Source organism: Salmo trutta, chromosome 34 (genome assembly GCF_901001165.1).
Source record: "Salmo trutta chromosome 34, fSalTru1.1, whole genome shotgun sequence".
NCBI classification, from domain to species: Eukaryota; Metazoa; Chordata; class Actinopteri; order Salmoniformes; family Salmonidae; genus Salmo; species Salmo trutta.
Window position 1 is genome coordinate 25,629,199 of NC_042990.1, and position 125,681 is coordinate 25,754,879.

General features: G+C 44.0%; 3 protein-coding genes across 8 annotated transcripts; 2 read left to right on the forward strand and 1 right to left on the reverse strand.

Moving 5' to 3' along the window:
- Positions 1-12,977: 12,977 nt before the first annotated feature.
- On the reverse strand, positions 12,978-14,389 carry LOC115173912 (fatty acid-binding protein, heart). The gene is made up of 4 exons (XM_029732412.1): positions 14,231-14,389; positions 13,877-14,052; positions 13,680-13,784; positions 12,978-13,198 (listed from the first exon to the last, which is right to left on the reverse strand). The coding sequence occupies exons 1-4, from the start codon at positions 14,301-14,303 to the stop codon at positions 13,145-13,147; spliced, it is 408 nt and encodes a 135-aa protein (XP_029588272.1). The 5' UTR covers positions 14,304-14,389; the 3' UTR covers positions 12,978-13,144.
- A 7,096-nt stretch (positions 14,390-21,485) lies between these two features.
- LOC115173913 (phosphoprotein associated with glycosphingolipid-enriched microdomains 1) lies at positions 21,486-121,264 on the forward strand. Of its 6 annotated transcripts, none has more exons than XM_029732414.1 (10): positions 21,486-21,782; positions 96,939-96,988; positions 99,853-99,990; positions 106,450-106,644; positions 108,364-108,415; positions 110,038-110,140; positions 111,639-111,826; positions 111,986-112,483; positions 116,639-116,689; positions 116,910-121,264. In XM_029732414.1, the coding sequence occupies exons 4-10, from the start codon at positions 106,478-106,480 to the stop codon at positions 117,267-117,269; spliced, it is 1,419 nt and encodes a 472-aa protein (XP_029588274.1). In that variant the 5' UTR covers positions 21,486-21,782; positions 96,939-96,988; positions 99,853-99,990; positions 106,450-106,477; the 3' UTR covers positions 117,270-121,264. The 6 variants fall into 6 exon arrangements, with proteins under 6 accessions (XP_029588274.1, XP_029588276.1, XP_029588277.1 ...); XM_029732416.1 differs by having other exon boundaries at positions 106,453-106,644; XM_029732417.1 differs by lacking the exon at positions 99,853-99,990 and having other exon boundaries at positions 21,486-21,593; positions 21,696-21,782; positions 106,453-106,644.
- On the forward strand, positions 47,188-52,229 carry LOC115173235 (uncharacterized). The gene is given in 4 exon segments (XM_029731151.1): positions 47,188-48,016; positions 48,118-48,836; positions 48,943-50,979; positions 50,982-52,229. Coding segments are annotated over 4 exon segments (4,794 nt in total). The 3' UTR covers positions 52,191-52,229.
- Positions 121,265-125,681: the final 4,417 nt, after the last annotated feature.

Here is a 125,681-nt window from a genome sequence, read left to right on the forward strand (position 1 = left end):
CTCCCAGGTGTCTTTTATACAGGTAACGAGCTGAGATTAGGAGCACACTCTTAAAGGGAGTGCTCCTAACCGCAGCTTGTTACCTTTTATACAGGTAACGAGCTGAGATTAGGAGCACACTCTTAAAGGGAGTGCTCCTAACCGCAGCTTGTTACCTGTAAAAAAGACACCTGTCCACAGAAGCAATCAATCAATAAGATTCCAAACTCTCCACCATGGCCAAGACCAAAGAGCTCTCCAAGGATGTAGGCTTATATCTACATTTCATAGGCTTATATCTACATTTCAATACAATGTTCTACAGTGAAAGTAATCTGCTGAGAGGGGTAACAAGTACACTGTAAACACCAATGCAATGTAGAAACAAAATATTTATTAGGCCAAACATTACTGTTGTATACAGTAGCATACAACAAAACCATAAACATATGTAAACCAAAAGTATATTCTTTAGAATACAGTAAAGAACACAATTGTGTGTGTGTGGGGTCCCGGGGGGACAGTCCAGGAATTGGTAGGGGGGGGGCAGTCACCAGTGCTAAGCTACGCTTCATCTCTTCTCCGGGCTGGGTCTGGCCACAAGACTTCGTCCACATCACAAGATACGTTTTCTCTTGCCAAACATCGAGGAAAGTATCTCCTAGCATGGCGTATCCAACCATGGACAGAGGCAACCTCTATGTCCCCACATGCGTCCTCCATTGCCTGGAGTAGCGGCATGTGGGCATAGGGTTGGCGATCATACACTTTTCAGCGCCAGGCTGAGAAGAATTCCTCTATGGGATTTAGAAAAGGTGAATATGGGGGTAGGTACAAAACTACAAATTGTGGATGGGTGGCAAACCAGTTTTGGACCAGAACAGCCCGGTGAAAACTAACATTGTCCCATAAAATCACAAATCTAGCAGGCTCCTGATCTGGATCAGGGACAAGCATTGTGTAAATTGCATCCAGAAAAGTGAGCATATGGCCGGTGTTGTACGGACCCAGTGTGGCATTGTGATGGAGGACCCCGTTTTGAGTGATGGCAGCACACATAGTTATATTACCCCCACGCTGTCCAGGAACATTGGTAATTGCCCTCTGTCCTATTGTGTGTGTGACCTGGTGAATAAGTGTAGCATTTTGATTGGTTGTGTTTGGAAAAGGAAAGCAAGTCACTTCCTGTTAGATTTTTGTGTTTTAGGTAGAGAATTGTGTGTAGTGTTTTGAAAAAAGTGTTTTATGCAATTGACAACTGAGTCAAAGGCTGAGAAATAGCTTATAGTTTTGGATATTTGGTGTGTAGTTTTGCACTTTGAGTGAGAGGTTTCAAAAATTGTGTGACATGAAAAGATTTTGTGTGTAAGCAGTTGGAAATAACTGTAACGGGGTGGCACCAGTGTAATAGCAGCTGGGTCTGGTCTACTTAGTTCATTGACTTACATTGAACCAGAAAAAAACTGTGAGTGGAGTGTCGCGCTTCCTCTTCCATCTCTGGTAGTACTTAATGGTAGGGCAAGGAGTTGTTCCTGAACACGTCATCTGATCAGGAAAAACTCTGGTCCCATGTAGCACAATTTCTACCAGAAGTGTACTTACAGGACCTAGAGTTTTTCCTTGTGGTAAGGGTCAGGGTAAACTCCTGACCCTCCTCTTGGGCAACATACCTTTGGACCTTTGAACAAGCCAAATATTTCCTGAGGGATTTGTAGCTTGCCTTATATATTTCACAGACATAGCCCAATTAGCTGAATTATTTCTGCTTTCTTCAAACTCACGGACAGGAACACACACGTCTGGAGACTACAAAGCACTGCAAAGGAGCATACCTGGGTTCAAAAAAGATTTGAAATTGGCTCTAGCCTGCCTGGAGTTGCCATATGGGTGGGGTTTTGAAATACTATTTGAACCCAGATCTGCAAATTAGCGTCTGTCCCACCTCCACCACCTCCTCTTCCCCCTTCTTTTTTAATGAGAGCAAAATCTCTGACTTTCAGCTCAGTGTGAAGCATTTTTGTCCTCTGAGTCACATGGCTGACTCTCCCTTTTCTGGATCAAAAGTCCTCATGAGAAAAAAAGCCAAAGACATATGACCCACTGAGGGTGTTTGCTTGCTTTACGTGCAGCTGTGTAGTGTCAGTGGAAAGGGAGCCTATTATGAGTGTGTGTGTGTTGTTTCAGTAAAGGCGTAGTTGGCTTTTTACAGTCCAGAGAGAGAGAAAGGGAACTATAGCTTTGTTTGTTTGTGTGTGTGTGTGTGTGTGTGTGTGTGTGTGTGTGTGTGTGTGTGTGTGTGTGTGTGTGTGTGTGTGTGTGTGTGTGTGTGTGTGTGTGTGTGTGTGTTTGTGTTCATCCAGTTATGTGTGCAGTAGGATCTATAAAAACAACTCGTAAATAGTAAAACACAACTAAATTATTTTGTATATCCCTGGCTGTCACTACATTGGTTATTTGTCTTAATGCAGTTGCATGCCATGTTAAATGATTTGAGCATTGGAAACCTCTATATAAATTCTATAAATTATCACTGTAGGTTGAGGTGAACAATTGTAGGGAGAGAGAACGTTTTTGTAATGTCACTCGTAATGTTCCCCTAATGTTTGAGTGTCCAGTTTTCCGAAGGTTAGGAGACATTTCCATCAACATCCCACCAAACATACACGGAACATGGTTGTAATGTTCTAGACACGTTTCATGAGAACAGTTATGTGTCCAAAAAAAGATTCATTACACATCACGTTACCAAGACAATTAATGCCCTGATTTGTGAACCAGTGATAGCTCTTTGTCTGTGTGCAGGATTAGGGATACTCATGTGCTTTTAACTTACATGATTACATTGCACAGGTCCATTTATACAGTAACATCTCCCCACCTGGGATTTGAACTCACAACCTCTTGGTTGACAGTATGCCAAAATTCCTGCTGCGCCGCCATGTCCGTGTCAGGTATTAGATAGTCCAACCATTCTCATCATTGATTTGATGTACTTATTTCAAAAACTGAAGGGCCTTCTGTATAAATGTCTAATTTTGGTGAGGCATATTAACCTGTTTAATTATACTCCTCAATAAAAGTGTTTCTTCAGTGTACTTTCAATAGACCTGAGATTTACTTCATAGTCAATTCACCCTATTGCTTATACCTATCAAGTTGTTTCAGATCTATACAAGTGCCTAATGAAGAGGGTTTCTGGTTTCTGGACATGGTCTAACTTTACTGGCTCAATAAGCACATGTCCTAGTGATATCCCTTACTGGGAAAGGGAAAGGGGGATACCTCGTCAGTTGTACAACTGAATGCCTTCAACTGAAATGTGTGTTCCGCATTTAGACAGTGGTTAGGGCGTTTGTCATTGGTGCTTGGGTTTGGCTTTTTCTTTTTTTACATGTTCTGTGTATGTTTTGTGGGACATTGATGGAATATTATCCTAACCCTCAGAAAACTGGACACAAATGTTCTTGCAATGTTCTCATGACACCTGTCTAGAACAATAATATCTAATATTGTGAGAACATTGCAACCATGTCCTGTGTCCTGTCTTAAATAATCCCACAGCACACCCCTTCGCACCCCTTCCTCACCCCAACCCTCAAAAAAAAGCTTTTCATGAACTAACATTTGCACTTGATCCCCGCCCCCTTACTAGATCTGACTGCTTATAGCTACTTTATTGATGAAAATGTGGTTGTCCAACCTAGTTATCTTAAAATGAAGGCGCTAACTGGAAATCAATCTGGATAAGAGCGTCTGCTAAATGACTCAAATGTAAATGTAAATGTGTATGTTTGGTGGGGCGTTGATGGAATATTCTCTTAACCATCAGAAAATTGGACACATGAATGTTCTTGCAACATCCAATGAAATATGTCTAGAACATTCATATTGTATATTCTGAGAACATGGTAACCATGTTCTGCGTATGTTTGGTGGAACGTTGACAGAATATTCTCTTAACCCTCAGAAAACTTGACACGAGTGTTCTTGCAACATCCCATAAACATTACACAGTAGAACATTAATGTTGTATATTCTGAGAACATTGTTACCACGTTCTAGAAAAATTCTGCTGACATTAAGGGAATGTTCTCCTAACCTTAACACCAACACATTCTAAAAATGTTCTCAGAAGGTTTTTGCGAACATAGATAGAATGTTCCCCTAACGTACAGAAAACTGGACACATGAATGTTCTTGCAAAGTTCCCATGAAATGTTCTGAGAACATGGTAACCACGTTCTGGGTATGTTCTATTTAACATTAAGGGAATGGTCTCTTGGGAACATTCCTTGCACATCACAGGAACATTCCTATGAAAACATTAGTTAATGACCTAATGAGACTCTTGAAGGAACCTTCTCTAAAGATGTGGGAACATTTGTTGTTAGTTGGGAATTGGCTGTTGAGATTTCACTTAGACTTGAGAGGGTTAAAAGGAGAGGAACTGTTTTGCTTTTAACTGGTAGACGGACGCTTTATGAGCCATTTGGAGAGAGGTCAGCTCATGACAGATGATTTCCTTTTTCCTCTGGACAATCACAGGCCCCGTTACAGCACCCTGTTATCTTTCCCCTACATTGTGGGGAAGTGCGTGATGTGTGCAGCGTTGTGCTTGAAAGTGTTTGAGGGAGTTCGGATGCCTATTGTTTTGTGTTTATGAACCAAAGTCAAGATCTAACTGCATTTTGGGTCTTTATTTTGTGACCAATCAATGACAACCAATTCTAAATTCTATAAACAAAGTATACATTGTTATGGTTTTATACTGGAATTGAAATGTTCTCATTTTTTCTCAGTGCCAAGATATCTTGGCTCTGATTGTCCGAATATTGCAGTCTAAATTGTTGCACTTAAAGGGATACTTCGGGATTTTGGCAATGAAGCCCTTTATCTACTTCCACAGAGTCAGATGAATTCATGGATACCATTTTTATGTCGCTGCATCCAGTATGAAGGAAGTTAGAGGTAGCTTTGCAAGCCAATACTAAATAGCATGCTAGCAATTACCATAGACTTCCAGTCATTGCGCTAAAAATGGTGTCCACAAGTTCATCTGACTCTGGGGATGTAGATAAAGGGCTTCATTGCCAAAATCCCGAAGTATCCCTTCCGGAACTGTCTTTATTATTGGTCTAATTTAATTTACTGCCTGGTGATGTCACCAGGCAGGCCAAAACTCCGTCCCACCATAACAGGCTGAAATTTCAGGCTGTATTTTCTAACAGTTTTCCACTAAAAGGGCATTATCTTAATTTTCACAATTTCACAGTATTATTCCAATCTAAGTGTGAAAATATATATAAAACACAGGAAATCCATGTTTTTGGCTGCACTGGGCCTTTTAAAGAGGATTTTATTTTAAAAAATGGAACTCTACTGTGTACTCGTTCATGAAGACAAGGTAGATTCTTTCGCAGACAGTCCAATATTGTTTTTACTGGCTTCAGTCAAACAATGATACTGTAGCTCTTCTGGTCTCTCACATCACAAATCATGTTCTCTCCAAAGTTCTGTGAGGTATTAGGAAGAATTCCAGCCATATACAATACACCACAACAACAATACCCACTGGGCAAAAACTGGTTGCATCAATGTTGTTTCCAAGTCATTCAAAAAATTATATGTGATGATGTTGAATCAACGTGGAAAACTGATTGGATTGGCAAAAATTCATCAATATAAGGGAATTTCGTCTTTTTTTTCAACTAACTTGTAACCTAAATTCAATGACATGGTGGCATTGTTTGTTGATTACATGATGAATTTGCGTTAGTTGACATCTCAACCAAATGCAAATGAAAACTAGACGTTGAAATGACGTCTGTGCCCAGTGCGTACGGCCTGACTTGTGATAAGGCCAATGTCTTGTGACCCCAGCACCTCCATTAGAAGGCTGTGGTGTCTTCGTAGAGCTCAGACGTAAACAAAGAACAGTTCTCCATATCAACATCTTACAGCTAGGAGATTCCAGTCATTCCCACTCTTCACATTTTCATTGGAGAACAGGAATCAAGACAGACACAATATTTTACTGTTTACCCTAAATGACTCATTCCCTAGTAGACAGCAGCACAGAACAGTCTGACTGTAGTCTAGACAATAGTCTGACAGTCAGGCCATGTTCTGACCTCTGAGCATCAACAAACCTTGTAGTTCTTTAAGGGCCGGTCTTAGGGACACAGGTTAAGCCTAGTCCAGGACCTGTCTCTTAACCTGGGCCTAGGTGGTTAAGATGATTTGGGTGTACATTTGCAGCTTTCTTAAAGCTGAAGACCTGAAGACTTGTATTAGCTCCTCAAGCTAATGCAACTTAAACTTAGCCCAACCTCACTAATACTCTTGTGGCTGAATGGAAGCAAGTCCCCACTGCAATGTTCTAACATCTAGTAGAAAGCCCTCCCAGAAGAGTGAAGGCTGTTATAGCATTAAAGGGGGGACCAACTCCATATTAATGCCCATGACTTTGTAATGAGAAGTTCGACGAGCAGGTGTCCACATGTAGTGTATCTTCAGGTCCCCACCTAGCCACTCCACACCTACAGAGACATTGTTTCTCCTTCACAGCTCTCCCTGCATTACCCTACAAAAGATTAGAGATCACATGTCTTGAGGCACCATGAGGAGTGAGAATGCCAGTAAAAGCTGGTTTGTTGGTCTGTCGGTCATGATCCGAAAAATTCCAACACACAATGGTGAATGACTTAAAAGCTGTTAGACAGTTTCTATATCAGGACATGAGTTCTTTATTTCAGCACTCAACACTTGCAGGCTTGTCAGCAAATATGACTATAATGTAGCTCATTAGATTACCCCGCTTCTATGGCAGGCAGCACATGCACAGTAAAGCAGCCTTTTAAGACTGTCATCACCCCAGTTCTTTTTTTTACTACTTCTCTCATCTTTCCCTTGGGGACTACATGAATCTCAAATGAGGGTTTAATCCCCTAGCTCGAAATGGGAACCGAAAGGTTTTTCAGAGTACATTTTGTGCATTGAGGAGTGCCTGATGACAGATTATAATTTTCGTCCATCAATTGATCAACCTTAAATCCCTAATCCCTGTATTTCATTTGATCTGTAATTTCCTAGAAATACAACACACATAAAACACTTGACAAATATATATATTTCTTTACTCTGTGATGTGTTGCTTCTGCAGTGAGCCCAAATCTGGTCAGGCTGTCCATTCCTTCCTTGCATAACATAACGCCCAAACCCAGAGCTGATGCAGTTCAAATCAGAAAGACTTCATCCAATCCTCAGTTAAACTGGATTTGGAAGTAGTTCAAATCCAGCTTCCGTGCAGTTCCGCTGAGGCCAGGGCTGACAGACCTAACCTTCCTACCAATCAACCCCCTCTCTACCCAGCAGGCCGCAGGACCAGGCTGTACCCAAGGTCCACTTCACTCCAGAGTAGACTCAGATTCAAATAGTATTTGAAATCTTTCAAATGCTTTAGCTGTGCTTGATTGAGTTTGTCTGGCGCAATATAGCCAATGGACTAGTCCCAAAAGTGCAAACACCGCTCACCTGGCACTCCAAGCAGGATCCACAAACACTCAAAGCAATTGAAAGAGTTCAAACACTATCTGAACCCAGGTTTGCTTTAGCGCTCCTGTTGCAACCTGAGTAGATCAATAAGACAGAGAGGATAGAAGAGGAGGATAGAAGAGGAGGACAGAAGAGGACGATAGAAGAGACTGCAGAAGGATAGAAGAGGAGGATAGAAGAGGAGGATAGAAGAGACTGCAGAAGGATAGAAGAGGAGGACAGAAGAGGAGGATAGAAGAGGAGGATAGAAGAGGAGGACAGAAGAGGAGGATAGAAGAGGAGGATAGAAGAGGAGGATAGAAGAGGAGGATAGAAGAGGAGGATAGAAGAGGAGGACAGAAGAGGAGGATAGAAGAGGAGAATAGAAGAGGAGGATAGAAGAGGAGGATAGAAGAGGAGAATAGAAGAGGAGGATAGAAGAGGAGGATAGAAGAGGAGGATAGAAGAGGAGGATAGAAGAGGAGAATAGAAGAGGAGGATAGAAGAGACTGCAGAAGGATAGAAGAGGAGGATAGAAGAGGAGGATAGAAGAGGAGGATAGAAGAGGAGGATAGAAGAGACTGCAGAAGGATAGAAGAGGAGGATAGAAGAGGAGGATAGAAGAGGAGGATAGAAGAGGAGGACAGAAGAGGAGAATAGAAGAGGAGGATAGAAGAGGAGGATAGAAGAGGAGGATAGAAGAGGAGGACAGAAGAGGAGGACAGAAGAGGTTAGAAGAGGAGGATAGAAGAGGAGGATAGAAGAGGAGGATAGAAGAGGAGGATAGAAGAGGTGTTTTTGTAAAGATTATGTTATGAAATCTTATATAGGGTAGTGTCACAAATTTTACCTGAGGGGAGAAAATGTGTTTTTATATGGTCACAGTAAGAGGTGCCTGGGTTGGTAGGAACATTAAATACGTATTAGATTATTGTTTTCAGATAAAAACTATATTTGCCATATCAGATACCCTGTTCTCAGGACCCAATGGGTGAGGCTGAGGAAAACAAAGTGAACTATAGTAAACTGTGTTGCATGTGTGTGTGCGTACGTGTGTGTTAGGCTACTATAGCCTTGGTGCTGGTGTGTGTGTGTGTGTGTGTGTGTGTGTGTGTGTGTGTGTGTGTGTGTGTGTGTGTGTGTGTGTGTGTGTGTGTGTGTGTGTGTGTGTGTGTGTGTGTGTGTGTGTGTGTGTGTGTGTGTGTGTGTGAGGAAGGGGACAGCGGAAGGGTGTGAGTGGACGGTATACTGCGAGTGGAGCTTTCCAGATGTGACACAAAGGATGTGATTTCATTCCTGTAATGTCCAGGCTGTCTGGTCAACAAGATACCCCTGTGTATCAAAGGCACACACACACACACACACACACACACACACACACACTTGTAACAGTCTTGCTTCCATCCCTCTCTTTTTTATTTTTATTTTTAAATTTCAGCTTTTATTTAACCTTGTTGGCCAGTTGAGAACAAGTTCTCATTTACAACTTCGACCTGGACAAGATAAAGCAAAGCAGTGTGACACAAACAACAACACAGAGTTCCACATGGAATAAACAAACATACAGTCAATAACACAATAGAAAAGCCTATATACAGTGTGTGCAAATGAAGTAAGATTAGGGAGGTAAGGCAATAAATAGGTTGTAGTAGCGAAATAATTACAATTTAGCAATTAAACACTGGAGTGATAGATGTGCAGAAGATGAATGTGCAAGTAGAGATACTGGGGTACAAAGGAGAAAAGAAAAAAAAACAATACGGGGATGAGGTAGTTGGATGGGCTATTTACAGATGGGCTATGTACAGGTGCAATGATGTGTAAGCTGCTCTGACAGCTGATGCTTAAAGTTAGTGAGGGATATATGAGTCTCCAGCTTCAGTGATTTTTGCAATTCCTTCCAGTCATTGGCAGCAGAGAAATTGGCTTCGGGGGTGACCAGTGAAATATACCTGCTGGAGCGCGTGCTACAGGTGGGTGCTGCTATGATGACCATGACCTGAGACAAGGCGGGGCTTAACCTAGCAAAGACTTTTAGATGACCTGGAGCGAGTGGGTTTGGCGACGAATATGAAGCGAGGGCCAGCCAACGAGAGTATACAGGTCGCAGTGGTGGGTATTATATGGGGCTTTGGTGACAAAACGGATGGCACTGTGATAGACTGCACCCAATTTGTTGTGTAGAGTGTTGGAGGCTATTTTGTAAATGCCATCGCCGAAGTCAAGGATCGGTAGGATAGTCAGTTTTACGAGGGTATGTTTGGCAGCATGAGTGAAGGATGCTTTGTTGCGAAATAGGAAGCCGATTCTAGATTTAACTTTGGATTGGAGATGCTTAATGTGAGTCTGGAAGGAGAGTTTACAGTCTAACCATACACCTAGGTATTTGTAGTTGTCCACATATTCTAAGTCAGAACCGTCCAGAGTAGTGATGCTAGACGGGCGGGCAGGTGCAGGCAGCGATCCTTGCCCCAACCTGGGCTCAAACCAGGGACTCTCTGAACACAGGGAAACAACTACTTCAAGGTCTCTGAGCAAGTGACGCCACTGACTGAAACTCTACTAACACGCACCGCTAACTAGCTAGCCATTTCTCTCTCACACACACACACACACACACACACACACACACACACACACACACACAGTCTCAAAAACATCCCTCTGGGTGTGTGAATAGACCTAATGTGATACACAGACATTGTATCAGTCCCTCTAGTGTAGACTGTATCAATCCCAGACACTGCTGTATTAGTTTTGAGCAGGACTCTACTGTTGGTTTCCCGAACACAGATTATGTAAACCTGGACTAAATTGCTCAATGTAGAATCTCCATTGAAAGTGCATTTTAGTCCAAGACTAGGCTTAAATTGTGTCTGGGAAACCGACCTGACTTTCTCTTCTTTGGTAAACAATGACAGAAGCCTAATATGTATCCCAAAATACAATTAATTCTCTTCACACAACTTTGTTTCGTTAAACATTTCTAACGGTGCTGTAATTACCTCTGGCCACAGCTACAGCGGATCACTGAACTACGAGTTGTTATAGTAATGTATCCTTTCCCTTTACCACCAAACTGCTGCTTTCACACAGAGGCTGTGTCTAAATGGCCACACTATTCTCTATATAGTCCACTTCTTTTGACCATGGCCCATAAAGTAATGCACTATATAGGGTGTCATTTAGAACACAACCAGAAGCAGCTGAGAGTTGTATGGATTAAGGCTTGGGCGGTATTATTTTAGATGTCTCTCTCTCTCTCTCATGCCTCAGAAGGAACTTGTACCCTTGCACATGCACACACACACGCGCACACAAACACATACACACGAATATACAAACACACATAACACGTACACACACACACACACACACACACACACACACACACACACACACACACACACACACACACACACACACCTAATAACTTACTGTTGAGATCATAATTATGAACCTTGAGTCATTGGTCCAACAGTACTCATGTTGGACCAATACTGTCATCCATATGAATATCAAAATATTGATGAAATATTTTGATCACGCTGTATGTGGGCAGGAGACTTCCATTAGTGTGTACAGCAGTCTGTAACTTCAACTTGGCTCTACTACACTGTACCAATCAGTCGATACCTTGCTGCACGTCTCAAGTTGTGTTTATCCTACCAGCATTTGCAACTGTGATAAATTTGGCAACGCACCCACTGTGCAAACTTTATACAGCGTAGGCAGTGGGCCGACTGCATTGTCCTGCCTAAATGTGATGTCGGTGGAGAGTTGGCCCACAGTTCCACCTGTTTCAGCTGTTTTCGCCATTAACCACAATCAGTATATCTGCTCGGTTTCCTGCCATGGGAAAGTGGCTGTCGGCTAACTGTCGCTCGCTGGAACAATCTCAGCTCGAGTCCCTGCCAAAGGGAGTGACTCCAGGGAGACCCACAATGCTCTGGGTTCCCTAAGTTACGCATCGCTGCAACTATGTGGCCTACAACATGAGAAATGTTCCAGACCAAAAAAAGGAAAGGAAAACATGTCCTCTGTGACCTCTAACACTGGTCCCCTCTGATAATCTAAAAGCATTCACATCCCAGTAGAGTAGGTCTGGTGGTCCCCTGCCAACAACAAGCATTCATCATGTAACATTCCAAGGTTTAGCTACTTGGTTTAGATGGAAAATGTCTCCAATGGCTCCTGTTGCTATTCAAAATTTCACAAGGTCTTCAACTCTTGACAGTCCTGTTATGACTCAAACCACTCACATTTTTTTCTTTGAGCAAAACATCTTAACATACAGTAAATAGGCTGTCCATGTTGATGTACTGTACCATAATCCTTCAAAATCTACATTCCATATCAATCTGACTTGTACAGTGTTTGAAAGTGTTAGCTAAAGCTAAATTAGCATAATAAATAATCCCCATATAAATCTGTCAGATTAAACTAGAGATATCGGTTTTTTTTGCATTGGATATGTCTCAATCCACCATGTTCGTCAGACCATGAGATATCCTGAAAATCAGTCTTCTCACAAAATCGTCTGTAGCGTCCGAATGGTTTGGCCTAGAAACTATTGCGACCCTCACACGTGTCTTGGGACTCGTCTGAAGTCCGTACAGCCGATCTACCAACTTTTGTCTGTAGAGTCCGAACAGTTTAGGCTATACAGTTTGGGTGAGACTCTCACAAACACATACATGTCGCTTGATTCGCTCTAGGATGCCCACAGGCCTCATCTGAAGATCCCCCCCGGTACCAGTTAAAAAGAAAATGGAAGTATACAGAATATGGAGACTGTTTAGTGACAAAAAAATGGGTTAAATATATGTCAAAAAAACTAAAATAAATCTTTCCTGACACTTCAGAACAAACTTCCTTTAGATTTTTTGGGAGGGGGACTGTCTGTTGCTCCATGAAGTGAATCTGTTATTCAATGTGTGTGTTCAGCAAATATATATTTTATTTTGGGGGGGGATCTTTCAAGGGGTCTTAAAATTTGAAATCAAATAGCTAAATAATCCTTGGTGTGACATTCTTAAAACAATTCCATATAGCTTACCAGAACCCCCTTCCCCGGCTTAGACAAGGCCAAGACTGTAATGGGTTAAACACATGGTTATGATAAAGCCAAGGGAGCTGACAAATATCGATGTTTGCTTTAATCAAATATACTTAATTATTTGTTGCAGAAAACAATGATGGATTTGTTCATTGTTAAAGCTCATTGCAATCAAGAAAGACATCTGTTATTTAAGGAGAAACGTGGCAACACGATGGGATGAAATCTCCCACATTTTGTGTCAAAGTCTATGAATAAAATGTGTTCTTGTCTTATGTGTCATTATTTTTATATGTTTAGAGTTAAAAAAGTAAAACATACATGTAAGTCTTTAGCGGTCAATATTGTCCCTACTGTCACAACTGGAGACAAGACATCATGCAATAATTCCAAATGAGAACAGAGGGCAATTTAAAGTTTTTTATTAAAATCAAAACAATGTTTATAACCAAATGTATTATATTGAATGCATAAATTTGTTTGGCAATACAATGAATAATATGAGCAACTTTAGCTTTGCTGCTCATTGAACTGAGCCTGTCGTCATCCGAAACAAAATGGTCCTGAGTCCCATTACACCTCCTTCATGTACGTCCTCACCGCAATCACATCTCCCATCACGCATTTCTGTAAGGATGAGAAGTAAGAGTGGAAGAGGAGAGGAAGAGGAGAGGAAGAGGAGAGGAAGAGGAGAGGAGGGGAAAGGAGAAGAGAGGAGAATAGGAGAGGAAAATAGGGTGTGTTACAGTAGGTCAGAGTTGAGATGTTTCAGGTGCAGGCGAAGAGCCAGGAATACACATTCCAGCATATGTTTTAGGTTAAAGGGTGATAAAACACTTGTTCAATGTCAGATGTAAAATGGTTGAGCTTATATAGTCAAGTGTGACTTAACTTTCCCAACAAGTTTCATTGGCAACATTTCAACTTTGTGGTGAAAAAAGTTTTGAAAGATGCATTTATATCATACTTTTTTTTTTTTACATTAGTCTGTCAAGTTCAGAAGTTATTTACAAATAAACAAGCACTACAAACCTGCCAAAAAAAGACTACAGGACCATTTGAGAAACGTGTTTTTATTTATATAGGTAATTAAAAAACGATTCCTTACCGCTATCAACTTTCCATCACCAGTCACCTCTCTCTCTATTGTTGACTCTTTGCCGTCCCACTTCTGTTTTTGCACAAGTTTGCAATTTTCAAGACTAAAAACGGTCTGAAAATGAAAGGAAAAAAAAAGAAAGTTATTTCCAATGACCCGTTAACCCAAATCAACGGATTTTCACACAGATTTTTATCCCAACCAACCATTGTTTTTCTGTCGTCTGCGGTTGTTTCCTCGAAAGGCTCGTTGAGATTGAATTTAACCTCAACCGTTTTGAAAGTGCTCTGGGATTTCAAACAGATCATTCCTTGGTCGTCCATGTTGATGATCAAACTGGGCTTGGTGCGGTTTCCCACCTGCCGGGTCGCGAAACCAACACCTGCACAACGGAGACCAAACTGTCAAGAGGGATGTATTAACAGTGTGGCGTGGTGCAACCCAATGCATAATAATTTATGCAAAGAAAAATGACTAGCCTAATCATAGCATAATGTTATATGTATATTATATACATTCATATTTAATCAATAATTTAAGATTAGACAAATATATCATACCCAAAGCTTTCATGTAGTCATCAAAGTTCTCGCTGGAAATCATTTTCCAGGTCCCCACAAACTTGTCAACCATCTTTCCAGTTAGCCTATCTGCAATATTCCCAACAGTGCGGTCTATTGGTCCAAGCTCAACTCTACTCACTGTGTTGAGAACGGTCCACGGTTTTAAAGGGATCTATCTGGCTCGCGCATTCTAAAACTACCCAATCACAGTCACGAACGTCACTGCATGTAGTTCCTCAATTTTCGATGGATGGAATAATGCTAGAATGAGTGAAAGGTTTTTGAGTGCCACATCTACTACTGTGCCAAATTACGTTTAGCTTACTATGTCAGAGGCTATGCGTTTCACAATGTCCTTTCAAATGCTTAAAAGAGTGTCTATTACTCTGCAAATAGTTGACAAATCACATGCTCCAAAACTATGACAGTGGGAGATAATACAATCTAATAGCCTAAATAGAGTGGACAAAAATTCTTAAACTTGGCCGAGAAGAAAATAAAAATGTTTTCACTTCAAATAAGTCGTATGCCATCGAACCTAAATAACTTAAAAAAGTGAAAATGCACACAATACAACATCGCTAAACGTAAAACCATTCAATAGAGGGAAATCTTGTACAAGTTCTATAATTGATGGAAAACCAACACAGGATAGTTCAATAAAGTATTTTATTATAAACATTTACAAATACACATAGACACATACATATTACTGAGGGTGGGACTACTTCTTGGCTGTAATTTTGGCCTGGGGGTCCTTGGCTACACATCAGGACTGCAGTCTCGCTCCCTTCATCATTAGCCTTTCTCCATCCACTGTAGGGAAGAGGGTAAAGCACTCTTTGAGCTGAGGAAGGATAAAAGGTACGCAAAACCAAATTGGGAACTCAGCTGCTTGGTACCAAATGGTGAGGACCCCAAAGAATCCAATAAGCTAATTACTATTATGTAGGCTAATTATGTTTTGTAAATACTGTTCTGGAACAAAAGCCTGCACACTACCAGTACCAGGATTGGTGACAACTGGCATAATAGACCTACCATAGGCCTATATTATGTAAAGTTTAGGTAAAAGTCAACTTTATTCTACTTCCTAAATGTAATGTCCACCAGTGGTTCAGACTGGTCATGTTTCACTTGTGTCATCACCTCACAGTTCATATTGGTAGAGCTGGCCTTCTCAGACCCAACCACGACCAGGAACTCCCTGCAGGACACCAACATGGGATGGCACATTAACAGGGGATGCGTCAGGGTTGATCTCTCACCGGAATAAGAAGTATAGATTAACTTCACCCATTCAGAGGACCAAAAATATCTGTAAATTACATGCCAACCGTTACTTATTCCAGGGAGTCTTAATTATGGAATGCGCCTTGTGGCTACACATGCTATGCAGTAGATTATAGGCCTAAATAATCAGTTAATGAATAGTTTATAGATAGTTTGCAAATCTGGAATAAACAGTCATATAACACATTGCTTGATGATGCTTGCCAAATATTGAGTTTACAGCAATAGCATTCTAACATTAGCATATTCTAACATTAGCATATAACGGTTGTTGCCAGTGAAGCAAGAAACTGAATGACAATCTCGATCTACCAACTCAACGTTTATTAGGCTACATATTTAAGATCGCTAGCTAGAACCTAATAACCTTGATAAATCTGTCTATATCAACAATATGAAGAAATTTTGCTAAAAAATGACTGGTTGCACAGACAACATTAAACGATACCGTGATTGTCTGTGAGAGATGCAACCCTCTCCTGATGTTGTGAAACACGTTCTGGTGCCTATAGGACAAATAATGCTTCCCTTTCATAGAATGAATAAAAAGTACATTCTGGTCACTAGAAAAAAATTATATTCACATGGCTCAAGTAGACAAATTACTTTCTTACCGTGTGGAACGAACATTGGATTCAAATGGGCAAATCTGCACAACAATGTTCTTGACTGCTTCAGCACCACCGCTGACCTACCGGACGCCGCCATATTTTCGCAACGATGACCTTTCAACCTGGGCGCAGTTCAGGAACGTCTCGAGCGCAGATTCTACAAGAGTGCGTTCACCGTTTTTAAACTGTTCTGTTACTGTGTCTAGGGGGTTGAGCAGACTCCTGGCACACAGACCAAATGTCATTGTTTCTAGGGGTGGTTGATGTTGATTTATTTTAATATGACACTATCAGGTGGGTGTGTCACTGCAGAGAGGCTAACTTAGAATACATACAGATCTGCTTTACTTACTTTCACCTCCGGAGAATGTGTTCAGTCGCGGGTACGGTCTCAGAACAGCCTATGAGCATTTTGACAGATCTATAGATAATCTGCAAATTTACTGAATACTCTCACAAATGATGCTCATCGCTAGAGGGGAGTAGTGCATAACACAAGTAAAAGCTTCCTATGTCACTTTCACTAATTGCTCATTATGCACACACTAGATGGCAGTAATGGATAAAACATGACTAATATTACAAATTGATCATTAAACTTTGTATGGTGTGTGAACATAGTTTTAACATTTATTTAACGCGTGACTGCATTTAAATGCAACGAATCCCTTTGAAAATGGCATCGATTCGAGTAAGAAACAGTTATTGTAGTGTCAAAATTGACTACAAAGTGTAAGTAGGATCATTTGGGTCATAAAGTCAGTCTCGTCTAAAATGGAGTTTGGAACACCCATGTGCCACAACTGGTAATGAAGGTTGGGTTTTGATTATATGATTTCCATTTGCCCACTAACATGGGGTGAACAGCTGCAGTGATTGCTCTCTGTCCCATAGCATAGACAGTGAGACAGACTTCCTCCTCTACAGTGTCTCATGGGGAAACACATAATTAACCAAATGCAGAACCAGTCAGGAAACACACCCCCAAGACTGAAATCGCGTTTTTCTTATGAGTAACAGAAAAGCACCAATGCCAATCAGCATGTTCAGTGGCTCTTTAAATTGTCTTTGGTGTGTGGGTGAATATGTTGTAGATAGCCTAGTGTAGTGAACGGCGGGGCAGGGAAGCAAACCCAGGGTGCTGGCGTGAAAGGCAAACAGTCTGCGCATTGAAACAATAGGCTTAACCCACTTGGTGGGAATTGTAATGTGGCTCATATAGCAAGGCTCACTACACTGCCCCCTCCGAACCGGAAGGCACATCCTCTTGTTTCGACTACTCAGACCCCTTTAGAAGTTTGGGCCGTGCGTTGCAATGGCCTCTTGGTCATCATCCCACTTCTGGCACCAATGTAGCGAACGGCGGGGCAGGGTCCCTGGTGCGAAAGGCAAATACCCCACATATTGCGCCAATAGGGTTATCCCACTTGGTGGGAATTGTAACAAGGATCGCTACAATAGGATTAATTAGGCTATAATTCAGTGCCACTGACAGCCTACTTTATAATATGTACAAGCTTAGGTAGGCTTTGTCAAATCATATTCACCTTATTTAAATGATGACTACAGAGTTTTGAAACCCAGAGGACCAACAGACTCGACAAACCAGACCAGCGTTTGGCAAGTCAATGGGAGAAGTAAAAAATTGGTCCTAAGTTGTTAATTTTCTCGAAATCTAAAGGCAAAATCTAGATTTGAGACAATGTCTTAAGTAGCTGAAACTGCCATTACTACAACCTCGTTAGACGTGTTTCTGGGCATGAGCTATGCTAGCTAACGTCACAATGACAACACCTACAGTACAAGCGTAATCAGGGATTTCCAGAGTCATATATTTGAGTAATAAGACCTGAGGAGCTGTGGTATATGGCCAATATACCATGGCTAAGGGCTGTTCTTATAAGTGACACAACGCAGAGTGCCTGGATATAGCCCTTAGTCGTGGTATATTGGCCATATACCACAAACCCCAGAGGAGCCTTCTTGCTATTATAAACTGCTATAAAGTCTGATATACCACAGCTGTCAGCCAATCACAACCGGCTGTGATTGGGAGTCCCAAAGGGCGGTGCACAATTGGCCCAGCGTTGTCCGGGTTTTGACCAGTGTAGGCCGTCATTGTAAATAAGAATTTGTTCTTAACTGACTTGCCTAGTTAAATAAAGGTACATTTTTTATTTGAAAAAAAAAAAAATGCATTCAGGGATCAAACCACTCAGTATATAAGAGAAAATATACCACAGGTGTGACGCAAAACTACTTTTTTACTGTTCTAATTACGTTGGTAAGCAATTTATAATAGCAAAACGGCTCCTCGGGGGTTAGTGGTACTGTATATTGCCAATATACCAAGGCTAAGGGCTGTATCCAGGCACTCTGCGTCGTGTCACTTATGAGAACAGCCCTTAGCCATGGTATATTGGCCATATGCCACACCCCCTCAGGTCTTATTGCTTAAATATACCACAGCGTTCAGCCTATCAGCATCTAGGAGTCAAACTACCCAGTTTATAATTCTTAATATTTAGATCTGAGGATTTCTATTGGCGAAACAATTTCTAGGCATCTTTATTTAAATTCTCTGTGTTATGGCCACTGACCCAAAAATAGTGGATAAATTATAGATAGCTCACTCAAGCCATTTACAATTGTCCCAAAAAATTATGTTCCGGTTTACTTAAGTGGGTGTGTCTCCCATAGACACCAATCAAGTAGCAGCTGGGTCTGGTCTACTTAGGTCATTGACTTTCATTGAACCAGTAAAAAAACTAAGAGTGTGGTGTTTCACTTCCTCTTCCATCTCTGAATGGACTTACCTCTCACTACCATCAAGACATCTGGTTTGATCTGCTGCAGGCCTACTGTATTGTTCTTGTCCAAAGTGGAATGAAAAAGTTGAAGAGATGGATAGTTTGGAGGTGGGTGTAGATCGTAATGTGTCACAACTGTACTCACACCGTAAAAGGTTGATTATCAGTACATTGCAGCGCTAAAAAAACATTCAACCTTTACTGAACATATTATATGATACACTCAGATTAAAAATAATTGAAGAACCCTTTTTGGTTCCAGGTAGAACCCTTTCCACAAAGGGTTCTACGTGGAACCCAAAATAGTTCTACCTGGGGCCAGAAAGGGTTCTACCTGGAACCAAAAGGGTTCTCCTATGGGGGCAGACAAAGAATCCTTTTGGAAGCCATTTTTCTAAGAGTGCTACAGGTTTATCATGAAGAGCTCATCGTTAAACGGCGGGTCAAGTTAGCTAGCTACTGGAAGTAACTGAAGCCGAAGTGTGAAGAATTGGCTGCTGGAAGTTCCACCGCAAAGGAAGCAAAGATGGCGGCGGCAGCTCTATTTCCATTAAGTTCTCTCAGTATTGGCTATAGGCCTACTTCATTTCCACTGGTCATAATAAACAATAATTATCCATGTGTATCCTAAATTCCCTCATATTTTCTATAATTTCAGTTTTTTTCATGCATCTATAGCTCATATTTTATGCTATTCTCTTAATTAATATTCAATAAACACTAGCGACTGTTTCTGAATAACATGACATCATTGATTACTGTAACTGAGAGGAAATCGCTACTGACAATCTCTGCTAATCTACTGACTGATGATGTTGGTGTGTAAAATTAAGTTAGGTTGGAGAGGACTGACCGTCTGGAGCAATCTGTCATGATCTAATTTAATATAGCAGAGGTAAATACACGCACACGCGCACACACACGCACACACACACACACACACACACACACACACACACACACACACACACACACACACACACACACACTCAGACAGTGTCATGCTCTGAGTCAATAAAGCAGAGGTGTGTCTTTAAAATAGACAATCAAACTGACAAGTCACAAAATCAAATGAATGGGGAGTGAGGAAGTAGAGTACAATACAGTTGTTTGCTTCTAGAACCAGGTGGAAAGGGTCAACTATACAAGAATGCACACAATTCAAAACACTTTTATTCAAATGATACTGTCGGTGGTTTGTCAGATGCCGTTAGTGTTTGAGTCTTTTCATGGGGTTCTACTCCATGTGTCGCCTACATAGTGCTTTATTAACACAGCCATTTTCCTGATTTAACCAAGACTTATTTAATCAAAACTGATTTCCAAGCAGAAAATGTAAAACAATATGGCATTGGGTTATAATGAAAAGCAGTGGGTGAATATAGCAGTATTCATTAATCAAATCCATTAATCAAATCCATTCATGGTACACTTAATTTAAACTCAGATAGATAGCCCTACCTTCATGTCTAATGTACCAAGAAATATGGTAGATATATTCTGACACTGCCTCTGTGTCCTCTCAACCATAAATAAATGTAGGCAGGCTACAGTACGCATACAGTACAATGATAACAGCTGTGGTGGGTTGTGACTGTGAGAAAACATTGTATAAGACAACAGACGTCACCAAAATATTGCGCAAAAAACATTTCCAAGCTGCCATTAGCTCTTTTTCAGTTTTGCGGAAATAAAATGCTTTTATTTTTAGCTATACTGTATTCATCAAAGTGATAAATAGTGTTAAAAAGGGGTTTATGACATTCCTACACTCTCACCATTAATGGCCCTTTTTCTATGAAGAAGTGTAAGTAACGGGCTTTCTTTTGATCCATACAGTTTTCACCACTCCCCACACCCTGTTGCAGCCCTCACTCAATGTTCTATTCAGTCAGAGGACCAAGTCATAAGCAGGGAGGGGGTAGGCTCAAAGAAACAATGTAGCGGAATTGACCAGGGAGGGGTCTAGTCCTAATAAAGGTTTAAGAACAGTAAGGGGTGCTTGTATATTCTTTTCTACTGGTTTGGTCAACTTTGAGTGCCTAAATATAAGTTATGGCCATGTTGAATTATTCTTTCAATCAGCCTATGAGGGGATTATCAGGAAGCCAAAGATGCCTGTCATTGTCTTACTTCATTTATTAACCAAAGGAGGGCTCACTCCCAAAATACCCATGTAGGCTTGTTGAAGATGGACAGACTATAGCTATTGTCTTTGTGTAGGCTACCCTGTGTTCTTAATACTCATCTATCAAGGTATCTTGTTCTGCAAATACAAGTGGTGTTCTAAAACAATTAAATGCCATTCTAATAATGTATAACACGCTAGATCTAGCCTAATACTTTGACTCTACATAAAGCATTACTATATATGTGTTGAATCAACTGTTTGAATCAACGTTGCTTCCACGTCATTTCAATGACATTAAATTGAACCAACGTGGAATAGACGCTGAATTGACATCTGTTTCCAGTGGGAACGCTCTCCACGTTCTGAGTGCAATTACGTACTACATGTCCCAGAGACCATAGCGCAGCTGCTTGCCCGATCTGTCACTCCTCCTCAACATTTTACCGGAGAATAGGAGTGGGTCTGGGTGCATAGTCTGAATAGCAACGTACTACGTCTGGGAATATTCGTGCACGGTAGAGAACGTTCCTCAGAGTTTTGAATACAATTTGTTTTGAGGGTTTACCAAGACGTATTCATTTTATGTAAATTCTTTATTAAATGCGGGGTTTTCTGAGGTGGTGGAGCCGCACTGCACAAATCCAACGAGTTTCAATTCAACAGTAGCCTAACGACCGACTGCCATTCATGGATGGTCTTCTATGGTAAGTGGTCTCCAGACTCCTTCATCAGCGAATGTAGAAAGTTGCGTCTTCATGTCGACAGGTCCGTTTATTTCGAATGGTATTGAGGTGTGGGTTTGGGTTGCTATAGGCACATTTTCCCGAAACTTCATTGATATGTCTTTTTTAATTTGTATTATGCCGCAGCACCGCAATGCGAGGAAGGCGGGCGTCGAACAGCCGATTTGAGGAATGAACCACATTTTGGGGGAATATTGATTAGGGAGATAGTAGCCGTGTTTCTCAACTTCACAGTTGAAAAACTCGACTAGGGTGATAGGGCACATGGGTTGCAGGGAGACCGCTATAGGATGATGGGTGTAATCTGCTTCAACTAGTTGGAGCGCAGAATCAAATTTTCTGCTTAGTTAGGCTAGTTGGCAATTTAATATATTGCAATACAGCAGTTACAATTTGGGGGATCAATTCAAAGTTGAATGCTGTGCATCTCCTTGCTTGCTGCCCTGCGTTTGCCATGAGTTCTCAGTTTTTACTGAGAAGTATATTCATTCCTTCCTATTTCATATTGTATGCTTTTCAAAAAGCCACACATGTATTATGGATAAGAAGACATTAGACTTGGCATGCATGGTATTAATATAAAGAAGCTTTTACACTTTCAAGACAAATGTAGAGACTAGAGCATTGGCCTCTTGCAAAGATTTTGTTTGTCTATTTTCTTCAAGCACTACCGTTTTTAGTTTTATAGTCAATGAAATTAATGTCCTCTGGTATTTGGCACTCAATTTTTATAACAGTGACATTACCCTGGTGTTGAGATGCAAATGTACTTCCTGCATGGGTACAGATATAAACTGGGTATATAGTCACACAGCAAGACCAGCAGCAGGTGACAGTAGGTGTATTATATTCTACTTAGTACCCTGATGGTATATTGAGATGCCCAGTGTTACCCTGCAATGGCCTCCATAACATAAAGATGCTTGTGTTATATTATATCAGAAGGATTGAGTTCAGATTGATGACTGGGCCAGTAGCTAAAGACTAGCAGACCCTGTCATTAGACAGACAAACAGCATTGACTTTATTGACACCAACAGGCTTAGAGGTTTCTCCCTACCACTGGTATGGCAGGCTGGCACTTACTGTTCCCCTGTGCCAAGAGAAACGCCCTCCCTCGGTCTGTGTGGACGTCCAGTGTGTGTGTGTTGTCAGTGTGTGTGTGTGTGTAGTCTGTCTACTGGGATTAAAAAGAAGAGCTCAGGCTTCCCAGATTCTCTGGCTAGTTTGGCAGTATGCAGTGCAGACAACCACTACTACTGTAACATAACAATCATCACATTAGTTTGACCACATGTTGGACGCTTCGCTCAGGGAGACGGTTACTCTCTGCTGTACTATACCACAGTGAGTTTATTGACTGATAGTAGTTACTGTTCATCTAAAGTCTTGATATAAACAAGTCAAATGATTGATTTAATAAGACGACAGCGTTAACAGCTGCGTTCGTTAATGCCAGCTTATTACACCTTCATGTCAAAGATGTGGATTGAATCAGTTTCAAGTTTTATTAGTTGTATGTACAAAATACACATGGTATACATCGTCCAACGAAATGCTTACAGCTCAGCTAGACATCCTAGTTTTTCACTGATAGTAATATAATAGTGATTGTGTTTGACAACCTGGATTGAAGCAGACAACAGTGCGTGCGGGACATATCTGTCATAAATTCAACCCCTACATTAGTGGTGTACTATGTCAGGTCAAAATGAGTCGTAGGGATACTGGCAGCTGTGGTGGAGGGGACTTGAAGTGCACTTCTTCAGCACACACAACTACATTCTTCTAAAACACTGGGAACTAACACGACTACGTTCTAATAAAACACTGGGAACTAACACGACTACGTTCTAATAAAACACTGGGAACTAACACGACTACGTTCTTCTAAAACACTGGGAACTAACACGACTACGTTCTAATAAAACACTGGGAACTAACACGACTACGTTCTAATAAAACACTGGGAACTAACACAACTACGTTCTTCTAAAACACTGGGAACTAACACGACTACGTTCTAATAAAACACTGGGAACTAACACAACTACATTCTTCTAAAACACTGGGAACTAACACGACTACGTTCTTCTAAAACACTGGGAACTAACACGACTACGTTTTAATAAAACACTGGGAACTAACACGACTACGTTCTTCTAAAACACTGGGAACTAACACGACTACGTTCTAATAAAACACTGGGAACTAACACGACTACGTTCTAATAAAACACTGGGAACTAACACGACTACGTTCTAATAAAACACTGGGAACTAACACGACTACGTTCTTCTAAAACACTGGGAACTAACACGACTACGTTCTTCTAAAACACTGGGAACTAACACGACTACGTTCTTCTAAAACACTGGGAACTAACACGACTACGTTCTTCTAAAACACTGGGAACTAACACGACTACGTTCTTCTAAAACAGTTCTTCTAAAACACTGGGAACTAACACGACTACGTTCTTCTAAAACACTGGGAACTAACACGACTACGTTCTTCTAAAACACTGGGAACTAACACGACTACGTTCTTCTAAAACACTGGGAACTAACACGACTACGTTCTTCTAAAACACTGGGAACTAACACGACTACGTTCTTCTAAAACACTGGGAACTAACACGACTACGTTTTAATAAAACACTGGGAACTAACACGACTACGTTCTAATAAAACACTGGGAACTAACACGACTACGTTCTAATAAAACACTGGGAACTAACACGACTACGTTCTAATAAAACACTGGGAACTAACACGACTACGTTCTTCTAAAACACTGGGAACTAACACGACTACGTTCTTCTAAAACACTGGGAACTAACACGACTACGTTCTTCTAAAACACTGGGAACTAACACGACTACGTTCTTCTAAAACACTGGGAACTAACACGACTACGTTCTTCTAAAACACTGGGAACTAACACGACTACGTTCTTCTAAAACACTGGGAACTAACACGACTACGTTCTTCTAAAACACTGGGAACTAACACGACTACGTTCTTCTAAAACACTGGGAACTAACACGACTACGTTCTTCTAAAACACTGGGAACTAACACGACTACGTTCTTCTAAAACACTGGGAACTAACACGACTACGTTCTTCTAAAACACTGGGAACTAACACGACTACGTTCTTCTAAAACACTGGGAACTAACACGACTACGTTCTTCTAAAACACTGGGAACTAACACGACTACGTTCTTCTAAAACACTGGGAACTAACACGACTACGTTCTTCTAAAACACTGGGAACTAACACGACTACGTTCTTCTAAAACACTGGGAACTAACACGACTACGTTCTTCTAAAACACTGGGAACTAACACGACTACGTTCTTCTAAAACACTGGGAACTAACACGACTACGTTCTTTTGAAACACTGGGAACTAACACGACTACGTTCTTTTGAAACACAGGGAACCACGAGGACTTTGGTCACCTTCTGAGTGAGAGGAGCACACTTCAGTTGTCCAAGTGTTTCTACAGCTGGGATTAGAGACAATGTGTGAAGTAGAGGTTGACCGATTATGATTTTTCTACGCCGATACCGATTATTGGAGGGCCAAAAAAAGCCGCTGCCGATTAATCTGCCGATTTTTGGAAAAACGCATACAAAAAAATATATAAAAAAATAAATACAAAAAATGTATTTATGTGTAATAATGACAATTACAACAATACTGAATGAACAGTTATTTTAACTTAATATAATACATCAATAAAATCAATTTGGCCTCAAATAAATAATGAAACATGTTCAATTTGGTTTAAATAATGCAAAACAAAGTGTTGGAGAAGAAAGTAAAAGTGCAATATGTGCCATGTAAGAAAGCTAACGTTTAAGTTCCTTGCTCAGAACATGAGAACATATGAAAGCTGGTGGTTCCTTTTAACATGAGTCTTCAATATTCCCAGGTAAGAAGTTTTAGGTTGTAGTTATTATAGGAATTATAGGACTATTTCTCTCTATATACGATTTGTATTTCATATACCTTTGACTATTGGATGTTCTTATAGGCACTTTAGTATTGCCAGTGTAACAGTATAGCTTCCGTCCCTCTCCTCGCTCCTACCTGGGCTCGAACCAGGGACACATCGACAACAGCCACCCTCGAAGCAGCGTTACCCATGTAGAGCAAGGGGAACAACTACTCCAAGTCTCAGAGCGAGTGACGTTTGAAACGCTATTAGCGCGCACCCGGCTAACTAGCTAGCCATTTCACATCGGTTACACCAGCCTAATCTTGGGAGTTGATAGTCTTGAAGGGGTGGGTATAATTTGTGGAACGTTCCAACAGGAATCTGTTCCAAAAAACGTAAAGTAGAAGGTTGCCAACCAACAACGCATACAAAGTAGCAATGCATACAAACCTAGCTAACTAGCTGCCGAATAGGCATCAACTCACCACGTAGCTTATTCTTAATGTTTGTCCATAGGCAACCAGAGTGAGGACATACATTTTTCGGAAAAAACGTGATGAGTGAAAAACGCAATGAAATAGACCACCCCTATCCGGTATATTATTCTGCCGCTATACAACTTTGTATGTTTTGTTTTTTGGCAACCTTGTTATTTACGAAGTTTTTGGAATAGATTCCTGTTGGAACGTTCCACAAATTATACCCACCCGGCTTGAAGTCATAAACAGCTTGAAGCACAGCGAAGAGCTGCTGGCAAAACGCACGAAAGTGCTGTTTGAATGAATGCTTACGAGCCTGCTGCTGCCTACCACCGCTCAGTCAGACTGCTCTATCAAATATCAAATCATAGACTTAATTATAACATAATAACACACAGAAAAAACGAGCCTTAGGTCATTAATATGGTAGAATCCGGAAACTATCATCTCAAAAACAAACGTTTTTTCTTTCAGTGAAATACGGAACCGTTCCGTATTTTATCTAACGGGTGGCATCCCTAAGTCTAAATATTCCTGTTACATTGCACAACCTTCAATGTTATGTCATAATTACATAAAATTCTGGCAAATTAGTTCGCAACGAGCCAGGCGGCCCAAACTGTTGCATATACCCTGACTGCGTGCAATGAACGCAAGATAAGTGACACATTTTCATGTTAGCAGGCAATATTAACTAAATATGCAGGTTTAAAATATATACTTGTCTATTGGTTTTAAAGAAAGGCATTGATGTTTATGGTTAGATACATTGGTGCAACGGCAGTGCTTTTTTCGCAAATGCGCTTGTTAAATCAACACCCTTTGTCGAAGTAGGCTGTGATTCAATGATAAATTAACAAGCACCGCATCGATTATATGCAACGCAGGACACGTTAGATAAACTAGTAATATCATCAACCATGTGTAGTTAACTAGTGATTATGTTAAGATTGATCGTTTTTTATAAGATAGGTTTAATGCTAGCAAGCAACTTACCTTGGCTTCTTGCTGCCCTCGCGTAACAGGTAGTCAGCCTGCCATTCAGGCTCCTCGTGGAGTGCAATGTAAGGTAGGTGGTTAGAGCGTTGGACTAGTAACCGGAAGGTTGCAAAAACGAATCCCTGAATCCCCCCTGAACAAAGCAGTTAACCCCCGTTCCTAGGCCGTCATTGAAAATAAGAATGTGTTTTTAATCTGACTTGCCTAGTTAAATAAAGGTGTAATAAAATAATAATAATAAAAAATAAACGGAAAATCGGTGGCCAAAAATACAGATTACCGATTGTTATGAAAACTTGAAATCAGCCCTAATTAATCGGCCATTCCGATTAATCGGTCGACCTCTAGTGTGAAGGTGTCTGCACCGCACCCACTGGGCTTCTCAACCTTGATTCTACTGATAGCTAGACCTAGTGATAGGGATGCCATAAACGTATAACAGGATTATTGCCCAATTTATTTAAATAGGCCTTACTGATCTAGGCTAATGTATATCTATCTCACACATGCTTGATTATCCACTTCAGAAAGCTTGAAAAGTGTTTGTTACCATCATTCGGATGTAAACAGTGAGGTGTCTGGTTCTCCACTCTGACACTCTGAGAGGCAATTACTTCAACATGTTCCATTTGACACCTTTGAACATTAAACTGGTTTACCTCAGGGGCTGAGAGTTAAATTGTGAAAATTGCTAAGGTCCCCCGGTTGATAAGTGTTTGTGTGTCTGTGCATGCATGCGTCTGTGTGTGTGTGTGTTGGGATGCTAATGGTTTAGGCAGGTTTGTTCTGTTAACCACAGGGATGTTTATATGAGATGTAGATTCTGATCACACAAGCTCAATAAGGTAGTCTAGGAAACAGGAAGTACTCTTGAGCCACCTCAGAGCCATTCCTCTCCCTCAGCCGCAGTCACACTGGTGTTGGAGGGCCAGTAGGAGGCACTCTTTCCTCTGGTCTAAAAAAATATCCCAATGCCCCAGGGTAGTGATTGGGGACACTGCCCTGTGTAGGGTGCCGTCTTTCGGATGGGACGTTAAACGGGTGTCCTGACTCTCTGAGGTCATTAAAGATCCCATTGCACTTATCGTAAGAGTAGGGGTGTTAACCCTGGTGTCCTGGCTAAATTCCCAATCTGGCCCTCATACCATCACGGCCACCTAATCATCCTCAGCTTCCAATTGGCTCTTTCATCCCCCTCCTCTCCCCTGCAACTATTCCCCAGGTCGTTGCTGTAAATGAGAATGTGTTCTCAGTCAACTTACCTGGTAAAATAACGGTAAAATAAATAAAATAAAAACACTGTCAGCAAGCCTCTGTCAGCAGGGTGTTTGACAACCGTGGTTATAGTGAAAAGGGCTTTGTTGGCACTAAAACTTTCACTTTGTGCTTCTCCTCACCTACTCTAATTTCCAGGCTTCAAAAGCCTCTCTATCTTCAGAGAACTCCCATTCCTTTCCCCCCTGCAAGCCTAAATTATTGAATTTAGTTTAGGCTACAAAACCATTTCCATTATTCCTAATTTCTCCAATAGCAATGGAATTAACAATTCACTCACCAGAAACTGTAAATGCTTTCTTATTATAGTTTAATACTATCCGTGTGTTTCAGGTGAAACTTGTAAACCTTTTCTGAAGATGTCATGGCAGAAACAGAGGGAGGAGGTGGAGATGTATCGAAGCCAAGGACAGACATTAAGAGAGGGATGAAAAAATAAAGAGAAATACAGAGAAAAGGAATGAGAGAGAGTAAATGCTAATCATAAAATGAAGGTATTGATCTCTCCTCGTCAGACCATTGTTGGTGATCTTTAGATTCTCCTTACTGCTATTGACCCTGGCCAAATTGATTTTCTATTTGGACATGAACGTTGTTAGAGCACTTGTTGCCATGGCCTTCAGAGCCTGTTAGTAGAGGCAATGATTGGATCAAGAACAACTGAAGAGACACAATTTTCAACAGACAGGTACATTTCTCAAAGGTCATTCCATTACATTGACATTCCTGATGGTGGGAAAATGTGTTGATCCACTTTAATATCCACTAATATGAATTGATGCTGGAAAAACTCAATAACACCAAATTCACCCAGGATTCTCATCTGAACCTCACTGTACTATTCATTACCTAACCAGATAAGGAAATGTCCTGGCTGTGATATTCAAAACAGGGAATCCACCTAAAGTCCTATCTGGCTGCATTGCAGAATACCTATTCATCGATTTTACTAATGGTTTTATAATAGAGGCTTAGTTATTCTGTGACCCACTGAACAAGACAAACAGCTTCCAGATCAAGATCACTTAATGTTAGCTGCCATCTTGATCATGTTTACTGTGTGATTCAAAACCCTATGATTGACGTGTTTACCCTGCTCCAACTTCACTCATTAGATCAGCTTTTGTTTTGTTGTGGTTGTTTGGTTTCCTATTGAATGACAGTAGTTGATTATGACAGGGAGTAAGTCAGTGTGTCATGAGAAAGTGTCATTTGTCTGGTTCTGATGATTCATTGGGATGTCATGCCATGTCTACAATAGTCTCATGGGATGAGTCTCAAATTGCATCTTATTCCGTATATAGTGCACTACTTTTGACCAGGGCCCTAGTATACTATATAGGGAATAGGGTGCCATTTGGAATTTAGCTCTGTGCGACACGTTGAAAACAACAGTGAGGGTAGTGTGGCGTGGGTAAAGGCCACAGCAGGGTACAGGGAAGTGAACACCCGGTCACATGGAAGGCTAGCTACACCCTGTTCCTCTACAATTAGGCGTGCACTTTAAAAGCCAAATGAAGCAATACACAGAGACATATAAGACATCTGGTTGTCAGGTAGGCAACGCCTTAGAAACATGTCACTCTTGGACTGTCATTGTATTCTAGTCTTTGGAATGTTGGATCACTATTGTCTGAATTCCTTTTCTCAGGTTTAGCACCTACACTACCTGCCAAATGTATGTGGACACTCATTCAAATTATTGGGTTCGGCTATTTCAGCCACACCTGTTGCTGACAGGTATATAAAATCGAGCACACAGCTATGCAGTCTCCAGAGACAAACATTGGCAGTAGAATGGCCTTACTGAAGAGCTCAGTTACTTTCAGTTACTTACGGGGCACTGTCATCGGATGCCACCTTCTCCAACAAGTCAGTTCGTCTAGAGCTACCTCGGTCAACTCTAATTGCTGTTATTGTGAAGTGGAAATGTCTTGGAGAAACAACAGCTCAGCTGCGAAGTGTTAGGCCACACAAGCTCACAGAACGGGACTGCTGAGTGCTGTAGAGCATAAAGATCGTCTGTCCGCTGTTGCAACACTCACTACCTAGTTCCAAACTGCCTCTGGAAGGAACGCCAGCACAAGAACTGTTCGTCGGGAGCTTCATGAAATGAGTTTCCATGGCCGAGCAGCCGCATACAAGACTAAGATTACCATGTGCAATGCCAAGAGTCGGCTGGAGTGGTGTAAAGCTCCCCGCCATTGGACTCTGGAGCAGTGGAAATGTGTTCTCTGGAGTGATGAATCACGCTTCACCATCTAGCAGTCAGAAGGACAAATCTGGGTTTGGCGGATGCCAGGAGAACACTACCTGCCCGACTCCATAGTGCCAACTGTAAAGTTTGGAGAAGGAATAATGGTCTGGGGCTGTTTTTCATGGTTTGGGCTAGGTCCCTTAGTTCCAGTGAAGGGAAATCTTAACCCTACAGCGTACAATGACATTCTAGACCATTCTGTGCTTCGAACATTGTGGCAATAGTTTGGGGAAGGCCCTTTCCTGTTTCAGCATGACAATGCACAATGGTCCATACAGAAATGGTTTGTCGAGATCGGTGTGGAAGAACTTGACTGGTCTGCACAGAGCCCTGACCTCAACCCCATCAAACACCTTTGGGATGAATTGGAACGCCGACTGCGAACCAGGCCTAATCGCCCAACATCCGTGCCCGATCTCACTAATGCTCTTGTGGCTGAATGGAAGCAAGTCCCACCAGGAATGTTCCAACATCTAGTGGAAAGCCTTCCCAGAAGAGTGGAGGTTGTTATAGCAGCAAAGGGGGGATAAACTCCATGTTAATGGCCATCATTTTGGAATGAGATGTTCGACGAGCAGGTGTCCACATACTTTGGTGCCCACATACTTTTCCATGTAGTGTACTATAACTACTGCCAGACGTGTTTGTCCAGACTCCAGACACAGTTCACATCACGCCGTGTCTGATTTTGCCTGTCCAACACACACTGTTATCAACCGGGGGCCCTTAGCAATTTTCTCAGGATAACAGGGAGGAGGGAGGTTAAAGCTTGTGTCTGATAGTTGTCCTGTTGTTGGGAAGCCAGCGTTGCGTCTCTGCTGCTGCACTGCTCAAGTAGACATTTCCCAAGTATCGCCTGGCGACTGGCCCTTTCAAAGTACACACTGCCGATGTGATTAAATAGACGTGCCATAGCGGTGATGGGAAATCAGAGGTCTCCCTCAGGATTGTGGATAACTTGACACGTATCATTCGTTCCCCTCCTGTCATTAGTACAGACCTGATGAGACTGGGGAAACAAAGCTGTGTGCATCCAGTTATAGGTTATTATTTTGCCCCATACACACTGGGGGGATGTGACTCTAACACTGGGGGGATGTGACTCTAACACTGGGGGGATGTGACGCTAACACTGGGGGGATGTGACGCTAACACTGGGGGGATGTGACGCTAACACTGGGGGGATGTGACGCTAACACTGGGGGGATGTGACGCTAACACTGGGGGGATGTGACGCTAACACTGGGGGGATGTGACGCTAACACTGGCGGGGATGTGACGCTAACACTGGCGGGGATGTGACGCTAACACTGGCGGGGATGTGACGCTAACACTGGGGGGGATGTGACTTTAACACTGGGGGGGATGTGACTTTAACACTGGGGGGATGTGACTTTAACACTGGGGGGATGTGACTTTAACACTGGGGGGATGTGACTTTAACACTGGGGGGATGTGACTTTAACACTGGGGGGGATGTGACTCTAACACTGGGGGGATGTGACTCTAACACTGGGGGGATGCGACGCTAACACTGGGGGGATGCGACGCTAACACTGGGGGGGATGCGACGCTAACACTGGGGGGGATGCGACGCTAACACTGGGGGGGATGCGACGCTAACACTGGGGGGGATGCGACGCTAACACTGGGGGGGATGCGACGCTAACACTGGGGGGGATGCGACGCTAACACTGGGGGGGATGCGACGCTAACACTGGGGTAACACTGGGGGATGCGACACTAACAGAGTTACATAGTTGACTCCTAGCTTGAGGGTGGGCGTCAAGGACTGATTGGTCCATTTGGAGATGACTTGCTGTGCTGTGACCCGAGGTGGCTGAGCTGGTTGTTGCTGTGGCTGCTGCCTGCTGTATGAAATCTGATAGGATAGAACAAGACAGAACAGTACTGTGTGTGTGCAGTGTGTTGCTGTTTCTGTATGATTTGACACAGACAGAGGGAAGAACCTCATCTCACACTCCACTGGATAACAACATTGCAGGGAGACCGGGAGAGAGACACAAACCAACGCACACACACACTCACACTCACACACATACACTGAAGCTCTGCCACCATCTGACTAGGTGGCCCTGTGTAGTCTTAACACTTCCTGTAGAGGAAGGCATTATTAATGTGTTTTTAAATCAGGTCTCAGAGTGTCTGTGTGTGTCTTATGGTCATGTGTTGATGAGAAACACGAGCTTCATTCAACAGCAACACACCACCCAACATCCCTGGAGGACTTGTTGGAAGATAAGGAAGGGAAGCGCTGCTAAGGTACACAATAGTAGGTTTTGGTAGACAGAAGGTTCTAAGGTACACAATAGTAGGTTTGGTAGACAGAAGGTACTAAGGTACACAATAGTAGGTTTTGGTAGACAGAAGGTTCTAAGGTACACAATAGTAGGTTCTGGTAGACAGAAGGTTCTAAGGTACACAATAGTAGGTTTTGGTAGACAGAAGGTGCTAAGGTACACAATAGTAGGTTCTGCTAGACAGAAGCTGCTAAGGTACACAATAGTAAGTTTTGGTAGACAGAAGGTACTAAGGTACACAATAGTAGGTTCTGGTAGACAGAAGGTGCTAAGGTACACAATAGTAGGTTTTGGTAGACAGAAGGTGCTAAGGTACACAATAGTAGGTTTTGGTAGACAGAAGGTGCTAAGGTACACAATAGTAGGTTCTAGTAGACAGAAGCTGGTCTTTGGTAAAAGGGTAAATTGGTCATCAAAAAGAAAGGAGGACCAAGGCACTCTTCATATAATGAATGGAAATGCCTTTATTTGTATGACATGTTCAATGGAAACAAAGTTTAAAAACTCTTGAGGCGTTTCGGCTGCATGGCCTTCGTCAGGGAGTACCCTGAAGACCTGTTGCATCGGACTCAACAACCAAAAGACACACGATGATAAACACAAACAACCATGTGTCTGTTTGTATGTCAGGAGGAGAGTCATCAAGGGCCTATGGTCCCTGAGGTGCAGTGGGCCTGTTAGTAGGCTTGTCTATTGATAAGAGGGACTGGTCTTGTTTATAGCCTTTTCTCCCGGCTATATGATCTGAGAACTATGCAGATGGTCTATAGAAACATGTTCAGATGTTTCTCATGTTTCTGGTGTGCAGTTGTAGTTTGTTTTACTGTATTTGTACATTAGATACATAGTGGGCGGAGTCAGATGTCTGATAACATGAAATGCAGTGCAGGTTTTGCTTACTGTGTTGTTTTTTTCACTGATTGCAATCAGAGGAGACGTGATGACCTGTCAAGTGGCCTTGCATCGAACGGAAGGTGGAGGCTCCTGGCAGAGAGGGGGCATCTTCCAGTCTGAGAAAGACCTTATCTACCTCCTCCCTCTCTTTACCTCCCCTCTTCTCTCCCCACTCTCCTTCTTTCTGGAAACTTCCCAATCAGCAGTATCTGGTGTCCTGTCTATCGGTAGTCTTGGGTGGGCGGAGGGACGGGGACGTGGATATTTATCCTCCTAATTACCCACAGTGCACCACACCACATAGCTTTTGTACTTTTCACAATTAAGGGGGACCTCCCTCTTCCTCTTCCTAATGGGTGGCTTGGCTGGGAAACCGCTTTGTTATCTAGCTGGGGCATATTAATACAAAACGTAGGAGAACAACATGTAACAAAGGCCCTCTCTCAACACCAGTCCCAGTTCAGATAGGCAGTGCTATTCAGTGGACAGTGGACACACTAGTTCAAATCTTGTTATAGTTGGACCTTAGAAGCACTCAGGCTCAATATCAAACACTAAATCAAGAAGTTTGATATCATTGATGGAAAATCAATGATATGATATGATATGGGCAACAGTGTACTTCACCTGGTTGTCCAGGCTTGATCTGATCTGATTTGAGGCGAGTCTGGTCTGGAGCAACAAACTGCCTGTATCAGAGTCATAAAGTGCATTCTGAAAGTATTCAGACCCCTTGACTTTTTCCACATTGTTACATTACAGCCTTATTCTAACATGGATTAAATAGTTTTTTCGTCATCAATCTACACATAATGACTTTCTGCAAGTATGTGTGTGTGTGTGTGTGTGTGTGTGTGTGTGTGTGTGTGTGTGTGTGTGTGTGTGTGTGTGTGTGTGTGTGTGTGTGTGTGTGTGTGTGTGTGTGTGTGTGTGTGTGTGTGTGTGTGTGTGTGTGTGTATATACATGTACACACACACACACACATGACACCGGGGGGGAAAATGGCTAATTGGGCCCAATTTGGATCGGATGACATTTATATAAGTATTCAGACCCTTTACTCAGTACTTTGTTGAAGCACCTTTGGCAGCGATTACAGCCTCAAGTCTTCTTGGGTATGACGCTACAAGCTTGCACACCTGTATTTGGGAAGTTTCTCCCATTCTTCTCTCAAGCTCTGTCAGGTTGGATGGGGAGCGTTGCTGCACAGTTATTTTTAGGTCTCTCCAGAGATGTTAGATCGAGTTCAAGTCCCGGCACTGGCTGGGCCACTCGAGGACATTCAGAGATTTGTCCCCAAGTCACTCCTGTGTTGTTTTGGCTGTGTGCTTAGGGTCGTTGCCCTGTTGGAAGGTGAATTTCGCCCCAGTCTGAGGTCCTGAGGGCTCTGGAGCAGGTTTTCGTCAAGGAGATCTCTGTACTTTGCTCTGTTCATCTTTCCCTCGATCCTGGCTAGTCGCCCAGTCCCTGTCGCTGAAAAACATCCCCACAGCATGATGCTGCCACCATAATGCTTCACTGTAGGGATGGTGCCAGGTTTCCACCAGACGTGACGCTTGGCATTCAGACCAAAGAGTTCAATCTTGTTTCTCATCAGACCACAGCATCTTGTTTCTCATGGTCTTTAGGAAAAAAAGGCAGTCCTTTAGGTGCCTTTTGGCAAACTCCAAGTGGGCTGTCATGTGCCTTTTACTGAGGAGTGGCTTCCATCTGGCCACTCTACCATAAAGGCTTGATTGGTGGAGTGCTGCAGAGATGGTTGTCCTTCTGGAAGTTTCTCCCATCTCCACAGAGGAACTCTGGAGCTCTGTCAGTGTGTCCATTAGGTTCTTGGTCACCTCCCTGACAAAGGCTCTTCTCCCCCGATTGCTCAGTTTGGCCGGGCAGCCAGTTCTAGGAAGAGTCTTGGCGATTCCTAACTTCTGTCATTTAAGAATGATTGAGGCCACTGTGTTCTTGGGGACCTTCAATGCTGCAGAAATATTTTGGTACCGTTCCCCAGATCTGTGCCTTGACACAATCTTTTCTCGGAGCTCTACGACATTTCCTTCGACCTCATGGCTTGGTTTTTGCTCTGACATGCACTGTCAACTGTGAGACCTTATAGACAGGTGTGTGCCTTTCCAAATCATGTCGAAGCAATTGAATTTACCACAGGGGGACTCCAAGTTGTAGAAACATCTCAATTTCGAGTCTCATAGCAAAGGGTCTGAATACTTGTGCAAATAATGTATTTCTGTTTTTAATTTAATTTGCAAAGAATTTCTAAAAACGGGTTTTCGCTTTGTTATTATGGGGTATTGTGTGTAGATTGAGGAAAACTATTAATTTAATACATTTTAGAATAAGGCTGTAACGTAACAATGTGGAAAAAGTGAGACTTGGGAGGGATCACCCCTGGGTGAACTGTCTGATTACTGTATGTAGTGTTGTACGGTGTGTGTGTGAGAGCCTTCATATTGATAATGCTTCTGGTAATACAGTAGGATGGAGCCCATTTCACCAGAGAGAGCGTTCATATATCTGTTTCCCCTCAGAGTGCAGTAGTAACATGAGAAGGACAGCAAGGGATTCATCCACGTTATCCACCTCCCTTCCTTCACTGGGCAGATTGTTTACTGACGTTAGCCATCAAGGGAATTTCCTCTCTTCTCCTTACTCTCCAAAGACATAGGGCTCATTGAGTAAATCCGTGGCTGGCCGTTTGCCAAAGAGGACAACGGGGAAGCATATTTACAGATTGTCCGCTTTGGCAAACAACCCAGCCACGGATTTACTCAATGAGCCCTATGTCTTTGGAGAGTAAGGAGAACGTCAGTAAACAATCTGCCACTCATAGAGGAGATGGCCATGGGAGGGGGGGAGAGTGCGACTTTTTGACTTTCTTTTATGATACATCCTCATTTCATTAAAACGTCACTCACCCCCCCTTTAAAGAAAACAAATATCCCCTGTACTGCATGCTCTCCTTGCCCTCTATCCCATGATACAAAACAACACCACAAATCACAATAACCAAAACCTCACTACTTCTACAACCGTATAGCCATCCCATCTTCCCCAGCTGTACAGAGCCCCCGCCCGACACACCATATCTCCTGAAACATCGCCACACTTTTTATCATTCTATAGAACTTAAATTCCACCCTAAGGCACACAGAGACCATCCCATTAAACACTAGTAAAGGGTCTGTTATCCCCCCACCTTTGACCCTGTTCCTCCTTGTTGGCCAAATAGTCAACTTTGCCTGAGCAAACAGAAAACTCAACAACACACATTTGGCCTTTTCCTTATTTGAATACCTGTATCCCATTATAAACATCCCAACAGTAAAAACCACCCCCAACCTCTCACACAGACATTCCAACAGAGACATTAACCTGGCTCACACAGAAAACACATGAATCACACTTTCTTTCATAACACAGAAAGGACACCCCTGTCTGATTCCCGGTTCAACACGTACCAACCAGCTGTTAGTGGCCAGGGCTCCATGAAGAACCCTCCACTGGAGGTCCCCTGACCTCTTTGGTACTGGGGGTTTGTAAAGCCCCCTCCATCTAAAACCCACCATACTCTCCGCCCCACATACCCCCTGCCACTGATGTGCCTTCACTCCTGTTAGGCTCCTAATGTTCCTAACCTTAACGCAGAGGTTGTAGAGGGCTTTACCTCCCACCCCCTCAAACACCCCCAGGCTCGGAGTGTTAAGATCTAACAAGTCCTCCAGACCCCCTTGCCAGTCTCCAGTCTCTGCCGTCACCTGCAGTGGTGGCCCCTCCCCCTTTGGCCGCTCAAACACACCCCTTACCGGCTCAGACAGTGCCTCCTGGACCTCCTCCAGGAATCTCTCCAGCAGCCTAAGAGACGTTATTCCTGTTTGTTGTGCCAGGACTTCCGGGGTTTTCCTCCTCTCCCAGCAGTCGCAGGTCACCCAGCCTTTGTAAACCCGCTGCCATCAGTTGCCTCTGCAGGGTGGCCAACTGGACCGATCTCAAAGGGATGGCTGGGTTGTGGAAGATAGGCTCCTCCCACGCCCACAACCCAGGCTCCACACCCCCTTCTCGTATTGGCCTTAGCAGCTGCCAGGCCCTCAGCACTGCAGAGTAAAAATCTGAGAGACCTGCTGTACTCAGCCTCTCCAGCTTCATGAGGAACAGCTGCCGGTCCAACCCTAATCCGCCAGCTCTCCTCAGCAGAGCGCATGCTGGTTCCCTCCAGCCGACATCAGTATGGTACAGCAGTCTCTGCGCCGCCTTTAGTCGGAATGCAGCCACCCTGCTCTCCAGTTCCACCAGGCCCTGTCCTCCTTCGTGAATGGTCATGTACAACACTGCCGCCCTCAGCCAGTAATGGCCCGACCAGAAAAAATCCACCTGCAGACCGGCGGGGGGGTTGAGGACAGCCATTTTATGCCACAGGGAAGATGCCACCAGGTTGTTGATTATCAGCACCCTCCCTCTATATGACACTTGGGACAGGAACCACCTCCACCTGGCCAGTCTTGACACCACTGCCTGTGACAGCCCTTCCAGTTCTTCCTGACCCACCTCTCCGAGCCCAGGTATACCCCCAACACTTTAAGCCCTTCACAACCCCACTGCAAACCCCCTGGAACCAGAGGGGGGCCCTATCCCTCCATGTCCCACATAACAGAGCTTTGCTCTTGCCCCAGTTTACCTTAGCTGATGAAGCTCCCTCGTACACCTTCAGACTGGTCTCTAGTGCCTGCATATCCTGACCATCCCTGACCTTCACAGAAACATAATCTGCATATGCTGACACACCCATGCCTGTCCAGCACACTCCCTGCAGTCTCCTGCATTGCAGGCCCAAAATATGTTCAATGGCTAGTGTATATAACTGCCCTGATGTACACAATACACCCAGACTGGCCTACTGAGCCCCGCTCCCACCTTGACCATACAACATCTTCACACAGGCCAAAGACTTTTCCCCAAACACAGACATCACATTAAACAGATACTCATGGTTCACTCTATCAAAAGCCTTATCTTGGTCTAAAGAGACCCGTTCAAAGTTCACATTAGAAACTCTCGACATGTCCAACCCGTCCCTGATTAAGAACAAGTTGTCTGTGATTGAGCGTCCCGGTACACAAGATGTCTGGTCCTTGTGTACTATCGAGTCCAGATGGGACTTCAGTCTGTTAGAGAGGACCTTGGCAAATATCTTGTAGTCCGCACAGAGCAATGCCACAGGCCTCCAAGTTCAAACAAGTCCCCTTCCTTGGATAGGAGAGTCAGAGCCGCCCGACGGCAGCTCATCGGCAACTCTCCTACCCCGACGCACTCGCGCAAAAGAAGTCCAGTCCAATTATTCCCCAGATTTTTTAATAAAACTCCACTGGGAGTCCATCAACCCCTGGTGCACGGCTGGGGGACATCTGGGTTACGGCCTCTGCCAGTTCATGGGACAACAGAGGAATGTTCATTTCATCCCTCTGTGCCAGAGAGAGCTTAGGGAGTCCTGCGAACAAGACCTGAGCACACATAGGATCACACATTTCTGTCCTATACAACTCAGTATAAAACTCCACAGTCCGCTCCCGCATCTCCCCCACCACAGAGGTCACCCGCCCATCAGAAAGCCATAGACAATGCATACCCTTGGCTTCACCGCTCTGTCTTTCCAAACCAAAGAAGAAGGAGCTGGGAGCATCCATCTCCTTGAGCATGGAGAACCTAGCTCTTACAAGTGCTCCCTTTGCTTTAACCTGGAAAAAACTGCCCAGGTCCCTATGTAATTCAGCTAAATTAGCCTGCAGGCCTACATTGCCTTGCCCCACCATCTCTACCTCCATCTCACTAATACTACGCTCGAGTTCCCCCAATACTCTCGTAGCCTCTGAAGATGAGAGCTGTATACTGTTGACAGAAAAGCAGAATTTAGACTTCACACATCCCAAAATTGACTCAGAGACTCATACTCCTCTCTTTGCTGCCCCCACCTTTCCCAAACAGTCTGGAAACCTGAGCAAAAAGTAGCATCTTGTAAGAGACTTCTAATAGGATGCCTGCCAATGCCCTGGTGAAATAGACAGCCGAGTCATGGTTATGTGGTGACCAGAAAAACCCACCAGGAGAATGGTAGCACCTAACAGCTTATTGCTCTGATTCTTGGACATGTAAAACCGATCAAGTCGGGCTGCACTCACCCAAGCCCCCAAAAACCTTCACCCATGTATCTTGTGTTGGGATGTCTAGTTCTCCAAACATCCATTAGGTCAAACTGATTAATGATGTCCCTTAACACCCCACTAAGCCTGAATGAGGCTCCTCCCCATTTGTCTTTCGTAAAATACATGGTACAGTTCCAGTCCTCGCCGACCACCAGCGTCTTCTCAGGCGCTACCTGTGAGAGTTCCTGTCTAAGACACCCAAACAGAACCCCCTCTCTCTCCCTGTGTTAGGCGCATACACATTTATAAGGAGAAAACCCTGATTGTTCATTTCTGATTCTACTACAAGCGGTCTACCCATACACACCTCCTTTGAGGAGCAAATTTTTACAGACAGACCCGGTACAAAAAGGACTGCCACCCCTGCACTAAGATTTATCCCACGGCTCAACACACTTTCCCCTTTCCACCAGAGCCCCCAATCGACTTCATTCAACACATCACTGTGTGTCTCCTGCAGAAACAACACCGGTACTTTTTTTGTTTTACATATTCACCCAACACACTCCTCTTTCCCGCATCTCTGGCGCCATTTATATTGAGCGATCCTACCCGAAGAGTCTCCCTAAGAAGTGGGAGAAAAGCTAGCAAAGAAAGAGACCAATGGCAAAGCTCAAAAAGCCCCCAGTGCCAGAAAGAAACTATACATCTAAACAGTGTCTGAAGGTAGACCTTTACCTACGGTCGTGACCCACTTCCTAAACCGTTTCCTGGGTGAGAACATCATGCCCCTAATTTTTCATAGCGTGTTGTACTGATCTTACAAACTTTCCTGGATCACAAAAAAAAGCGTAAATATTAACCTTTTTCCCTTTAGTCTTTTCCAGGTACTTTGACAGTTCACTCACCGTATACTTTGACCCCTCTGCCTGACTGGCTGTCAGCTTTGGAGCAATTGAGGAGGAGTCTGAAAAGAAAGCCTCCTCAGGGTCCCATGCTGACCACCTGCCTTTCCTCTCTAGTTGGGGCCTCCCCCCCAGCACCAGGCAAAGGTTATTTGGTGCCTTTGACCACACCAGCCTCTCCCCTCCCACCTCCTTTCTTCTCCCCCTTTTTCCTCTTCTGCTTGACACCCTCCTCCACCCCCCTAGTCTCTTACACTTCCCCACTATACTCTCCTCATCCACTAGCATAACCTGACTAGACCCAGCCTCATCTACACCACCCTCCATAGCATGACTAGACCCAGGCTCATCTACACCACCATCCATAACATGACTAGACCCAGCCTCATCTACACCACCATCCATAACATGACTAGACCCAGCCTCATCTACACCACCATCCATAACATGACTAGACCCAGCCTCATCTACACCACCATCCATAACATGACTAGACCCAGCCTCATCTACACCACCATCCATAACCTGACTAGACCCAGCCTCATCTACACCACCATCCATAGCATGACTAGACCCAGACTCATCTACACCACCATCCATAACATGACTAGACCCAGCCTCATCTACACCACCATCCATAACATGACTAGACCCAGCCTCATCTACACCACCATCCATAACATGACTAGACCCAGCCTCATCTACACCACCATCCATAACATGACTAGACCCAGCCTCATCTACACCACCATCCATAACATGACTAGACCCAGTCTCATCTACACCACCATCCATAACATGACTAGACCCAGCCTCAGCTACACCACCATCCATAGCATGACTAGACCCAGACTCAGCTACACCACCATCCATAACCTGACTAGACCCAGCCTCAGCTACACCACCATCCATAGCATGACTAGACCCAGCCTCAGCTACACCACCATCCATAGCATGACTAGACCCAGCCTCATCTACACCACCATCCATAGCATGACTAGACCCAGCCTCATCTACACCACCATCCATAACATGACTAGACCCAGCCTCAGCTACACCACCATCCATAACATGACTAGACCCAGCCTCATCTACACCACCATCCATAACATGACTAGACCCAGCCTCAGCTACACCACCATCCATAGCATGACTAGACCCAGCCTCAACTACACCACCATCCATAACCTGACTAGACCCAGCCTCATCTACACCACCATCCATAACCTGACTAGACCCAGCCTCATCTACACCACCATCTCTAGCATGACTAGACCCAGCCTCATCTACACCACCATCCATAGCATGACTAGACCCAGCCTCATCTACACCACCATCCATAGCATGACTAGACCCAGCCTCATCTACACCACCATCCATAACATGACTAGACCCAGCCTCATCTACACCACCATCCATAACATGACTAGACCCAGCCTCATCTACACCACCATCCATAACATGACTAGACCCAGCCTCAGCGAGATAGAGAACAGAGAGATGAACCTGGAGAAGAGCCCCCTAAGCAAGCTGGTCCTTGGGCTCTGTTCACAAACACAAACAGTCCCCAGGACAGCAACACAATTAGACCCAACCAAATCATGAGAAAACAAAAAGAAAATTACTTGACACATTGGAAAGAATTAACAAAAAAAATAGAAAACTAGAATGCTATTTGGCCCTAAACAGAGAGTACACAGTGGCAGAATACCTGACCACTGTGACTAACCCTAACTAAAGGAAAGCTTTGACTATGTACAGACTCGGTGAATGTAGCCTTGCTATTGAGAAAGGCCGCCGTAGGCAGACCTGGCTCTCAAGAGAAGACAGGCTATGTGCACTGCCCACAAAATGAGATGCACTTCCTAGCCTCCTGCCAAATGTTTGACCATATTAGAGATACACATTTCCCTCAGATTACACAGATCCACAAAGATTTAGAAAACAAACCCAATTTTGATAAACTCCCATATCTACTGGGTGAAATACCACAGTGTGCAATCACAGCAGCAAGATTTGTGACCTGTTGCAAAACAAAAGGGCAACCAGTGAAGAACGAACACCATTGTAAATACAACCTAAATTTATGTTTATTTATTTTCCCTTTTGTACTTAAACTATTTGCACATTATTACAACACTGTATATTGACATAATTACATTTGAAATGTCTTTATTCTTTTGGAACTTCTGTGAGTGTAATGTTTACTGTTAATAAACAAAAGTGAAATAAACAATAAAAATTATCTACTTCACTTGCTTTGGCAACGTTAACATATGTTTCCCATGCCAATAAAGCCCTTAAATTGAATTGAGAGAGAGCGAGAGAGAGAGCAAATGCATGCATGACTGGGCGATATGGCCTAAAAAATCATATCTCTATTTTTTTCTAACTTATGGGAGATTCACAATAAACAGTACCAGTCAAAAGTTTGGACACCTACTCATTCCAGGGTTTTTCTTTATTTTTGCTATTTTCTACATTGTAAAATAATAGTGAGACATCAAAACTATGAAATAACACATATGAAATCATGTAGAGTTACCTCTGCTGCAGAGGATAAGTTCATTAGAGTTACCAGCCTCAGAAATTGCAGCCCAAATAAATGCTTCAGAGTTTAAGTAACAGACACATCTCAACATCAACTGTTCAGAGGTGACTGCGTAAATCAGGCCTTCATGGTCAAATTGCTGCAAAGAAACCACTACTAAAGGACCGCAATAATAAGAAGAGACTTGCTTGGGCCAAGAAACGCAAGCAATGGACATTAGATCTGGTGGAAATCTGTCCTTTGGTCTGATGAGTCCAAGTTTGAGATTTTTGGTTCCAACCGCCGTGTCTTTGTGAGACGCAGAGTAAGTGAACGGATGATCTCCACGTGTGGTTCCCACCGTGATGCATGGAGGAGGAGGTGTGGGAGTGCTTTGCTGGTGACACTCTGATTTATTCAGAATTCAAGGCACACTTAACCAGCATGTCTACCACAGCATTCTGCAGCGATATCATTAGTGGGACTATGATTTGTTTTTCAACAGGACAATGACCCACCACACCTCGGCAGCTGTGTAAGGACTATTTGACCAAGAAGGAGAGTGATGGAGTGGTACATCAGATGACCTGGCCTCCACAATCACCCAACCTCAAACCAATTGAGATGGTTTGGGATGAGTTGGACCGCAGAGTGAAGGAAAAGCAGCCAACAATGTGTGAACTCCTTCAAGACAGTTGGGAAAGCATTCCTGGTGATGCTGGTTGGAGAATTCCAAGAGTGTGCAAAGCTGTCATCAAGGCAAAGGATGGCTACTTTGAAGAATCTCAAATATAAAATATATTTGGATTTGTTTAACACTTTTTTTGGTTACTACACGATTCCATATGTGTTATTTCATGATATTGATATCTTCACTATTATTCTACAATGTAGAAAATAGTAAAAAAAAATAAAGAAAAATCCTGGAATGAGTAGGTGTGTCCACTTTTGACTGGTACTGTATATCAGATTTATTTTATTCTCTAAATAAGCATTGTTGTTCAACTAAGGGTAAAATACACAGCATTTCAAACAGTCAACAATAATCGAATGAATTAAGGGCTTGTAAAGTTATACCTAGGCTAAATATTAGCCTTTCACAACCATAAGACCTACTAATAATTAAATGACTTACTTTTTTGCAATAATCTTTGATCTGGCTTTCAAGTCGGTCTATGGAAATCCCCTTTTTTGTTAAAAATGTAAATAGAATCATGCATAATGCACATTCACTAATAATGACTTGTAGCAGTCGTTAGGCTATGGAAAATGAACACAGGTCTCATCAACAATCTCTCAAGCCCACGTGCTAGAGATTAGCCAGCTAATCTTTATATTGTAGCCAATTTGGATCTATTTGCTAGCTAACAAGGTTGAACAGTTGAATTGTCATGAACACACCCTGTCTGTCTCCAGCTGTTTGAACAGCATGCTAGCCAGTCCACTTTGTTCAGATGTTGAAATCAAGTGGCCTACCTTATTTCTCAGAATGAGAACAAGTTTCCAATTCCTTATATAATTGTGTTTTATGCTTATTGCACATTTATAAAACACAGACTATATAGCTAGTTTAACAGTCTTTGGCTAAAATGCTGCTAGCGGTATCTCAATGCTGCGCGAGACAAACTGAACATTCATTTTCCAGAATCAATGTTCAGTAATGCTCTTGTTTTAATTGTGTAGCGACCCGCACAGACAGTGGTGGGTTAGGTGTTAGGCTATTAGTGGGTTGTGTCGTACTTACCAGTGTTCGCGGGGTCATGCCAATCAACCTGCTATCTGCCAATCACGGGAATGCCTGGAATGTTCAGATACCGGGCAGCCTGGTGGTTGGCGGAGTGGCGTGAAGGGGGGTTGGGCAGGGGGATGGAGCATTGGAAGTTAACCTCTCTGGCGCATGTGGGACGAACTCGTCCCACCTACGTAACAGCCACTGAAATCCAGTGGTGCGATTTTTGAATCGTTAGAAATACTATTACTTCAATTTCTCAAACATATGACTATTTTACAGCTATTTAAAGACAAGAATCTCGTTAATCTAACCCCACTGTCCGATTTCAAAAAGGCTTTACAACGAAAGCAAAACATTAGATTATGTCAGCAGAGTGCCCAGCCAGAAATAATCAGACACCCATTTTTCAAGCTAGCATATCATGTCACATAAACCCAAACCACAGCTAAATGCAGCACTAACCTTTTATGATCTTCATCAGATGACACACCTAGGACATTGTGTTATACAATACATGCATGTCTGTTCAATCAAGTTCATATTTATATCAAAAAACAGCTTTTTACATTAGCATGTGACGTTCAGAAAAAGCATAACCCCCGCAAACTTCCGGGGAATTTACTAACAGTTTGCTAAATTACTCACGATAAACGTTCACAAAAAGCATAACAATTATTTTAAGAATTATAGATACATTACTCCTCTATGCACTCGATATGTCCGATTTTTAAAATAGCTTTTCGGATGAAGCACATTTTGCAATAATCTAAGTACATAGCCCGGCATCACAGGGCTAGCTATTTAGACACCCACCCAGGTCAGCCTCCACCAAAATCACATTTCCTATAAGAAAAATGTTCTTACCTTGCTTGTTCTTCGTCAGAATACACTGCCAGGACTTCTACTTCAATAACAAATGTTGGTTTGGTCCCAAATAATCCATCGTTATATCCAAACAGCGACGTTTTGTTCGTGAGTTCTAGACACTATCAGAATGCTACATCACGGTCAAAAAATGTCTAAATATTCCATTACCGTACTTCGAAGCATGTCAACCGCTGTTTAAAACCAATTTTTATGCCATTTATCTCGTAGAAAAGTGATAATATTCCGACCGGGAATATGCATTGAGCCTAAACAGCCGAATAAAATTTCTCCTCAGGAGCGAATCGTGCACGCGCCTCATTCAAAGGTCCTCTGAGCCGCCACTTACCAAAGGCGATAATGTGTTTCAGCCTGAGGCTGCCTCGTCAACCTTCAGGTATTTCCCGGGTTCTGAGAGCCTATCGGAGCCCTGGGAATTGCCACGTTACAGCTAAGATCCTTACTTTTCAATAAACAGATGCAAGACGCACGACTCCTTGTCAGACAGGGTACTTCCTGCTTGAAACCTTGTCAGGTTTTTGCCTGCCATAGGAGTTCTGTTATACTCACAGACACCATTCAAACAGTTTTAGAAAATTCAGAGTGTTTTCTAACAATAATATGCATATTCTAGCTTCTGAGTTGGTGTAGGAGGCAGTTAAAAATGGGCACATATTTTTTCCAAAATTCTCAATACTGCCCCCTATCCCAAACAGGTTTTAAGACCGGGTTTTAGCCATTGTTCTCTCTCTTACGTCTGGGCTTCACAAGAGAAGGTCACGGTTTGTTTGTAGTGTACCGTTCATTTATTTGGCGTGGGCTACGGCCAAACAGTAGCCTGTGTTAAGTTGGGTTAATAAACCGTCCATTCGTTAACTCCATCCTCTGTCTGGACAATTGTTCCTTCATGATCTAGTCAGGTCATTACACTGGTGTCAGAAGTAAAAACGTGGATAAAAGTTAGCCAGCTAGCTGACTTCGGTGGCTAGCTAACATAGGTGAGGACGGGGTTGAAAATGCTTCAAGGGAATCCAAAAGTGAACGTGGAGGTAGGGGACGATTATGGCCAAGGAGGTGCGTGTGCATGGACGTCGGAGGATCTGGCTGAGGAGATCGCCAGGGCGTCGGATCCCAGAGGCCGCTTGAGGGAGGACGTTAGAGTGATGGCGGCTGAAGCGGGCATGAGTGCTTCGTCTAATGTGATTCGCGCGGATTCCGGTGGGCGGACCGAAGGGGTGACGTCGACGCGGCGGGACGAGGAATCTGGGGCTCAGGATGTAAACAAACATGGCGGCGCCCAGCCCCCGGCTGCGTCCGTATCAGTTAAGACCCCAAAGTATTCCGGTAAGGCGGATTGGGAAGCTTTTCATGCTCAGTTTGAACTGTTAGCTCATTTTAGGGGGTGGTCGAATGAAGATAGGGCACTGCAGTTGGCTTTATGCCTGACGGATGATGCTCTGGCCTGTTTGATATTGATTAGCCCCGAGGACAGACGCGATTATGGTGCCTTAGTGGGAGCACTGAGGAGGCGCTATGGACAGTGTGTACAGCCCGGGCTGCTGCGCTCCGAACTGAGTAATAGACGCAGGCAGCCTGGAGAGCCTCTACGGGTGCTAGCTAATGACATTGAGAGCCTCTCTCGGCGGGCATATGCTCACATGCCCCCCTACGTGCAGAGCGAGCTAGCACGGGACCAGTTCATACAGGCGCTTTCTCCTACGGAGCTGCGCATACAGACCCAGCTGGCTCATCCTGAGTCATTGCAGATAGCCTTGGAGATGGTTTTGGAGAGGGAGCTGGTGTGGGCTGGGGCTTCAGCTGGGTCTTTGGTGGGGGCGCAGGGAGGCAGACCCTCTGGGAGAGCTGGGGGGCAGAGCAGCCCAGAGCCGGAAAAGCCTGCATGCGTGGCTGATATGACAGAACTCATTCGTGCTGTGTCGCTACAGGTGGAACGAAACACACGCCGTGGTCCCCGGGTCTGCTGGGGTTGTGGCCAGACAGGCCACCTGCGCCGAGATTGCCCCAAGTCCCCCGGAGCTCAGGGAAACGGCTCGGGGTCCGCATTGACCGGGTAGTGCGGACCCCTGGCTTTCTATCCCAACCACCACCATCTTCTTCAGGAGGAGCCCACCGGCCCAGACGGGGAAGCAAGGCTCCACTTCCCCCAGAAGCAGACGTGGGCAAGAGGACGGAGCCTGTTGTCGTGGTGGGCCGGACCTGTGTTGGGGACTTTTGTCATGTCCCTGTCACTGTGGAGGGGGTGCCCTGCTCTGCCCTGGTGGACACTGGGTCCACAGTAACCCTGGCGAGGCCAGATATTGTACCAGGTTGGATTCAGTGTGAGCCCACAACTGTGCAGCTCCGCACAGTCACAGGTGAGCTGGCACCCATGAAAGGGAAGGGAATAATGACTCTGACAGTAGGGGGCAGGACTGTGCGTCATCCCGTGTGGGTGGCGGCTGTGCAGGACCCTTGTATCCTGGGGTTGGACTTTCTTAGGAGCACAGGCTGCCAGTTAGACCTAAATGGGGGCACACTGAGCTTCCAGGGAGGGCCTGCAGTCATCATGGCCCCCCCTAATATCACATACACTCAACCCAACAAACCCTTTACTCCAACAGTTAAAGCAGCAGAGACTCATGGCTGCCCCCCCTCCCGCACATCTGTGTGTGACTTTTCCCCAGCCCCCCTGTCACCTACGGCTGTGTGTTACATTCCCCCAGCTACCCCCACGACACAGCCCTCCGTGAGCCCGGGCCGCACCCCCCCAGCCCAGCTACCCCAGATGGGAGAGGAGAGGACACTCTGCAGTGAGGGAGATATGGGGGAGGAACTGTGTTGGTCTTGACCCTGAGCAGCAGGAATGGTTGTGGCAGTTGCTGTTTGAATTCAGAGACAGCTTTGCGCTAAGTGAGGAAGAGGTGGGTCAGACTCATCTGGTGCAGCAGGAGATCGACACAGGTGATGCTCGACCCATCAAGATGCGTCCCCGCCGTATCCCGCTGGCACGCCAGGAGGCGGCAGACAAGGCTGTGTTGGAGATGCAGCGGGCAGACTTCATCGAGCCCTCAGACAGCCCCTGGGCGGCGCCTGTTGTCATGGTTCCTAAGAAGGGGGGCAAGCTGAGGTTCTGTGCGGACTACAGGCGGCTGAATGAGGTAACCAGGAAGGACTCATACCCCATACCACGTATCGATGAGTCGCTGGACCTGGTTAGGGGGTCCTCCTGGTTCTCCTCACTAGACCTCCGCAGTGGCTACTGGCAGGTGCCCCTCTCCCCAGAGGCCAGAGCCAAAACTGCGTTCTCCACTAACAGAGGACACTGGCAGTTCAAGGTCCTGTGCTTCGGCCTGTGCAACGCTCTAGCTACTTTTGAGCGTTTGATGGACAGGGTGCTGGATGGCATCCCCCGACAGCAGTGTCTGGTATACCTCGATGACATCCTGGCCCATGGCAGCTCCTTCCAGTCATCTCTGGTGGCGCTACGGAGTGTGCTGGAGCGGGTGGCTGCCGCAGGTCTGAAGCTCCACCCCGAGAAGTGCCACTTCATGAGGAGAGAGGTGTCCTTCCTGGGCCACCGAGTGGGGAAGGAGGGGATCAGCACCATGGAGGACAAGGTGGGGGCTGTCCGAGACTGGCCCACCCCCACCGACCAGCGTCAGCTGAAGAGCTTCCTGGGCCTGGCCTCGTACTACAGGAGGTTTGTATGGGGCTTCTCAAGCGTCGCTGCTCCCCTGAACCGCCTGCTGCCGAAGGACTTCACTTGGACAGGGGAGTGTGAGGAGGCCTTCAACACCCTCAAATGTGCACTGATCGAGGCCCCTGTGCTCGCCCCCCCTGACCTCACCTTGCCCTTTATCCTGGACACAGACGCAAGCAATGTGGGCATGGGTGGGGTGCTGGCCCAGGTGGGGCCAGAGGGGGAGAGAGTGGTGGCGTACTTCAGCAGAACATTTAACAAACATGAGCGCCGCTACTGTGTCACCCGGCGGGAGCTCTTGGCTGTTGTGGCTTCCATCAAACACTTCAAGTACTACCTGGGTGGCCTGCCATTTACTGTGAGGACTGACCACTCTGCTCTCCAGTGGCTCATGTCGTTCAGAGAACCAGAGGGGCAGGTGGCACGCTGGTTGGAGGAGCTTCAGCCGTATGACTTCACAGTGGTGCACAGGGCAGGGGCACGCCACTCCAACGCCGACGCCATGTCCCGTCGGCCCTGTACTGCAGATGGCTGCCGCCACTGTGAACGGAGAGAGGGACGGGAGAGAGCGCTGAGTGCAGAGGAGGGGGTCTGTGCCACAGTGTGTCGGGTGAGCGGCCCTGTCTGCTGTGAGCTGCAGACTGTCGACGTGGCTGAATGGGGGCAGCAGCAGGGACGGGACACAGACCTACAGCCAGTGCTACAGTGGGTAGAGGCGCAGGTGAGGCCACCATGGGAAGAGGTGACAGCGCTCTCACTCGCGACCAAAGAGTTGTGGTCAAAGTTTGAGAGACTGCGGCTGGCTGATGGCGTGCTACAGCGGGCATGGAAGGAGTCAGCTACGGGAGAGGAGAGGAGAGGTGGCAGGTGGTGGTCCCAAAAGCATTGCGGGAGGCTGTGCTCCAGAGTACTCATGGGGGGGTGGGGACTGGACACTTTGGGGTCACAAAAACACTCCGCCGCCTCCGTCAGGGCTTTTACTGGGGGCAGCACAAGAGGGATGTGGAGGACTTTTGCCGCCGCTGTGACAAATGCACAGCGAGAAAGGGCCCCCCAGGCCGCTCTCATGCTCAGCTCCAACAGTTCCCAGTGGGGGCTCCCATGGAGAGGGTGGGAGTGGATGTAGTTGGGCCGTTCCCCACCACAGACAGTGGAAACCGCTGGGTGCTCACGGCTATGGACTATTTCACAAAATGGCCTGAGGCCTATGCTCTGCCTGACCAGGAGGCAGAGACCATCGTCGACGCCCTGACAGCGGGGATGTTCAGCAGGTTTGGAGCTGCGGAGTCCATCCACAGCGACCAAGGCAGAAACTTTGAGTCCCGTGTGTTCGCCACCATGTGTGAGAGGCTGGGTATGCACAAGACCCGCACTACTCCTCTCCATCCTCAAAGTGATGGCCTTGTGGAGCGCTTCAACAAAACGCTTGGACAGCAGCTGGCCATCGTCTCTGCCAAACACCAGCGTGACTGGGACAAGCACCTGCCTATGGTCCTCATGGCATGCCGCTCCGCTGTCCAAGACTCCACCTCCTGCACGCCTGCCCTCCTCATGCTGGGGAGAGAGATCCGCACCCCTGCGGAGATGGCGTTTGGTCGTCCCCTGGATAGCCCTCATGTTCCCCCGGGGCCGGAGTATGCCCGGAGACTCCAGGACCGCCTGGAGACAGCCCACAACTTCGCCAGAGAGCAGCTGGTGAATGCAGGTGTGAGGCAGAAGAGGAACTATGACGTTCACACCCGAGGAAGGCACTTTGTGGCTGGGGAGCTGGTCTGGGTCTACAGCCCCCTAAGGAAAAAAGGCAGATGCCCCAAGTTGGACAGTCACTGGGTGGGGCCCTGCAGCATCCTGGAGAGGGTAGGGGAGGTTGTGTACCGGGTGCAGCTTCCTTCCAGGGGGAGAAAGGTGGCACTGCACCGGGACAGGTTAGCCCCATACAGAGGGGCCGCTTCTCCCCAAACCCCAGGGACCCCCACAATTCCCCTCTCTGGCAAGGACATTCTCCAGGCACCCACCCCCAGGTGCCGTCGACAAGGCTCCAGACGGCCCACTCCCCCTGTCTCCCTCCCTGTGTCACCGCGTGGTTCCCCGGTGCCACGGACTGTATTCCCCGTTCCCGCTTCCTTGTCTCCCATATCCCTTCCTTCATCCCCTGGGTCCCAGAGGGGCAGCCCCCTGCCACGGGTGGAGCCCCCTGTTTCACATCTGGACACTCTGCGACCATCACGGCCACGCAGGCAAAGGAGACCTCCGGGTCGCTTCAGAGACTTTGTTTGTTCCCTCGGGGACGAGGGACTTTGTGGTGGGGGGGCTGTGTAGCGACCCGCACAGACAGTGGTGGGTTAGGTGTTAGGCTATTAGTGGGTTGTGTCGTACTTACCAGTGTTCGCGGGGTCATGCCAATCAACCTGCTATCTGCCAATCACGGGAATGCCTGGAATGTTCAGATACCGGGCAGCCTGGTGGTTGGCGGAGTGGCGTGAAGGGGGGTTGGGCAGGGGGATGGAGCATTGGAAGTTAAGACCGGGTTTTAGCCATTGTTCTCTCTCTTACGTCTGGGCTTCACAAGAGAAGGTCACGGTTCGTTTGTAGGGTACCGTTCATTTATTTGGCGTGGGCTACGGCCAAACAGTAGCCTGTGTTAAGTTGTGTTAATAAACCGTCCATTCGTTAACTCCATCCTCTGTCTGGACAATTGTTCCTTCATGATCTAGTCAGGTCATTACAATAGTGTCTGCTCTGCACGCAATTTGAGTAGTTGAGACATAAAACGGCTGTCATTAAAAAAAGTTAACTTCTTGTCTATTACAGTAAAATAGTGTCTCCATGTGTTGTGGTGTCCATATGACCTGTTCTGTTGGACCAAACCTCAAATCCAAATAGCGAGTTGAAACCGCTTGTCAGCAAAGACGATGTGATCTCTCAACTTTGTTGGCGTGAGAGGCAGGGGGAGGGGCGTGTGTGTGTGCGCGTGTGTGTGCGTGTGCATGTGTGTGTGTGAACCATAGAGGAAGAAGCGAAGCGCTATAATCTGTTCAAAATAAGGCCAATGCATTGCTATGGGCTTGTTTTGGACCTAAGCTTGTCGCTTGCTTTCCCGCCTTTGGGACAACGACTCCCATTGTTAGGGTGAAGAAGTGTATCTCGTCATTATATACAGGTTTCTGGTGTAAATGGGAAGGTGCTCACAGCACAGAGGAGCGAAGGAGATGAGACAAATTGCAACATGAACAAGCGGACATAAGAAAAATATTTTATTTACACTGCATTCGAAAAGTATTCAGACCCCTTCACTTTTTCCACATTTTGTTACATTACCGCCTTATCCTAAATTTAATTTTTTTAAATTCTTTATCAATCTACACACAATACCCCATAATGACAAAGCAAAAACAGAAATGCCTTATTTACCTAAGTATTCAGACCCTTTGCTATGAGACTCGAAATTGAGCTTAGGTTTATTCTGTTTCCATTGATCATCCTTGAGATGTTTCTACAACTTGATTGGAGTCCACTTGTGGTAAATTCAATTGATTCAACATGATTTGGAAAGGCACACACCTGTCTATATAAGGTCCCATAGTTGATAGTGCATGTCAGAGCAATACCAAGACATGAGGTCGAAGGAATTGTCCGTAGAGCTCCAAGACAGGATTGTGTCGGGGCACAGATCTGGGGAAGGGTACCAAAACAGTTCTGCAGCATTGAAAGTCCCCAAGAACACAGAGGCCTCCATCATTCTTAAATGGAAGACGTTTGGAACCACCAAGACTCTCAGAGCTGGCTGCCCGGCCAAACTGAGTAAACGAGGGAGAAGGGCCTTGGTCAGGGAGGTGACAGAGCTCGAGTTCTTCTGTGGCGATGAGAGAACCTTCCAGAAGGACAACCATCTCTGCAGCACTCTACCAATCAGGCCTTTATGGTAGAGTGGCCAGACGGAAGCCACTCCTCAGTAAAAGGCACATGACAGCCCGCTTGGAGTTTGCCATAAGGCACCTAAAGACTCTCAGACCGTGAGAAACAAGATTCTCTGGCCTAATGAAACCAAGATTGAACTCTTTGGCCTGAATGCCAAGCGTCACGTCTGGTGGAAACCTGGCACCATCCCTACAGTGAAGCATGGTGGTGGCAGCATCATGCTGTGGGGACGTTTTTCAGCGGTAGGGACTGGGAGATTAGTCAGGATCAAAGGAAAGCTGAACGGAGCAAAGTACAGAGACATTTTTGAGTAAACCCTGCTCCAGAGTGCTCAGGACCTCAGACTAGGGTGAAGGTTCACCTTCCAACAGGGCAACAACCCTAAGCACACAGCCAAGACAACGCAGGAGGGGCTTCGGGACAAGTCTCTGAATGTCCTTGATTGGACCAGCCAGAGCCTGGACTTGAACATGATCGAACATCTCTGGAGAGACCTGAAAATAGCTGTGCAGCAACGCTCCCCATCCAACCTGACGGAGCTTGAGAGGATCTGTAGAGAAGAATGGTTGAAACTCCCCAAATACAGGTGTGCCAAGCTTGTAGCATCATACCCACGAAGACTTGAGTCTGTAATCGCTGCCAAAGATGCTTCAACAAAGTATTGAGTAAAGGGTCTGAATACTTATGTAAATGTGATATTTCATTTTTTTGTATATATAGAAATGTGCAAAAATGTCTAAACCTGTTTTTGCTTTGTCATTATGCGGTGTTGTGTGTAGATTGAAGGGGAAATCCATTTTAATCAATTTTAGAATAAGGCTGTAATGTAAGAAAATGTGGAAAAAGTTAAGGGGTCTGAATACATTCCGAATGCACTGTATCCTTATCTAAACGATGAGATTATTATGGATAAGAGTATTTTTTATATTTTGTATTTGTATCAAGCGGCAGTCAAGCATCGATCATCATGTCACCAGAATAAGACCCTGGATATTTATTGTGAAGGAGCATCAAGCTCATCACCTTGCTCTTTCACCTCCCTGTGAAGCTCATCACCTTGCTCTTTCACCTCCCTGTGAAGTTCATCACCTTGCTCTTTCACCTCCCTGTGAAGCTCATCACCTTGCTCTTTCACCTCCCTGTGAAGCTCATCACCTTGCTCTTTCACCTCCCTGTGAAGCTCATCACCTTGCTCTTTCACCTCCCTGTGAAGCTCATCACCTTGCTCTTTCACCTCCCTGTGAAGCTCATCATTTATTTAATCTGTAGCCTAAGAAACTGCATGGTTTCCCGAGTCTTAGTGGGAGGACCACTCATCATTCCAAGATGGCGTAGCAGTTCAGACGTCCTGTCGTGTCCCGTGTATATATATATATATATATTTACATATTTTTTTCTTCACTTATCTTTTTACATTTTTTTATTCTGAATACTCAACCTCAAGGCACTCTCCTGCAACCCGCCTCATCAATTAAAAAAAAAAAAAAAAAAAGAAAGTATTATTTACCTCATCTGAATTCCACGACAGAAGCTAGCCAGAGGTTAGCTATTTTCACAGGCTAACGTTGAAGTTCAGCTAGCTACGGTTAGCTGTCCTCAGCTATCCATTAGCTCGAAAAGCTATCGCCAGTTTTTGTACAGCGCGACTCAGACCAGAGCATATCGGACCTATTCTCTCTCCTTTCCTCGATTTCTACCGCAGGCTCTGGACATTTACACCTGGATCTTGCAGCTAACTAGCTGCTACCTGAGTGACTATTGGCAACGTCGGTCTCGGAATTAACACACACAATTACGGAGCTAGCTAGCTAGCCAGCTGAAGAATTCCGTCAGCCACTCGTGGGCTACTCCTGAGCTAGCCAGCTGAAGTGTCTCCTGGGCTACAACTCACCTATCCTGACCCGTTTTACTGCCGATGCGGAGCCCCATTGGGTCTTCACGACTGGATCACCGACGTTATCTGCCCGAGGGAGTTGTTCCAACTGGCCCCTCCGTCGCGACGTAACCTGATCGCCCATCTGCGGCCAGCTAATCGTTAGCTGTCTTTTCGGCTGCGATCTGAATAGGTCTGTCGGACACTTTTCTTGGGCCACTATAACTAACTATTCTGCCAACTTGGACAGGTCCCCCCTTCCACACGGAACCCCACTAACCCACAGACGGAAACGCACGAGGCGGCTAAAAACAGACCTCCCTCCCATCTTCCACCAGCTTGCTACCTATGGCCCAGCTAGCTGTCTGAATCTCACTGGACCCTCTGATCACTCGGCTAAGCATGCCTCTCCTTAATGTCAATATGCCTTGTCCATTGCTGTTCTGGTTAGTGTTTATTGGCTTATTTCACTGTAGAGCCTCTAGCCCTGCTCATTATACCTTATCCAACCTCTCAGTTCCTCCACCCACACATGCTATGACATCTTCTGGTTTCAATGATGTTTCTAGAGACAATATCTCTCTCATAATCACTAAATGCCTAGGTTTACCTCCTCTGTACTCACATCCCACCATACCTTTGTCTGTACATTATACCTTGAAGCTATTTTATCGCCCCCAGATACCTGCTCCTTTTTCTCTCTATTCTGGACGTCACAGACGACCAATTCTTATAGCTTTTAGCCGTACCCTCATACTTATCCTTCTCTGCTCCGCTGGGGATGTAGAGGTGAATCCAGGCCCTTCAGTGCCTGGCTCCACACCTACTCCCCAGGCGCTCTCTTTTGATGACTTCTGTAACCGTAATAGCCTTGGTTTCATGCATGTTAACATTAGAAGCCTCCTCCCTAAGTTTGTTTTATTCACTGCTTTAGCACACTCTGCCAACCCGGATGTCCTGGCTGTGTCTGAATCTTGGCTTAGGAAGTCCACCAAAAACTGTGAAATCTTCATCCCTAACTACAACGTTTTCAGACAAGATAGAACGACCAAAGGGGGCGGTGTTGCAATCTACTGCAGAGATAGCTTGCAGAGTTCTGTCCTGCTATCCAGGTCTGTACCCAAACAATTTGAACTTCTACTTTTAAAAATCCACCTCTCCAAAAACAAGTCTCTCACCGTTGCCGCCTGCTATAGACCCCCCTCGGCCCCTAGCTGTGCTCTGGACACCATATGTGAACTGATTGCCCCCCATCTATCTTCAGAGCTTGTGCTACTAGGCGACCTAAACTGGGACATGCTTAACACCCCAGCCATTCTGCAATCCAAGCTTGATGCCCTCAATCTCACACAAATTATTAATGAACCCACCAGGTACAACCCCAAAGCCGCAAACACTGGCACCCTCATAGACATCATCCTAACCAATATGCCCTCTAATTACACCTCTGCTGTTTTCAACCAAGATCTCAGCGATCACTGCCTCATTGCCTGCACCCGTAATGGGTCAGCGGTCAAACGACCTCCACTCATCACTGTCAAACGCTCCCTGAAACATTTCAACGAGCAAGCCTTTCTAATCGACCTGGCCCTGGTATCCTGGAAGGATATTGACCTCATCCCGTCAGTAGAGGATGCCTGGTTATTTTTTAAAAATGCCTTCCTCTCCATCTTAAATAAGCATGCCCCTTTCAAGAAATTTAGAACCAGGAACAGATATAGCCCTTGGTTCTCCCCAGACCTGACTGCCCTTAACCAACACAAATATCCTGTGGCGTTCTGCATTAGCATCGAACTGCCCCCGCGATATGCAACTTTTTAGGGAAGTTAGAAACCAATACACACAGGCAGTTAGAAACGCCAAGGCTAGCTTTTTCAAACAGAAATTTGCTTCGTGCAACTCCAACTCTAAAAAGTTCTGGGACATTGTAAAGTCCATGGAGAATAAGAACACCTCCTCCCAACTGCCCACTGCACTGAGGATAGGAAACTCTGTCACCACCGATAAGCCCACTATAATTGAGAATTTCAATAAGCATTTTTCTACGGCTGGCCATGCTTTCCACCTAACTACCCCTACTGCATTCAACAGCACTGCACCCCCCACAGCTACTCGCCCAAGCCTCCCCCATTTCTCCTTCTCCCAAATCCATTCAGCTGATGTTCTGAAAGAGCTGCAAAATCTGGACCCCTACAAATCAGCTGGGCTTGACAATCTGGACCCTTTCTTTCTAAAATTATCTGCCGAAATTATTGCAACCCCTATTACTAGCCTGTTCAACCTCTCTTTCGTGTCGTCTGAGATTCCCATAGATTGGAAAGCAGCTGCTGTCATCCCCCTCTTCAAAGGAGGTGACACTCTTGACCCAAGTTGCTACAGACCTATATCCATCCTACCCTGCCTTTCTAAGGTCTTCGAAAGCCAAGTCAACAAACAGATTACCGACTATTTTGAATCCCACCGCACCCTCTCCGCTATGCAATCTGGTTTCAGAGCTGGTCATGGGTGCACCTCAGCCACGCTCAAGGTCCTAAACGACATCGTAACCGCCATCGATAAGAAACATTACTGTGCTGCCGTATTCATTGACCTGGCCAAAGCTTTTGACTCTGTTAATCACCACATCCTCATCGGCAGACTTAGTAGCCTTGGTTTCTCAAACGATTGCGTCGCCTGGTTCACCAACTACTTCTCTGACAGAGTTCAGTGTGTCAAATCGGAGGGCCTACTGTCTGGACCTCTGGCAGTCTCTATGGGGGTACCACAGGGTTCAATTCTTGGGCCAACTCTTTTCTCTGTATACATAAATGATGTCGCTCTTGCTGCTGGTGAATCTCTGATCCACCTCTACGCAGACGACACCATTCTGTATACTTCTGGCCCTTCTTTGGACACTGTGTTAACAACCCTCCAGACGAGCTTCAATGCCATTCAACTCTCCTTCCGTGGTCTCCAACTGCTCCTAAACACAAGTAAAACTAAATGTATGCTCTTCAACCGATCGCTGCCTCCACCTGCCCGCCCATCCAGCATCACTTCTCTGGACGGTTCTAACTTAGAATTTGTGGACAACTACAAATACCTAGGTGTCTGGTTAGACTGTAAACTCTCCTTCCAGACTCACATCAATCATCTCCAATCCAAAGTGAAATCTAGAATTGGCTTCCTATTTCGCAACAAAGCATCCTTCACTCATGCTGCCAAACATACCCTCGTAAAACTGACCATCCTACCAATCCTCGACTTCGGCGATGTCATTTACAAAATAGCCTCCAATACCCTACTCAACAAGCTGGATGCAGTCTATCACAGTGCCATCCGTTTTGTCACCAAAGCCCCATATACAACCCACCACTGCGACCTGTATGCTCTCGTTGGCTGGCCTTCACTTCATCATCGTCGCCAAACACATTGGCTCCAGGTCATCTACAAGACCCTGCTAGGTAAAGTCCCCCCTTATCTCCGCTCACTGGTCACCATAGCAGCACCCACCTGTAGCACGCGCTCCAGCAGGTATATCTCTCTGGTCACCCCTAAAGCCAACTCCTCCTTTGGTCGTCTCTCCTTCCAGTTCTCAGCTGCCAATGATTGGAACGAACTACAAAAATCTCTAAAACTGGAAACACTTATCTCCCTCACTAGCTTTAAGCACCAGCTGTCAGAGCAGCTCACAGATCTCTGCACCTGTACATAGCCCATCTTTAATTGAGCCCAAACTACTACCTTTTCCCCTACTGTATTTATTTATTTTGCTCCTTTGCACCATATTATTTATATTTATATTTTAACTTTAACTTCCTTCAAACTACAAATCTACCATTCCAGTGTTTTTTCTTGCCATACTTTATTTACTTTGCCACCATGGCATTTTTTTGCCTTTACCTCCATTATCTCACATCATTTGCTCACATTGTATATAGTCTTATTTTTTTCTACTGCATCATTGATTGTATGTTGTTTTACTCCATGTGTAACTCTGTGTTTTTGTATGTTGTCGAACTGCTTTGCTTTATCTTGGCCAGGTCGCAATTGTAAATGAGAACTTGTTCTCAACTTGCCTACCTGGTTAAATAAAGGTGAAATAAATAAATAAAAATAAATATCATCACGTGAATCAAAATTGATTTCGATATGATGGTTATTATTTCAATATTTGTGCATAAAGGTGTTTCCACCGTCATTTCTCGCATAATTAATTTTACAGACACCGGGTCAAATGAACAAATTATCTGTTGGCATTTATTCAATTACACAAACTTCCTGTTGCCATCACAGCTGTCATAATTTTTTTTATACGATATGACTTTACTCGCATAAAAACTGTATGGAAACATGGTTAGTGTTATACAAGAGTACTAGATAAAATTCTCCATAGTTGAGTGTGAGCTAGGTTCTTCACATTTAGAAAAATACCCCCCTAAAAATTATTCGTCCTTGGTCACAAAAGCCCTTTTAACATTTAACCAACTATGTAAGAATATAGGAATGTATTTATCAAACACATACATCAACCAACCATCTGAGAGGGGAGGGGGAGTGTGGAGTGGAATGAAAGATGTCTGTGTGTGTCTTGTGATAATGCTGCCAATCTCTCAGGACTTGAGATGGAGGGAGTGCTGGAAGAAGAGAGATTAGAAAAGAGAAGAGGGGGATATTGAAAAAGAGGAGGCATGCAGCAAGGAGGGACTGTGCTGCAGTGAGCAGCAACAAAAAGGTTCTGAACTCAAGCAGGGCCAGGAAACCTCCTCAGAATACTGAACGACTGGAGAGGAAAGCTCAGGCCAAAACTAAAGAATGGTGTATTTTAGAACATTCTAGTGCATTCTAGTGTGTTGTGCATTCTTTTCAAGTTCACTGCCCTTTAGAAGGGAGAAGGGTGGTAGTTTAATCATCTATAATGCAGTGCATGACTAAACACTGGGAATAGGGAAGGATTTTCTGTTCTTTCTTTCGTAACAGGAGAGACAGATTATTGGAATTAAAAGGAGATGTGAAACAGAAAGACGAGGGAGGAGAATTAAGAAGAAAACAAGAGAGAGAGGAGACAGTATGATGGTTGAGGTTCATGATTAGGTATCTGACAGAAAGCATTTGTTTTGTTAATAGGGAATGGGAATGTTATTGTATGGGAACACATGATCATTCAGGAAGAAAGGTTATGATGAAGATGGCAGGAAAGGATCCAATGGGAACTACTTGGACAGGATGTGAGTAGAGGAAATCCAGTTGTAATCAAACTTGCTGCATGATGATTGGATAAGGACAGCAAGAGACCTTAGACCTCCACTGCTGTCTCTGCAACACGTGCTTGGGTATGTGAAACAGCACTATCCAGTAATATTTCGGTCACACTGTGTGCATGTCCGTCCATCAATCTGCGTGTAGAAGGGACATATTCATCTGGCTTTCACTCATCAGGGATGTTGTGACACTCACACTGAGGATCAGTAAGATTCCAGGCACTTCAGTTGATGTCATGGGCAAAACCTTTTTTGGCAGCTCCCCTCCCTGTCCTCTTTTACACAGCTCCAGTTTTCATGTTTAATGTTCCGAAAACACTGACAGCAGCTGATGAGGGCTGGATTAAAATAAAGCTGTCAACCATTTTGAGATACTTTTGGTCATGTAGTGTATGTGGGCACCTGCTCCTCGAACGTCTCATTCCAAAATCATGGGCATTAATATGGAGTTGGTCCAGTCTTTGCTGCTATAACACCCTCCACTCTTCTGGTAATGCTTTCCACTAGATGTTGGAACATTGTTGCTATAACAGCCTCCACTCTTCTGATAAGGCTTTCCATTAGATGTTGGAACATTGTTGCTATAACAGCCTCCACCCTTCTGATATGGCTTTCCACTAGATGTTGGAACATTGTTGCTATAACAGCCTCCACCCTTCTGGTAATGCTTTCCACTAGATGTTGGAACATTGTTGCTATAACAGCCTCCACCCTTCTGGTAATGCTTTCCACTAGATGTTGGGACATTATTGCTATAACAGCCTCCACTCTTCTGGTAATGCTTTCCACTAGATGTTGGAACATTGTTGCTATAACAGCCTCCACCCTTCTGGTAATGCTTTCCACTAGATGTTGGAACATTGTTGCTATAACAGCCTCCACCCTTCTGGTAATGCTTTCCACTAGATGTTGGAACATTGCTGCGGGGACTTGCTTCGGGCACGGATGTTGGATGATTAGGCCTGGCTCGCAGTCTGCGTTTCAATTCATCCCAAAGGTGTTCGATGGGGTTGAGGTCAGGGCTCTGTGCAGGCCAGTCAAGTTCTTCCATACCAATCTCAACAAACCATTTTCTGTATGGTCCTTGATTTGTGCAAGGGGGCATTGTCATGCTGAAACAGGAAAGGGCCTTCCCCAAACTGTTGCCACAAAGTTGGAAGCACAGAATTGTCTAGAATGTAATTGTATGCTGTAGCATTAAGATTTCCCTTCACTGGAACTAAGGGGCCTAACCCGAACCATGAAAAACAGCCCCAGACCATTATTCCACCACCAAACTTTACAGTTGGCACTATGCATTCGGGCAGGTAGCGTTCTCCTGGCATCCGCCAAACTCAGTTTTGTCTGTCGGGCTGTCAGACGGTGAAATGTGGTTCATCACTCCAGTGAATGCGTTTCCACTGTCCAATGGCGGCAAGCTTTACACCACTCCAGCCGACGCTTGGCCTTGCGCATGGTGATCTTAGGCTTGTGTGCGGCTGCTCGGCCATGGAAACCCATTCCACGATGTTCCCGACGAACAGTTATTGTGCTGACGTTGCTTCCAGAGGCAGTTTGTAACTCTGTAGTGAGTGTTGCAACCCGAAGAAAAACAATGTTTATGTGGTACGCGCTCCAGCACTCGTTGGTCCCGTTCTGTGAGCTTGTGTGTCCTACCACTTCGCGGCTGAGCCGTTGTTGCTCCTAGACCTTTCCACTTCACAATAACACACTTACAGTTGACCAGGGAAGCTCTAGCAGGGCATAAATTTGACAAACTGACTTGTTGGAACGGTAGCATCCTATGACGGTGCCACGTTGAAAGTCACCATTCTACTGCCAATTTTTGTCTCTGGAGTTTGCATGGCTGTGTGCTCGATACACCTGTCAGCAATGGTTGAAATGGAAGAATCCACTAATTTAAAGGGGTGTCCGCATACTTTTGTGTGTACATATAGTGTATTTTAGGACGTTTTCAACCACAACTGTGAAAAAGAACTATGCAGGTTCTATGTTATACTCTATAGACCTGTGCTGAGTGTTTTGGAATGTCTCACTCCTTTAGCTTACAGTATATGCTTGTCCTGATTCATATCCCCCTCAGACCACCACACCCCTCATCTGCTCTCTTCTCCCATCATGGTCAGTCTCTCAACCTGTTTCACACAGCCTCCACCCCATTGTTAGATTGTCCCATTTTGCTCTTATCCAGAGAGAGCGAGCTCCAGATGGGAGTCTGTTTGTGAATAGGCCCAGCAAATTGCAGTTCTTGTCTTGTATAGTGATTGTGTGATGAATAGCTTGTACCTCATGGCCATCGATCCATCTCTCTTCTATAGGCATCTTATTGACTGACTGTCTGGCTATAACTCTCACCTTGAATAATCACATAGTATTGACAGGGCTATGTGTCTGTCTGGCTGTCTGTCTCTTTCTCTATTTTTCTCACTCTTTCTCTCTCTAGATCTGGGAAAAAAATCCGCCTTGTCAGTCTCTTGGCGAGGACGGGAGGTTACGGTCTGTTCAGTCTGTCAGTTCATCCTTCTTCTTTTCTCTGTCTCCATGGGTGATGGGGTTGCTAGGTGATGGATGGACAGGTTGGCGTGGCGGCCTTGTGTGCCAGCAGGGCACTCAGTGTCACGGTAGGGTCCCCCATCTCGGAGAGAGGGAAAGGGAGAGAGAGAGAATGGGGGGAGAGAGAGATGGAAAGTTACACGGCAACACTTTTCTTTCGCTGTCGTCCAATCGAATAGTTCATGCTTGATAGAAAACAGTCTAGCTACTTTTTCCTATTCCTGTTTGTCAGATTTAAAATGTGATATTTACAATATATTTAAATGTTGACTTCCTATCTGTACTGTGTGGAGTTCAGTTTAACTTAACGTAGTGTACTGTATGGAACATCAGAGACAGAGAGACGTCTGGGGCATGTCAACCCCTGGGATATCCTTGGCAGCTGTGGTGTTGGTGGAGTAAAGGATTATGGGAGATGAGCAGCAGTACCCATAGCTTTCCCAGTAGGCTTTCTGTGTGCGTGCGTGCGTTACTCGCTGCTGTGGCGTCTGCAACAGCTGTGGTCTTGTTAGTCACACAGCCACAGCAGTACACACACACACAGTTCAGACAGTCACACATACACACTTGCAATCCCTGCATACTGTATCTGACAGCTGTGTGACTTTAAAAAGCAACCATTATGATAGATAACATTGGCTCTGCTCTGTCTTTTTGAAAGGATCCTCTTTGACTTTTGGAAATGGCCAACCACACTTTTCAGTCTCCTATTGATTTCGATTAATGCCTCGTTCCTTTCTCCTCTGTGTGAACTAGGCATACTGTAACTCAGTGAGAGATGTTCAATGTCACTTACAGCATTTCTGTTGTCGTAATGTTTATTCTTTGAGTATCCCAAAAAATGTACAAGGCTGCTGTGAATCCATCATCAGTGATTGTGTGTGTATCTCGTATTATCCTCTGCAGGGCCACACCTCAAGGCTTTGTTTACTGTGGTCATAACTCCATCCAAGGCTCCTGTGTGCCTTGTCATCTGTACAGCCTAGTACTGTGACATGAGCCTAGCCCGCCGGACTGATAGCAAGAGGTAGGTGTGTGTGTGGAATTTAACACCCGTGTTCTGGGAGTATCACCAAGCCAGATCTTTGAGTGTTAAACCAATGCTGTCTATCCCTCCTTGAACATGATGCTTCACTCAGGTTTAATGTCCCTAGAGAGACATATTAGATATTCTTTTTATCATTTTTTTCAACTTTTACCCCAATTTCGTTGTATCCAATTGGTAGTTCCAGTCTTGTCTCATCGCTGCAATTCCCCTATGGACTCGGGAAAGGCGAAGGTCGAGAGCCATGCTTCCTCCGAAACGCGACCCTGCCAAGCCCCACTGCTTCTTGACACACTGCTGGCTTAACCCGGAAGCCAGCCGCACCAATGTGTCAGAGGAAACGCCACCCAACTGACGAACGAAGTCCGCTTGCAGGTGCCCGGCCCGCCACAAGGAGTCGCTAGACAGAATGAGACAAGGAGATCCCGGCCGGCCAAACCCTTCCCTAACCCGGACGATGCTGGGCCAATTGTGCACCGCCTCATGGGTCCCCTGGTCACGACCCGGCTGTGACATGAACCCGAGGCTGTAGTGATGCATCAGCACTGCAACACAGTGCCTTAGAACGCTGTGCCACCTGGCAGGCCCCCATATTAGATATTATTAAGGCTTGTTACATGCTAACCACACCGCTGGCGTTACACGTGTGAGCGTTGCAAAATAAATGTACACATACATGTTATTCAATCATTTCATCCAAACTGCTCTCGTGCATCAACGAGCGTCTGCATAGCCAGGCGCTAAAATAGAACATGGGCAATTTTTTACGCTTGATGCAAGTCTCCCATCTCTCCCATCTCCTCATTGGTTTTTAGGAGCATATACCCACGTGGGTGATTGAAAGCTGAACTGAGGTCCACACTCCAGTCCAGTTGGTGGTGGTAAAGCACCTTAAAGTTGGTTGCCAACCGCCATATAAAGTCCGAAGAAGAAGCCTAAAGGTGGAGAGATTACTAGAAACTAACTAGGTTTACCCTTTTATCTGTGGATAAAAGGACCTTGTGCATTTCAGGTAAAATAACAAACCAATGTCTATATCCCAGGACAAATTAGCTAGAAAGAGCAAGCAAGCTAGCTAAATGGCCATGAATGTTTCATGCGTTTCGACCTGTCCCCAAATTAATATAGGTGGTTCAGAGTTCGTTTTTATATTTTAACCTGCGCGTCCTGATCGCGTCAGGTGTGGATGGACAAAATCAACATGCGCACGCAGCATGTTAGAGGTCAGCAGAATATAGATAGAGAATAGAGGCAGAACCAGGAATAGAGATGTCTTGATTGAATCATCTTGCTGAACGATAGCCAGCAAGTTCATTCATTATTTATGAAAATATTAGTCTGTGATGGCTGCAAGTGAATGGCAACTAACTGTAATGTGTTTTCTTTGCCCGTTGCATGTTTTAATAGGGTCTTACATCAGTTATATTAAATGAACAAATAGTGTGTAGTAAAAACAACAGCATTGTAGAATCTGTTCAGAAGGGGTTCAAATAGGGTGCCATTTGGGAAGTAGGCCCCTATTTCATATATAGTGCACTACTTGCTTCAAAAGTAGGGAATAGGGTGCCATTTGGGAAATATCATGTGTTTCAAGCTGGTGGTGCTACTACAGTAGTTTCATTACCACAGTAGTTTCAGGTCTGTTATTTTTATACTTCCCTTCTGTTTCATTTCCTGTGAAACAATATATAGTATGTCCATGGTGCTATAGGTGGAGGCTCTTTGGCTGAATCCCAACCATCTTGAATAACTTGCTGTATAGAACTAGACAGGTGAGTGCAGAGTGATGGGAGGCAGGACTGAGCTCCTCCATACAGTATGTTTTTTAAAAAGGAGTAGGAGACGAGGAGGCCGCATGGGGACTCGCTTTCATTCTCTCTCTCTCAAAGCAGTTTACATCAAACAGTGGTACTGTAGCAGGTTTTTCTATCTACTGTGGCTGAGGCTCTACCTGTGGGAGCTAGACAGGCTTCAAAGCATTCCCGGGCCATGACTTATTTTTATTGAAAGCAACATGGGAGGGATGTATACGTAAAAACACATTTAATGAAATTAAGTTGGACTTGTATGCCAGTGCTGTCGCTAAAGTAACCTTCAATATTTATTTATCAGATTTTCTGTGAATATTATGACTTTTCCCCATATTAAAGCATAGTGAAAATTATTCACTGGCAGATTCTACTGTAGGTCACTTTCCTGCAAAACTGTGATGAGCCGTTTCTAAAGGAATGTGTCTCATTTCTCTGTGTGGAAAAACGTGAAAGTCTGGAGAGCGAGAAAGACACTATAAAAAGTCTGCCTGCCTGAGCTGAGAGTAACGTTGTGTGTGTGTGTGAAGGAAGCTGCTAGTCCTAGCTGGCTGGGATCCCACCTAGAATGGCCTCATAATCTCCGACCACAAACAATGGGAACCCAAAAAAAACGTCCTTTCAAAGCTCTGACGCGGCGCCGACAACTTGAAACGCCTATAAGCTTTTTGTAACTTGGTGCCCGGAGAAGGATATAGTTACAGAGACTAAAACAAATAGAGTGAACAACGTGTGGTGGTAGAGAAGTCTCTCAGCAAAAACAATGACAGTGACAGGGACATTTTGAAGTACGTACACACACAGGACAGGGTGGCTTACATGACAAGTCCACAAAACAAAGGGAATTAACTCTCCCTCGTCTAGACAAAGACTCAGGCCTTATAATTAACTAGAAAAATCCCTAGTGAATTCCTTAATCAAGGGGAAAGTATTTAAAGGATACTGTTGGACATGAACACACACACACAGTTACGTAGCCTTACTTCTGCACCAGACAGACTGGTAACAGTGACCCATTTGGGGCACCAAGGAGACTAGCATGTAGCTAGCTATCATAATCCTTCACTGACTTAGAAATGGATTTATCTCTTGAGACAGTGGGCAAATGGGGCATGAGAGTGTCATCACAATAGTGTCATCACAATAGTGGCATCACAATAGTGGCATCACAATAGTGTCATGTGTCCACAGAAAGTGTTAAACCCAGTAGCAGGCTGACATTACCTCTTTATGATAGGAGGAGAGTGGCTGTCATTCATCATGGAGACAGAGAGAGATAGAAGGGGAGAGAGAGAAAAATAAAGGACAGAAAGAAATACAGATAGACAGATGGATAGAGTTGGAGCGAGAGAAAGAGAGAGAGACCCTTGCCTGAGCACCTGGTTTATATTATGTTAGATTACAGCAGCGTAATGGTGTGTGCCTGTGAACTGCAGCATTACAGAGGTAATACGACAGATAATATGGATCATTATATCTGACTTTCCCCATGAAATCTATCCTGGGGCTGAACTTAGTGAACTCATCTGTCTCAGTGGTGGCTAATATCTTTACCTTACCACCGTTGCATAACATGGACTGCTGCTGCATCCATTCCTTTACCCTTTGACTTGAGCATGTGAAAGTGTACACACACACACACACACACACACACACACACACACAGCTGTTATAACTGAGAATAGCAGGGTCGTAGTGGATCTCTTTGTCAGTGCTTCGCTACATTCCTCCCACCTCCCCAGGGCTTTGGGATAGTGGGGTAGATGTGGGGTCATCCACCCAGCGAACAGCACCCCTCCCTGGGGCCTCTTTGTCCAGATGAGCCGCTCCCCAAACTACTGGCCCTGACATCTGACAAGCTACATCCCATACCATACCTCTCTCACACATACTTGTGAGGACTTTTTGGGGACCAAACAATTGATTCCCATTCAAAATCCTACATCCTTAACCATTATCCTAACCTTAATCCATAACCCTAACCCCTAAACCTAAAATAGCCTTTTTACAAGTGAGGACTGGCAAAATGTCCTCACTTCTCTGAATAGTTGTTGGTTTACAATTCTTGTGAGGACTTCTGGTACTCAGAAGTATAGTAAAACGTGTACACACAGACACACACACACACACACACACACACTCTGTCCTCTAGAGCTACTCCCAGGAGGACTGTTTACTGTGTGGTTATTTTTAGTCTCTTCAGGAATACTGTAGAGCTTCCTTTCGCCTGGCCAGGGCCCCTCTGCCTCCCGCCCATGGTCTGGCCCACGCCTCAGTCCACAGCCCCTTTCCTGGACTCAGACCCCCTGGCCTGCTTTGGCCCACTGTCTTCCCTGCTCTACAGCCCCCCCTGTTCGGTTTATTTAAAGACCCTCCTCCTGGCTCGTCCTTAGATTATTTAACCTTGGAGGAATTCCTCTGAAATACCTGTGTGCGTGCATACGTGCGAGTGCAGAGAGCCTGTTGTGTTGACAGGAAGAGACTAGTGTTGGAATGCATCTATCATCCTGTTTACCTGTATGAGTTGAGCTCCTCTCATCCTGTATGAGTTGAGCTCCTCTCATCCTGTATGAGTTGAGCTCCTCTCATCCTGTATGAGTTGAGCTCCTCTCATCCTGTATGAGTTGAGCTCCTCTCATCCTGTATGAGTTGAGCTCCTCTCATCCTGTATGAGTTGAGCTCCTCTCATCCTGTATGAGTTGAGCTCCTCTCCTCCTGTATGAGTTGAGCTCCTCTCCTCCTGTATGAGTTGAGCTCCTCTCCTCCTGTATGAGTTGAGCTCCTCTCCTCAAGAAATCCTAATGAGGAATATGCAGCACAGCAGTTGGGCTCTCTGTGTATAGAACTTAATCAATACTGTGCTGTCACTGGGGACAGAGAGGGGGGCATGATTGGAGCTGTGTGTGTGTGTGCGCGCGTGTTTGTGTGTATAAGTGTGCATGAGTCAGTCTGAGTGTGTGTGTTTGTGTTTTCTTGTTGATCCCTCCAAGGATTCATTCATAGACAGATAAGCACTCTAGACGTTTCTAGGAAATCTTAACGTTTTACATAATTCTCCAAATATGTAGTCTTCTACAAATCTAGAGATGATTACACATGTTTTCTGGAGGGCAAGCAGCTTACAAAGACATGCAATCTCCTCTACAGCCCTGTGGTACTCTTAGTTCCTCATCAAGGGATAAATGTTTTGCTCCATGTTTTGGCTCTCAAGTAAGGGAGTTAGTAACAGCCCCTGAAACAGCTAAGAGCTTATGGCAAATACAATATCATTTATCAAATTACTTTGTTCATTTGTTTATAATGCCACAATAAAATTCTCAGCTACTGCTGCTTCTATAATCTGTTTTTAATGATGTGTTGAATTCATTATTTGAATTCCTTCACCCACAAGAGGCCTAGCTGAAAATGAGAGTAGAGCCACCTGCAGCTGCTGTTCAGTGAAGCACAACGTTTTTAAAACCGCTTAAGGATCCGACCCTTTTTTTTCCAATTTTCGCCTAAAATGACATACCCAAATCTAACTTCAGGACCTGAAGCAAGGATATGCATATTCTTGATACCATTTTAAAGGAAAGACTTTGAAGTTTGTGGAAATAGGAAATTAATATAGGAGAATATAACACATTAGATCTAGTAAAACATGTTATTTAAAAAAAAAAATTGCAAGAGAAATTACATAATGTATTATTCGAGCCCAGGTGCAATTTAGATTCTGACCACTAGATGGGAGCAGTGTATGTGCAAAGTTTTAGACTGATCCAATGAACAATTACATATATATTCATAATGTTTTATCAAGAAGTCCCAAATGTGCCTAATTGGTTTATTAAGCTTTCCCATAATTTGAATGACAAAACAAACCTTTGTTATTATTTTACTCAAATACGTTTATAAATCATATGTAATGTCCATGAATCAGGGTTTCCATTAGAAAAATGTGGCGTCAGACATTTGACATGCAGCATTTTAATTTACCGGACATTTGAGAAATTTACCAGACCCATAGGCATTGGGTGCGTAACCTGATTAGGGCGTCCACCCATGGTGTTCAGAATGACAGAAATCACATTTAGATTATGGTAGTTCATATTAACAGAATGTGTAAGTCGAGGATGCACCAATGTGCCGGTCCTTCTGACCAAATTCTGATGTGCACTTTGAAGATGTTAAAATAACTGTGCACATTTACTTTTCCTCAGCCAACAAGACAAGTATCGAACAGCAAAATCATTAGCCTATGTCAATCTACTATCCCCCATAGTAGAAAAGTTGACCTATTCTATTGGTCAACTTGTCGAGAAAAAAATGGCCTATTCCAAACTGATACTGGGACGATAGATTCCAAATTCACTCAAACAGTAGGCAGGGCTGGACTTTAATGCTTGTCCGCTTGCCTAGGTAAAAAAATGCCGGACAAGGAAAATCTAGACTAAGTTTCTCCGAATGGACAAGTAAAAATAACATATCTAACCATTAATCCGATCAAAGTGTCCTAAGGATGCGATGTGTTGTGCACTGTCAACTCCCAATCTCTGCACGGAGACACTTGTCTATCTATCAGTACGCTTCAAGTAGCCTACAGAGATATGGCGAAATGAATTGAGTTGGAGTGGTTCGTCTGAAGTCTCTCTTTCGTCACGTGTCCCGTGTGTGTGCCCGCGGTTTTACCTCCGTTTTCAAATGTATGCAGCCTACTCTCTCTTGCCGGTGTTCTCTCTAGGAGATGGAGAGCGGTAGATAGCTGTCTAATAAAAAATGTTTCAACAAGCACCGAAAGCTGGCCCGGCACCAGGAAAGCACCCCATCGTCCACCACCACTACCAAACCTTGAACCACCTGCTAAAAAGGCAGCATACGAGGAAAAAGGATAGGAAAATTCATTCCGACCTGTAAGTTTCCATGGGTTCAATATGTCGACACAGAGGGAGATGTCATGTACTGCTCAACATGTCAGGATTTCCCCTGTATTGCAGATACGTAAGTTCACCAAAATAGAACCTGTTTGAGCGATTGTTGATTTTAGTAACCCGTAACCGACTAATAGGTTCACAGGCTGGCTATATATACACACCCAAGTTAGCTAGCTAACGTTTAGCATAGAAGGCAGGCTAACATTACTTGCCAGTCAATTAGCCACCAACTGGTTACATTTATCAGCTAATGCTAGCTATGCAGGGATAGTTTGGTATTTTGGCATTGAAGCCCTTTATTAACTTCCCCACACTCAGATGAACTCGTGGATAACATTTTTATGTTTGCGTGTAGTTTGAAGGTAGTTGATAACTAGCGTTAGCGCACTTGACTATTGTTATTGTGCTAACGCTATTTAGCATCGGCTCGTGAAACTACGTCTAACCAGAGATACTTTTGTGGAGCTGGGGAAACTCCTTTGGAGTCGTAGTTAACGGTCAATGGGCCATGCGGTGCATTCTGGGCGATTCTGGGACAAGTAGAGCTCTCCTTCAAGGAGTGAATAGGAGTCAACGGGGCGCTAACTCAAAAACCCAACATTTAGCATGATTTTCGTCAACAAGTACAATATTACAAATATTTTCAGAGATGTGAGATAATTAACTTGTTCTCTTTAATATCGTATAGCTTTGGAATAGTGACATTATGTACTTTTGAGGAAGATATGCAGGTTTCTCGACCCATACCCTGCCTTTGAGAAGGGATTGCGTAACGCAGCATAACAACGTGAACGCGATTGGTCACTCAGTCTGCTGGTTGGGGCATTATACGTTCCTCCGTTCATTGCCCAATGGGATTCCTTTCTCTAACTTTCTCTAACTTCTAGAGTAATCAATGTGACAAATAGTGGAAGGCCTACCATTTTTTTATCAGCTCTGTGGTATTGTATGAGTTTAGCGCCATGTAGGGTAAATTTGGGCCTGAAATTGAAATGGGGTCCCCTGAGAAACTGTAATTGTATCAAACAAATGAAGTGGTTATATAATACAATCGTTTAGTGTCAATTAAGAAATGTTTACACTATGAGAACTTGCTTTCATGTTATTATTTTGTGTTGGGACAGCCTGGAGGACATAGAATATGAACACAGCCAGCGTAAAGGGAATATCATTTTTTCCAAGCGGGGTCCCCTGCCTTTTCTATTGTCAATTTGGGGTGTTGCAGGAAGAACATTTTGATCTCTACGTTTTAGAGATGTATCTCTTTATCTATGTAAGGCACTATGGCAACCAGCAGCTTTAATTAGCCTGGCATAGGTTATTATTCTATTCAGTATTATACAGTAATTAATCAATTCTGCCCCACAAGGGACAATGTCAATGAAGTCACTGATGTACTTTATTGTATTCAGATTCAGTTTGTTATAGTTTCCATATTGTTGGGGAGTTAGGAGTTGTTCACTGTTATTACAAAAAGAACAATAAATATCAACTCGCATCTGTCAAGTCATTTCTTTACTACTACAGAATCTTCAGTTTCGGACAAGTATTTGTATCTATTGGACAAGTAAAAAATCAGTCCCACTTGTCTGAAGGACAAAGTTAATGTCAAGCCCTGCAGTAAGCCTAGGTTACATTAACAAGGCTGATGCAACAGATCAGAGCATTTATCTTCAAATGTTGATGAACTATTATTTCTTCACATTAAAAAGCTCAGCAATGCGCACAAGGCAGTAGGCTACATGCAAATGTTCTTTCCATAATGCAATCAGCGGGAAAACACCGTTGTCAAAAGGGCACCGCACATGCTAGCGGATTCATGTGACAGAGATGAACATTTCCATTAGAAATGTAGAAAGAGGGGAGATCTAATATGCAACAACTTGCATGGGTTGCTAATATGACTAGGATTGTGCCTTTGGCTACTGGACAAAGTTGATGTAAAGTAATTGCCTCCATGGATATGGTCTGATTTGGCTAGGCTGCTTTGAAACAAGGTAAGACATGCCTCCATAATATGTATTAAAACTTTCAGGTTTCAAACAATGAAGTATATCTTTTCAAAACGCGTACTGCCTCCAGCTCGTTGCAAAGTGGTGTGTAACGCGCTGATGAAGCCTCCCTTCCAGCAGCTCTTGCACTGTCTGACAGATTTTACGCCCAAAGGCTCTGTATCTGCATGCTGTACGCGTGTGATAAATAAGATGCATAACGAATATACTGTACATACGTGCCAATATAATTCCACAAAATTATACAAATGAACCGATAAGCAAGACCAGTTGAATTAATTTCTATCAATGTGTATAGGCTAAAAAGCATTATTTTGCTTGGGATATTTTCTTATTCTCCCGGACAATTGGCCGTTGCCAATTTTATTTATTGGCTTTTCATTTTTTTTATCGGCCAAAAGCCGGCTATTACCAGCTAATGGAAACCCTGACATGAATACAAGGGGATTATAGTAGCATTAATTAACATCATGATGTAGCGTTGAAGTGCAGTATGATAGTAAATGTTGCTACCACTCTAACCAGCACTGTGTAAATTGTGTGAAGTGTCCAGGGGTTGATGGTTTAACAAGGGAAATGAAGCGGGAGATTGAGAGCTAATTGACTGTAATGGAGGCTGGGGTTTTAATTGGCCACTATAGGTACTCAGGCTAAACTCTCTAGTGGATACATAGGCCAAACACTCAGAGTAGGGAATAATATGGAACAGAAACGGAACCACATGAACGGAGAGGAGCAGGGTGAAATGTGTGTGTTTGTTTGTGTGTGTGTGTGTGTGTGTGTGTGCGCAGCTCGGGGCGGCAGGTAGCCTAGTGGTTAGAGTGTTGGATTAGTAACCAAATGGTTGCAAGATCGAATCCCCGAGCTGACAAGGTAAAAATCTGTCGTTCTGCCCCTGAACAAGGCAGTTAACCCACTGTTCCTAGGCTGTCATTGAAAATAAGAATTTGTTTTTAACTAACTTGCCTAGTTAAATAAAGGTCAAATAAAAAAGAATACAAAATGCGTGACGAGGGTGTGTTTGTGTGATCTGTCAGACACTCTAAGAGCCACCAGTGTGGATAATAAAACTGAGGGCCTTCTTTCTCTACTCTACACCAGATTAGCAGTGGTGAGATGTTGGGCACCTTGGAAGTGTCAGCCGTGTCTGCAGACAGAAACGTGCACACACACACACACTGCCTGCTAATTGGCTCATTTCTATTCAGATTCCAGTCGAAGCCCTCTGTGACTTTCAACAGATTTGCCAACAGCTCTATATTTGCTGCTCTGATGCACACAGTTGGTTCACTCAGTCTGTTCTGTTATTTCTCTCTCTAGAATATAATTTCACCTAAACTCATATCATGTGCTGCAGTTCCCTATAGCACATCTACATTATACCCACAACTACATGATCCTCTCTATATCCTACCCTACAATATCTATCCTATGCTCTATCGATGTCCTACGTTTAAAATATTTAAATTCATGACGTACAGTGGGATTTCTTTCTGTGTAGCTACCATTTTAATTATATATTTTGCCAGACATTGCAGATGTACAGACCAGTGATTTAAACAGACATGTTGTTGCTGTCTCTGATCCTCCTCCTGTGCTGTCTCTACAGATCTTTTCTCTGAGTGCTGGCCCATATTTTACCATATCTTTATGTCCGTTGAGTCATGTTGCATTTGCCCAGGCCTAATCTGGAGGGGGGAAGGGAGAGGGGGGAAGGGAGAGATGGAGAAAGAAAGGGGGGAGGGGCAGAAAGATAAATTGATAGTCAGAAAGAATAGACAGACAGACAGAAATACACAGACAGACAGATCCCTCCAGACAAAGGACTGGTATAAGGGAGAGTTAGTTTCTGGGACTAGATCAGGAGGAGTCTGCATTATAGATTCCTAGCCCATGGAGCTCTGTGGAGGCCTGTCTGATAAATGGTGCTGCTGCAATGGTCAACCGCAGCGTAAGCAGAGCAGCACTCCTAATGCCTGCCTACCATCCACCACCCTCCTCTCACTCTAACGCTGTCCTCCCAACATCCTCCTCTCCTATCTTCTCACTCCTCTAATGCTGTCCTCCCAACATCCTCCTCCTCTCACTCCTCTAATGCTGTCCTCCCAACATCCTCCTTCTCTCTTCTCACTCCTCTAATGCTGTCCTCCCAACATCCTCCTCCTCTCCTCTCACTCCTCCAATGCTGTCCTCCCCAGGAGTCTGCATTATAGATTCCTAGCCCATGGAGCTCTGTGGAGGCCTGTCTGATAAATGGTGCTGCTGCAATGGTCAACCGCAGCGTAAGCAGAGCAGCACTCCTAATGCCTGTCTACCATCCACCACCCTCCTCTCACTCTAACGCTGTCCTCCCAACATCCTCCTCTCCTATCTTCTCACTCCTCTAATGCTGTCCTCCCAACATCCTCCTCCTCTCACTCCTCTAATGCTGTCCTCCCAACATCCTCCTCCTCTCTTCTCCTCTCACTCTAATGCTGTCCTCCCAACATCCTCCTCCTCTCCTCTCACTCCTCTAATGCTGTCCTCCCAACACCCTCCTCTTCTCCTCTCACTCCTCTAATGCTGTCCTCCCAACATCCTCCTCCTCTCCTCTCACTCCTCTAATGCTGTCCTCCCAACATCCTCCTCCTCTCTTCTCACTCCTCTAATGCTGTCCCCCCAACACCCTCCTCTCACTCTAATGCTGTCCTCCAAACATCCTCCTCCTCTCACTCCTCTAACGCTGTCCTCCCAACATCCTCCTCCTCTCTTCTCCTCTCACTCTAATGCTGTCCTCCCAACACCCTCCTCTTCTCCTCTCACTCTAATGCTGTCCTCCCAACATCCTCCTCCTCTCCTCTCACTCCTCTAATGCTGTCCTCCCAACATCCTCCTCCTCTCCTCTCACTCCTCTAATGCTGTCCTCCCAACATCCTCCTCCTCTCCTCTCCTCTCACTCTAATGCTATCCTCCTGACTCCTCTATTGCTGTCCTCCCAACATCCTCCTCCTCTCCTCTCACTCCTCCAATGCTGTCCTCCCCAGGAGTCTGCATTATAGATTCCTAGCCCATGGAGCTCTGTGGCGGCCTGTCTGATAAATGGTGCTGCTGCAATGGTCAACCGCAGCGTAAGCAGAGCAGCACTCCTAATGCCTGCCTACCATCCACCACCCTCCTCTCACTCTAACACTGTCCTCCCAACATCCTCCTCTCCTATCTTCTCACTCCTCTAATGCTGTCCTCCCAACATCCTCCTCCTCTCACTCCTCTAATGCTGTCCTCCCAACATCCTCCTCTCCTATCCTCTAACTCCTCTAATGCTGTCCTCCCAACATCCTCCTCTCCTATCCTCTCACTCCTCTAATGCTGTCCTCCCAACATCCTCCTCTCCTATCCTCTCACTCCTCTAATGCTGTCCTCCCAACATCCTCCTCTCCTATCCTCTCACTCCTCTAATGCTGTCCTCCCAACATCCTCCTTCTCTCTTCTCACTCCTCTAATGCTGTCCTCCCAACATCCTCCTTCTCTCTTCTCACTCCTCTAATGCTGTCCTCCCAACACCCTCCTCTTCTCCTCTCACTCTAATGCTGTCCTCCCAACATCCTCCTCTCCTATCCTCTAACTCCTCTAATGCTGTCCTCCCAACATCCTCCTCTCCTATCCTCTAACTCCTCTAATGCTGTCCTCCCAACATCCTCCTCCTCTCCTCTCACTCCTCTAATGCTGTCCTCCCAACATCCTCCTCCTCTCCTCTCACTCCTCTAATGCTGTCCTCCCAACACCCTCCTCTCCTATCCTCTCACTCCTCTAATGCTGTCCTCCCAACATCCTCCTCCTCTCCTCTCACTCCTCTAATGCTGTCCTCCCAACATCCTCCTCCTCTCACTCCTCTAATGCTGTCCTCCCAACATCCTCCTCCTCTCACTCCTCTAATGCTGTCCTCCCAACATCCTCCTCCTCTCTTCTCACTCCTCTAATGCTGTCCCCCAACACCCTCCTCTCACTCTAATGCTGTCCTCCAAACATCCTCCTCCTCTCACTCCTCTAACGCTGTCCTCCCAACATCCTCCTCCTCTCTTCTCCTCTCACTCTAATGCTGTCCTCCCAACATCCTCCTCCTCTCCTCTCACTCCTCTAATGCTGTCCTCCCAACATCCTCCTCCTCTCCTCTCCTCTCACTCTAATGCTATCCTCCTGACTCCTCTATTGCTGTCCTCCCAACATCCTCCTCCTCTCCTCTCACTCCTCCAATGCTGTCCTCCCCAACACCCTCCTCCTCTCCTATCTTCTCACTCCTCTAATGCTGTCCTCCCAACACCCTTCTCCTATCCTCTCACTCCTCGAATGCTGTCCTCCCAACACCCTTCTCCTATCCTCTCACTCCTCTAATGCTGTCCTCCCAACACCCTCCTCCTCTCACTCTAATGCTGTCCTCCCAACATCCTTCTTCACTCCTCCATCCCTCTCGATCTGAATCAGACAGGGTGGGGTGAGAAGGGACAGACCCTGGTGGAGTTATGCACCACCCCACTCCTATACCACTGTTTCAGCTATCCCTCCCTAACCCTGCACCCCCATCCAGCCACATCCTGATCTCAAATCATCAGTTCCCATCCCGAGCCATGTGTGCAGCCTGCCGGTCTAGCCAGTATTAACACACACACACACACACACACACACACACACACACACACACTCTCTCTCTCCTCTCTCTCTCCTCTCTCTCTCTCTCTCTCTCTCTCTCTCTCTCTCCTCTCTCTCTCTCTCTCTCTCTCTCTCTCTCTCTCTCTCTCTCTCTCTCTCTCTCTCTCTCTCTCTCTCTCTCTCTCTCTCTTCTCTCTCTCTCTCTCTCTCTCTCTCTCTCTCTCTATCTCTCTCTTCTCTCTCTCTCTCTCTCTCTCTCTCTCTCTCTCTCTCTCTCTCTCCTCTCTCTCTCTCTCTCTCTCTCTCTCTCTCTCTCTCTCTCTCTCTCTCTCTCTCTCTCTCTCTTCTCTCTCTCTCTCGCTCTCTCTCTCTCTCTCTCTCTCTCTCTCTCTCTCTCTCTCTCTCTCTCTCTCTCTCTCTCTCTCTCTCTCTCTCTCTCTCTCAGCTAGTTTTAATAAATCACCCTGTTGCTAATGGAGCTGAGGGGTTTTACATGCATCTGTCCACCTCCCCATGCTGCCCCTAGATTAATACCCCATTGATTGTGTCTGTGAATGAATGACATTTTATTTTCAAATCGCCAGTTCGCACCAAAGTACTGGACTAATTGACACACAAACAAACATTACAATGATAGTTATTCTGTTGTGTGCAATGAGCACCACATAAAGAAGGAAACATACATCAATACATGACAATAGATCAGGTTATACAAGTAGTAATAAAAACCTTAGAGCAGTAAAATGAACCCGGTCTGTTACAAAGAGAAGATTCAATTGTGAGACAGGCCTACACACAATCTATATACATACATGCCCATTACTATATATCTGGGGCTAAATATTTGTATTGCTTAATTATAGGGCACCCTTTTTCTTTTATTCCAGGCTCTATCTAAAAATTCCACAACATTTCATTTTCTCCTCATCGCTCTGCCACATAATGCCAGGGTATATCTGGTGGGCTTTCTGGAATAAGGGCAAACGTATGTCGTGGTAGAAAGGACAATAGAGGATACAATTAATTCCCTGGCCGGCCCACTGGTCCCAACTGGCCTGTTTCTATTGGAAAAACTTTGCTGGCTATTCTGGCAATTGGCATATCCAACAGTCTATTCCAAAGTCTCACCATGCACGCCTTCCATCTCACCCCACAGGGTTCCCAGCCCATTTCCCCAGTTATTTCCAGTATAGGCGCAAACTTGTGGATACCTAAAAAAATAACATACTGCTCTGTTATGGACATGTTTGTTTTTGAGATACTTCTTAGCAACCCACACTCCTGCTGAATAGTCCAGAACAGGACACACGCATGTCTGACACAGTTTGGAATGCGCGGCAATACCAGTGGTGGGTGTTCATGTATGCCAAGGGAAGCCAGGCTTCCCCGAAAAATGTACCAAGAAAAAAAATTAGCTAAATTATTTGTCTTTTGTCTCTGTGTTTCATTCATTTCCTTCAATTTGCTAGAGGCTGAATGTATCTCACCGGAGAAAGCATCCGAGCGAACGAAACAGCTCCCCTCTGTCTCCGTATGTGTAGCCATCTATCTGATGCTGTCTGGTCAAAAAGAGTGACCTTTTGCCGCACGTAGCATTGAATGCAAGGGAAGCCAGCAAGCATTTGGCCTCCCTTGAAAACATTTTGCTAAACTGAGTGAGCTGAGCTTAGCTGTGTATGGTCCTGGCACACCAAAAAAAGTGTTAAGGTAAGCCAGTTTAGATTTGACTTCAGACCAATTGCATCACCTCAGAAGCCAAATGTCATTGGGAGAATAATTTTAAAATGTTTTGTTATCCTTAGCTAAAATTGTCCCTTTCCTTAATTAGCCATGGATGGAGATAGGGATTTGAACTTGTGGTTTTATTTAATTCTCTGTACTGGCCAATGATTATAAAAGTGATTCTGTCTCTGTTTGTCTGGGTGTGTCTGTCTGTCTGTTTGTCTGTGTGTATATCTGTCTGTCTGTGTGTGGGTGTGTATGTCTGTGGGTGTGGTCTGTCTCTGTCTGTCTGGGTGTGTCTGTCTGTGGGTATGTATGCCTGTCTCTGTGTGTGGGTGTGTCTGTCTGTGGGTGTGTATGTCGGTCTGTCTCTTTGGGTGTGTCTGTCTGGGTGGGTGAGTGGGTGGGTGTGTACAGTTGAAGTCAGAAGTTTACGCTTGCGTCCCACCTAGTCAACAGCCAGTGGAATCGCGTGGCACGAAATACAAATACCTCAAAAATGCTATAACTTCAATTTCTCAAACATATGACTATTTTACACCATTTTAAACATTTACATTTAAGTCATTTAGCAGACGCTCTTATCCAGAGCGACTTACAAATTGGTGCATTCACCTTATGATATCCAGTGGAACAACCACTTTACAATAGTGCATCTAATTCTTTTAAGGGGGGGGGGGGGTTAGAAGGATTACTTTATCCTATCCCAGGTATTCCTTAAAGAGGTGGGGTTTCAGGTGTCTCCGGAAGGTGGTGATTGACTCCGCTGTCCTGGCGTCGTGAGGGAGCTTGTTCCACCATTGGGGTGCCAGAGCAGCGAACAGTTTTGACTGGGCTGAGCGGGAACTGTGCTTCCTCAGAGGTAGGGAGGCGAGCAGGCCAGAGGTGGATGAACGCAGTGCCCTTGTTTGGATGTAGGGCCTGATCAGAGCCTGAAGGTACGGAGGTGCCGTTCCCCTCACAGCTCCGTAGGCAAGGACCATGGACTTGTAGCGGATGCGAGCTTCAACTGGAAGCCAGTGGAGAGAGCGGAGGAGCGGGGTGACGTGAGAGAACTTGGGAAGGTTGAACACCAGATGGGCTGCGGCGTTCTGGATGAGTTGTAGGGGTTTAATGGCACAGGCAGGGAGCCCAGCCAACAGCGAGTTGCAGTAATCCAGACGGGAGATGACAAGTGCCTGGACTAGGACCTGCGCCGCTTCCTGTGTGAGGCAGGGTCGTACTCTGCGAATGTTGTAGAGCATGAACCTACAGGATCGGGTCACCGCCTTGATGTTAGTGGAGAACGACAGGGTGTTGTCCAGGGTCACGCCAAGGTTCTTAGCACTCTGGGAGGAGGACACAAGGGAGTTGTCAACCGTGATGGCGAGATCATGGAACGGGCAGTCCTTCCCCGGGAGGAAGAGCAGCTCCGTCTTGCCGAGGTTCAGCTTGAGGTGGTGATCCGTCATCCACACTGATATGTCTGCCAGACATGCAGAGATGCGATTCGCCACCTGGTTATCAGAAGGGGGAAAGGAGAAGATTAATTGTGTGTCGTCTGCATAGCAATGATAGGAGAGACCATGTGAGGATATGACAGAGCCAAGTGACTTGGTGTATAGTGAGAATAGGAGAGGGCCTAGAACAGAGCCCTGGGGGACACCAGTGGTGAGAGCACGTGGTGCGGAGACAGATTCTCGCCACGCCACCTGGTAGGAGCGACCTGTCAGGTAGGACGCAATCCAAGCGTGGGCCGCGTCGGAGATGCCCAGCTCGGAGAGGGTGGAGAGGAGGATCTGATGGTTCACAGTATCAAAGGCAGCAGATAGGTCTAGAAGGATGAGAGCAGAGGAGAGAGAGTTAGCTTTAGCAGTGCCGAGAGCCTCCGTGACACAGAGAAGAGCAGTCTCAGTTGAATGCCCAGTCTTGAAACCTGACTGATTAGGATCAAGAAGGTCATTCTGAGAGAGATAGCAGGAGAGCTGGCCAAGGACGGCACGTTCAAGAGTTTTGGAGAGAAAAGAAAGAAGGGATACTGGTCTGTAGTTGTTGACATCGGAGGGATCGAGTGTAGGTTTTTTCAGAAGGGGTGCAACTCTCGCTCTCTTGAAGACGGAAGGGACGTAGCCAGCGGTCAAGGATGAGTTGATGAGCGAGGTGAGGTAGGGGAGAAGGTCTCCGGAAATGGTCTGGAGAAGAGAGGAGGGGATAGGGTCAAGTGGGCAGGTTGTTGGGCGGCCGGCCGTCACAAGACGCGAGATTTCATCTGGAGAGAGAGGGGAGAAAGAGGTCAAAGCACAGGGTAGGGCAGTGTGAGCAGGACCAGCGGTGTCGTTTGACTTAGCAAACGAGGATCGGATGTCATCAACCTTCTTTTCAAAATGGTTGATGAAGTCATCCGCAGAGAGGGAGGAGGGGGGGAGGGGGAGGAGGATTCAGGAGGGAGGAGAAGGTAGCAAAGAGCTTCCTAGGGTTAGAGGCAGATGCTTGGAATTTAGAGTGGTAGAAAGTGGCTTTAGCAGCAGAGACAGAAGAGGAAAATGTAGAGAGGAGGGAGTGAAAGGATGCCAGGTCCGCAGGGAGGCGAGTTTTCCTCCATTTCCGCTCGGCTGCGGGAGCCCTGTTCTGTGAGCTCGCAGTGAGTCGTCGAGCCACGGAGCAGGAGGGGAGGACCGAGCCGGCCTGGAGGATAGGGGACAGAGAAAATCAAAGGATGCAGAAAGGGAGGAGAGGAGGGTTGAGGAGGCAGAATCAGGAGATAGGTTGGAGAAGGTTTGAGCAGAGGGAAGAGATGATAGGATGGAAGAGGAGAGAGTAGCAGGGAGAGAGAGAGCGAAGGTTGGGACGGCGCAATACCATCCGAGTAGGGGCAGAGTGAGAAGTGTTGGATGAGAGCGAGAGGGAAAAGGATACAAGGTAGTGGTCGGAGACTTGGAGGGGAGTTGCAATGAGATTAGTGGAAGAACAGCATCTAGTAAAGATGAGGTCAAGCGTATTGCCTGCCTTGTGAGTAGGGGGGAAGGTGAGAGGGTGAGGTCAAAAGAGGAGAGGAGTGGAAAGAAGGAGGCAGAGAGGAATGAGTCAAAGGTAGACGTGGGGAGGTTAAAGTCACCCAGAACTGTGAGAGGTGAGCCATCCTCAGGAAAGGAACTTATTATCAAGGCGTCAAGCTCATTGATGAACTCTCCAAGGGAACCTGGAGGGCGATAAATGATAAGGATGTTAAGCTTGAAAGGGCTGGTAACTGTGACAGCATGGAATTCAAATGAGGAGATAGACAGATGGGTCAGGGGAGAAAGAGAGAATGTCCACTTGGGAGAGATGAGGATTCCAGTGCCACCACCCCGCTGGCTCGATGCTCTAGGGGTATGCGAGAACACGTGGGCAGACGAGGAGAGAGCAGTAGGAGTAGCAGTGTTATCTGTGGTAATCCATGTTTCCGTCAGCGCCAGGAAGTCTAGGGACTGGAGGGTAGCATAGGCTGAGATGAACTCAGCCTTGTTGGCCGCAGACCGGCAGTTCCAGAGGCTGCCGGAGACCTGGAACTCCACGTGGGTCGTGTGCGCTGGGACCACCAGGTTAGAGTGGCAGCGGCCACGCGGTGTGAAGCGTTTGTATGGCCTGTGCAGAGGGGAGAGAGTTAAAGACAAGACTCTCGTTAATCTAACCACATTGTTAGATTTCAAAAAGGCTTTACAGCGAAAGCAAAACATTAGATTATGTCAGGAGAGTACCCTGGCAAAAATAATCACACAGCCATTTTCAAAGCATGCATATATGTCACAAAAACCAAAACCACAGCTAAATGCAGCACTAACCTTTGATGATCTTCATCAGATGACACTCCTAGGACATTATGTTATACAATACATGCATGTTTTGTTCAATCAAGTTCATATTTATATCAAAAAACAGCTTTTTACATTAGCATGTGATGTTCATAACTAGCATACCCACCGCAAACCTCCGGGGAATTTACTACATTACTCATGATTAACGTTCACAAAATACATAACAATTATTTTAAGAATTATAGATACAGAACTCCTTTATGCAATCGCGGTGTCAGATTTTAAAATAGCTTTTTGGCGAAAGCACATTGTGCAATATTCTGAGTACATAGCCCGGCCATCACGGCTAGCTATTTTGACACCCACCAAGTTTGGCCCTCACCAAACTCAGAATTACTATTAGAAAAATTGGATTACCTTTGCTGTTCTTCGTCAGATTGCACTCCCAGGACTTCTACTTCAACAACAAATGTTGTTTTGGTTCCAAATAATCCATAGTTATATCCAAATACCTCCGTTTTGTTCGTGCGTTCAGGTCACTATCCGAAAGGGTGACTTGCGAGTGCATTTCGTAACAAAACATTTCAAAATATTCCATTACTGTACTTCGAAGCATGTCAAACGCTGTTTAAAATCAATTTTTATGCTATTTTTCTTGTAAAATAGCGATAATATTCCAACCGGGCGACGTTGTAGTCATTCAAAGGCTGAAAGAAAAAAATTGAGAATTCTCACGAACGCGCATCTCCAGTGTCACTGTTCCCAGGCTGACCACTCACAAATTCTCCTGCTGTTCTTCGCCCAGAAACAGCAGACACCCCATTACACTTTCTGGTGCCTTCTGAGAGCCAATGGAAGCCTTAGAAAATGTCACGTTACAGCAGAGATGCTGTATTTTCGATAGAGATGCCACAGAAGGAGAACAAATTGTCAGACAGGGCTCTTCCTGTATGGAATCTTCTCAGGTTTTGGCCTGCCATATGAGTTCTGTTATACTCAGACAACATTCAAACAGTTTTAGAAACTTTAGAGTGTTTTCTATCCAAATCTACTAATTATATGCATATTCTCATTTCTGGGCAAGAGTAGTAACCAGTTTAAATCGGGTACGTTTTTTATCCGGCCATACAAATACTGCCCCCTAGCCCCTACAGGTTAAACTCAGTTTCACAATTCCTGACATTAAAAAAAATCCCTGTTTTAGGTCAGTTAGGATCACAACTTTATTTTAAGAATGTGAAATGTCAGAATAATAGTAGAGTGATTTATTTCAGCTTTTATTTCTTTCATCACATTCCCCGTGTGTCTGTTTGTCTGTAGCCTTCCACAAGCTTCCCACAATAAGTTGGGTGAATTTTGGCCCATTCCTCCATACAGAGCTGGTGTAACTGAGTCAGGTTTGTAGTCCTCCTTGCTGGCACACGCTTTTTCAGTTCTGCCCACAAATCTTCTATGGGATTGAGGTCAGGGCTTTGTGATGGCCACTCCAATACCTTGACTTTGTTGTCCTTAAGCCATTTTGCCACAACTTTGGAAGTATGCTTGGGGTCATTGTCCATTTGGAAGACCCATTTGCGATCAAGCTTTAACTTCCTGACTGATGTCTTGAGATGTTGCTTCAATATATCCACATCATTTCCCCTTCCTCATGATGCAGCAATGCAGCCCCACAACATGATGCTGCCAACCCTGTGCTTCACGGTTGGGATGGTGTTCTTCGACTTGCAAGCCTTCCCCTTTTTCCTCCAAACATAACGATGGTCATTATGGCCAAATAGTTATATTTTTGTTTCATCAGACCAGAGGACATTTCTCCAAAAAGTACGATCTTTGTCCCCATGTGCAGTTGCAAACCGCAGTTTTTTTTTTTATGGCAGTTTTGGAGCAGTGGCTTCTTCCTTGCTGAGCGGCCTTTCAGGTTATGTCGATATAGGACTCGTTTTACTGTGGATATAGATACTTTTGTACCTGTTTCCTCCAGCATCTTCACAAGGTCCTTTGCTGTTGTTCTGGGATTGATTTGCACTTTTCGCACCAAAGTACGTTCATCTCTAGGAGACAGAATGCATCTCCTTCTTGAGCGGTATGACGGCTGCGAGGCCCCATGGTGTTTATACTTGCTTACTTTTGTTTGTACCTTCAGGCGTTTGGAAATTGCTCCCAAGGATGAACCAGACTTGTGGAGGTCTACAATTTTTTTTCTGAGGTCTTGGCTGATTTCTTTTGATTTGCCCATGATGTCAAGCAGAGACACTGAGTTTGCAGGTAGGCCTCGAAATACATCCAGAGGTACACCTCCAATTGACTCAAATTATGTCAATTAGCCTATCAGAAGCTTCTAAAGCCATGATGGAATTTTCCAAGCTGTTTAAAGGCACAGTCAACTTAGTGTATGTAAATTTCTGACCCACTGGAATTGTGATACAGTGAATTATAAGTGAAATAATCTGTTTGTAAACAATTGTTGGAAAAATGACTTGTGTCATGCACGAAGTAGATGTCCTAACCGACTTGCTAAAACTATAGTTTGTTAACAAGAATTTTGTGGAGTCGTTGAAAAACGAGTTAAAATGACTCCAATCTAAGTGTATGTAAACTTCCGACTTCAACTGTCTGTGTGGGTGGGTGTGTATGCCTGTCTGTGTGGGTGGGTGTGTATGCCTGTCTGTGTGTGTGGGTGTGTATGCCTGTGTGTGTGTCTGTCTGGGTGGGTGTATGTCTCTCTGTGTGGTTGTATGTCTGTCTGTGTGGGTGTCTGGGTCTGTTTGTCTGTGTGGGTGTCTGGGTCTGTCTGTGTGGGTGTATGTGTCTGTCTGTGTGGGTCTGTCTGTGTGGGTGGGTGTGTGTGCCTGTCTGTGTGTGTGGGTGTGTATGCCTGTGTGTGTGTCTGTCTGGGTGTCTGTCTGGGTGTCTGTCTGTCTGGGTGGGTGTCTGTCTGTCTGGGTGGGTGTATGTCTCTCTGTGTGGTTGTATGTCTGTCTGTGTGGGTGTCTGGGTCTGTCTGTGTGGGTGTATGTGTCTGTCTGTGTGGGTGTATGTGTCTGTCTGTGTGGGTCTGTCTGTGTGGGTGTATGTGTCTGTCTGTTTGGGTCTGTCTGTCTGTGTGGGTCTGTCTGTCTGTGTGGGTCTGTCTGTCTGTCGGTTGGTGTGGGTGGGTGTGTATGTGCTTCTTCATCCTCCCATATTAATAGCCCATTGCTTTGTGGGTATTGTCCTCCAGGCTGGTGTCAGAGCTAGGTGATGTATGGTGGGGTGCTGACGGGGGAACGTTGTTTGTGATGTATGTGTCTGTTATGAAGATGTTGGGTTTGCACAACGAGTGTGTGTGTGTGCATGTGTGTGTGCATGTGTGTGCATGTGTGTGAGAGAGAGGGAGAGAAACTCTGTCTGTAGAGATCTGTTACATCTCATTTGGGCTGGCATAATGAATCAACCCAATGTCCTTGTGTACCTGAGATGAGAGATGGACGGACAGGGAGACGGACGGACACAGAGAGAGCGTGTGTGAGAGAGACATAAAGAGAGACAGACAAGGCCCATGTCTGTGTTAATGTTTTTATCTTCCCTGCTATGCAGCACATCATAATCTCTCCTGTTGAATAAAGACCTGCTCTGCTCTATCAGTGGCAATCTGCAGCTCATTTCCAAAGATCCAGCAGCAAGACTCTGCCTGCAGCAACAACCTGTGACTCAAAGACAACTCTCTGCTTTTTAGTGCCGAGTGCTGTCGACTCACATTAGGGAGAATTTGTGGTTTTCTTAAATAAAATATAACATTCCCTTGATCTCTTGGATCCTCCAAGAATATTTGACCCTTTGTGTCTGTGGTGTTTCTTGGATTCCTTTGTGGGATAGCAGGCCTCTTGTTTTTCTCTCCGTTTCGAGATGCTGAAGTGATATCAACAGGCCTTCACTCTTAACTGACTGATAATGTCACCCCCCAGCCTCAGCAGCGCAGGTCAGTAGGTCAGCAGCTGTCTAAATGTTTGGTGAGAAAGTCATTTAGGATGTTTGACAGTCACTGGGACTGTGACAATGTGTAGTCTCTCGTGTTATTCATTTAGACTACGCTTTGTGATTTTAATGGCCGACTCTGCTGACTTGCGATATAGATACAAAGCTGCACTACAACATATTTAGTTTGAGCTCATATTCAATTTCAACAAATGATTGTTAGACCCTGAGCAGTTGGTACTTCTCAGTATTCAAAAAGGGATTATGAGAATATTAATTTTAGGTTTAGTGTCATTTTGTGGTCGGGTGTTTAAATCTCTCACGCTCCCCAAATAGAGACGATTATAATGATGAATATGCTTCCTCCTTTTTGATGTTGACCAGATGGAGGGACTGAGAAAGAGGAGGTGAGAAAAGGAGAGAGAGAGAGAGAAATCGAGCGTTAGTGCGCCTAGAGCAAAACATGGATAAAAATAGAGAAGTTTCTCTAGACTACAGACTTTAGTGTGTTAATGGTTGACACAGACAGTATTGTTTGCTAGCTGAACCAGGGACACAGTAGAGCAGAGCAGCATGCCCTGAATGCAGACACTACTGAGAGAGGGAGAGAAAAGGGGGGGACAGCACTCCTTTAGTAACCTGCCAGCCATGCAAACCCCCATTTTGAGCCCCAGAAGTGCAGCTTCAAACTCTAACTCTAGTGGAATGCTGTGTGTGAGAGCTAGAGTTACATTTGGTTTGTTTTACTTTCTCAGTTCCTTAACTGGCTTCATAGAGAAAGGCAGGCAGTGTGGTGTTATCCATACCTTCTGTTTTCCACTTGATGTGGTCGGATGGGATATTTCTTGGCTGAAAGAATCTTCTGTGTGGGGAAAAAAACATTTTCGGGGGGCTCCCGAGGGGCGCAGCGGTCTAAGGCACTGCATGTCAGTGCTTGAGGCGTCACTACAGACACCCTGGTTCGATTCCAGGCTGTATCACAACCGGCCGTGATTGGGAGTCATGTAGGTGTAGGCCATCATTGTAAATAAGAATTTGTTCTTAACTGACTTGCCTAGTTAAATAAAGGGGGGAGCCCTGTCCTCAAGAGACCTACAGCCCTGTCCTCAAGAGACCTACAGCCCTGTCCTCAAGAGACCTAAAGCTATATATAGAAGGTTTGAGGGTTTCTGTTGAAAAATACGTCTTATTTTAGAGAAGCATCTCTGTTAAACAAATATGCACCAGCTGTACTTTACCCTGCCTGTTACTGCAGAAAAACATTCAGCAAGTTTCCATTTCATTTCCTTAATTCCTTGTTTTAAAGTAAACTTGATAGGCATCTTTAAAGAGAGAAAGAGGAACTCTGAAGAGGGAGAACCTGGATGGTATGAAGACAGAGAAAAAGAAGAGGGACTCAAAGATGAGAAAGAGAGGCAACTCAGAAGATATAACAAATTCAAGCAGCACTGAATGTCTCCCTCTTGTAGATGAGAAATGAGAGGAAACCAAAAATACAGAGAAGCTCTCTAAATTATGCAGTCTGTCCGTCCGACTGCTTCCCATTTAGGGGAAAAACAAGACGGATCAATTTTCCTCCATGTCAGACCATTAACACCAACCCGTGGGACTATCACTGTTTCCATGGCTACACCGCCCGCCATATTCTGTTGATTAACACTGACTGTTTTAATTGGAAGATTTCCCTCTCGCCACGTCCCCGCGAGACAACCACTGATTGGTTTAGATTAGACGCTACTGGAAGGTCTGGCGAGCATCGGGCACTGACCCATGGAACTGACAGTCGGTGTGTGCGTGTCCTCTCTTGGCTTTCCCTGACTGCTTGCACCATGTTCAAAACTAGATTAGTCCCAGTTGGTTAGCTGTGGCGTTAGCGAACTAGCTGATGGTATTATCTGTGGTATTAGCTAGCTAGCTGATGGTTTTGTCTGTGGTATGGTATTAGCTGTGGTATTAGCTAGCTAGCTGATGGTTTTGTCTGGTATGGTTTTCGCTGTGGTATTAGCTAGCTAGCTGATGGTTTTGTCTGTGGTATGGTATTAGCTGTGGTATTAGCTAGCTAGCTGATGGGTTTTGTCTGTGGTATGGATATTAGCTGTGGTGTTAGCTAGCTAGCTGATGGTTTTGTCTGTGGATGGTATTAGCTAGCTAGCTGATGGTTTTGTCTGTGGTATGGATATTAGCTGTGGTGTTAGCTAGCTAGCTGATGGTTTTGTCTGTGGTGTGGTATTAGCTAGCTAGCTGATGGTTTTGTCTGTGGTGTGGTATTAGCTAGCTAGCTGATGGTTTTGTCTGTGGTATGGATATTAGCTGTGGTGTTAGCTAGCTAGCTGATGGTTTTGTCTGTGGTGTGGTATTAGCTAGCTAGCTGATGGTTTTGTCTGTGGTATGGATATTAGCTGGGGTGTTAGCTAGCTGATGGTATTGTCTTAGACAGGGCAGGGCCACGGAGGGACAGCATCCTGAAGGGCTGTAATATACTGTATGATTGACCCACAGATGAGCCTTAGGGATGGGTGTGTCACTGTCAGAAGTTCTCTGTCTCCTGTCTGTTAGTTTCGTTTATCGCTTTGGTGATATATATATATATATATAGCACCAAAGCGATAAACGAAACTAATATATATATTTATATATACACTTAGAAATGTCCTTGTTTTTTAAAATAAAAGCAACTTTTTTGAACATTAAAATAACATCAAATTGATCACAAATACAGTGTAGACATTGTAAATGACTATTGTTGCTGGAAATGGCAGATTTCTTTTAAAATGGAATATCTACATAGGAGTACAGAGGCCCATTATCAGCAACCATCACTCCTGTGTTCCAAAGGCACGTTGTGTTAGCTAATCCAAGTTTATCATTTTAAAAGGCTAATTGATCATTAGAAAACCCTTTTGCAATTATGTTAGAACAGCTGAAAACTGTTGTTCTGATTACAGAAGCAATAAAACGGGCCTTCTTTAGACTAGTTGAGTATCTGGAGCATACTTCCAAAGTTGTGGCAAAATGTCTTAAGGGCAACAAAGTCAAGGTATTGGGGTGGCCATCACAAAGCCCTGACCTCAATCCTATAGAAAATGTGTGGGCAGAACTGAAAAAGTGTGTGCGAGCAAGGAGGCCTACAAACCTGACTCAGTTACACCAGCTCTGTCAGGAGGAATGGGCCAAAATTCACCCAATTTATTGTGGGAAGCTTGTGGAAGACTACCTGAAACGTTTGACCCAAGTTAAACAATTTAAAGACAATGCTACCAAATACTAATTGTGTATGTAAACTTCTGACCACTGGGAATGTGATGAAAGAAATAAAATATTAAATAAAGCATTCTCTCTACTATTATTCTGAAATTTTACATTCTTAAAATGAAGTGGTGATCCTAACTGACCTAAGACAGGGAATTTTTACTCGGATTAAATGTCAGGAGTTGTGAAACTGAGTTTAAATGTATTTGGCTAAGGTGTATGTAAACTTCCGACTTCAACTGTACACACCCACCCACCTGTGTGTGTGTGTGTGTGTGTGTATATATATGTGTGTGTATATGTATGTATGTGTGTGTGTGTATATGTGTGTGTGTGAAAATATATGTGTATGTATTAATGTGTGTGTGTGTGTGTGTGTGTGTGTGTGTGTGTGTGTGTGTGTGTGTGTGTACCAGTCAAAGGTTTGGACACACCTTCTCATTCAAGGGTTTTTCTTTATTTTTACTATTTTCTACATTGTAGAATAATAGTGAAGACATCAAAACTATGAAATAACACACATGGAATCATGTAGTAGCCAAAAAAGTGTGAAACAAATCAAAATGAATTTTATATTTCAGATTATTCAAAGTCGCCACCCTTTGCCTTGATGACAGCTTTGCACACTTGGCATTCTCTCAACCAGCTTCACGAGGTAGTCACCTGGAATGCATTTTAATTAACAGGTGTGCCTTGTTTAAGGTTAATTTGTGGAATTAATTTTTTGAGCCAATCAGTTGTTGTGACAAGGTAGGGTGGTATACAGAAGATAGCCCTATTTGGTAAAATACCATATTATGGCAAGAACAGCTCAAATAAGCAAAGAGAAACGACAGTCCATCGTTACTTTAAGACATGAAGGTCAGTCAATCCAGAAAATCTCAAGAACTTTGAAAGTTTCTTCAAGTGCCGTCGCAAAAACCATCAAGCGCTATGATGAAACTGGCTCTCATGAGGATCGCCTCAGGAAAGGAAGACCCAGAGTTACCTCTCCTGCAGAGGATAAGTTCATTAGAATTACCAGCCTCAGATTGCAGCCCAAATAAATGCTTCACAGAGTTCAAGTAAGAGACACGCCTCAACATCAACTGTTCAGAGGAGACTGCATGAATCAGGCCTTCATGGTCGAATTGCTGCAAGAAACCACTACTAAAGGACACCAATAAGAAGAAGAGACTTGCTTGGGCCAAGAAACACAAGCAATGGACATTAGACCGGTGGAAATCTGTTCTTTGGTCTGATGAGTCCAAATTTGAGATTTTTGTTTCCAACTGCCATGTCTTTGTGAGACGCAGAGTAGGTGAACAGATGATCTCTGCATATGTGGTTCCCACCGTGAAGCATGGAGGAGGAGGTGAGATGGTATGGGGATGCTTTGCTGGTGACACTGTCAGTGATTGGTTTGCGCTTAGTAGGACTATCATTTTTGTTTTTCAAAAAGACAATGACCCAACACACCTCGGCAGCTGTGTAAGGGCTATTTGACCAGGGAGAGTGATGGAGTAGTGCATCAGATGACCTGGCCTCCACAATCACCTGACCTCAACCCAATTGAGATGGTTTGGGATGAGTTGGACTGCAGAGTGATGGAAAAGCAGCCAACAAGTGCTCAGCATATGTGGGAACTCCTTCAAGACTGTTGGAAAAGCAGTCCTCATGAAGCTGGTTGAGAGAATGCCAAGTGTGTGCAAAGCTGTCATCAAGACAAAGGGTGGCTACTTTGAAGAATTTATAAATATTTAGATTTGTTTAACACTCTTTTGGTTACTACGTTATTCCATGTGTTTTTTCAAAGCTTTTATGTCTTCACTATTATTCAACAATGTAGAAAATAGTAAAAATAAAGAAAAACCCTTGAATGAGGGGGTCCGGAGGTGTGAGGACGTGCCCAGAGGGCACAGGGGGAGAGAAGAGGGCTCATGCTGAATAGCATGGCATTGATTATCATTAGGCCTGTCAAACTGAGAAACACAAGCAGACACACACACAATACACACACAGAGACAGCAACATATGCTGTATGGCGTGAAATCCTGATGAGAGGCGGATAAGGACCTGTTAGAGCTGGTCTTTGTTGGGCATGTCTTTCTGCTCTCACTCTGTCAGGTTGAAAAACGTCACAGAGGAATTTGTGTCTGATACAAGAATGTGAGAAGCCCTTGTATTGTATTAAACATTCCCTCACATGAGTGCAATGGAAGTTTTAATGTCACGAAAATGCGGCATAGGATTTCTTCAAAATGAAACTAATTTGCATAACTTTGAATACATACATATGTCTTTTTTTTTGCTTTTACAATTTATTTATTATTTGAAATTGCACTTTAGAGCACACTCTCACTTCCACCTAATCTTTGTCTGCAAAAGCACATTATAAAATAACAAGCACCCCCCCAACACAAAATTCCTCATTGTATTATTATTCCAGAGTGAGTTTTTTCCCCCCATTCTCTTATCAAATTATTTATTCTGGAAATGCCTCTGGCTCACACATGAGAATCCTCCCTGGGAAGAGTTCTCAAGATCCAGCTATGTGCGCGTGCGTGTGTAAGGCCACTCACAGAGAAGGTGGGTGGTGTTCCACGGGCATGCCAGTGTGCACCCGTCTCTCTCTCAGACCATCAGCCTGCCGCTAGCAAGCCACACACTGCTCACAGAGGTAGCATTATTTTCTTGTGCGGAGGGATACTGTACGGTGCAGATGGAGGCTGTGATTTTGCAGGGGTCCCGGAGTCTGCAAGCCCATGGTGCTGCGCTGGGCGGCGGGTCACAGCTGCAATGGGAGTGTGTGTGTGTGTGTGTGTTTGCTGGGCCGAAAGTAGGAGGCCTCTCCATTGCAGTCCAAACACATTCCTACTTTAAATGGCTTTTCCATTTTGTTATTTTCTATGGCAGGGAATAGAATGTTCTCTCGATTCTTTCTCTCCTAAGACTCTGTTTTTCTCCTATTAAGACTGGAGTGTGGAGTGCTTTCTTGTTTCAGGCAGGAGAGGAGAGCACTCTCTCTGTGGCTTGGGGCTTATTGCTGCTGGGTTCATTTAGTCTCACACAGAGGTCTGGAAGGTGGTTTTTCACAGTCTAAAAGATATGAAATAATGTAGCTGTCTTTGGTGTGTATTGAGTTTTAAAGGGAAAAAGCTGTTATGGACAGACTGGGAAGAAGATGAGATAGAAGAAAAGCAGAATAACTCTTCCGAGTTAGCTTCACATAGATATCCTCGTTTGATTGTTTTTCCAAAAATATATTAAATTATTTAAGTTGTTGGTGTTATAGGCTTGTAAAGGACAACATGCATTATGGACTAGGGAGGGGGATGAGAGTTACTGTTCTTGGGCTAGGGAAGGGGATGAGAGTTACTGTTCTTGGACTAGGGAAGGGGATGAGAGTTACTGTTCTTGGACTAGGGAAGGGGATGAGAGTTACTATTCTTGGACTGGGGAGGGGGATGAGAGTTACTATTCTTGGACTAGGGAAGGGGATGAGAGTTACTGTTCTTGGACTAGGGAAGGGGATGAGAGTTACTATTCTTGGACTGGGGAGGGGGATGAGAGTTACTATTCTTGGACTAGGGAAGGGGATGAGAGTTACTATTCTTGGACTAGGGAAGGGGATGAGAGTTACTGTTCTTGGACTAGGGAAGGGGATGAGAGTTACTATTCTTGGACTAGGGAAGGGGATGAGAGTTACTATTCTTGGACTAGGGAAGGGGATGAGAGTTACTATTCTTGGACTGGGGAAGGGGATGAGAGAGTTACTATTCTTGGACTGGGGAAGGGGATGAGAGTTACTATTCTTGGACTGGGGAAGGGGATGAGAGTTGCTATTCTTGGACTGGGGAGGGGGAGGAGAGTTACTATTCTTGGACTGGGGAAGGGGAGGAGAGTTATTATTCTTACACTGGGGAAGGGGATGAGAGTTACTATTCTTGGACTGGGGAAGGGGAGGAGAGTTACTATTCTTACACTGGGGAAGGGGATGAGAGTTATTATTCTTGGACTGGGGAGGGGGATGAGAGTTATTATTCTTGGACTGGGGAGGGGGATGAGAGTTACTATTCTTGGACTGGGGAGGGGGATGAGAGTTACTATTCTTGGACTGGGGAGGGGGATGAGAGTTATTATTCTTGGACTAGGGAGGGGGGTGAGAGTTATTATTCTTGGACTAGGGAGGGGGATGAGAGTTACTATTCTTGGACTGGGGAGGGGGATGAGAGTTACTATTCTTGGACTGGGGAGGGGGATGAGATTTACTATTCTTGGACTAGGGAGGGGGATGAGAGTTACTATTCTTGGACTGGGGAGGGGGATGAGAGTTACTATTCTTCGACTGGGGAAGGGGATGAGAGAGTTACTATTCTTGGACTAGGGAAGGGGATGAGAGTTACTGTTCTTGGACAGATGGAGCTCGAACCTCTTCATCATCACTCATCCACCTGTGTCCCTTCACTCAGTGCTGTTCAGGGAAACATGATTAAAACATTTCTATAATTGTTGCCCGCAAACCATAAATAATCATGAAGGGCTGGGGGAGAATATGGAGTTGCCATGGTGACACGACGGTATTCAGTCTGTAATTATCTGCTATGTGTGTCTCTCTCACAAGCCTACAGAGAGAGAGGTGTTGCCTCTCTTCCGATCTGGGACCGTAGTGGGTCCACGTCCAGAATTCTAAATAATGTCATGGGTAAGGGTCGGATCTGATATGATTGTCACGGGTCTTTTTAAGAATCTTGGGTATTTGTAATTTTAATAATCTTGGGTATTTGTCATTTTAACTGACTTGTTCAGAAAGGCCCGTGCAGATCTGAACACGACTGTTGCAGTATAGAGATAGAGAGAAATTGTATAATTTATGCTGCTGATCTTGCTTTTCATGAGAGTGGTGCGTGTAGCTTTTTGTTGGCCAATTATAAGTCATCAAAGTGGCAATAGGCTACAGTCATAGAGCCTCTGTGTGTGGCAAAAGTTAGGAGATATCTAATGAATGGAAGATGGAATGAAAATGACAGAATTAAATGTTAAAGGAGAAGGACAGGCTACATTGACCAAGAACCAACAGGTAGGCTGCTACTTAATAGTCTGAATGGAGTTATGTGTAACTGTAGGATGAGAAAGCGCATGCACTGCACCCTGAGTTATCCTAGCTAGCTAACATTAGCTAGCTTAACAAACTTCTACCGGTTTCATGCAGTCCAAGACAGATACTACTAATCACGATAAATAACCTAGCTATGGCAGCTTTTAGTTTACTATAGAAGCGAGTCGACTTGGTTGGTTGCTGTCTCCCTCACTCCTCCCTGCTCCCCATGTCACTCACTCACAGTACGGCCCCTCCCCTGCATGCTAGAGCGGCACCTCCCTCTCGCGCTTCATCAGCTCTGGTTAATAAAGTAGCTTTGAAAATGTATTTCCTGCTGCTTCCCTCACTTGGATCGAACCGGGTCTGGATCCGACCAGGTCTATACGGAACAGGATCGTGTTGTCCTTGGGTCCGTTCGGAATGGGTCTCTACATTATACTTTTTTATTTATGCATATCGGTTCTGGGTGGGAAAGCCCCAGGTTCATTTCCAAGACCAATAACACACACTGACTGATCTACAGATCACCTTGCATCATAAATAACTACTCAATATTATTCGTAGATCAGTCAGTCAGTCAGTCCCAATTTACCCATGATACATCACGGTTTTGATGCTCTTGAACAAGCCCATTGACTGGCAGTTACTCAGAGATTGCTTCTCAAAGGGCACTCTTCTCTATGGGGCCAATAGGTCTCTGGTCAAAAGTAGTCCACTATGCAGGGAATAAGTTGCCATTTGGGACGTACATAGAAAGTACGATCAATGAGTTGCTTGCTGTTCTTAAACAACTCTGCATTATTTTGTTCACCAAGGAAAATGAACTTGAGAAGGCATGGCATAACTTACAGGATACTCCCTATGACCCATAAACCAGCTTTCTGGACAAACCAGAAAATCAGGAGTCCAAGTATCCTATCTGAATTTTTATCAAAGCCCATTCTTGATGTTTGTCATTCTTGTGTTTTCAGAAGTTGTGGGGTGAGTCATTTAGTGCAGAGAATTGAGATGGGCCTCAGTGAGCTGTTACAGATGGAACAGTTACAGCCCACTGTTATGTGTTGTCCCTCTCCAGTAGGTGTCCTCTCCTCTGTTGAGAATCAGGGACAGTCCGATCACATTCCAGAGGAAACACAGTGCAGTGGGATGATGTCACACAGTCATTATCATCTCAGTTACTGTCTACATTTGTGTGTGCCATCCATGCATGATATCATACCCCACCCTGCTGTATGTTCTGCAGTGCTCTACTCTACACCACCACACTACTTTCCATAGCTAGTAACTCCTCTCTCTCCTCTCTGCAGGCAAGGACGAGCTAGTGAATAACCCCAGCCTGAGTAACCAAGGTGTCAAGGTATGATTCCGTTTACTTTCTGCTTGCACTGTAACTCACAGGAGTGATAAAAGTGTATATTTCTCACTCTAGCACTGAAGGTGAAATAGAGTAGAGTACAGTGGAGTGTTTAAAGACTAGTTTATTTATAGTATGTATGTTTACATACATAGCCCCTTGGTGTCACTTCTCAGCACTAGTCCTCACAACTGAGTGCTGATCATTCTAATATCAATCATTTAGTGGGTGTTTATTTGTCCTATGATGTCGTGTTGACACTGAAGCAGGGCTGGTTTTCACTCTGCTACTGGCTAGAGTTTCACACCACACACTCTCTGTGTGTGAGTTTTGTTTCTGCTACACAATACTGGCCTGACGTTAGCTCCCATGCTCCACAACTGCATTTGCATAGGAGCAGAGTGGCACAAGGACTTTTCAGACCCACATAAATACTAGGGCTGGGACGATGCCAGTAATGTTTTCTTTGGCAAAAATGGAAACACGTAGCACACAACTCTTTGGTCCTTTAAAAACCTACTGTATGTCAAATAGTGTGCGCTATAGCTTGGAAAATACAAAAATGTGACTCTGGATGACAACATAATGATGTTTGTTTCCAACATTAGGGCTGTTTTCCTAAAGAAATCCGCTTTGCGTTTTGTTTCATTGCCACGATACTAACGAGTATCGCAATACCGGCCCTAGTAAACACACATCACTTCGGACGTATGTTTGGCTCTTCTTTGCTGTTCTGTTATTGCTGTCTGGTTGACTGATTGAAAAGGGAAGGTCAAGGTTAGTTAGAGCAATCAGCTACCCTCTTTCTTCTGTCTCTGAGGCCCTCCTTTTCTACCTCTCTCTCTTGCTCTCTCTCTCCATCCCCCACACAGATAGTGTATATACATACACACACACACACACACACACACAGTACCAATGTAAAATTTGGGCACCTACTCATTCAAGGGTTTTTCTTTATTTTTTCTATTGTAGAATAATACTGAAGACATGAAAACTATGAAGTAACACATATGGAATCATGTAGTAACCAAAAATGTTTTAAACAAATCAAAATATTTTTATTTTCGAGATTCTTCAAAGTAGCCACCCTTTGCCTTGATGACAGCTTTGCACACTCTTGACATTCTCTCAACGAGCTTCACCTGGAATGCTTTTCCAACAGTCTTGAAGGAGTTCCCACATATGCTGAGCACTTATAATTGAAATGCATTCCAGGTGACTACCTCATGAAGCTGGTTGAGAGAATGTCAAGAGTGTGCAAAGCTGTCATCAAGGCAAAGGGTGGCTACTTTGAAGAATCTCAAATATAAAATATATTTTGTTTAAAACTTTTTTGGTTACTACATGATTCCATGTGTTATTTCATAGTTTTGATGTTTTCACTATTATTCTACAATGTAGAAAATAGTAAAAATGAAGAAAAACCAGTAGATGAGTAGGGTAGGCGTGTCCAAACTTTTGACTGGTGCTGTACATACACACAGATATATGCACACATAAACACACACATAGAGAGAGAGATGCAGTGCCCAGTCCTTAGCAACACTCAGGGCTGCCAGCCATCTGGGCCACACAACCTCTCTGGCTTATTAAAATCATTCGGGAGAAGGGTGCCATTCCTCACGGGCCGCCCCCAGGTGGTGAGGGTAGGCAACAACACATTCGCCACGCTGACCCTCAACACGGTGACCCCTCAGGGGTGCGTGCTTAGTCCCCTCCTGTACTCCCTGTTCACCCACGACTGCGTGGCCAAGCACGACTCCAACACCATCATTAAGTTTGCCGACAACACAATGGTGGTAGGCCTGATCACCGACGACGATGAGACAGCCTATAGGGAGGAGGTCAGAGACTGCCAGGACAACAACCTCTCCCTCAAAGTCAGCAAGACAAAGGAGCTGATCGTGGACTACAGGAAACAGAGGGCCACGCAGGCACCCATTCACGTAGACAGGGTTGTAGCGGAGCGGGTAGAGAGCTTCAAGCTCCTCAGTGTCCACATCACTCAGGAATGATCATGGTCCACACACACCAACACAGTGGTGAAGAAGGCATGACAACGCCTCTTCCCCCTCAGGAGGCTGAAACATTTGGCATGGGCCCTCAAAAAGCTCTACAGCTGCACCATCGAGAACATCTTGGCTGGCTGCATCACTGTCTGGTATGGCAAATGCTTGGCATTAGACTGCAAGGTGCTACTGAGGGTACTGCATACAGCTTAGTACCCAGTAACACTTTTTGACTGATCACATATGCTGCTGTTTATTATGTCACTTTAATCTTAGTTATATGCACATCGATTCACTACTGGTACCCCGTGTATATAGCCAAATTATCGTTACTCATTGTGTATTTATTATTGCTTTTATTATTATGTGTTTTACTTTTCTATTGTTTCTCTATATTCTTTCTCTCTGCGTTGTTGGGAAGGGCCCGTAAGTAAGCATTTCACTGTTAATCTACACCTGTTTTTTACAAAGCATGTGATGAATAACATTTTATTTGATTTTAATTAAGCCTAACCCTCTTGGATAGTGTTCAGGCAAATATGGCTTACGTGGGGAGGTTACTTATTACATGCGCAGTACGCAAGTTCTGTAGTATTCTCTGAGTGAGGAGACTGCAGCAGGTCTGTAGCACATAGTATGACCCTGAATGCCTGCATTGCAGTCTGTGTCTGCACTGGCTTGCCCCCTTGTGGCTGTTTTAAAACATTGCACTACATTGCAACAACTGCATGAGAACTAGGCTGATCTGTAATAGCACAACAGTAACAGATTGTAGCGCTATATGATGAATTAATATTCACTGTAATGATATTAGAATGTCTTCTATTGGATTCCATTTTTTATTTTATTTCTTAGGATCCCTATCAGCCAACGCCAATGACTACAGTCTTAGTTGGGTCCTACACGTAACGAAAAATATATTACAGACAAAAGACACATTTTGCATTAAAGGATGATGATTTTATGATTTGGAAAGTGGCAACATAACTCAAGGTAACTATAGTATATAGATGTATATAGTCGTGGAAGAGCACTGCAAATTACTTTTATAACCAGTAGAGAAGAGTGAGAATGTAGAGAATGAACCTGTTATGGTCAGTATAGAATGTAGAGAATGAACCTGTTATGGTCAGTATAGAATGTAGAGAATGAACCTGTTATGGTCAGTATAGAATGTAGAGAATGAACCTGTTATGGTCAGTATAGAATGTAGAGAATGAACCTGTTATGGTCAGTATAGAATGAAGAGAATAAACCTGTTATGGTCAGTATAGAATGAACCTGTTATGGTCAGTATAGAATGAAGAGAATGAACCTGTTATGGTCAGTATAGAATGAAGAGAATGAACCTGTTATGGTCAGTATAGAATGTAGCGAATGAACCTGTTATGGTCAGTATAGAATGAAGAGAATGAACCTGTTATGGTCAGTATAGAATGAAGAGAATGAACCTGTTATGGTCAGTATAGAATGAAGAGAATGAACCTGTTATGGTCAGTATAGAATGAACCTGTTATGGTCAGTATAGAATGAAGAGAATGAACCTGTTATGGTCAGTATAGAATGAAGAGAATGAACCTGTTATGGTCAGTATAGAATGAACCTGTTATGGTCAGTATAGAATGAAGAGAATGAACCTGTTATGGTCAGTATAGAATGAAGAGAATGAACCTGTTATGGTCAGTATAGAATGAAGAGAATGAACCTGTTATGGTCAGTATAGAATGAACCTGTTATGGTCAGTATAGAATGAAGAGAATGAACCTGTTATGGTCAGTATAGAATGAAGAGAATGAACCTGTTATGGTCAGAATAGAATGAACCTGTTATGGTCAGTATAGAATGAAGAGAATGAACCTGTTATGGTCAGTATAGAATGTAGAGAATGAACCTGTTATGGTCAGTATAGAATGTAGAGAATGAACCTGTTATGGTCAGTATAGAATGTAGAGAATGAACCTGTTATGGTCAGTATAGAATGAAGAGAATGAACCTGTTATGGTCAGTATAGAATGAAGAGAATGAACCTGTTATGGTCAGTATAGAATGTAGCGAATGAACCTGTTATGGTCAGTATAGAATGAAGAGAATGAACCTGTTATGGTCAGTATAGAATGAAGAGAATGAACCTGTTATGGTCAGTATAGAATGAAGAGAATGAACCTGTTATGGTCAGTATAGAATGTAGAGAATGAACCTGTTATGGTCAGTATAGAATGAAGAGAATGAACCTGTTATGGTCAGTATAGAATGTAGAGAATGAACCTGTTATGGTCAGTATAGAATGTAGAGAATGAACCTGTTATGGTCAGTATAGAATGTAGAGAATGAACCTGTTATGGTCAGTATAGAATGTAGAGAATGAACCTGTTATGGTCAGTATAGAATGTAGAGAATGAACCTGTTATGGTCAGTATAGAATGAAGAGAATGAACCTGTTATGGTCAGTATAGAATGAACCTGTTATGGTCAGTATAGAATGTAGAGAATGAACCTGTTATGGTCAGTATAGAATGTAGAGAATGAACCTGTTATGGTCAGTATAGAATGAAGAGAATGAACCTGTTATGGTCAGTATAGAATGAAGAGAATGAACCTGTTATGGTCAGTATAGAATGAAGAGAATGAACCTGTTATGGTCAGTATAGAATGTAGAGAATGAACCTGTTATGGTCAGTATAGAATGAAGAGAATGAACCTGTTATGGTCAGTATAGAATGAAGAGAATGAACCTGTTATGGTCAGTATAGAATGAACCTGTTATGGTCAGTAGAGAATGAACGTGTTATGGTCAGTATAGAATGTAGAGAATGAACCTGTTATGGTCAGTATAGAATGAACCTGTTATGGTCAGTATAGAATGTAGAGAATGAACCTGTTATGGTCAGTATAGAATGAACCTGTTATGGTCAGTATAGAATGAACCTGTTATGGTCAGTATAGAATGAACCTGTTATGGTCAGTATAGAATGAACCTGTTATGGTCAGTATAGAATGTAGAGAATGAACCTGTTATGGTCAGTATAGAATGAAGAGAATGAACCTGTTATGGTCAGTATAGAATGAACCTGTTATGGTCAGTATAGAATGAAGAGAATGAACCTGTTATGGTCAGTATAGAATGTAGAGAATGAACCTGTTATGGTCAGTATAGAATGTAGAGAATGAACCTGTTATGGTCAGTATAGAATGAACCTGTTATGGTCAGTATAGAATGAAGAGAATGAACCTGTTATGGTCAGTATAGAATGAACCTGTTATGGTCAGTATAGAATGTAGAGAATGAACCTGTTATGGTCAGTATAGAATGAAGAGAATGAACCTGTTATGGTCAGTATAGAATGTAGAGAATGAACCTGTTATGGTCAGTATAGAATGAAGAGAATGAACCTGTTATGGTCAGTATAGAATGAACCTGTTATGGTCAGTATAGAATGAAGAGAATGAACCTGTTATGGTCAGTATAGAATGTAGAGAATGAACCTGTTATGGTCAGTATAGAATGTATAGGATGAACCTGTTATGGTCAGTATAGAATGTAGAGAATGAACCTGTTATGGTCAGTATAGAATGTAGAGAATGAACCTGTTATGGTCAGTATAGAATGAAGAGAATGAACCTGTTATGGTCAGTATAGAATGAAGAGAATGAACCTGTTATGGTCAGTATAGAATGAAGAGAATGAACCTGTTATGGTCAGTATAGAATGTAGAGAATGAACCTGTTATGGTCAGTATAGAATGAACCTGTTATGGTCAGTATAGAATGTAGAGAATGAACCTGTTATGGTCAGTATAGAATGAAGAGAATGAACCATTTATGGTCAGTATAGAATGAACCTGTTATGGTCAGTATAGAATGAAGAGAATGAACCTGTTATGGTCAGTATAGAATGAAGAGAATGAACCTGTTATGGTCAGTATAGAATGAACCTGTTATGGTCAGTATAGAATGTAGAGAATGAACCTGTTATGGTCAGTAGAGAATGTAGAGAATGAACCTGTTATGGTCAGTATAGAATGTATAGGATGAACCTGTTATGGTCAGTATAGAATGTAGAGAATGAACCTGTTATGGTCAGTAGAGAATGTAGAGAATGAACCTGTTATGGTCAGTATAGAATGAAGAGAATGAACCTGTTATGGTCAGTATAGAATGAAGAGAATGAACCTGTTGTGGTCAGTATAGAATGTAGAGAATGAACCTGTTATGGTCAGTATAGAATGTAGAGAATGAACCTGTTATGGTCAGTATAGAATGTAGAGAATGAACCTGTTATGGTCAGTATAGAATGAACCTGTTATGGTCAGTATAGAATGTAGAGAATGAACCTGTTATGGTCAGTAGAGAATGTAGAGAATGAACCTGTTATGGTCAGTATAGGATGAACCTGTTATGGTCAGTATAGAATGTAGAGAATGAACCTGTTATGGTCAGTAGAGAATGTAGAGAATGAACCTGTTATGGTCAGTATAGAATGTATAGGATGAACCTGTTATGGTCAGTATAGAATGTAGAGAATGAACCTGTTATGGTCAGTAGAGAATGTAGAGAATGAACCTGTTATGGTCAGTATAGAATGAAGAGAATGAACCTGTTATGGTCAGTATAGAATGAAGAGAATGAACCTGTTGTGGTCAGTATAGAATGTAGAGAATGAACCTGTTATGGTCAGTATAGAATGTAGAGAATGAACCTGTTATGGTCAGTATAGAATGTAGAGAATGAACCTGTTATGGTCAGTATAGAATGTAGAGAATGAACCTGTTATGGTCAGTATAGAATGTAGAGAATGAACCTGTTATGGTCAGTATAGAATGAAGAGAATGAACCTGTTATGGTCAGTATAGAATGAACCTGTTATGGTCAGTATAGAATGTAGAGAATGAACCTGTTATGGTCAGTATAGAATGTAGAGAATGAACCTGTTATGGTCAGTATAGAATGAAGAGAATGAACCTGTTATGGTCAGTATAGAATGAACCTGTTATGGTCAGTATAGAATGTAGAGAATGAACCTGTTATGGTCAGTATAGAATGTAGAGAATGAACCTGTTATGGTCAGTATAGAATGAACCTGTTATGGTCAGTATAGAATGAAGAGAATGAACCTGTTATGGTCAGTATAGAATGTAGAGAATGAACCTGTTATGGTCAGTATAGAATGTAGAGAATGAACCTGTTATGGTCAGTATAGAATGTAGAGAATGAACCTGTTATGGTCAGTATAGAATGAAGAGAATGAACCTGTTATGGTCAGTATAGAATGAACCTGTTATGGTCAGTATAGAATGTAGAGAATGAACCTGTTATGGTCAGTATAGAATGTAGAGAATGAACCTGTTATGGTCAGTATAGAATGAACCTGTTATGGTCAGTATAGAATGAAGAGAATGAACCTGTTATGGTCAGTATAGAATGTAGAGAATGAACCTGTTATGGTCAGTATAGAATGTAGAGAATTAACCTGTTATGGTCAGTATAGAATGTAGAGATTGAACCTGTTATGGTCAGTATAGAATGAAGAGAATGAACCTGTTATGGTCAGTATAGAATGTAGAGAATGAACCTGTTATGGTCAGTATAGAATGTAGAGAATGAACCTGTTATGGTCAGTATAGAATGTAGAGAATGAACCTGTTATGGTCAGTATAGAATGAAGAGAATGAACCTGTTATGGTCAGTATAGAATGTAGAGAATGAACCTGTTATGGTCAGTATAGAATGTAGAGAATGAACCTGTTATGGTCAGTATAGAATGAAGAGAATGAACCTGTTATGGTCAGTATAGAATGAAGAGAATGAACCTGTTATGGTCAGTATAGAATGTAGAGAATGAACCTGTTATGGTCAGTATAGAATGAACCTGTTATGGTCAGTATAGAATGAAGAGAATGAACCTGTTATGGTCAGTATAGAATGAAGAGAATGAACCTGTTATGGTCAGTATAGAATGAACCTGTTATGGTCAGTATAGAATGTAGAGAATGAACCTGTTATGGTCAGTATAGAATGTAGAGAATGAACCTGTTATGGTCAGTATAGAATGAACCTGTTATGGTCAGTATAGAATGAAGAGAATGAACCTGTTATGGTCAGTATAGAATGTAGAGAATGAACCTGTTATGGTCAGTATAGAATGAAGAGAATGAACCTGTTATGGTCAGTATAGAATGAACCTGTTATGGTCAGTATAGAATGAAGAGAATGAACCTGTTATGGTCAGTATAGAATGTAGAGAATGAACCTGTTATGGTCAGTATAGAATGTAGAGAATGAACCTGTTATGGTCAGTATAGAATGTAGAGAATGAACCTGTTATGGTCAGTATAGAATGAAGAGAATGAACCTGTTATGGTCAGTATAGAATGAACCTGTTATGGTCAGTATAGAATGTAGAGAATGAACCTGTTATGGTCAGTATAGAATGTAGAGAATGAACCTGTTATGGTCAGTATAGAATGAACCTGTTATGGTCAGTATAGAATGAAGAGAATGAACCTGTTATGGTCAGTATAGAATGTAGAGAATGAACCTGTTATGGTCAGTATAGAATGTAGAGAATGAACCTGTTATGGTCAGTATAGAATGTAGAGAATGAACCTGTTATGGTCAGTATAGAATGAACCTGTTATGGTCAGTATAGAATGAACCTGTTATGGTCAGTATAGAATGAACCTGTTATGGTCAGTATAGAATGAACCTGTTATGGTCAGTATAGAATGAACCTGTTATGGTCAGTATAGAATGTAGAGAATGAACCTGTTATGGTCAGTATAGAATGTAGAGAATGAACCTGTTATGGTCAGTATAGAATGAAGAGAATGAACCTGTTATGGTCAGTAGAGAATGTAGAGAATGAACCTGTTATGGTCAGTATAGAATGAAGAGAATGAACCTGTTATGGTCAGTATAGAATGTAGAGAATGAACCTGTTATGGTCAGTATAGAATGTAGAGAATGAACCTGTTATGGTCAGTATAGAATGTAGAGAATGAACCTGTTATGGTCAGTATAGAATGAAGAGAATGAACCTGTTATGGTCAGTATAGAATGTAGAGAATGAACCTGTTATGGTCAGTATAGAATGTAGAGAATGAACCTGTTATGGTCAGTATAGAATGAAGAGAATGAACCTGTTATGGTCAGTATAGAATGAAGAGAATGAACCTGTTATGGTCAGTATAGAATGAAGAGAATGAACCTGTTATGGTCAGTATAGAATGTAGAGAATGAACCTGTTATGGTCAGTATAGAATGTAGAGAATGAACCTGTTATGGTCAGTATAGAATGTAGAGAATGAACCTGTTATGGTCAGTATAGAATGAAGAGATGTGGATCAAAGGTGTCTTCCTTGATCAGTGTGCACTATTCTTTTGATGCCACTGTGTTGTTTTCTCCCCCCCCACCCGGTCCCACCCGGTCCCATGTGTGTGATGCCCCCTTGCTAGCAGGTCTCCTCCCAGTGTGTGATGCATCATGGCTCCGGTGCTCAGTGCCTTGTTAGGACTGGGGGTTGCGGGGTCAGGGGTCGCCACGGCAACATCGTTAGGCAACGAGCCGCTGGTCCTAGTGGTCACCCTGATGGCCATCTCTGCCATCGTGCTGCTCTCACTGCTACTGCAGCTGTGTGCCAGCTGCCAGGGGTGAGTGGGACACAATAAAATGAAATACATGAATACTGTCGTTTTACTTAGTGCCTTCAGAAAGCATTCACGCCCCTTGACTTTGTCCATATCTTGTTGTGTTACAACCTAAATTTAAAATAGATTAAATTGAAAGTTTGTGTCACTGATCTACACACAATACACACAAATCTGTAACAGTTAATTACAAATGAAAAGCTAAAATGTATTGAGTCAATACATTTTCATCCCTTTGTTATGGAAAGCCTAAATAAGTTCAGAAGTAAAAATTTGCTTAACAATTCACATAAATTGCAATGACTCACTCTGCGTGCAATAATAGTTTTTAACATGATTTTTGAATGACTACCTCATCTCTGTAACCCACACATACAACTATCTGTAAGGTCCCTCAATCAAGCACTTAATTTCAAACCCAGATTCAACCACAAAGACCAGGGAGGTTTTCCAATGCCTCGCAAAGAAGGTCACCTATTGGTAGATGTGTAAAAATATAAAAAAGCAGACGTTGAATATCCCTTTGAGCATGGTGAAGTTATTCATTACACTGGATGGTGTATCAATACACCCAGTCACTACAAAGATACAGGCGTCCTTCCTAACTCCGTTGCCGGAGAGGAAGGAAACCGCTCAGGGATTTCAACATGAGGCCAATGATGACTTTGAAACAATTACAGAGTTGAATGGTTGTGTTAGGAGATTACTAAGGATGGATCAACAACATTGTAGTTACTCCACAATACTAACATACATTTCAGAGTGAAAAGAAGGAAGCCTATACAGATAAAAAATATTCAAAAACATGCATCCTGTTTGCAATAAGTCATACTGCAAAAAAATGTGGCAAAGAAATGAAATGTTAGTCCTGATTACAAAGCGTTGTGTTTGGGGCAAATCCAATACAACATACCACGGAGTATCACTCTTCATATTTTCAAACATGGTGGAGACTGCATCATGTTATGGGTATGCTTGTCATTAACAAGGACTGGACTTTTTTTAGGAAAAAGATCAGCGGAATAGAGCTAAGCACAGGCAAAATCGTAGACGAAAACCTGGTGCAGTCTGCTTTCCAACAGACACTGGGAGACAAATTCACCTTTCAGCAGAACAATAACCTTAAACACAAGGCCAAATCTACACTGGAGTTGTTTACCAAGACGACATTGAATGTTCCTGAGTGGCGTAGTTAGTCTTGCCAATCTATCGCAATACTTGAAAATGGCTGTCAAGCAATGATCAATAACCAACTTGAAAGAGCTTGAAGAATTTTTCAGTCCAGGTTTGGAAAACTCTTAGTCACTTACCCAGAAAGACTCACAGCTGTAATCACTACCAAAGGTGATTCTAACATGTATTGACTCAGGGGTGTGAATACTTTTGCAAACATTTCTAAAAATCATTTTGGAGTATTGTGTATAGATGGGTAACAAAACAAACATTTTTTTTTTTTATTCAGGCTGTAACACAACAAAATATAGAATAAGTCAAGGGGTATGAATACTGAAGCCACTGTAGTTATACTGTACTGTTGATTTCAGTTGTAACTAATAGTTTATTAATCCCATTCTTACTTTGGTACCGGCAGACAGACTAGCACAGTTGGGTGTCTGCATAATAGACTGCATTATTACAGTCTTCTGTAGTTCAGAGCCCATACATAAACTCTAAACAGACAAACTCTACGTTTTAATCATCTTCTTCCTTATTCTTCTCCAGGCAAAATAAATCCAATGGCCGCCCAGGAGACCATGAGAACCTCATGAATGGAGTGAGTCTGTCTGAAGTAGTCCTCTTTTCTTTCCTCTTTTCCCTCTTTTTAAGGGTTCCCTTGCTTCCTTCACTTAAAACAGCAAGTCTAAGTTATTCTGCTGAAGTGTATATCTCTCCCTGAAAAGAAATCTGAGTTCCTCCTTTCATTTTCTGTCAGACATTCCTCTCAACACTTCAGTGAGTGAGGGTTGGCCTTGTGGGTTACAGGGTTAGTCAATGAAAACAAGGGAGAGAACATGTCAGAGGCAACTTGTCTAGCAGAATGGTTGAGTTGGTGGGTTGGTGTCTTCCTGGGTTAGACTCTTGGAGAGGAGAGAACAGCTGTGAGTTGTGAAGCTGTTTGTGCATGTGCCTGTGTGCATGCGAGCCAGTGTCTCTCTTTCTGGGTGCTGTCGGGTGTCATGAGGCAGTTACATTAGCATCCATAATGACCGGGAGGGAGGAAGATGTAGCCACTCCTTTGTCTGAGTGTGGTGTAGAACGGGAGGGAAGATGACCCAGGTTAAGAGTTCAGAGGTCAACATTATCCAGGAAGGAATAGACAGAAGGGAGACATGAATTCCAGAGTGGGGAAGGAGTATTAGTTTAATGTGATGAATGCAGTCAAAATATTTACTCCGACACACTCTAACACTAACACACACACACACACACACACACACACTGTGTACTGTGGTCTGGAAACAACACCAGATGGGTAGAATGTCTTCCACTTCGGTTTGCAGTATCTTTGTATGGACTTTAATGTTCTCAGAGAAGAATCAGTATTTTCACCTTTTTTTTCACCATTTCACGAGTTAGCACATTAATTGCATAGTAAACTGTTTATTTCAATGGGATTCTGAGTGCATATTATGAATTATTACACTATCCCCAGCTATTCCATGATGATGAGGACCATGATGGGCATTAGCTATAGTAAAGAACACATTACATGTACTCGACAGAATGATTACTGCCCTCATTATTAGGTTAAATAAGCTTGTTGTCTTGTACTCGACAGAATGATTACTGCCCTCATTATTAGGTTAAATAAGCTCGTTGTCTTGTACTCAACAGAATGATTACTGCCCTCATTATTAGGTTAAATGAGCTCGTTGTCTTGTACTCGACAGGCTAAGTGCTGCGCAGCTAAAGCCTATGTCTATAGGAATTCCATCAGATTCAGCCTAGCAACAGTCATTACCAGACACAGCCAATAGGAGGTGCTATAGAGCTATATATCTCACTGTTTCTTGGTTTTCTATCAGTGAAGGTGTCTGAAAAACAACAAACAAAGGCCTGCAGTGGCTGCTAGCTCAATGCCGTTTCTCCCCCCACAATGTCACGGTGTTAATATGAAGTGTAAATACATTACATTTGCTCTCAGCCTCTCAGATTGAGGAGTTGGATGACACTGATTTCATGTATTTGTAATGTATTTGTAATGTATTTGGCTCCACTTAGCAGATGTTTTTATCCAAAGTGACTTCTAGTACAGTGAGCGCATATGTTTGTTGTATGTGTACTAACTGAGCCACACAGGACCACATAGGGATTTAGGGTAAACTGATTCCAGATCTGTGTCTATATTAAGCCACTTAGACCCATTCTAACCTGGTCCTTGTCTCTATTGTACAGGTGTCTGAGAGAGAGACGTTTACCGGAAGTCAATCTGTGGACAGCCCAGGGACTGACCTAGTGGTGAGCAGCTCACACAACGGCCCACTAACCAGTGGTACAGGTAATACACACACAAACACACACACAACGACTTCTTCTGCACGTGTTGTTTGTTTGTCGTCATTTCAGAGAGTGGAATTTTCATTCAGAATACATTACATCCACATTTAGCCTTCACTTTACACATTTGCTTGATTATTCATTTGGCTTCCACACCTGTGGCTATCTAGTCCATGGCCAGATGTGATGCAGCCTGGATTCGAACCAAGTACTGCAGAGACGTGGGGCTCCCGAGTGGCGCAGTGGTCTAAGACAAGAGCCGTCACTGCAGTACCTGATTCTCAAACTGTCTCTCTGTTAACCCGGCATAACCACCCACCCACACACTATCCCCTCTCTCTCTCTGTTAACCCGGCATAACCACCCACCCACACACTATCCCCTCTCTCTCTCTGTTAACCCGGCATAACCACCCACCCACACACAATCCCCTCTCTCTCTCTGTTAACCCGGCATAACCACCCACCCACACACTATCCCCTCTCTCTCTCTGTTAACCCGGCATAACCACCCACCCACACACTATCCCCTCTCTCTCTCTGTTAACCCGGCATAACCACCCACCCACACACTATCCCCTCTCTCTCTCTGTTAACCCGGCATAACCACCCACCCACACACTATCCCCTCTCTCTCTCTGTTAACCCGGCATAACCACCCACCCACACACTATCCCCTCTCTCTCTCTGTTAACCCGGCATAACCACCCACCCACACACTATCCCCTCTCTCTCTCTGTTAACCCGGCATAACCACCCACCCACACACTATCCCCTCTCTCTCTCTGTTAACCCGGCATAACCACCCACCCACACACTATCCCCTCTCTCTCTCTGTTAACCCGGCATAACCACCCACCCACACACTATCCCCTCTCTCTCTCTGTTAACCCGACATAACCACCCACCCACACACTATCCCCTCTCTCTCTCTCTGTTAACCCGACATAACCACCCACCCACACACTATCCCCTCTCTCTCTCTGTTAACCCGGCATAACCACCCACCCACACACTATCCCCTCTCTCTCTCTGTTAACCCGGCATAACCACCCACCCACACACTATCCCCTCTCTCTCTCTGTTAACCCGGCATAACCACCCACCCACACACTATCCCCTCTCTCTCTCTGTTAACCCGACATAACCACCCACCCACACACTATCCCCTCTCTCTCTCTGTTAACCCGGCATAACCACCCACCCACACACTATCCCCTCTCTCTCTCTGTTAACCCGGCATAACCACCCACCCACACACTATCCCCTCTCTCTCTCTGTTAACCCGGCATAACCACCCACCCACACACTATCCCCTCTCTCTCTCTGTTAACCCGGCATAACCACCCACCCACACACTATCCCCTCTCTCTCTCTGTTAACCCGGCATAACCACCCACCCACACACTACCCCCTTTGTTGCATTCAATTCAATTAAACTCAACCCAACTCATCTAAAAATAAAATTGGATTCAATTGGATTGGTCCATCCTCTCCCAGTGTTGACAGACACCCAAGACAGCAGTCCCCAGCCCTCTGAGGAGATGCTGTCCAGCCAGTCAGAGCTGCGGAGCTCCAAGTGTCCCCAGGACCGTGAGCTGCCCAGCATCCCACCCAACAGCGCCCTGGAGGGGATGGGATCCTCCAGCGAACCCCCTCTACCTGTCTCTGGAGACGGCACCTACGAGGTATTAGGGATTCATGTTGTTGTGCCTGTGTACTTATACAGCTACTTATTGGAATGAGTCCTCTTGTTTTTATTGTATAGTTGTACTAGATTGTGTTGGAGTATACACCCAGGAAGACTAGTCCTAATGTACTGACAGCTGTCTCAATCAACTAACTAGGTGATGAAGGAGAGAGGCGGCACCTTAACGGCGTCCCGTGACGTGAGCGTTGAAGACTCCCTCTACGAGACGGTCAAAGAGCTGAAGGATCATCCAGGGAGCCTGGCTGTAGGTATACCCAACGGACACGGTACTACGTCCCCCTTCAGCCCCGATGATGACCCTCACCACCTCCACAACCACCTACCCCCTTCCCACCACCGTCCAGCCCTCCACAATGGCCACCTCAGCCCCTGCAGCACCCCGGAGCGGGGGCCCCTGTGCGCGGGAGTGGAGTACGCCTCGGTGGATCTGAACAAGAAGAGCCGTTACAGTGCAGACCTGGAGGCCAGGCGCTCAGCCACCATCGCTGCTGCTGTGAGCCCCACAGAGGAGCCCGAGGAGGAGGACAGACCCCCGCCTATACCTGACAAGGTGCTGGATGAGAACGACAACCAGCCTACTATGATGGACGCAGGAGGGGTGGTGGTAATGGGGGCAGAACTTCACAACGGAGAGGTGAGGATGGTTGTCTGTGTTTCTGTCTGTGTTTGTGTACGCCTATGTGTGTAAGAGAGAAATTGAGTAAACGGACAGTAGGACGACAGCGCTAAGTATTCCTCACAATACTATATGCATTGTTTCACTAGATAGTGATTTGCATCCTTTGCCCTGGCAAAGGAGACTCCCTCTTCCGCTCAATTAGGATATATGAAACTTCCTGCTCCCGATGAGAGAGATCTAAAGGTTATTAATGAAGTTAGGTACACCGGGAGTTTTAGTGAGAGAGATTTATAAATAAAAAGACAGCGATGAATCAACCTACGAGACTTCAAAGATGGCCAACCTACTTTCTGGTAAGGAACGCAGTGGTGTGTACTGAACCTGTCACCCGTAATAAAACGAAGTGCACGCACACACACACACACACACACACATACACAAACTACAACCCCCCCCCACACACTCACTCACTCACACACAGCCTTGTCTGTCTAACACTCCTTTGTTGTTTTTCTCCTAGCAACCATCTTTTGTCTCTGAAGCTCCTGCCAATTAGCTAATCAGTAATACAAGTGTATCATTGGACAGCAGGTGACGCCTAGCCCAGCTTGACCCTCTGGCTCCCTGCTATATGATGAAATATTGAACCAACCGCAGGGCTGCGCTGGGCCACCTGCATCCCCAAAGCATGTTCCAATTGCGTCCCCCCGTGTTGGAATGTAGAGTCAGCATTAATTCTCCTCTACGCGTCTCTACTCCCACTTTTATTTTTACAACCTCCATATTGCACACGCACTGGTGGAATCGCATGGACACACACATTTGCAGACACTCTGGAGCTGATTTAAGGTTAACCCAGAACGTTCTTTATTCTCGGTGGCGGTGCATCAGTGTGACTGGGGTTGGCTGGTGATTTGTCTTGTCAGACCGTAATGTGTATGGTAATGTATGCAGATCAGAGTGGAGGAGAGGATGTGGGTGTCTTTTGTTATGGTGCTGCGGAGAGAAGAGGGGGAGAAGAGGGGGGGAGAAGAGATGAGCTGAGGAGAGGGAAGGAGATTGATTATGGGCAGGCTCTCCTCTGTCTGACAGACCAGGCAGATGACGGATGACACTCTGTGTGTGTGTGTGTGTGTGTGTGTGTGTGTGTGTGTGTGTGTGTGTGTGTGTGTGTGTGTGTGTACATCTGCGTGTTTACGTCTGAAAGGTTCTCCCTCAGGTAGACCCTCAGAGCCCTCACACAGACACATACAATATCCTCTCCTGCTCTGTAACACAGCTATTGAACCATAATAAACAGAAATGACTCTGTTCTGTTTTCTGGAATAATATGACTTTGTGTTGCCTGTGACTTTACAAGCTTCTGCTCTACACTGACAAAATGTAATTGACCTTGCCAGTCACTAGTGTGATGTACACCAGGGGCAATTTGCTTAGATAAACTGTGATATTCAGCATGTCAACAGTCAAGTTGTCTGTCGCCAAAGGGAAAGAGCTTTATTTTATTCGGAGTGTGTGTGTGTTTGTTTGCCGTTATGTGGGTGTGTGTGTTTGCGTGTGTGTGTGTGTGTGTGTGTGTGTGTGTGTGTGTGTGTGTGTGTGTGTGTTTGTTTGCCTGTGTGTTTGTGTACCCATGTGAAACTAAACCACATATCCTCAGGCTGACTGATGCGTTGGCATGTTAGACTTCAGTCCTCCATCATCAGCCTCATAGTAGATGTCCTGTCTGTCAGTCCATACACCAAACTGCCTTGATACTTTTGGTCATGTAGTGTATGTGGACACTGGCTTGTCAAACATCTCATTCCAAAATCATGCTGCTATAACGACCTTCACTCTTCTGGGAATTCTTTCCACTAGATGTTGGTACATTGCTGTGGGGACTTGCTTCCATTCAGCCACAAGAGCATTAGTGAGTCGGGCACTGATGTTGGACGATTAGGCCTGGCTCGTAGTTGGCGTTCCAATTCATCCCAAAGGTGTTTGATGGGGTTGAAGTCAGGGCTGTGTGCAGACCAGTCAAGTTCTTCCACACCCATCTCGACAAACCATTTCTGTATGGACCTCGCATTGTACTAGGGGGCATTGTCACGCTGAAACAGGAAAGGGCCTGCCCCAAACTGTTGCTACAAAGTTGGAAGCACAGAATTGTCTAGAATGTAATTGTAGGCTGTAGCGTTAAGATTTCCCTTCACCTGAACTAAGGGATCTAGCCCGAACCATGAAAAAGAGCCCCAGACCATTATTCCTCCTCCACCAAACTTTACAGTTGGCACTATGCATTGGGGTAGGTAGTGTTCTCCTGGCATCCGCTCAACCCAGATTCGTTCATCAGACTGCCAGATGTTGAAGCGTGATTCATCACTCCAGAGAACGCGTTTCCTCAGCTCGAGTCCAATGTCGGCGAGCTTTACACTACTCCAGCCGACGCTTGGCATTGCACATGGTGATCTTAGGCTTGTGTACGGCTGCTCGGCCATGGAAACCTATTTCATGAAGCTCCCAACGAACAGTTCTTGTGCTGACCTTGCTTCCAGAGACAGTTTGGAACTGTGTTGCAACCGCGGACAGACTATTTTTTGTGTATATATAGTGTACATTCTTATCTATAAGACATCTGAACTGAGTGAAGGAATGCCTTAACATGCATACTTTTCATAGTTTTTCCTGACCATGAAAGTGACCTGACATAACAACTCTGGGCCCTAGTTTTCAGCTATAATATAGTCAGGACAAATGACTTGGCTGGTATATCTAGGAACCTGTTTTCTCCTGGTCAAGTCATGTAGTCAGAAACAACTCCTGGTTGTAGTCATGAAACGACTTACTTAACTGGACTGGCACTTTCATTTGTAAAGCTACATGGACAAAGACTTCAGGGAATTCAGGAATTAGAACAGACTAACATTATGAGAGACACATGGAGGCTTGTTGATGACGGGGTCAAGAACTTTCTTCATGATTCCACACCACTGGGCTCCAAGGCAATCAAATGAATTGGTTCGCTAATCAAGGAGAATGTCTGTCCATAAAGTAAGCATATGGATTCAATGCTCTCTGAGATAGAAACAAAGGAGAGATGCTGAATATAGATGGGGAGATGATGCTGAATATAGATGGGGAGAGGATGCTGAATATAGATGGAGAGATGATGCTGAATATAGATGGAGAGATGATGCTGAATATTGATAGATATGATGGAGAGATGATGCTGAATATTGATAGAGATGATGCTGAAGATAGATGATGCTGAATATTGATGGAGATGATGGAGAGATGATGCTGAATATTGATGGAGAGATGATGCTGAATATTGATGGAGATGATGGAGAGATGATGCTGAATACAGAGGATGCTGAAGATTGATGATGCTGAATATAGATGGAGATGATGGAGAGATGATGCTGAATATAGATGGAGATGATGGAGAGATTATGCTGAATACAGAGGATGCTGAAGATTGATGATGCTGAATATAGATGGAGATGATGGAGAGATGATGCTGAATATAGATGGAGATGATGGAGAGATTATGCTGAATACAGAGGATGCTGAAGATTGATGATGCTGAATATAGATGGAGATGATGGAGAGATGATGCTGAATATAGATGGAGATGATGGAGAGATGATGCTGAATATAGATGGAGATGATGGAGAGATGATGCTGAATATAGAGGATGCTGAAGATAGATGGTAGTGGTCTTTCTGGTTCTCCATTCAAGTTATCCCACCATCATCCTCACCAGTCCCCATGTAAAGTCATTGGTTAACCTCAAGATTTACATCTTATATGTCCTTGACCAAGTGAACAATGGATTTTAAACCAGGCTTAATCCTCAGTACATTCAACATATAGGAGGCGTGAGGTAGTAGCCAGCTAGGTACCGTACTAGCTCTGATATTGACCCTAGAAAGGTGTTTTTGATGTCGGTGTCAGCTATGTGTTGTTGATTAATGACCCCATCAATCGTAAGGGACTGTATATAGCAGCGATACACAATAACATCGCTCCAATTCTCATTGTGTATTAACTGATTAATCAGTAATGTTGTTCAGAAATGATTGACTACATATTATACACCTGCTTAGCTCAGGTGGGAGTATGCCCAACACACATGGTTCTTTATATTGTAATGCGTGGACTTGTTTTTGTTGTTTTCTCTTCTAGTTGCTCTCTCCCTCACCGGGGCTTCACAACCATGTGCTGTCAGAGAACGAGGTAGAGTTGTGACCTTCCACTGAACTCATTCCCCTATTGTCCTGGTGCTTATATAGGAATCACTTGAAAAAGAGATGTCAGTCTAACTGTGACTTCCCTGGTTGAATAAAGGATACATAAATCAAATAGTCCTTCGATGCTCACTCTGACTGCATTCTCTCCTCTCGCTCTCTCTCTTACTCTTGCTCTCTCTCACTCTCTCATCCCTCTTTCTCTCCAGCTGTCAGACATGTACTCCACAGTGAGGAAGACACACCTAGACGTGGAGGAGAAGGAGAGTGACTACAGCAGCATCGCTGAGATCAAAGGTCTGGTCCCTGAGTCGTCCTCCAGTGATCTCTACGCTACTGTCAGGGACATCTACCCCCAGCTCGGAGAGGGGGAGTCAGACCCCCAGGGACCCCCTGGGGACCTCCAGGAGTCCCCTGCAGAGAGCATCGACCCGGGCTACGAGAACATCTGCCTCATTAAGACTGGTAGTGGAGAGGACTTGGGGCTGAGGAACCAGGTTCAGGAGCCAGACTATGAGAGTGTAGGTGAGCTGGGCCTGGGGTTGAACAGGGAGAGTTCCCGTCTCTAACTGGGGAGTAAAGCGACAGTGCGGGGCCTAAACCTGAGCCTCTGGGGCCTCACCCTCAACCCCAGCCATTAGCCTAACTAATAGCCTCACCCTCAACCCCAGCAGTTAGCCTAACTAATAGCCTCACCCTCAACCCCAGCAGTTAGCCTAACTAATAGCCTCACCCTCAACCCCAGTCATTAGCCTAACTCCTAGCCTCACCCTCAACCCCAGCAGTTAGCCTTACTAATAGCCTCACTCTCAACCCCAGCAGTTAGCCTAACTCCTAGCTTCACCCTAAACCCCAGCAGTTAGCCTAACTAATAGCCTCACCCTCAACCCCAGCAATTAGCCTAACTCCTAGCCTCACCCTCAACCCCAGCAGTTAGCCTAACTAATAGCCTCACCCTCAACCCCAGTCATTAGCCTAACTCCTAGCTTCACCCTCAACTTCAGCCATTAGCCTAACTCCTAACTCCTAGCCTCACCCTCAACCCCAGCCATTAGCCTAACTCCTAGCCTCACCCTCAACCCCAGCAGTTAGCCTAACTAATAGCCTCACCCTCAACCCCAGTCATTAGCCTAACTCCTAGCTTCACCCTCAACTTCAGCCATTAGCCTAACTCCTAACTCCTAACCTCACCCTCAACCCCAGCCATTAGCCTAACTCCTAGCCTCACCCTCAACCCCAGCCATTAGCCTAACTCCTAGCTTCACCCTCAACTTCAGTCATTAGCATAACTCCTAGCCTCACCCTCAACTTCAGCCATTAGCCTAACTCCTGGCCTCACACTCAATGCTAACCATTAGCCTAACTCCTAGCTTCACTCTCAACCCCAGCCATTAGCCTAACTCCTAGCCTCACCCTCAACCCCAGCCATTAGCCTAACTCCTAGCTTCACCCTCAACCCCAGCCATTAGCCTAACTCCTAGCTTCACCCTCAACTTCAGTCATTAGCCTAACTCCTAGCCTCAGCCTCAACTTCAGCCATTAGCCTAACTCCTAGCCTCACCCTCAACTTCAGCCATTAGCCTAACTCCTAGCTTCACCCTCAACCCCAGCCATTAGCCTCACTACTAGCCTCAACTTTACCTAGCAGCCCTGATGACAGGAACACCACCTCAGGGCTCTGAACTTCAACCTTCAACCCTACTGCCCATCATCACCAATTCAGGGTTTCCGCCCACTACCCCCTCAGTGCAGTTTGGGTGTGCCCACAGCCCAGCGATATCTGATTGAATTAGCTATAATCTTAATTCTCTATCAATTCATGGTGCCCTTAAATTACAATGTACGTACTCGGGGTGCTATCATATCAGTATCTGAACTATGAAATCACCATCCGTTTTCAAGTTATTGGCGTCCGTCCACTTTGTGATGTCACTTCTCACTCTTTATCATGGTGCACATCACAACACTGAAGATTGAAGGTTAGCTACATTATCAACGATTGCTATCAATGTGGGAAGGAAGGACAATATTTCTACATTATCCATCGTAATTACTTCCTCAGATTATAAAATAGTACATTTCTAAACATTTCTAGCCAGTCATTACGAATTCAGTTCATTTTATAAGGCTGGTGACAAGCTGACTGGCCAGTGACACTTTGTCAGTGCCTTGGGATTGAAAACCAATGAGTCTGTGCCATAATGTCGTTCTATAAGGCACTTATAAAGGTATGAGTAGAATGTTTCCCCGCAATGTCATTTTTTATATCATCTGTTCTCCCTTCCTAGTGCAACATTTCATTCAGAACATCATGATAAATCAGAGATATGATAGATATGTGTACTTACATACTGTTGTGAAAAAAGTAGCCTCAAGTCAGGCAGTTTAGACGGCCGAACTCTAAATGGAACGGCTTGTTTTAGTTTCTAAAACATTTTTTATTTGATTTACATGTCGACCTTTTTTTTTAAATCAAAATCCTATTTATTTGAAGATGGTGGATCATTGTGTGATTAAGGGATATCAGGAAGTGTGCTTGTTTGAGGGAAACTTGAAAAGGTTTTGTTCTGTACATAGGATAAACAAGTGGGTTACCATGGTAATAAAGTAGTAAAGGTACTCATGAATAATCCAGACTTTTTAAAAAGGACTTATTCATTCAAACAAAAGACGAACAATGGTGAGACCATATCTATCAATGTTGTTGTGATTTCTTGTGTGAATTGTTCAACTCAGTTGTTTTCTCTATATTTCTTCACATGATTCAAAATGTATTGAAAATACTTATATTCGCTCAATGTGACAATATGCAACAGCAAAATGGTGTGTTAATGCAGCTGTATTGATCAAGGTGTATAATATGTGTGTTGTATGGCGTGTTTATGCTTACCCTAATATAGGTACGCATACTATTGATACGGTGGAAAAGGATTTTAAAGCACAAAGTGTCAAAAAACATTATGCTACTGCTTCTGTACAGAGCGTATAGCAACAACAACATCATGCATACATATAACCCATCATGTGCACAATTATAATATCAAATGCTTCTAACTTAACTATTTGAACAAGCACTATTAAGGTAGCATGTGCTGACGACATGCTAACCGAGGGTTGTATAAAGTTAGAGTACTATTTCATTAAGTCAGCTAATGTATGAATTTGCAAATGGTAAAGTATATTTTGTAGTATGTATGCATGTGATTTGGACTGCTTAATAGTGGCTATAAAAGCACATACAGTAAAACCATGATGTCATTTTAAGGGAATACATTTCGGCTAGCTGTAAGTATGCCCCTTACTCAGAGTGACCTAACTATTGTTGAAAATATACAGTGGATGATTGAATGGTGGCGTATGACAGTTTGGAGGTGCTGTATTCGGTTTTAATAGGACACCATCTCATTGGTTATTTTGTTCTGTTGTTTTATTCAAGTATGGTACATTGTGTTGGTACAGGCATTTTAAAACATAAAAGTCAAAGTTGGTACTTTTTTATTTTTTTAAAGAAAAGTGAATGAATATTGTTGTTTGGTGTTTATTTTCAAACTGAGTAAGTTGTGACTAAATAACTAGCTATTGCAATGATGATATCTGCATTTGACAGTTAAACAATAATATTATCTTACTTTTCCTCCCATTTCTCTGTTATCTCAATATTGCACATTATTGGTGTATGCAGAGTGAGTGAGTGGATTTCATTACACATGCATGAGCTTGAATGAGCTTGTTGACGACAAACCAAGCGCCCAGGTTGACTGATATATTCACAGATGAAATCCAATAAGGAGAGAAAGGACAGTTCCCACTAAATTAGCAACAATTGATAAACATGCATTAAAGATGCTATACATTTGATGCCCTTTAAAGCAAGAGCCCTACATATGAGCGTTTACACACATTTTATAGAGTGTAATTGTAATTTCATTAATGTTAAATCGCAAAAACATGACCTTTTAATGACCATTGTTCTCCCCAACAGATTCCAGATTAGTTCATGTAGCAGGAAATGTTTTCATTTAAACCTAATGGTGTCTATGGAAATGCCATAAAAGGCTTTTAACAAACGGTCTGTCAAAGAGGAACATTAGTGCCAAATCTCACAACCAAAGGTACTACACACAGACGAGTGTACACACACACACTCATACAGGAGGGAGTGGGTTGTGTGTGTGTGGGGGGGGGGGGGGCAGGCATGGAGAGAAGGTCCATCATAGCACCCTCTCTTTCAGCCCACTGTAATAATGAGACAATACATTCTCAACAAGCAGCAGAGAATTCCTTACTATTGTCTTTCATTATGGACGTTGTGTCCCAAATGGCACCCTATTGTCGCCGTAGGTCACTACTTTTGAACAGGGCCCATAGGACACTGGTCAAAAGTATTGCACTAATAAATACTGTAGGGATAGGGAAAAGGGTGCCATTTGGGATGCAACCAGAGCAATGCTTTCTTTGACAGTTATGTGCACATCTGTCATGAGATTCTATCTGGTTTCCTGTGTATGCATGAAAATATTTTATGACCATAATTTGAAAATATTAAAAGATGTATAACAAGTAAGTGTGTATTTTTTATTCATGAAGATAGCTTGCAGGGGGAGAATGGTGTTTTATACATTTAATCTGGTACATTGATTAGCTATTTGCAACAGTATTGCATTCATTCATTGAAAGTCTCGTTTGTCATGTTAGCAGTTAAACAGGCTGATATGGACCATTCATACATGCAACAACAAAAAATTATATTAGGCCTACCCTCTGACCAAAAGAGGGGGAAAAAATATTAGGTAGCACTAATTTCACAGTATGTCTACTCCAATGTTTCAGCACTGAGCTAATTTCATGTCTGCTGAGTGAAACTTGAAAGTTGTGAAAATTCTGTGCAACTTCCAGTGTGTTTACTATGAACACTGAGGCTGTACCCGCTTTAAGTTACAGTTTTAACAGTGGCAATGTAGGCTGCTGTGGCTATTGGATCATAATGTAGGCCTACCAGAGTGGCATACCATCAAAAACAATGGAGAACATGCATCCCATAACATTTTAACATGGAAATAACTGTTATATCATTCAGCCTACAGTAGCAGACAATGTGTGGTGTTCAATGTAGGCCTACATTCCATGAGACTTGGAAAAAAGCATACAGGGCTTGACATTAACCTGTTCATCTACTTGTCCTTCAGACGAGGTGACTGAAAATGTTGTTTGATGCAAGAAACCACTTTACAAAATAAATAGCGTTATTATTCACATACCATTATTACAGGATCAGACAAATTACTGTCTGCTACCCTCTGCTTATTGGCTACTTAGCTTATTCAAGCCTGTCTCAAAATACAACACTGCCCCTTTAAGACAAAAAAAGCTCTTTACCTGACTCTCTTTTCAAATATGTCTAGAAATGTATACGTTTTGTGCTCTTGTAGGAAGCAATCACTCCCATATTGCTAAAACAAGCACATCTACTCACGACTGCTCATGCTGCAAACACAGTCCAGTTCAAAGTAAATGGCACAGATCCATATATGGCAATGGTCTATTCTTGTATATAACCCTCCTGCAGCTCAAATTGTTTATGCTGTACCGGTCTGTGTAGAGTATGGGCTGAGTAGTGTGTGTCAGTGCAATAGAATCCTACTCCGATGTGTTCTGCCTACAACAAAATATCTTGCATAGTTAGTTTTGTTTCGATATATTACATTGAAAGTGGCTAATAATGCATTGATTTGATCACAATTGCAACAGTAAAGGGACACGTTAATAGTGTTAATAGGGAAAACTCTAGAACAGTGGTCACCAACCTTTACTGAGTCAAGATCACTTTGAGTCAAAATGCAATCCAAGATCTACCGCTTAACATGACTTAAAAAACATAAGTCTATCCAACATTAACCAATTCAAAACCGTATTGTAGCAATTAGGTTTGTGCAGTAAGCTATAGGCCCAATACATTATCATCGCATATTGGCTTTGAACGAATTGCCCTGCCAATGCATTGTTGTTCGGGCCATTTTTTAAATGTATATTTCAACATTTGATGTAGGCTATATGATCACACCGGTAATGGATCCGTTGTTGTATTACTTGTAGAGCACAGCTGAGTGAGGATACATTTAAATAGTTTGCTTTTTATTTTACTGGGCTGATTGATGGTGCCTGCAGCTGATGGTCAGTCTCAGTGGAGGGAGAGAGCAGCAGACTGAGGGTCCATCTCTCAATATCCCTCCTCTCTCCCTTTCCTCCACTGACACTGACCAAAAAGTGACACAATCTTCCAGCTGATGGCGAAACAGTTGCACTGCATTATTTCTGCTTCATGCACACATTCATGTTGTTACTCCTATGAACAGAGAAAATGAAATATTCCTCCATTTAAAAAAAGACCCTAGCTGCTAATAATAACAACTCAAGCCTATTGATACATGTTCCTGCTCATTCATTACTGATGCAGTGCTTTTTTAAGTGCTGAGTGGAAATAGGAAGAGCTCACATTTTATGGCTTATAAAAGTGTTGAATATAAAGTGTAGTCAGTGCTGAGTAAGAACTTAAACTTCAACTCATAAAAACAGCATCTCTGCTGTATTCATTGACAGTCTCTCTCTAGTCATGGTTTTAAACGTTTTGAAATCTCACAGTATTAACTTTGCTTTCATGCCGTTCATCTGAGCCATCCGATTGGCCAGTTTATGGTCCACTTGATTTGTTCTCTGGGCCTGGCTGGAAGGCAGAGTTTGTACCTTCAGACACATGAAATGGTTTCAAAATGAGAACAGTTCACCTACCCGGCGCGCAGGGTAGCTGAAACTGGTGCACCTACCTTGAACAGGCTGAGACTAATAAAAAAAATAGGAACACCAGGTTTTATCGTAGTTTTTTTTCCCCAGAAATGTTTGGCGATCGACCAAGAACGCTTTGGAGGTCGGTTGGTGACCACTGCTCTAGAAAGTTGAGTGAAGTTCAATCTCGTGCTTCTCTCTGTGGACTGATATTTCTGCGCAGCAATCTCGGAAACATTTGGCTACACACACTAAGGAATTGTTATGGTAATACCAAAAGAACCAGGCACCATTCTTACTACTATCAGATATTCTCTGTAGGTGGCTACTTAGCATACCCAGTTAACACAGTGCCTTAAAATAAAGTGCAACCAATTATTGTTTTATACTGAACAGAAATATTAAGGCAACAATTTACAAGATTTTGCTTAGTTACAGTTCATATAAGGAAATCAGTCAATTGAAATAAATTAATTAGGCCCTAATCTATGGATTTCACATAACTGGGCTGGGGCGCAGCCATGGGTGGGCCTGGGAGGGCATAGGCCCACCCACTTGGTAGCCTGGCCCAGCCAATCAGAAATACGCCCCAACCGCTCCTCCTCTGACCATCCTGCAGGTGAAGAAGCCGGATGTGGAGGTCTTGGGCTTGGGTGGTTACACATGGTGAGGACGTCCTGCCAAATTCTCTAAAACGACATTGGAGGCGGCTTATGGTAGAGAAATTAACATTCAATTATCTGGCAACAGCTCTGGTGGACATTCCTGCAGTCAGCATGCCATTCCTGCAGTCAGCATGCCAATTGCACGCTCCCTCAAAACTTGAGACATCTGTGGCATTATGTTGTGACAAAACTGCACATTTTAGAGTGGCCTTTTATTGTCCCCAGCACAAGGTGCACCTGTGTAATGGACATGCTGTTTAATTAGCTTCTTGATATGCCACACCTGTCAGGTGGATGGATTATCTTGACAATGGATCAAATGTTTACTAACAGGGATGTAAACAAATTTGTGGATAAAATTTGAGAGAAAAAGCTTTTTGTGCATATGGAACATTTCTGGGATATTTTATTTCAGCTCAGGAAACGACGGAGAGAAGAGGAAATTAGGACGGAGGGGGCAAGGGAGAGGATAAAAATGGGACCAGCACTTCACATGTTGCGTTTTATATTATTGTTCAGTGTAGCTCACTTGGGTAGGCCTATGATCATTTCGCCCTAAACTGTGAATCTTGCTTTATTTGGTTTGAGGTGACCATGATGATAGAGAGATTCTGACCCATTTTTCAGATAGTAATCATCAAATTAATTATTTGATGCCTTATAAATCCAGGAGCAATGCTTTTAGGTAATGTCCGTCATAGCTCCTAAAATAAAACTTTGTGCGATAATAGAAGTGTACTGAATAATAGTAGGCTTAGATTTGGTTTCAAACTATAAGCTTTATGCTTGAAATATACACAATAACACTGGCTTCTCAACTAGTCTTACTGAGCCTGGCTGGTCTAAATGTTTCTTTGCGCTACATTCCCATATTTTTCTCCTCCCCTACCCCTCCCATTTCGTTTTCTCTTCCATCCATCGTTGCGTCATTGTTTTGGATGGAGCCAAAACTTGTCTGTTATACTGACAAAATACACGATTGACCGCTCTAACAATGGAAATACATGTCCTTAAAGATGGAAGGCAGGCGAGATCAGGTGGGACCATTCTAGCCAATGATTGGGCAGATACGCGTTTGAACAACATGCCATAGAGCTAGATAGAGGACTCGTCTTTGTTTCTGTGTCATAGCGTCTGTGACAGCCTCAATGGCGCTGATCATGCTATCGCCATTTTAAAGTAGTCAATTTTCTTCTTCATTGGCTGATTGCTCCCAATTTATGGGAATCCCGACCCAGTTGACCACTTTAAGATGGTGGAAGCGCTCAATGCCAATGTCCATGTTAAAAATATGTTAAATCCATGAGGAGTCCTCTATAAAGTTTTACGTTGCTGAAATGCCACATGCGTCCACTTTTATCAGTGCATTCTTAACAACCTAACCATTACGAAACATATATTAGATCAAATAACCTCACGTAGAAAATGACTAATTACAATTTTTGATGACCAAATTCGACACTCTCCCTTCCATTGACCTCTGTACAAAAAAATCCCAAATTTCTGGGTTCATTTTTCGTGGACAGATTTTGAAAC

What these genes read in the sequence shown, in the direction of transcription:
- LOC115173913 (XM_029732414.1), top strand. Translation starts at nt 106,478, where the DNA reads ATGGCTCCGGTGCTCAGTGCCTTGTTAGGACTGGGGGTTGCGGGGTCA. An exon ending in CTGTGTGCCAGCTGCCAGGG is followed by an intron (nt 106,645 to 108,363) that starts GTGAGTGGGACA and finishes ATTCTTCTCCAG; the next exon opens with GCAAAATAAATCCAATGGCC. An exon ending in CTGGAGACGGCACCTACGAG is followed by an intron (nt 111,827 to 111,985) that starts GTATTAGGGATT and finishes TCAACTAACTAG; the next exon opens with GTGATGAAGGAGAGAGGCGG.
- LOC115173912 (XM_029732412.1), bottom strand. Translation starts at nt 14,303, where the DNA reads ATGGTTGACAAGTTTGTGGGGACCTGGAAAATGATTTCCAGCGAGAAC. An exon ending in CAGACGACAGAAAAACAATG is followed by an intron (nt 13,785 to 13,876) that starts GTTGGTTGGGAT and finishes TTTCATTTTCAG; the next exon opens with ACCGTTTTTAGTCTTGAAAA. An exon ending in GTGATGGAAAGTTGATAGCG is followed by an intron (nt 13,199 to 13,679) that starts GTAAGGAATCGT and finishes TCATCCTTACAG; the next exon opens with AAATGCGTGATGGGAGATGT.